At 39.7% G+C, this 122,238-nt stretch overlaps 4 protein-coding genes and 1 non-coding gene across 17 annotated transcripts; 1 reads left to right on the top strand and 4 right to left on the bottom strand.

Moving 5' to 3' along the window:
- Positions 1-6,842: 6,842 nt before the first annotated feature.
- On the bottom strand, positions 6,843-46,176 carry TIA1 (TIA1 cytotoxic granule associated RNA binding protein). 13 transcript variants are annotated; one of them, XM_049857538.1, is made up of 13 exons: positions 45,857-46,169; positions 38,385-38,481; positions 35,583-35,681; positions 35,016-35,070; positions 34,811-34,843; positions 33,498-33,585; positions 30,277-30,352; positions 22,637-22,745; positions 22,149-22,244; positions 21,951-22,035; positions 21,466-21,589; positions 20,456-20,601; positions 6,843-19,519 (listed from the first exon to the last, which is right to left on the bottom strand). In XM_049857538.1, exons 1-13 carry the CDS (start codon positions 45,880-45,882, stop codon positions 19,393-19,395), a joined length of 1,161 nt encoding a protein of 386 aa, XP_049713495.1. In that variant the 5' UTR covers positions 45,883-46,169; the 3' UTR covers positions 6,843-19,392. The 13 variants fall into 13 exon arrangements, 8 of the variants coding, with proteins under 8 accessions (XP_049713495.1, XP_049713496.1, XP_049713497.1 ...); XM_049857539.1 differs by having other exon boundaries at positions 20,456-20,598; XR_007513700.1 differs by lacking the exon at positions 6,843-19,519 and adding an exon at positions 21,220-21,328 and having other exon boundaries at positions 20,509-20,598; positions 45,857-46,170.
- A 256-nt stretch (positions 46,177-46,432) lies between these two features.
- TRNAG-CCC (transfer RNA glycine (anticodon CCC)) lies at positions 46,433-46,503 on the bottom strand. Its single transcript has one exon. It is a non-coding gene; the product is annotated as a tRNA-Gly (tRNA).
- A 4,449-nt stretch (positions 46,504-50,952) lies between these two features.
- PCYOX1 (prenylcysteine oxidase 1) lies at positions 50,953-88,881 on the top strand. Its single transcript, XM_049857537.1, has 6 exons — positions 50,953-51,141; positions 52,206-52,412; positions 53,553-53,727; positions 83,305-83,516; positions 84,569-84,721; positions 85,318-88,881. Exons 1-6 carry the CDS (start codon positions 51,030-51,032, stop codon positions 85,974-85,976), a joined length of 1,518 nt encoding a protein of 505 aa, XP_049713494.1. The 5' UTR covers positions 50,953-51,029; the 3' UTR covers positions 85,977-88,881.
- A 391-nt stretch (positions 88,882-89,272) lies between these two features.
- SNRPG (small nuclear ribonucleoprotein polypeptide G) lies at positions 89,273-97,348 on the bottom strand. The gene is made up of 4 exons (XM_049857548.1): positions 97,222-97,348; positions 94,079-94,101; positions 93,026-93,150; positions 89,273-89,471 (listed from the first exon to the last, which is right to left on the bottom strand). Exons 1-4 carry the CDS (start codon positions 97,251-97,253, stop codon positions 89,421-89,423), a joined length of 231 nt encoding a protein of 76 aa, XP_049713505.1. The 5' UTR covers positions 97,254-97,348; the 3' UTR covers positions 89,273-89,420.
- Positions 97,349-98,993: 1,645 nt separating this feature from the next.
- Positions 98,994-105,001, bottom strand: FAM136A (family with sequence similarity 136 member A). Its single transcript, XM_049857547.1, has 3 exons — positions 104,750-105,001; positions 103,795-103,935; positions 98,994-100,702 (listed from the first exon to the last, which is right to left on the bottom strand). Exons 1-3 carry the CDS (start codon positions 104,834-104,836, stop codon positions 100,514-100,516), a joined length of 417 nt encoding a protein of 138 aa, XP_049713504.1. The 5' UTR covers positions 104,837-105,001; the 3' UTR covers positions 98,994-100,513.
- Positions 105,002-122,238: the final 17,237 nt, after the last annotated feature.

Here is a 122,238-nt window from a genome sequence, read left to right as displayed (position 1 = left end):
GAAACTGTGGAACAATCTGCCAAAGTAGCTGTGCCATTTTGCAATTCCCACCACCAGTGAATTAGCATTCCTGTTGCTCCACATCCTCACTAGCATTTGGGTGGCCACTGTTTTGGATTTTAGCCATTCTAATAGCAATATCTCGTTATTTTAATTTGCAGTTCCTTCATGACATATGATGTTGAGCATCTTTTCATATATCGTGTGTATCTTCTATGATGAGTCATCTGTTCAGATCTCATGTCCACTTTTTTTTTAATTTTATTGTGCTTTAAGTGAAAGTTTACAAATCAAGTCAGTCTCTTATACAAAAATTTAAATATACCTTCCTATATACTCCTAGTTGCTCTCCATCTAATGAGACAGCACACTCCTTCTCTCCACCCTCTATTTCCATGTCCATTCAGCCAACTTCTGTCCACCTCTGCCTTCTCATCTCCCCTCCAGACAGGAGCTGCCCACATAGTCTCATGTGTCTACTCCATCCAAGAAGCTCACTCTTCACCAGTATCATTTGCTATCCTATAGACCAGTCAATCCCTGTCTGAAGAGTTGGGTTTGGGAATGGTTCCTGTCTTGGGCTAACAGATGGTCTGGGGAACATGGCCTTCGGAGTCCTTCTAGTCTCAGTCAGACCATTAAGTTTGGTCTTTTCATGAGAATTTGAGGTCTGCATCCCACTGCTCTCCTGCTCCCTCAGGGGTTCTCTGTTGTGTTCCCTGTCAAGGCAGTCATCGGTTGTAGTGGGGCACCATCTGGTTCTTCTGGCCTCAGGCTAATGTAGTCTCTGATTTATATGGCCCTTTCTGTTTCTTGGGCTCATAATTACCCTGTGTCTTCGGTGTTCTTAATTTTCCTTTGTTCCAGGTGTGTTGAGAACAACTGATGCATCTTAGATGGCCACTTGCTAGCATTTAAGACCCCAGTCTTGTCCACTTTTTAATTGAGTTGTTCTAGTTGAATTTCAAGAGTCCTCTTTATATTTTGGATACAAGTTCTTTATCAGATATGTGATTTGCAAATATTTTCTCTCAGTCTATGACTTGCCTTTTCATTCTTTTAATAAAGTATCTTTTACAGAGCAGAAGATTTTAATTTTAAAGAAGTCTAACTTTCCAATTTTTTCTTTCATGGATAGTATTTTTGGTGTTATACCTAAAAATTCATTTACAAACCCAAATTCACCCAGATTTTCTCCCATGTTATCTTTTAGAAGTTTTATAGTTTTGCCTTTTACATTTAGGTCTATGATCCAATTCGAGTTACTTTTATGAAAGATGTAAGCTCTGTGTCTAGATTCATTTTTTTTTTTGCGTGTGTATGTCCAGTTTCATTACCATTTGTTGAAAAGACTATCCTTTATCCATGGGATTTGTCTGTTGTTTTGCCAGTACCACACTTTCCTGATTACTCTTTTCCTTCTACTTTTCATTGTTTTTTCTAACTTTGTATGTTAAAAACTTAGCTCATTTATTTCTAATCTATTTTCTAATGTAAACATTTAATGCTACACATTATTTTCAAAGTGCTATTTTATCTGTGTACCATAAGTTTTGATATGTAGTATTTTCATTTTAAGTTTTAAATATCTAAAATTTTTCATTAGGTGAATAATATCTCCTGGCATTTAAAGGCATTTCTAGTAAAAAGAATTTGTTTGCTATTTGCACATTAGATCAAATATTTATTTCTTTGGTTTTGCCAACTGGCAATAGTTATCCTACAACTCTGCTCATGATGATCTTTTTAAACCGATGTTTTCATAACTATTCCATGTGTGCTTGAGACTAAGCACATGTGTATTTTGCTTGATATTAATTTAGATACATCAGCTTTTTAAAATGGTTTTTCTGTATATATTTTTCTGTGTACTTTTGGGTAGATTTCTTATAAGTAGCACATTTATCTAGATTTCCACCACTTGTCTGTCAGTTTGTCATACTGTGGTGGCTTGCGTGTTGCTGTGATGCTGGAAGCTATGCCACTGGTATTCCAAATACCAGCAGGGTCACCCACTATGGAGAGTTTCAGTGGATCTTCTGGACTAAGACAGACCAGGAAGAAGGACCTGGTCATCTACTTCTAAAAAAATTGGCCAGTGACACCTTATGAATAGCAGCAGAACATTGTCTGATATAGTGCCGGAAGATGAGCCCCTCAGATTGGAAGGTACTTAAAATACAACTGGGGAATAGCTGCCTCCTCAAAGTAGAGTCACCCTTAATGACGTGGATGGAGTCAAGCTTTCAGGACCTTCATTTGCTGATGTGACATGACTCAAAATGAGAACAGCTGCAAACATCCATTAATAATTGGAACATGGAATGTACAAAATATGAATCAAGGAAAATTGGAAGTTGTCCAAAATGAAATGGAATGCTGAAGCCCGATATTCTAGGCATTGGTGAGCTGAAATGGACTGGTATTGGCCATTCTGAACCAGACAATCATATGGTCTACTATGCTGGGAATGACAAATTGAAGAGGAATGGCATCACATTCAGCATCAAAAAGAACATTTCGAGATCAATTCTGAAGTACAATGCTGTCAATGATAGGGTAATATCCTGTATGCCTACAAGGAAGACCAGTTAATATGACTATTATTCAAATTTACACACAAACCACTAATGCCAAAGAAGAAGAAATTGAAGATTTTTACCAACTTCTGCAGTCTGAAATTGATGAACATGCAATCAAGATGCATTGATAATTACTGGTGATTGGAATGCAAGAGTTGGAAACAAAGAAGGGTCAGTAGTTGGAAAATAAATAGCTTTCATGATAGAAATAGTGTTGGAGATCACATAATAGAATTTTGCAAGACTAATGACTTATTCACGGCAAATACCTTTTTTCAACAACATAAATGGTGACTATACATGTGGACCTCACCAGATATACTACGCAGGAATCAAATTGACTACATCTGTGGAAAGAGATGATGGAAATGCTCAGTATCATTTGTCAGAATAAGGCCAGGGGCTGACTGTAGAACAGACCATCAATTGTTCATCTGCAAGTTCAAGTTGAAGCTAAATTTTCCAAGCCATGCATGGTATTTTCAGGCACCTCATATGCATGCGAAGGATGGACAATGAATAAGCAAGATTGAAGAAGAATTGATGACTTTGAATTACGGTGTTGGCAAAGAATATCGATACCATGGACTGCCAAAAGAATGAAAAAATCTGTTTTGGAAGAAATATAGCCAGAACGCTCCTTAGAAGCAAGGATGGTGAGACTTTGTCTCATGTACTTTGGATATGTTGTCAGGAGGGACCAGTCCCTGGAGAAGGGCATCGTGCTTGGTAGAGGGTCAGCAAAAAAGAGGAAGACCCTCGGCAAGATGGACTGACACAGCAGCTGCGACAATGGGCTCAAACATACCAACGATTGTGAGGATGGTGCAGGACTGGGCAGTGTTTCATTCTGTTGTACATAGATAGGGTTGCTATGAGTCAGAACCAACTTAAAACCCCCTAAAACAACAACCACCTTAGTCCATTTACATATATTGTGCTTACCAATCTATTTGGAATTTCTATCATCTAATTTTGTGATTTTTATTTTCCAGTTTTCTCTCTTCTCCTTTTCTGTTTTCCTTTGGATTTCTCCTCTATTATCTCTTCTCTTCTGGAAGTATTTGCTCCATTTTTATTCTTTTAGTGATAAACCTTTAAATTTAAGACCAACAGTAACCAATAATTCTACCCTTCTGATTAATACAGGATCTTAGAACATTTTAATCATTCTTCTTTTCATACATATTATTATTGTCCAGTATTTTAGTTCTCTTTTTGAAAAAGGCACTATTATTATTGCTTTATAGTGTTACTTAAATTACACACGTACCAATTCTTTGTTCATCATTTTTACTTGGCGCTCAGTCCTTTGTTTTGGGGTTTTCTTCTTCAAGTTTCCTTAGTAAAGGATTTGTTGGTAAATTCTCTTGGCATTTCTTTTTCTGAAAATGTCTTTATTTCATTCTCATGATGATTGTTTTAGGTTGGTTGTTTCAGCACATTGAAGATATCATTCCACTGAATTCTGGTCTACTATTTGCTATTGACACATTTGCTGTTAATCTAATTGTCATATCATTGTAATGAGTTTTTTTTCTCTGCTACTTTTAAGATCTCTGTTTTTGATAATCTGCAATATGACTATGTATGTAAGTATGGATTTCGTTTTATTTATCCTTCTTGGGATTTATTCTAATTCTTAAATCTGTTCTTTCAATTCTGGAAAATTGTTGTTGATCCGTTATCTTTTTTTTTTTTTAATTTTTATTGTGCTTTAAGTGAAAGTTTACAAATCAACTCAGTCTCCCACACAAAAACTTAACATACACCTTGCTACATACTCCCAATTTCTCTCCCCCTAATGAGACCCGCTCCCTCCCTCCACTCTTTTTGTGTCCATTTTGCCAGCCTCTAACCCCCTCTACCCTCTCATATCCCTTCCAGGAAGGAGATGCCAACATAGTCTCAATTGTCCACCTGATCCAAGAGGCTCACTCCTCACCAGCATCCCTCTCCAACCCATTGTCCAGTCCAATCCACATCTGAAGAGTTGGCTTTGGGAATGGTTCCTGTCCTGGTCCAACAGAAGGTCTGGGAGCCATGACCACTGGGATCCTTCTAGTCTCAGTCAGACCATTAAGTCTGGTCTTTTTACAAGAACTTGGGGTCTGCATCCCACTGCTCTCCTGCTCCCTCAGGGGTTGTCTGTTGTGTTCCCTGTCAGGGCAGTCATTGGTTGTACCCGGGCACCATCTAGCTCGTCTGGTGTCAGGCTGATGTAGTCTCTGGTTTTTGTGGCCCTTTCTGTCTCTTGGGCTCATAATTACCTTGTGTCCTTGGGGTTCTTCATTCTCCTTTGATCCAGGTGGTTTGAGACCAATTGATGCATCTTAGATGGCTGCTTGCTAGTGTTTAAGTCCCCAGATGCCTCTCTCCAAGGTGGGATGCAGAATGTTTTCTTAATAGATTTTATTATGCCAATTGACTTAGATGTCCCCTGAAACCACGGTCCCCAAACTCCCGCCCCTGCTATGCTGGCCTTTGAAGCATTCAGTTTATTCCAGAAACTTCTTTGCTTTTCGTTTGGTCCAGTTGTGCTGACCTCACCTATATTGTGTGTTGTCTTTCTCGGCACCTAAAGTAGTTCTTATCTACTATTTAGTGAATACCCCTCTCCCACTCTCCATCCCTCCCCCCTCATAACCATCAAAGAATATTTTCTTCTCTGCTTAAACTATTTCTTGAGTTTTTACAATAGTGGTCTTATACAATATTTGTCCTTTTGCAACTAATTTCACTCAGCATGCCTTCCAGATTCCTCCATGTTATGAAATGTTTCACAGATTCCTCACTGTTCTTTATCGATGTGTAGTATTCCACTGTGTGAATATACCATAATTTATTTATCCATTTATCTGTTGATGGGCACCTTGGTTGCTTCCATCTTTTTGCTATTGTAAACAGTGCTGCAATAAACATGGGTGTGCATATATCTGTTCGTGTAAAGGCTCTTATTTCTCTAGGATATATTCCGAGGAGTGGGATTGCTGGATCTTATGGTAGTTCTATTTCTAGCTTTTTAAGGAAGTGCCAAATCAATTTCCAAAGTGGTTGTACCATTTTACATTCCCACCAGCAGTGTATAAGTGTTCCAATCTCTCCACAGCCTCTCCAACATTGACTATTTTGTGTTTTTTAGGTTAATGCCAGCCTTGTTGGAGACGGAATCTCATTGTAGTTTTGATTTGCATTTCTCTAATGGCTAATGATTGTGAGCATTTCCTCGTGTATCTGTTAACTACCTGAATGTCTTCTTTAGTGAAGTGTCTGTTCATACTTTTTGCCCATTTTTTAATTGTTATTTGTCTTTTTGCAATATCATGTAGACTTTAGAGGTCAGGCGCTGATCTGAGATGTCATAGCTAAAAACTTTTTCCCAGTCTGTAGGTAATCTTTTTACTCTTTTGGTGAAGTCTTTGGATGAGCATAAGTGTTTGATTTTTAGGAGCTCCCAGTTATCTAGTTTTTCTCCATTATCTTTTTTAACATTCCCAAAACCAAACTTGTTGCCATCAAGTTGATTTTGACTCATAGTGACCCTAGAGGACAGAGTAGAAATTCCCCATAGGGTTTCCAAGGAGCAGCTGGTAGATTCAAACTGCCCACTTTTGGGTAGCAGCCAAGCTCTTAACCCTGTGCTACCAGGGCTCTGTTCCAAATTCTTTTTCTATCCTTATGGAAGTTCAATTTAGATGTATTTTGGAATTCTTATTCTATTTCAGTGCTCGTTTCATAATTTCTACTTCTTTGCTTCCCTCACTGTTCTACTTTAAAGATTCTCTTCTTCAGCTGTATCTAATCTGTTGTAGTGAGTTAACTGAATTTTTGTTACTGTATTTTTAATTTCTAGAGGTTCTATTAGTTTCTTTAAAAATCTTCCTAATCGTTTTGCTAGTTGCTTCTTCCTTGCTCATATTTTTTGTTGCATCTTTTATTTTTAAAGACATGATATATAGTCATTATATCTTCAATATATAATTATTATAACGCCTAAAGTCATTAGAGGTCTAATTCTGCTATTTCTTTTGAGTCTCTCATAGGATCTTCTCCTGTGTTTGATAGTTTTTGATTGTGAGGTCTCAGTTGATGATTTTAATCTGAGGTAATTTTGAGGGCCCTAAGTAGAGCATATATTCTTCCACAGAGAATCTGTTTATACCCAAACTAACTGATAAAAGCAATTAAAGAATCCAATCAAAAATGGACAAAGGATATCAGCAGACAAGTCACAGAAAAAGAAAAACAAATGTCAACAAGTGAAAAAATGATTACCTTTACTTGTAATCAGGGAAATACAATTATTAAGAGATCATTTTACATTCATCAGATTGGAAAAAACAATCAGCATTGGTGAAGGTGAGGCGAAATGGGCACTTTCTGACATACTGGCAAGAAGGCAGTTTGACAATATATAATACAATTTATATAATTCACATTTCTTTAACCCACCATTCAATTTCTAAGTATTTTAAATAGTATATACATACCCACCCCCCCCAAATGCATTCCTTAACTGCAGTTCTGATTAAAAAATAAAATAAAATAAAAATGAGCTCTGTGGTTAATGTTTCTTGTTTTGTATCTCCAAATGGCTGAATGGTGAGTTTTTTTTTTTTTTTTTGGTGGTCGCTTTTGTGATTTATTCAGTTTACTGAGATTTAAAAAATATATATTTTTATTGCTTCCTTAAAACCCATCTCCCCTTTCTTCTCTCCACAGCCAAGTAACCCGGGAAGGAGGTTGGCACTAGCTAACTGTCCTCACCTCCCACTCACCCCTCAAACCACTGCAATCCACATTTTGCCCCCAGCACTTCACTGAACATGGTCACTTTATAGAACAAATCAGAAATGGAATAAAAAAATTCCTATAATCAAATGGGAATGAAAACACATCATACCAAAACCTTTGGGACATAGCAAAGGCAGTCCTCAGAGGTCAATTTATAGCAACAGATGAACACATCAAAAAAGGGAGAAAATCAAAACATTAGCTACACAACCTGAACAAATAGAAAGAGAACAGCAAAATAAGCCTACAGCCACCAGAAGAAAGGAAATGATAAAACATCAGAGCAGAAATAAATGAAATGTAGACAAAAAAAAAAGAATTAACAAAACTAAAGTTGGTTCTTTGAGAGGATCAACAAAATCAACAAATCACTGGCCAAACTGACAAAAGAAAAACAGGAGAGGACGCAAATAACACAAGAAATGAAATGGGAGACATTACAAGAGACCCAACTGAAATAAAAAGGATCATAACAGAGTGTTATGAAAAACTATACACCAACAAATTTGAAAACCTAGAGAAAATGGACAAATTTTTAGAAACACAGTACCTACCCAAACTAATACAAAATGATGTTGAAAATCTGAACAGACCCATAACAAGAGATTGAAAACTAAAAAAAAAAAACAAAAAAAAACTCCCAACAAAAAAATGTCCTGGCTCAGGTGGCCTTACTGGAGAATTCTACCATTTAGAGAAGAGCTTACACCAGTACTACTCAAATTATTTCAGAACATGGTCACTTAAAAAGTCACCAATGCCTTCCTTACTGCTAAATCCAGTGGACTTTTTTCTCTCTGTAGCATTTGACATTTTTGGTTACCTGTATTTCCTTGGAATTTTTTCCTCCTTGATTTCTGTGACATCACTGACCCTTAGTATTTCTCCCCTGTCAGGCAACTCATTCTTCTTTGCAAGCTTCTTTGCTTTCTTAAACATTGATGAACCTAAGAATTCTATTGTCTATCCTCTTCTCACCTTAGGATCTTCCTGGGTGTTCTCCACTCCATGGGCTGAACTGTCACCTAAATGCTGATGGCTCCCACCTCTGTATCTAGCCTGGAACTCTCTTCTAAATTCCTTATCATTACCTACTGGATATTTCTACCTGAATGTCACCCATGTCCAAGCTCCACATATTGAAACATGGAATTTCATCAGCTGTCATCTCCTGTTTTCTAGCTAGCTTCTGTCCTTACCCTCACAAACATGCTCCTCTTTCTTTTCCTTTCCCAGTAACTAGTCCAACCATCATCCACTTAACTGATCAAGCCAGGAACCTCTGAAACATCTCAAGTAAATACAAATTTATCAATGGCTCCTTAGGGCTTTCAGGATTAAAAAAAAAAAAAAGTTTACTTCTCATGGCGTAAAGAACCTTTCCTGATCTGGTCCTTGTCTACCTTTAGTTTCAGCTCTTACCCCTTATGCCCAGTACTCCAGCAGGTAGTACTATCAGCACATGGTCAAAATCAGATTGAGATAATTTCATTCATTCATTAATCAATTAATTCAACAAACATTTATCGAGCACCTATTATTTACCATGTCCTGAATATATATGGCATTGAAGAAAACAGTCACCAGTTTTTAGTTTAGTGGAGAATGTAGGTTTTAAAGAAATAATTACACATATCATTACAAATTGTGGCATGTGATAAAAGTATAAGATGGTTTGAAGGAACTGATTTAAATGACAATGAGGAAGTCCTCTTAGAAGAACTGACATTTAAGTGGAGACCTGAAGGTAAAAAAGCAGGGAGAAAGGTGTTCAGGTTGGCGAGATTGTCGACAAAGCCTCAGTTCACAGTCCACCCTTCTTTGCCTAGCATTGTGAAACAGTTCTCCTTTGCCAGCTGGCTCAATGCTAGGCTTTGATGATGAAATAGAGCGTGGGGGAAGCACTGCAAGGGGAGAATGGCAGGAAGGCTCTTTTCTAATTCAGTGTGGGAGTCAGTGGATGCGCTCACCTTAGCATCCCTCAGGACCTGACCCAGTTGCCCCTCAGGCCACACTCTCCCACCTGCAGCTGCTTCCATGGCAGCTCTGGTGCACCCTCCTGCAGCTGTCTCTAGGGCTGATAAAGTACAGGATACCCAGTTAAACCTGGGCTTCAGACAAACAACTAGTATAAGGATGTCCCATGCAGGAGCCCTGGTGGCACAGTGATTAAGAGCTCAGCTGCTAACCAAAAGTTCGGCAGTTCGAATCCACCAGCTGCTCCCTGGAAACCCTATGGCTTAGGCAATCTGCTCTGTCCTATAGGGTTGCTGAGTCAGAATCAACTTGATGGCAATGGGTTTTTTTTTTTTTAATGTTCCATGCAATATTTGGAATTGTATTTGCTAAATCTGGCAACCTAGCTGTCTCCCACCTGGCAGACCACTTCTACAGACCAACTCCAGCCCACCTGCACTCTCAGACAATGATAGGTGGCTTCTATAGACCAGCTCTGGCCCATACTCTCCAGTACATGTCTTCATCAGGCTGAGTGCTCCTGTACAACAAAGCCCTCTTTGAAGACGAAAGAATCTCAGCCTTGGTGGGAAGAGGACCCTCCTAAACCCTTAATTCCTTCATTGTCCACTCTAAGTAGTAGCTGCTTTTTTTTTGCGTCTGCTACTTGTGGACCACTTTGAGTCCTCTTTTACCCCTCTTAGTAGTTAACCACCTTTTACTATTTAGCAACTATTTATATTAAAATTACCCTTTTCAAATTACTAGTGTGGTTTCTGTCTTCTGACTGGACCCTGGCTGATATCAAGTGTTTGCTTATTGAAGAATCTGAAAGATCAGTGTGGCACTTACGGGTCCATGGCGGGGAGAAAGGCTTGCTGTGAAGTTGGGTAAGTAAAGGTTGCACTATAGAAGGCATTGTAGGCTAGTTAAAGATTTTACTTTATATCCAAAGTGGAATTTGAAGCAAACAAAGACTTTCAGGCAGGAGCATGTCATGATCAGCATTTACATGTTTAACAAATTCCTTTGGACTTCTGATTCTGGTAGAAACATGGTAGCAGCCTGATTCTGGATCTTTCTACCTCTCCTTCTGGAAACATAGAGTGCAACAAGAAAAACATCACTGACCCCCACAGATAATATCTTCAGTGAAACGTGGGGAAGCTAAGAAAACTCACAAATTCCACATTGAGTACAAGTGTTGTTAAAGGCTACTGATATCATCAGGGAGATATCAATTGGGAGGCCAATAGTGTGTAGTGGGGAACAACAAGGAGTAAGGAGGGGGATGGTGGTGGCAGATTTCAGAAATCATCAGTAAATACTCATTACCAGGACAGAGCCCAAATGTGAGTGGGACCTGCCATGAGGAGGGGTGAACTTGCAGTGTGTGAATCCTGAGAGCAGCAGAGAAAAAGGTGCACAAAAGTGCTTAGCTGTCAGAGGTAACATAACTCAGACAGCAAGTCCTTGAAAAGCAGGAGCTAGGTCCTTTAATGTAGCAGATGAAGGAACCAAGAAGCTCAAAGCTGGCACACAGAACCCTTTCTAAACAAGGTCATATCCTGAGAGAGGAGGCATGGCTGCACTGAAGTGCATTATGTTAAAGACACAATTCATTAGTGTAACCACATGGTAGAGGGAGCTGAGACACCTGGATAGGGTCCCTCCCCTTCACCCTTCTGCTAGTACTTGGTTCAGGAAAATCCAATTGCTTCAAATCTGAGTAAATAATTTCTACAGAGATACACTAATAAAAAATATGAAAGAGCAGCAAAACTTACCTACAGTTTTCCTGGAGAAAATTCACAAGAAAAAATGTCTCCACAAAGCAGATGAAAATAGTATACCAATATTTCAATGTGAATTTTAAAAAATCTAGTGAAGTAAATGCAACTAAGTACAAGAATTCAAGGAGGGTATGTCCCTGATGTGAAACAAAAACTGACAGAACTTAGGAACACCACAGGAAGCACACTAAAAGAACAGGGATTAGAAACAAATAATGCAAACAAAGTAAATGGATAAAAAGGATGAAGAGCAAATGACAGAAACAGGTGGGCAGAGAAGATCCAACGGTACAATTGGAGTTGCCAAAGAAATCCAAGGTGGTGGAATGATACAACTGTTTATGAATATAATTCATGAAAACTTTTCTGAAATAAAAATTTAACTTACATATTTAAAGGTCACACCATATTGGTGATAGCAAAATCTCATTAAGGGTAAGGTTGCACAGCCAGTTAATTGCTGCCAGTAAGTTGTACACCTGTAAAAAGTTGAATTGGCAAAAGTTGTGTGAAAGATACACTTAACAAAACAAAAAACGTAGCTGCTGAGACTGCTTAAGTACAACCAAACACCTGGTTCGGTTTTGTTCCTTGGTTTGGATGAAGGCGCAGGGTCACGGTTTCCTGGGACATCCCAGTTAACTGGCCTGATAATGTGTTTAGTACTTCTGCTCTACCTTCTAGTTCACTGTGCAGTGCCTGGGGTCTTAACAGCTTGCAAGCAGCCATCCAAGGCACAACAGTTGGTCTATATTCACCTGAAGCAACAGAGAAAGGAGTCAGGAATAAGAGGAAATGGGATGCAAGGCTAAATGATCCCATAAATAACTGCCTCCTTTGCTGTGAGACCAGACGAACTGGATGGTGCCCAGCTACCATTACTGAACATTTTGATCAAAGAGTCTATAAAAGAATCCTGATCAAAGGGGGGAAAATGCAATACAGAATTTCAAATTCTCATAGAACCCAGATTTTCTGGAGCCATGTAGGCTAGATGAACCTCTGAAGCTACTGCCCTGAGAATGTTTATACCTTAAACCAAACAGTAGTTAATCTTAATTAGTAATGACTGCCTTGAGCATTATGCTCTTTTAAGATCTAGCTATATGGGATCAATTAACAACAGCAACTGCGAAGATAGGAAACTTTTGGGACAGTGAGTATATGTTAATAGGGGAGGAACAACTCAAAAAAGGGTGAAAATGACTGCACAACTTCAAGAATGTAATCAGCGTCACTAATTGTACACGTAGAAACTTGAATTGGTGTGTTTTGGTGTGTATATTCTTAAGAACAACAAAAAAAATTGGAGAGAAAAAAAAGTCACACCATATTCCTCGGAAGTCAGACCCAGATTGATTAAGACATAGTCTAGTAAAACTAATAGACTTTCAAATGTGGGGAAAAAAAAAAATTCCTTTGGCCAGCCAAAGATCAAATTGGTTATAGATCACTTTGGTTGCATGGAGAACGAAGTGCAAGAAATTCAATTACAACAGAAGTGTAAACATTTTAAAGATGGGTGGAGTTACTGCCAGACCCTGGAAATTTCATTTATTTTAAAAATCGAGTGCAGTTGTGTGCCAGGCACTGTTTAAAAAAAAAAAATTCCCGTTGAGTTGATTTCGACTCATAGAGACCCTATAGGACAGAGTAAAACTGCCTCCAAAGAGCAGCTGATGGATTTGAACTGCCAGCCTTTTAGTTAGCAATTGTAGCTCTTAACCACTGTGCCACCAGGGCACTGTGTTAGGTGTTGAGAAATCATCTGGAATCAAGACACAGTGATACCTCCTCTCGCTGCTTTTAATCTTCTGAAGGGATGCAGATAAGTTAAAATGGTAGATAAACAGTTTTACTGAATTACAAATACGCCACGCTTTGGTAAGCTTCATCTGTCTACCTGGCCCAAAATGACTTGAAGAATGGAGATGAACATGCTCTTATCCCTTCCAGCCCCCCCCCCCCCAAAGGCATACCATTCCTTTGTAGGAAACCCTGGCAGTATACTGGTTAAGAGCTATGGCTGCTAACCAAAAGGCTGGCAGTTCGAATCTACCAGGTGCTCCTTGGAAACTCTATGGGGCAGTTCTACTCCATTCTACAGGGTCACTATGAGTCAGAATCGACCCAATGACAATAGGTTTTTTGGTTCTTTTGTAAAAAACATCTAGGAGTCAGCAACCTTCCTTTTCCAAATCTTGGAACCAAATTCTAGGGGATTAACTGAGGAGCAATAACCTAGAGTCTAACACATTACGCTTCTAAGTATCTGATTTGGGTTTGTACTGTGATTGACTACTTTGCTTTAAGCAGTAAAATATTTCACCTACCCTATTGGAAAGCTACTTTTCAAAGACCTTTTATTTACTCTGTGGAATTGCAGAATGGTGCAAAGTCCCTACTTCCTAGCTCTTGCATTATTTGTAGTGCAACAAGTTAGGTGAGAAAGCACTGGTTATGGAAGTCAGAACTTCTTTGGGTAATTTTCAAAGGCATCTTCAGATTTATGGATTTAAGGGCACTTGGCAGGTTTTGGAGAAATCTATCTAAAGATGTGTACCTTTTTCTAGTAGCAGTTTCCTATAAGCATAGCAATTAAAGCGGACCATTTTGTACCTCTCAGAACAGCCTATCTCTTGAGCTGCCATCATCAGTCAGTATTAGAAGCTTCATCTCTACTCAAGGTTTATATGCCATTAAAAAAAATTTTTTTTTTCATTCTCCAACTGAGACTGGAACTGAGTATAAGACACAATCCACAAAGCGAAGTCTCTTTTTGCCTTAAGTCCTGCCTACAATTCTCATAAGCACAGCTTGTTCCTTCATAAGCATTTTAAGTGATTAAATGGGAGGTGATAAACTAATGTCTTAAAAAAAAAATCCACGTATTAATTCATATACCCAGGAAAGAGTTGCTCTTGAGTAACTTCCTTGAGAATGTATTTATAGTTAGCATTTTGAATGTTTAGTGCCAGGCAGTCTGTTTTGTAAGTGTGCTCTAAATCTTAAAATCCTCTATGTACTATTTCCATTTTACAAATGAGGAAGTTAAGGCAAAGCACTTTTTTTCTTCTGGTTTACTGCCATGTTTCTAATATGCAAATATCAATATTCTATTATAGCAGATGAAAATTTTAGCTCACTTTACTCAATAGAATTCCTCTCGATTTTTTATTGAATACAATTGCAGTGTTTCCATTACTATGACTACATTATAATTGGTACATGTTCTTGGCTTAGGAAGGAAACATTTCCTTTTTTGTATAATTTTTTCCCTAATACATAGCTCTTTTTTCATCTGCCTTTCTTCTAACATTTAAGTCTTACATCCTCCACAGCTCTGTAATATGTCCCACTATACAATTTTCTAAATAGCCTAACCTGTCAGATAATCAGGTCTAGCCTCTGTGAATTGTGGTTTGGCTGCTAAACTTGTTCCACAGCTGTCATGCTAGGACTCCCCTTTATCTCTCCTGTGTTGGATCCTGTTTCTAGGCTCTATGCCATACACTTTCTTGCTTTGATGAAGCACATCCAGTAACTTTCTGAGAACCAGTAAATGGGAAGAAAAATTTTTTGTGAATTGGCATGCTTAGAGATGCCTTTATTTTACTACCACTTTTCAGTATAATTGGACATACAAATTCACTTAAGCTTTTCAAGACAGTACCCCCACTGATTCCCAGCTTCCAGTGTTGCTGTACCACTCTTAATAAGTCCCCAGGTGGCTCAACAGCTAACCTGAAGGTTGGTGGTTCAAACCCACCCAGCAGTGTTGTGGCACAAAGGCCTGGCAATCTTCTTCTGTAAAGATTATAGCCAAGAAAACCCTATGGAGCAGTTCTACTCTGTAGCACGTAGGGTTTGCCATGAGTTAGAACCCACCTGACAGTAACTGGTTCTTAATCTTCAGAACATTATTTTCTTGCTATCTGGAAACTTTCAGAGTATTTTTGGTGTTTTGAAATTTCATGGTGGTATATGAGTTTTTAAAAATTTTACTGACAATAGCCTTTTTTTAAAATCTTGAGATTCATCATTTCACCAGGTAAAATTTCTTACTATTCCTAATAAATTACACCTCTATTTTCTCAGTTCTCTCCCTGGAACTCCTATTGGTTGGAGTTTAATAACCTCCTGAACTGATCCTTCCTCTACCTCCACCCCACTTTTGATTTCTGTTCCACAGCATTTCCTTGCCTTTTATGCGATCACTGAATTTATTCATTATTTTAAGTTTCTTATGATATTTTACTAGTATCCTGCTATACATTTTTGAAGTAGTACTTTGTTATCTGAGGCTATTACATACAGTTCTTGGATATTTTCTAATTCCTGTCAGTTGCTTTTTGTTTAGATCTATCTACCTTTCATGACCAGTTTTTTAAAAAATTCTGGTTACCTTTGGCTGCCCCTATTTAAAGTGAAGCACCAAAAACCCTTTTGGGAGAGCTGTGTATATGAGCAGGACTTATTGACTGGGGTACTTCGCTATAGGGAGATTAGTGGCCAGTTGGTTTTTTTGGGTGGGGATCACAAATGGTTATCTGTTTCTTCTTCTCGAAGTGGTTTAGTTTTTTCAAGGAAGGATCCTCCACCATTCTGCCCGGTAGATGTTAAGACTGGCTGCTGGTATTCTAGAGCTGATTAAGGAACTCAGAGATCTTATTTATCCAATATGCAAAATTCTGCTTAATTCCCACTTTTATACAGGGACTCATGTGAGCCAGCAGCAGAGTGACCCTGAGTCGGAAGTCTATTTTTTCCTTTTTTTTTAGTTAAATTATTCTTAGAATAACTTTGGCCTCTAACTTTACATATCCTTGGTATAGTGTAATTACTGGTTTATCTTGACAAAATATCATCTCTGAAGCCAGTGCTTCAGACAACTGTTTGATTAAAATAGAAATTTCTAATAACTGAATGTCATTCAAGACATACTCCTGTTAATACCTGTAGGTTTCAAGTTTGGCTATCCCTCACTATATATCCAGATGAATTAAGGTCTTCCAAATGCAGGAAGAAGATCCTCCTCAAATGAAACTTATTCACATACATTTACTAAGGCCATTAAATTAAAAATCATTGTTTTAAAGGTATGGTCTTCAAGTTCTAAACACAACAGTCAAAACACAGTGACTGAAATAAAATGCAACAAGCGTCAACAAATAAATGTTATTGTTCTTAGAAATCACTGCTCTCTCATTGAGAAGGTTTGCTTTTATATTTCCTATAAACACATTTTATTTTTCTAAGTCAACTGTAGCTTCAAGAGCATTTTAGAGGAGTTGGTAAAACCTAACTCCCTTTGTAAATGCAATCTAGCTATTATCAACGGCCTTCTCAAAGGGAACAAACTCTAACAAACATGCAAAAAGAAGATGAGCGAATAGGGACAAAAGAATAAAACTAGAACATGAATCTCGTTTTTAACAGTGAGATAACATCAACGGGGAAGATGAGACCCTTGTTTCATTAATTAAGTTATATCTGCAAAACGCCAGTTCTTTGTGGTATTGAACAGTAATCCAATGTAAACCATGACTCCTGGCTGAGTTAATACAACAATATGGCTACATAAAAAAAAAAAAAAAAATCTCACACACAGTAATCACTGCAAGAAGATCCCAAAAGCTATAGAAAACATAAAGGAACTTTAATATCCAAACAGTCAGGGTAAAGAATACTGGATTGAGGACTCATTAAGTGTGAATTACTTCAGGATCTTTACAGTACCAGATGTATTTTAAAGTAAAATCTGAATGCATATTGCAGAGAAACAATTTTAAAAACCTTAATTTCCTTACCTGATACTAACACCAGTATGATTTTTGACTGAAAAATCCTTAAATGATTTGCTTTATACCAAGAGTAAGATTTAAATAGAAATTAGCAACGTTCCTGAAATGTGAATTTGTTCAGTAGTAACCTTTTTATCATGAATAATGACACCACCTTCTTCTCAAAAAGTAGTTAATGTAAAAAAAAAAAAAGTTAATGTACATTTTAAAATTCGTGAGATATGAAAATATACTGGCTAATAAAAAAAGTGTTATTACTTGAGATAGTCAAAATAAAAGAAAAATCATACTTTTGCTTAGATTAAATTATTTATGCCCAAATAATTTACCCTGCAGTCCAGAAGATGTTAAGGAAATAAAAGTATTTTTGAATAAGAGAAAATAATAAGGGTCCTAAAATAGAAACAGAGGCCAGAAGAATCTAAAAATAGCTTCCTGATATTTTATTTTTTTAGAGTATTTCATTTAAGCTGCTTTTGGTTGCATGCCCTGATCTGTAAAAGTTAACAAGGAAATGAAATTTCCAAGCATTTAAAAAATTTACTCATCTTCCATAAAGCAACTTTTAATGTACCAACACTTAAAAATACACAGTGACTAAATGAAACATCAGTACAGCTGCATAGAATTGAGCTCCAGAGAATTATAAACTTATGAGCTGTCTTTCCTGGGCTCTGGGTGAGAAGTGTATTGGATTCTAGAGACCAGTTTAGAGTCATTTGCTCCTACCTGGAAGATACAGGCCAGGAAACTCTTAAGACTTCACAGGCCTTTTCTGTTCCTAAATAAAACGCTGGGAGTTCTTTGAAGGTCTTAAAAACAAAAACAAAACAAAACAAAACAAAAAACCATCCTAATATGTATACTGGGGAGTCTTCGCCCTTTGTGAGTCAAGGAAGGTGGTTTGTGACTTTCCCTGAAAACAAAACAAAATCTCCCACAACTCTTCTAAAAGACTCTGAAATGTACAAGAAACATCAAAACTAGAACAGTGCCATCAAAGATTAAACCTCTTAACGCTTGGAGCTACCCCAAAATGATAAAATTGGGAACTCCAGGAAAACAGGTACCAAAACAATAAAAATAATGATTGCACTGAGGATTCTCCTCTTTGAAGGCTCTTTAAGGAGGTAGGATTTTAAGCGTCTTTTTTGTTTGTTTGTTTTTTGGCCTCTGAACATTTTTAAAAATGCTTTGCCCGGCTGGTCCTTTAGACTAATATTAGAGTTCACAACGAACCCCAAGTCTGACATAAGGATATTCTACAGTTTCACAGCTATCATTTGTACATATTAAAATTAAGTTGATTTACTCTTTTTGAGTAAATCTAACTAGAAAACAGCAAATTAATATACTCCTTTACATACAATTTTGTCTCAAAATTCTTGAAAAACAAGAGCAGATGACTGTGTTCAAAGACTACCAAAGTGTGTATTTGATATTCACATGCAAACAACTTAAAATCTTGTAAGTCTCATGTCAACTCTGCATGATACCTTTAAGAAGGAAATTACATACAAAGTTCACTAATTGTGCAAAATATTAAATTGCTAAAACATTTTACATAATGAAATGATACACATAAATGTAGAAATTGACACATGAAATTAACATGGGTTCATAAGAACTTATCACATTTCAGAGATTTTCTTTAGTAACAAGGTTTTGTTTTTGTATTTCCTGGTACACAACAAAGTTTATCACAGAAGATAAAAATCCTTTTCAACAAATCTAACAGGGAATTCTTGAGGCACCTTCTCATAGAAAACACAAAATGAACGCAATTATCTATCCATCTGAGAAAAGTTCTCAATTTAAGTGAACATCATTTTTTCCCCATTTAAGTATATTTTACAGAAATTTAATAAGGCAAGACAAATTTGTGAAAAAATGTAGATACAAAAATGATGTAAACTAATAATTTATATTTAAAAACCCCAAAGGGATAAACGTAGAGATGGGACAGCTCAAACAATGCCTATTTTTTTTAAAACCTAAAACGGAATTGTGCACAAGCTGAAGATAACAAAGAACTTCTAGACTCTGCACAGTTTTGGTTTTTCTTTTTTTACATCTTTATATTACATGCTTTAAATCGTATCAGGAATGCAAACTAGAACTGCACACTACTTTAGTGGAAAAAAAGTTCAACATTGTGCAATTTTCTGCCTCTTAATTTTAAAAAAGTGGCAGCAATCCCTGCATTTGTATTTGAAACAAGGATCTGAGAAACTTTATTAAAAAAGGTAATGAAGGCAAAAATTGGCAGACATCCAGCATCTTGTTTCTTTTTAAAACTTCGTGGATGATAAGTAATTTCATGATTAAAAAATGAATCTTTTAAATAAATACATTGTATCTGACATTTGCACTGACTGATTTGATAAATCTTTTAAGTAAACAACGGCTTTACTACACTCCCTGTAGCCTCAAGCCACTGGCTTTAGATTCTGGAGTCCTTTCTCATTGGGTTTCATACCCTGCCACTCGATACCCTGCAGGCTGGTTAGGCACCATGCTGCCATTCTGCCCTTGAGGTGGCTGCACTCCGTAATTTGGACCCATCCACGGTGCAGAAGACTGCGTCTGACTAGTAGAGAATGTGAAAGAAGGAAAGGGAAGGGGAAATCCATGGATTAAAATAAAGTGCAATGCCAAAAACCAGTATAACAGATACACGGGAAATGAGATACATAGTTTTTTTAAACCCAAATATCAGAACAACTGTTATGCCAGAGACAGTAAAGGCAAAAATTTTTTCTCTGAAAAACAAGCATCCCCCATATGTTTAATTTTGTTAGCAATTACTGCTAATACTCAACCTATAAACATTTATCCCCTTCAAACTCAGAAAACCATGTCCCATATCAGAAAGGAAAACTACCCATCTGGGTTGGATATATGTTGATAAAATAAGGACTAGCATTTATATTACTCAAAGAAACTGAAACAATTGTCAGCATATGTAAGCATACAGATTTTTTTCAGTATTACAAACAAAATTCTTTTATAACTACCAAGTATTTGTATTTCTAGTTCTTCAGAAATTTAAGTAAAATTGCTTAATTCAGAGTATATAAGGAAGCTTGTCTTAAAACAACGTATTACGTGGTTTTGCACGAAAAAAGCGTATTGACTAAAGCTGACATTAAAATAACTGCATCCAAGAATGGCTTACTAAGTGACCATTTGTCATGTAAAAAACTTAACTACTGAGCTTGTATTTTCTTATTAAAAAATTAGTTGATTCATTACCAAACATCACCAAAATTCTTAGGATACTGGTTTTACCTCAAGGCAACATATTTCCAGGCAAAATTTTAAAGAGAAACATTTAAAACTCTAAATTAAAATCCATTCTAAACTTAAGTTCCTTCAAAGGCTAAATAAAAATAAATAAATAAATAAAAATAAAAGCTATGCCTAATTTAGACAGAGGGCCACATTACCTACTAATTACTTAAAATTCACTTGAAGTTCTTGACATTCTCTAAGGTCAATAAAGGAAACGAGCAAACGTGCTTACTTAAATCCCTGCTGGTTCCATGCCTGGCCATACATTCCATATGCAGGTACTTGCCAACCATTAGGCATATACTGTCCAATCTGTTGTGCATTTCCGTACCACTGGCCCCACTGGCCATAAGGCTGTGGATATCCAATTTGATTCTGCTTTTAAATAAGATTTTAACAGATATGTTAGTATTATTTGAAGTTATCTGTAAAGAAATAGTCCTAATAGCCCACAAATATTTAGGCATAATAGTTATCATTACAATTAAAATGACAGGATAAACAAGTTTAGTAAGTGACTGCTAAAAAAAAAAAAAAGGTGAGGTTCTACTGTTATAACTCTACATGATGTTCTGAATGCACACCCTTTATGTGGCAGCAGGTAATGTCCTAGTAATAATATTAAATGCGCGCGCGTGTAATGTTTAAATGTTTTATCAACTACCCACGTGGCTGTTTCCTTTAGATAGGGAAGACAGAAAGATTGCTTATTTCTATATTCAATTTATTGAAGTGAGAAGCCTGTATAGCTTAGGATTTTCTTACTCCCACCACCGTGCTCCACTAACAACTTCCTCATAGAAATTTTTGTGGGAATAGGTTTGAACCACTAAAGCTGCCTATAAAAACAAAAGCAGTGAAATCTAAAAGAAAATACTAAGGTTCTGAATATAGTTTTAGCAGTATTTTTGTTTCAGTTGAGTCAAGCATGCTTGTTCAAAGTTCTCCAAATAGTATGTGAATAAATCTACCAAGTATTAAGAAAAGGTTTTATACCCTGTTAGGTTTGGCGGAGCATTTTAAAATCCACTGTGTGAGCATGAGTCAAATGAGGCGGTCACATTCATCATGTCACCACTGCAATCCATGAACCACCACTCTGCAACTATAATACATGTAGGAAGAGCCCTTATATGCTATAATTTTAGCTAGAAACTTATTAACAAGGATTATCAACAATTTTCATTTAAAAATAACTCTATTAGCCCAGCAATTACCTCCCAAATCCAAGAACTCTCTCACCTGTTGCACAGGATTTATCATATCGAGAGTTTCTTTGCCCCAATAGCATTTCACGACGTGGCCTTCGATGGTAGTACCATTAACAGAAACAATTGCATGTGCTGCACTTTCATGGGAATTGAACCTATTGAAAACAATATGAAGAATTACCAATACAAATTCTTTTAAATATTTATGAATAAAATCTACTTTTAAAAATCAAGCTCAATTTGAGGTAAAAACAGGTGGCTGACATAAAAGGAGTAATAAAATGGCTTATTTATTTTTTTTCACAGATCTAGTTTTGGAGAAACTTATTTTAATAATTAAGGATGGGTTTTGCAGGCCTTGTGTACAAAGGAGGGAGCAAAAACAAAAAAGAAAGAACAACAAAAATGTTAAATACTAGAGAAATGTCTATTTCTTTATAACCAAGGTCAATTTTTAAGAAAACCACTAAGTTAAACATTAAAAAATATTTGGGAGGGAGGGGGAATCGCCCCTACCGAACAAATGAATATCCTTTATCTGGAAAGACTCGAATTTCCATTATTTGTCCAAATGGTGAAAAAGTCTGACGCATTAGCTGTTCTGTTTAGAAAAGAAAAATAAAACCCACACTAAGTTATATAATAATCGTACACATATTAAGCATCTCAGTTTAAAAATTATCCCAGTATGACACACAGGTAAAGCTCCCATACCTGTTAGTCCAGAAGTAACGCCTCCACAGTATACGGTACAGTTGCTCGGACTAGACTGATTTACAACCTCATCATATGATAGCTGTTTGGTGTTTGCTGGGGAGAGAGAAAAATTTACATTTTTAATTCATTAAATAAAATCTTTGAAAGAGAAAAGCAGCATTAGCTACACTACTATGTTAATAATATTTACCTTGGCCAAACTGCTTATATAATACAGATCACATTTGAGTTTAAGATTAAGTCTCCCCCAAGAATGTCTAAAAAATTACCCAGATTCTCTATTTTTAACAGGAGACTTGACACTAGACAGAACATAATTTGTTATAATTACAAAAATGAAAACTAAGTACATTTTTGAACAGTAGTCTTGGTTTGCTTCTCATCTATTTCTGCAATAAGTCTCCGGGAACAGCTCTAACACATTTAAAATCTAGTGTATTTTTCTCCAAAATTCCACATTTCCTTTTCTTCTCCAATACACCTACACTCATATGTACTCTTTGGAGCTGGAGGCTTTCGGGTTGCCCAGTTAGTTCTGATTTGTCTTCCACCAAGCCACTGGCCACCCATCTGTTGAATGGCGTTTTCGGCATCCTGTTGCGTACAACATTAGAAACGACAAAGAAGCCACTATTAGTTGATGTTAAATGACTTTCAGCAGTAGAGAAAATTCATGGTTGCTTTTCACAAAGGTTCTCTAAATGAAAATCCTTTAGGAAATACACAATATACGACAGCTTTCCTAATACACAATGGTGCTTTTAGATTTTATTTGGATATCAGTCAGATTCTGGGAATGTTAATCATCTGAGAAAGCCCTGAGTCCAAAAGCCCTTACAAAGTAGTCACCATGAAGTTCATGTAACCACTTAGGTTCAGATGACAGTATTTGGTATCTCATTCATCCAACAAGTACTGAACAACAATTATGTTTCAGGCACCACGTTATGTACTAGTGAACAAGGCAGACACGTTCTCCTGCTACCATGGGTCTTACGTTCTTTTGGGGGACAAATAAAGTAACTGTAAATTGTGGTTAAGTGTCATGGCAAAAACAAAAGGCTGACATAGAGAATATGGCATGGGGATCTACTATAGACAGCATGATTAGGGAAGGTCTCTCTAAAATGACATATAAGCTAAGAGTGAGAGGAGTAGAGATAGCCAAGTCAAAACAATAAGGAATAGAGCCCAGGTAGAGGGAAAAGCATTGCAAAGGTGCTAAGGCAGAGTTTGGTATGAACATAAAGAAGCATGTGAATGATTAGATTCAGTAGAATCAAGTGAGCAAAAGGAAGGGCGTCAGAGTAAGAGATTGTCATGATCTATGTTTTAAGAAAATCTTTTTTTTTTTTTTAAGAAGATCATTCTCAATGCTAGTGGGACAATGATTTAGGAACACCAGCAGTAAAAGGATAAAGATGCTTTATGAGATTACTGAAATATTCCAGGCAAAAATGTTGATGGCTGCGACTAGTACAGCAGCTGTGGATGTAATCCAAAGGCAAAGCCAGCTGGGAGGACAGCGCTGTCATTTGCTGTCATTTACTGAAATGGGGAGAAAGACCGTGCGGGAGGAGGAGAACAGGTTTGGAGAGGAAATAAAGAACTCCGTTTAAGACATTTGTATGGAATGAATCGTGTCTGTTGTAAATCCTAACCCCTATATGCCTGTGGATGTTATCCCATTTGGAAATTTTTTTTTTTTTAATTGTGCTTTAGGTAAAAGTTTACAGAGATTAGTTTCTCAGTAAACAATACACATGTTGTTTTGTGACACTGGTTGCCAACCCTGCGATGTGTCAATACTTTCATCTTCTTGACCTTGGGCTCCCCATTTCCTCTCTTCCAGCTTTCCTGTCCTTTTCTGCCTTCTCATCTTTGCTTTGGGGCTGGTGTTCCCATTTAGTCTCATATACGTGGTTGAACTACGTGTGTTATTGTTTTACAGGCCTGTCTAATCTTTGGCTGAAGTACTGAGTTAAGAGGGTGTTTCAGGGCCATATATTTGGAGTTTCTCCAGTCTCTGTCAGACCAGTAAGTCTGGTCTTTTTGTGAGTTTATTTTTCTCCCACTCTGTCCAGGACACTCTATCGTGATCACTTTCAAAACAGTTGGTGGTGAAGCCAATTTTTCAGACACGGACTGGACTGGACAATGGGTTGGAGAGGGATGCTGGAGAGGAGTGAGCTTCTTGGATCAGGTGGACACTTGAGACTATGTTGGCATCTCCTGCCTGGAAGGGAGATGAGAGGGTGGAAGGGGTTAGAAGCCGGCGAAATGGATATGAAAAGAGAGAGTGGGCTGTCTCATTAGGGGGAGAGTAATTGGGAGTGTGTAGGAAGGTGTATATGGGTTTTTGAGTGAGAGGTTGACTTGATTTGTAAACTTTCACTTACAGCGCAATAAAAATTATTAAAAAAAAAACACAAAAACAGTCGGTGGTGGTAGCCAGGCACGATCTAGTTGTGCTGGACTCAGTCTAGTGGAGGCTATGGTAGTTGTGATCCATGAGGGAACAGAGTTTTAAGTTAATGAGGCCGTAACAGTGTGTGTGTGTTAAGCCAATCATTTTTTAGATAGAAAAGAACAGATCAGACACCAAGGCAAGCAAGAATGAGTGGGGGAAAGAGAGACGCCACATGGAATATCTCCAAGAAATGCTGATAAGAACGCTAGAAAAGCTGAGGCGAAGACTTCCCCCAAAGCCAGTGTGCTCAATTTGGACTTCTAGCCTCCTAAGCTATGAGAAAGTAAATTTCTGGTCATTAATAACTACCCACTTGTGGTACTTTTGTTACCACAGCACTAAGTAAGACAAAACGTTAAATTTGAGATGTCTCTGAGTCATCTAAATGGAGATCATTTGTTAATAAGCATGGTGCACAGAGAGGCAGACTGGGCTAGAGATAAAATTCAACATCGAGAAGATACAGAGAGAAAAGAAAGCCTGGGATACAGCCCTGAAAAACAGCAAAATTTGAAAACTGGGTAAAGGCAAGTATTTACTGCTAATTAAGATGAATAAGAAGGAATAGCCAGTAGGAAGGAAGAAACCCACAAAAGAGTATTACGAAGAGCCAATGAAGCAGAGGTCAACAGATAGAGATCACTGGCAACCTTGAAGAGTTGCTGCTAGCAGCTGTTGAGTTGGCCCCCGACTCATGGCGATCCCATGTGTGACAGCAGAACTGCTCTATAGGGTTTTCTTGGCTGTAATTTTTATGGAAGCAGATCACCAGGCCTTTACTTCCACAAAGCTGCTAGGTGGGTTCAAACTGCCAACCTTTAGGTTAGCAGCCAATCACAAACTGTTCATGCCACCTAGGCTCCTTTTGAAGAGTAGTGTTGGTGTTGTTGAAAGTGAGAGCAAAAACCAGGTTAGAGTGGGTTGAAAAGTAAATGGAGGTATAGCTTTGGATTGCATTATGTCAACTGTAGGCTGAGCTTACCAGTAAGAGAAGAGAGGCAAATTCAAGGCTAAAAGCTTTTCTTGAAACGTGTAAAATGAAACGTGTATATGTAAGACAAACATTGTTTCCTACACTAACCACTCTGAACTCCATGAGGTGTTTAACTACTGTTGTGAGTTGCAGTGCATCCCCCCAAAAGACATGTTGAACTCTAACCCCCCCAGTACCTGTGAATGGAACCTTATTTGGAAATAGGGTTTTTACAGTTGTAACTATGACTTGACCACATCCAATGGCTGAACCACACTGAGGGAAGACGGCCATGTGAAGTGGGAGGCAGAAATGAGTGATCCAGCTAGAAAGCTTAAGAACGTCAAGGACTGCTGGCAACAACCATGAGCTACGAAGAGGCAAGGAAAGATTCTTCCCTAGAGCCTTCAGAGGGAGCATGGTCCTGCAAACAAAAAACGAGAAAACCAAACCCACAGCTGTTGAGTTGATTCTGACTCATAGTGACCGTGCAGGTACCTTAATTTTGAACTTCTAGCCTATAGAATCATAAAAGGATAAATTTCTGTTGTATTAGGCCACCCAGTTTGCAGTAATTTGTTACAGTAGCCCTAGGAAACAAATACTGTCACTCACTCACAAAAAAATTTTATGGGGTATGTGGGCAGTAGTGGTTGTGAATGAGAGATGAATTAACTGGAAGCCCATGTAAACAACTCTTTGGTGAAGTCTAATTCTGAATTACAGCAGAGAAATGCAGATATAGCTAGGAAAGAGATATGGGATTAAGTGGGGTTTTAGTTCAGAGATACTAGAAAATGCTTTTTTGGTTGATGGGAATGATCCAGTGGAGAAGCAAAGACTGATGGCACGGTATAGCAAGAAACAGCACAACACATATTACATAAATTGATTTATAGGAATGGTTCACAATAGGCAAATCTAGAGAGAAAATAATTAGCAGCAGTTCAGGGGTTGGGGAGATAGAAAAAAGTAATGACTATTAATGGGGTGATGAAAATGTCCTGAAATTGATTATGGTGATGGCTGTACAACTCTGTGAATACAGTAAAAACCACTGAAGTAAACACTTTGAACAAGTGAATTTTATGGTTTGTGAATTTTGTCTCAATAAAATTGTTATTTAAAAAAAAAAAAAGTAGTTCAGGATCAAAGTCTTTAAAACGGCAAGAGGAATGAGATCTCAATCATAAGTGATCTGACAAAAAAGACCTCTCCTCTTACTGAAATAGGAGAAAGAAGGGAAGATGATATATTTTATATAGATTTGGTGGGTCAAAGATGAGGAAATTCCTTTTTCTATTTGTTTCCATCCTTTCTATTTTCTCAATGAAGCAAGAGATAAGGTTGTCAGCTCAGAATATTTGAGGAGATAGAAAGGAATAGGAGACAGATCCCATGAATTCAAACTTATGAGAAACAGATTTGTAAAGACGGTACTGAACATTCACTTAAAGTGTGTGACCATGAAATCAGAAGTGCAACCAGCTGATTCAGTTGTGTGATTTTTTTCCAGCAGTATTCAGTTCCTTTGGAGTAGGCAAAGAAGTGGATTTCAACCAGTACTGGGGTTTTGCCTGGCATGCGCAACACAGGGAAGAGAGGCAAGGGAGCTGGGGGTTATTGCAATAGGGCCACAGCACTGCACAACACTAGAGTGCCAATCACTTACCAGAAATTTTAAAGACGTTGACATATAGACTCAGGAAAATGAAATTACTTAAAGTTACAACTATTATAACTGTCAGGATTCAAATCCACCTCTGGCTGACTCCAGAGACTATACACAGACATCCTTTGCTATTTGACTCTAGTTTATATTAAATATGCATTCAACAGTGATTTTTTTTTACACAGCAGGAGCCTGTATTCCGAAATTTCAAACGGGAAACAATGAGTTTCTGGCCCACCCCAAAACCCTAACCTATTTCAAATAGCACTAAAACACTCTGAAAATCTATGTATCAATCTTAAGCAGAATTCACATTAATTGTGGCAATCAATGCATTGTACAAAGTACTTTCCTACCTCGCCAAAAATAATATGCTGATTGAGTAATACACTAAAGCTTTCAGAACCAACTAGACTCTCATAGTTTTTACTCATTTCACAGAAAAAAACAATGCTATGAACAGTATATGGGATACACCCATGGTCAAGTTCACATCTTTTCGCCTCTCAATATGTGTTATCATTTCCAACTTTTCTTCTAATGTACATAGATTTTTCCCGACCTCTTAGACTTACCTACTTTCTCTGTAGGTTTTCTACTATCTTAGAAAATATTTTTATTTCATATAAGGGAGATGACAGGACACTGCATTACACATTTAAATGATGTGACCTGACTGTGACAATAGCTGACAACTGCAGTGCATTCTACATTCTCTCGCCTCGACTTAGGAGCCATGTGAACATTTTTAGAGCAGATCTTTGATTTGGATAGTGAATTCTGGGCAAAAATGGTTACAAGCTGTTGTAGCAAATATCTGAACAGTAAAAGTTCACAGTGAGGGTTACTGGACATTCGTTCCAATACACACAGACACAGGTTCTAGAAAAAACATGACAGACACAACTTGGCACAGCTGCAAACCGATATACTTTATGAAAACCCCAGAGGGAACCATTACATCACAGCATATTATAATAACTGATGTTCCTAAATTTGACCTGGAGTCATCAAGAAACTATATATACTTTGTTTACTAAAGTAAGAAACGTCTTCCTAAAATACATTTCATACTGTCAGAAACTTTTAATGTCTTACTCTAAGGCACTCTTAACACAAAAAGGTAGAGTGTTTCTATACTTAACATTGACAACCACTAGTCATAACAGAAGGAGCCCTACTGGCACAAATGGTTAAGCACTCATCCGCTAACCACAAGGTCTGTGGTTTGAACCCACTGCAGCTCCCATAAAAACTGCGGCCTAGGAAACCCTATGAGGCAGTTCTAGTCTGTCATATAGGGTAGCTATGAGTTCAAATTGACTCAATGGCACACAACTACAGTCATAAAGGTAACACAATAAAATCCAAGGTTAGCAAACCTTGATGTACACTCCAAGATTAGTGCCTATGAATTCTCCCACTACGCACCCCTACATTTTTGAAAGTGTTTCTCTGTGATTGTTTCGAACCTTTAGTTATCATACAAGAGTTAATTTTGTATTTAATTATTTGAATAGGTAATACATTTATGAAGTTTGAACATCAGAAAGTATAACACAGTGATAGAAGCTTCCCTCCCTGCCCCCGATATGTCTAATTCTCATCACCCACCTTCTCCAAGCAGGAAACCCTATCCTAAGTTTCTTGTTTATCCCTGCAAAGGAAAACAGAAACACACACACACACACACACACACACACACACACGTATGTCATGCAAATATGTTCCCTTCCTTTTCACGCAAATTAGCCTTCCATCAAACAATATACTACAGAGATCTTCCCATAATCAACTTTTAGAGCTCCTCATTCTTTTTTTTTTTTTTTAAATAACAGCTGCCCACAGCCTCCACCAGACTAAGTCCAGCACAACCAAATGATGCTCGGATACCACCACTGACTGCTCTGACAGGGATCACAGTAAGACAGTCCCAGACAGGGCTGAAGAAACCCAGAGTATGGCCCCCGGACATTCTTCTAGCTCAGTACCGACGTCACTCCTGAGGTTCACCCTTCAGCCAAAGATTAGAGAGGGCTACAAAACAAGACTAAAGGGGCACACCAACCCAGGAGCAAGGACTAGAAGGCAGGAGGGGGACAGGCAAGCTGGTAATAGGGAACCTAAGGTCAAGAAGGGAGAGTGCCGACAAGTCGTGGGGTTGGTAAGCAATGTCACCAAACAATATGTATACTAATTGTTTAATGAGAAGCTAGTTCGTTCTGTAAACCTTCATCTAAAGTACAATAAAAAAAAAAAGAACAGCTGCACAGTATTATATTGTATGGAGGCTATTTCAGAGATTTTATCTAGCTGTCACACTAAATATGAACCGTTTCCTTCTTTATATACCCTCCCATCTCCATTTGACAAACTGCACTATCCTTCCTATTCTCCGCAAAAAAGAGAAAATTCAAGCCCATGCAAATTAGTGTTCAGTAAATACTTGTTGAATGGGAGAAGAAATGGTAAGAAGTCTTCAAATACATTAACATATAATTTAAAAAAAAGTCCCCATATGTTGGAACATCTTCTGTTGGCTACTTTTAAATTACTGAGGTAATATAAAACAGGGAGATGATGTATTATATCCATAAATGACATTTGTAAATATCTACTTTGGCTGACAATTTTTACTTCCTATATTTCAAAAACGTTTTATCAGTACTATGCGTGGGTTTATGCATGCATCGGAAACCCTGACAGCATAGTGATTAAATGCTACAGCTGCTAACCACAAGATAAACTGAGAATTCTATGGGGCAGTTCTCTCTCTTATACGGTCACTATGAGTTGGAATTGACAGCAACAGGTTTGGTTTTTTTTTTTTTTTGGTATGCATGCATCAGGTACTAAATAAATGCTAAATAAATTACCAAATAAGACAGAGTACTAATTATCAGTGAAATGAATAAATGGCAGATGGAAGAAAGATTAATAATTAAAACAAGTTGAGTATTTTCATTCTCCACTCTTAAAGCACTACAGATACACTTCTTACTAAGCTCACCCATTTGTTGAAAAAGGAGACAAAGCCGTATCCTTTAGACTTTCCTGTTGCCATGTCTTTAACCACTCGGGCATCTCTGAAATCAGAAACAATCGGAAGTTTAGATTTGCAAACTGGTCTCTGGATATAAAGTGAGAATTTCATACATAACTCATTTTCATGTTTCACCTTCATTAAAGTGAACCTTTAATGTAAATTCACTGTTTATTCTATAAAATGTATTATGTTTTAGCAAACGAGGCTTACTTTTATAAACATGCAAATCAGTAACTTCTTAAATATATATGTATACATTGTACAGAAATTTCCTCCCACTTAAAACATTTTTTAAACTTTCAAAGATTAAGCATGGTGAAGGCAGCTATTCATATGAATTATTTAGCCACTTACAGGGTTGACAAGGCATATTAGATGAATGGCTTTCTTTAACCATGCAATTTTACATTTGCTATTTGACACTATGTTCTGCCTAATCATTAAAAAATTAAAATGAAAACTGGAAATTAAAAGAAAGAAAATGGTATAATTCCCTACATTAACTAAATTATTTCATTTTCTCAGATTAATTCATACCCCCCTTTTGGACTATAGGTAAACTGATAATTTTGAGAACTTGGTATTTTCAGAAATGTTAAATCATTGAAGAAAAATACTAGACACACACTTTAGCTTTAAACTTTACAACAAAAGATTTTATACTGAACTTTATAATAGCAATCATATAAGATTGATTGGAAACTACAAGATATAAAAGCAAAATTTAAAAAAGTCAGAAAGTAAAAAAGCACGCCAACATTTATCCACTGTGAACCGTAGCTTGTAGTTAGCCAGGGCAATTCTGTCCATTCTTCAGAGACACTCTGCAAAATAACCAGAGCCCTATTATTTGAGATTGAGTAAAAACCCAGCCATGATAGCTAAAACTCCATACCTCAAAAAATTGGACTCAAATTGTGCTTCACAGGCAATCTGCTTTTAAGTTAGCCAGGTATGTCACAATGCTTGTTCTTTCAGGACACATGAACAAAACAGGCACTTTCACAACAAAAACCCAAGTCAGAAAACCATGCAATGTAATTTTATATTAAAGTATATATAACCATATTTTAGGTCAATTTAGGAGTGATTTGTTAAGTGCTGAGGGTCAACGTGGCAAAGAGGTGGTGGCGAAAAGGGATATAAGGATAAGGGGTAAGTTACTTCTCAGTATGTAAAAATATCTATTAAATTATCTGTTTGGTACACACACATGCATTTAACTTGGTAGCTGATTTACTTCTATACCAAAATTTGCTGTACTATCCTTAGCTCAAGGAACAGGAAGAGTTTCAACTATATAAATTATGGAAAGTACTATAATAGTTTTTATACTGAACATTCTAATAGGCCACCATTATTGTATACTTTCTATAAACCAAGCACTGTTATAGGCACTATACAGAGACTATCTCATGAGAATCCTACAAGTTATCAATTTATCTCCTTTAACACACAAACAAAAACCACCCAAATGGTTCCTTCAGATTTAGGAAAGCTACCCCTTGTATACCTAAAACTCAGACATTATATGTAACCTCAACTTTAAATTGTAAAACTTAAAGAAGAGCCTTACCTAGAAACAAATATAATTCACACCAATAATCATAGAGGGCCCATAGAAAATCTATAGTCTAAAAATATATCAACATATGTACCAAAAAGAAAGTACTGATCCATGATTAAAAGTAATGAGATTACTAAAATTTAAATGTCATTTACCTTAAACTCACAAACTGTTAAACAATTCTATTAATCCTTAACTAAAATACCTGTGTTTTTTCAGAAAAGCTACTTCAACCAAAATGAAAGCATTTTAGAAAACAGCTACTTAACCTGATAACAAAAGTTAGAAACATTTTTGTCTTCTTAAAGTTAAGTTTCAGGAAACGTTAGCCTTGAAAATATAATCAACTCTTACTCATTTCTCTCTGGAAAGATTCTCTGAAGAAGGAGTAGTCCAGATCTAGACCAGAGTTTCTTAGTCCTGTGACTACTCTGACAATTACATGAAACTTACAAGGATTTTCCACACCAAAATAAAAATATACACAAAAATTTCCACAGAGATTTGTAGAGCCCTTGAGAGATCAAAGGTTTAAGACCATCTAGTCTAGATATTTGAAAGCAAGCTACATTAACAAAACCCTGAGACAGATTAAGAGGAACGACCAAGAAATCAACACGTTTCTTATTTTCCTAACCAGCTCTCACAAAGAAAAATGTCATCTGACAGAGCAGTCCATTTATGAACCCTGGTCTTCTGAGTGCCTTTAAAGTTGGCTCCTCATTTACAACCACTCCTTGGTCATTATGTTTTGTCATCTTCTTACCAATAAACTACAGCTCTTCAAAAGAAAATTCCCAAAATTCATCACTAACACCACTAGCAATTACTTTCCAGACTCCTCCCTTTCTTATCTCTTCTGGTGATCTGTCCATCAAACTTAAGGACACTTAGCATTTCCTTTTTACTATTCTTCTAGTTGAAACAATAATAAAAGCAACCAGAAACCCTAAAAAATTCTAAATTCAACAATTGCTTCTATTCTAAGAAAGCACTATAATCAACTTGTCATTCTCAGTCTAATACAGCATGCTTTTAAAAATAATAAAGATCTTCTATGATGAATGCTACCTTGAGTGAGCTATTTACAAAAAGCCTAAAATGTATGATTAATAACAAACGCAAGCAAGTGCTTCATAAGACGCTAAAACATTATTGTTTTAAAAGTTAAAAAAAAAAAAGGGAAATTTCTAAGAAATGGCATTTAATAACTATTTTTAGGTTGTTTAGGGGAAAAAAAAAATTTAACATAAAATGCAAGGTATCATAGGAGTGCCCAAAGGTCTAAATTCCTTCATCACAGCACAAGTTTACTAAAGATTATGACCAAGCTATAAAGACACCTATATAAAAAAACTATAATAGGTACAATGGGAAATTTGTTTGAAGCTAATGCTAATTAAAAGAATTTAAAAATAATTAAAGACCAAAGATTTATTCATCAATGGGAAAATAACCTTTTGCCGTTATCTACGTGAACAGTCTCTAAACAATGTGATACATTATATTCAAATGTCAAAATTAATGCTCAAAATTCACAACAGAATCATTTTCAAATTACTTCTATATAGGATTGCTTCTAGTTAAAAGCATTTACAATTTATCTTCTGTTACTTACGATATTCTTCCAAATGGTGCAAAAGCAGCTTTTATATCTTCAGTTGTAATTTCTGGACTGAGATCACCAACAAAGACATGGAAATGATCTTATAAAGGGAAGGAAGGGGAAGTGAAAAGAAAAACAGAACTTTAGAATCTAAAAAACACTAAAATCTATTCAGTAAAGTATTCCTAAAATAATTTGTGGGTTACAGTATACATAAAACACTATCCTATATCTATACAAATCCTATCAATTTTAAACATAACGAATCAGGGTGAGAATACGTAAAGACTCTTCTAAAAAGACTGTGATATACCTAACTTGAAACTGACAGTTATATTTCTGACAGCCAATTACTATACTGGTCTAAGGATATAAACTAATAATATATAACAAGGAATGCAAAAAATTTAACAACAGTTACCATTCTATAGTAATTATTTACTTTTATTCAGCTTACCACTATATTAAGACTTTACAGATTACAATAAAATAGTGGTATTGTGAATTATGTAGACTAGATTGGCCTCAGTTAAGACAATTTACTGAAGCTAGCTACATGATACACTTGGTTTAGCCATATTTTGTGAAGAACAATCAAAGAAATACCTTGCATTGCAACAGTTTGATGTTAAAGTATTTGACAGTTTTCTCAAAAGCCACCAGATTTGGTTGCCCAGACATTACACCATTCAGTTTATGTGAATCCATGTGCAAGTGAACTAAGACTGAAGGCAACAGAATGAAAACAGTAATCCCTTCACTTTATATCAGTCATTAAAAAACATTGGAGAGAAATACGAATCCATATCTGAAGTTTTTTAAAAAAGACAATTCTCAAAAAAAAAAAAAAAAAAAAAACCACTTAAAAATAGTTGGACCAACACTTCAAAATGGACATATATATAAATTTTGATAAAGTATATTTGGAAAGAAAAGTTACCCCTATCTGGAAGGTCTTAAGCAACATATTGGGTTGCCATTTGGTAAACAGTTTCAGGAGCAACTCAAGCATTCTGAAGATCTGGGTATGAAGCACAGATCGTGACCTCAAGGAAGCAGGGTATCTTGCCCTTTAGTTGATGAAAGTATTTCTAAGACATCAGCTGCTATCAAGGGGGTCAGAGAGCTTGAAATAACACCAAAGTAGTGGACAAGCCACACTCGGTCAACACTGGGAAGAAGGGGGAAAAATATTGCCAGAGAGACAAATAGAAATACGACCCCCTCCCTCCCTCCTCCCCCCAATATCAAACAAAAAAACTTCAGGTGGTTAGTGAATACCCTTTTCAAGAGATTTCATTTTATGTTTAAGAAGATACAATTACCTTGTGAACGCTGTGTGCTGACAACGGTACTACCTGATGACAAAGATTAGATTTGTTCTTAAATTTATTAACACAAACACATTAAATCATATCTTAGGATAACGATCAAAACATTACTGCAAATACATACGATGTTTATATGCTTTACAATAAAACTACTGTGTACAATAAAAACAAACGTTCAAAGAGTATAAAATATACTTACTGCTTGTATCTTTCTTTTGGCTGCTGGGAGTTGTTGCCCAATTCACTTTGACTTCCTAAAAAAATTTTTCTACATTTATACGCCATAAAAACAAATGCTCAAAATTAGATATTATCAGATTTACATCTAGGATCACATAGGAAGGTATATGTTTGAGAGGAAACATTCAAGGGGACGATGATTCTGGTCAGCTTCAATACTAATCTTTTAACCTACACTTATACAATGATAACAAATCCTAATTTATATACTTCTCTGTTAACATGCAATTAATCTTTTCTAACTTAAAGTATCAGTAATTTTTTCCTTTTTTATTCCTTCCCATTAGCATCCAACATTCCTGTTTCATTCAAGCTTGAGTAAACATACACTTGTCTTTATCATGTGCACTGCATCACGGAAAATACTAACATAAACACAGCCCTCTGTCCTCTTAAAGCTCTTATCCCATCCCTTCTATATTAAATATAACTGACCTGTTGCTGTGAAGTGAATATAATCTAAAATGAAAACTAAACTGTATATAAGTTTCCAGTACAAGTCACCTTCTTAATTATGACAGCTTACCTTACCCATTATCTTCCGCCCATTCATAGCAGCTAGTGCTGCAGCTGCATGACGATGCTCATAAAACTCCACAAAACAATATGGATCATTTCCAGCTGTCTGTTGGAAAAATAACACAAAAGCCCTTTTAAGCTTTATACTCTCAATTCCTGAAAATCATGCAAAAAAAAATTTTTTTCCCCAAGTTTTATATAACATCTCAGGTATCAGGCCAGGATAATAAAGGGTCCCTTCCACCAGTAAATTTTTAGATAAAAAAGTAATCATTTAAAAAATGAATTATTATATACTGCTATCTTCTTCAACAGATTATGTTATATTATATATTTGAGCCCTGGTGGCACCAGGAAACCCTGGTGGTGTAGTGGTTAAGTGCTACGGCTGCTAACCAAGAGGTCTGCAGTTCGAATATGCCAGGCGCTCCTTGGAAACTCTATGGGGCAGTTCTACTCTGTGCTATAGGGTCGCTGTGAGTCAGAATCAACTCGACGGCAGTGGGTTTGGTTTGGTTTTTGGTTTGGTGGCGCCAAGTGGTTAAGCATTTGGCTGCTAACCAAAAGGTCGGCAATTCAAATCTACCAGCTGCTCCTTGGAAACCCTATGGGGCAGCTCTACTCTGTCCTACAGGTCACTATGAGTCAGAATCAACTCCACAGCAATGGGTTAGGTTTTTTTTTTTTATTATATACAATTTAATCTTTTGTTAATGATTAAGGACCCTAATTAAGGATGGATATATATCAATATTTTCCCCAACTGTCATATAATCATTTAAGCCACAGAGGTTAAGTCTGGCTAGAGTCCTATGTTTGCAGGTCTTGTTGTCTTTTTATAATTTTTCTTTCCCTTTCCTACCATTTATTTTTCATTGCTATAAATGTACATACTTCCTTGCTGCTTGTTTCTGAAATATAAGTAACCAGGCTCTGAAAACTAAAGAGGTTCTCTGGTAAGTATAAGTTTTAGAATGGGTTTCAGGACATGGACTTTCTGACATCATTATTTTACTTGCTTAGAAGCCTTTTGAAAATTCTCTTCTCTTTTCTGCCAGTGTTCTAGGTAGTTGAGGTTATGTAAGTGAAACCTGGAAGTTTTACTGTAAATTAAACAAGAAAAAACACCTGATATTTTACACTTGTAAGTGCAAAATGCCAATTTACTTTATAGTCTATTTTTTATTCTTTCCATCATCTCCTAAGCAAATTGTTAAAAGAAACTAATTCAAAAGACTAGAAAGCCACTAGAATAGAGAAATGCATTATTTTGTTTCATGTACAATTAATGGTTTAAAAATGCCCCTGGCAAAGGCTTTTAAAAAATTTTAGTGCAAAGAGGCAACCAGAAAATTCATGACTTTGGGACTATTATTTAAAATACAAAATATAAAAATATATTTTTTAATTGTATAATTCAAACTACTGCTACACTTAGTGGGAATTCTATAACAAAGATCAGTGTTGATAGGCATCAGAATATGGTTACAAAAAGAAGCTTGCTATAAAGAGTATAGCAAATGAATAAAAAAGAATGTTCACTTAGTTTGTACCCAGAAAAAAATCGTAACTTTATAAATAAAAAGAATCTTTTTTTTTAAGCATACACATTATCACCTTTTATACTCCAAGTGAGCATAAAACTCATAAATGTGAATATCATTCCAAAAGTGTGAATAAACTGGAATCTATGTTTGTTATTGTGCTCTAACTGAAAGTTCACAGTTCAAGTCAGTTTCTCATACAAAAACTTATACACACATTGTCACGTGACCCTAGTTGCTTTTCCTACAATGTGACAGCACACTCCTCCTCTCCATCCTGTATGTCTCACGTCCATTCAACCAGCTCCTGTCCCCCTCTGCTTTCTCATCTCACCTCCGGACAGGAGCTGTCATGAGTCTCATGTGTCTACTTGAGCTAAGAAGCACACTCCCCAACGCTATCATTTTATGCCTTACAGTCCAGTCTAAATTTTGTCTCAAGAGTTGGCTCTGGGAATGTTTTCAGTTTTGGCCTAAAAGAGTCCAGGGGCCATGACCTCTGGAGTCCCTCCAGTCTTAGTCAGACCATAAAGTCTGGTCTTTTTACTAAAATTTGAGATCTGCATCCCATTTTTCTACTGTTCCATCAGGGATTCTCTATTGCGTTCCCTTGAACAGACTGGAATTTACATTTGAATTAAAAAAAATTGCTAATATAATTCTTTGAATGTGATCAAAACCAAAATTTATAAAAAGTGGCAAAGGCTAACCTAGCCTGTTTTTTCCGTAGGTCAGGAAGCCATTAACAATTTGCCTAGTCATCTTCCCCCATGGACATATCTAGAATGAACCATACAAGGAGAGAAACTAGCAGCATGCAAACCAATGCAGAGGATTAATGTTTAGGTAGATCAACCTGGACTTATATCTTTGCTTTATGTCATTTCTTTGTACACGAAATGGGAATAACATTGGCTTTATAAAGTTTCTGTTGAGGATTTGTGGTAATGCATGCAAAATAACTGATTCTCTACTTTAACCAACCAATTTACACCATGTAGAAAATAAAAAATTCTGATGTCTTGATGTACGTTAAAACAAGATCCTACATATAGTTCTCAACTGCTTTAGAAATGATAAGGTCTATTCTCTTCTCTTCCTCCTCTATTTGATAAAACAAACTCAGTGACCAAAACTGATTCACTGCAAATTCACTAAAATCTCTATGAATTTAGATTGTACAAACTGATTTAAGAGTTCTTGGAAATCATGGCTTTAAGTAACGCATAAAAAAGAAGAAGGTTAACTAAGTAAAATACCCTTACATCCATAATCATTTTGCAGTTTTTACAAGGTCCAATTTGGCTAAAGAGCTGGAGAATTAGAGCTTCTGTCACATCTCTGGAAAGGTTACCGACATATCTGAAACAGAAAGAAAAATAATTTACCATTTTAAATGTTCTTCTTTTCCATCAATAGTTTCTTAAGTTGTTCACTGAAAAATGCATTTGGGGATTAAGTAGGTCAGTGGCTTAAGCTACACTAGCTGGGAATAGCTTATAAAAGTTTGCAAAAACTTCAAAATCTCTTTCAAAACAGATATGAAATACGTTATTTGCAAATATATTAGACATGGATAGTAAAGTGCAAGGATCATTAAGGGATGTTAAAGCCACTAGGTGAAAGGTTGGTACAGAAATGGATATTCACACAATGCCAAAGTTACCTCACAGAGTGCTTACTAACTGCAAAGAAAAAAACTTTTTTTTAAAAATGGAAAGCTTTGGCTGTTACCACTTTGACTCAGTGATCAAGCTCTAAATGGGACTTAAATTAATGACCCTTAACTAGATACTGGATGATGAACGATAGCTATAGAAACATTTTTGAGACAAATCAGTAAATCTTAATATTGACTAGAAAGCAAATGATATTCCAGAATTACAGTTAATTTTATCAGGGGAGACAATGATATTAGTGTTCTACACAGATGAATGTCATTTTCTGGAGATGCAAGCTTAAGTACTTAGGGGGGAAGTACTGGGATATCTGTAATTTGGGTTGAAATAGGAAAAAAAAAACACATGGCTCAAACAAATATGGCAAAATGTTAACAAATGTTGACACAGCGGTGGTTATATTCATGTTCAATTAATTATTCCTTTGAAATTTTTCATTAAACAAACATTGATAGAAGATAAAGGGGCAAAAAAAAAAAAAAAAAAGACTGAACAAGAAGAAACTGTTCAAAGCAGCAAGAAAATAAAGTGAATATAGTGCCAGGGAAACAAAAAGACTATTTCAGTAAAGAGAGAACAGTCAATAGGTGAGAATGTTGCTGAGAGGTTAAATAAAAAGAGGATCCAAATGTCCATTTGTGACTTAGCAACAGGGAAGTTTCACTCATAATCTGAGCAAGAATAATCTGGGTAATATGTGGGGGTCAGAAGCTAGAAGCGCACAGGAAAAGAAGAAATAGATGCTTCAATGGGCCTGCTTAAGCTACTCACCAATCTTCAATTAGTAAAGGCATACAGTCTATGCCAGTATAAATTCCTGATGAAAAAAGTATTATCCTGTCTATTAGATACAATGTTACTGATCATAGGACACCCTCACAGAGCTATTTATACAGAAGAGCTTTTATTAAGTGAACTACCATAATTAAAGGTGTAAGGTACTTGACTCTGCACCAATCTCAAACATTACTGAGCATTTACATGTGTCCAGGCTCTAAGGAGGCCAAAAGAAAACAGGCCACAATCCTTACCTAGACTGGTCGGATAATACAAAATAATCCATGAATACAAGACAGTTATCATGGTAACCTGGATAGTTTAACCTACACATGCTACGGAAATTGAGCATTCAAGATCAGTTGGTAATTCAAGATTCTCACCCACCCTGAGAGAATATGAATTAGGACGTGATCTAGGCCTTAAAAGGCTTTGCTCTAGGGTAGAAGATGGAATACTACAGGTAGGGTATTTATAACAGGAGGAAAGGCAAGAGCAAAGGGGCAGTAATCAAATTTCTCACAATCCAGAAACCACTCTGTATATGTCAGAACTTAAACAGCATCCATGCATGTTCCTTGGAGAAAATGCTCATTCTAGGGCTGGTGTAGGAACATACAAGATGAGCATGGATGAGCTTGGAGCATCTTCCATTATCCAAAATGAAGGACGTGCTTTAACAAAAAAGAAAAGATATTGTTGGAGGCAAGACCCACCCATGGATGCTAAAATTAGATGATAAAACTTTAAGGAGAAACAATAGTTGCATAGCCTCAAAATATCTCCTCTAAAACATCTGTTAATTATTGGTATAAAACAATGAATTGGTGGTTTAACATGTGTCTACAAATTCTCGGATATATCTTCTTCTAGGAGGTGGAGCTTAATTCCCCTGCCCTTGAGTGTTAGGTGGAGGAGCCCTTGTGGCACGGTGATTAAGAGCTATGGGTGCTACCAAAAGGTTGTAGTTCAAATCTACCAGCTGCTCCTTGGAAACCCTATAGGGCTGTCCTACTATGTCCTATAGGGTTGCTAAGAGTCTGAATCAACTCTACAACAAAAGGTTTGCTTTTGAGTGTGAGGCAGACTTACTGACTCACTTTTAGCCAGAGCTTCAAATCTGTTTTTCCTGGTTCAATCGTGGCCAAAGAAGCAACACCAGAACAGACCCCAATTTTTAAAATTTGGGGGAACTGCAACCATAACCATAACAGGAAAATGATACGTTGAAGCCCTACTAGAACCTTAACCTCCCCTTTAGAAAACTAGGGCAGTATATGCACTGCACGGCAACCAAACCTCTGGCCCACTGGATTCTGTGCAGAGTAGGAAACGGTAGTGCCCTGCACAAAGACTGTGGCCTTAGGTGCCTCGCTTTCCTTAAAATTCTGGCAATGATCCAATCTCAGGCATCAGGACCCTGAAAGGGCTCACTATGCCTCCTCGAGTCTCCCATTCCAGGGCTTTGACTTCTGATTTTTCCTGTTCTGGCTATGGTTCCAGATCGCCCAAACTGTAAAAATTCGGGTCTCTTCTGGTGTCGCTTGTCAGCCATGACTGAACCAGTTCACTGTGTAAGTGGAGAAATCTGATAGACCCCACCATAACCAGGGTGATCAAAGTGTCATCACTAGTAATAAGACATACTGATAATATGAACCCCCCAATGTGATATGATGAAGAGTTTATCATCTCTGTGGTATCTTCCCTAAAATCCTTAGCTTCAGTCTAATTATGAGAAAACACCAGAAAAACCCAATTTGAGGGACATTGTTCAAAGTATCTAAATAGCACCTGCCAAAAGTGTCAAGATCATGAAAGATACCTCCTCACAAATTAAAGCAGACTAAAAATGACAACTAAATGCAATGTGGTATCCTGGATTGAATACGGAAATTAAAAAAAAATTATTACTAGAAAAACTGGAGAAATTAAAACAAACTCTGCAGTTAACAACACTTCTTCACTTGGAGATCAGACCATAATCATAAACCAGCCTGGACAAACGTATCCAATACGCCTGCAGACATTAGAAGATGTATCCATGCTCTTAAGACTGTTCTCATTTTTATTTAGTTTCCAACAAACTAAATATTTTAGATGACCGACATTACATATTTGCAAATAAACTTACTTATTGTTGACTTTAAGGAGTGCTGGGGCAATGTTTAAAGCCCTTGGCTGCTAACCAAAAGACTGGAAATTCGAACCCACCTGCCACTCCATAGGAGAAATGTGTGGCAGTCTGCTCCTGTAAAGATTTACAGTCTTGGAAACCCTACAGGGCAGTTCTACTCTGTCCTACAGGGTCACTATGAGTCGGAATCTACTCAATGCCCGTAGGTTTGTTTTTTTTCTTTAATATTGTTGACTTCATTTTCACATCCTACATCCGATCCACTGGTAATTCCTGTTGCTCTATTTTCAAAACATATTCAGGATTTAACCACTTCTCACCTCCACCAATACCATCCTGTTACTAGCCATTTTCTCTCTCACCTAGATTATCATCAAAATCTCTTGACTGGTCTGTTTCTGTCCTTTTAAAGATTAGGAAGGATAATATCACTCCTCTACTTAGAGCTCTATGGCTTCCATTTGTACTCAGATAAAAGACAGAGCCCTCCTAAGGCCCAGTATGATCTGGTGTTCTCTGCCTCTCCAAGCATTTCCTAATAACTCTGACCTCATCTTTTACTCCCCTCCCCTCCGCAAGCTACTCAGCAAGCATATCTCCCCGAGGGTATTTGAACTTATTCTTTCTAGAATGCTGCTCCTTCAGGAATGTGCATGAGTCTCCCTCACCTTCAGTTTTCTACTCAGACGTCACTTATCAAAGAGTAGACTTCCTTTATTATTCTATATAAATTAATACTCCCCCACCTTCCTTACCAGGCATTATTTTTCTCCATAGCATTTATCACCATCTAACAAATAAGTAATTATTTGTTCACTGTCTCCCCGTCTAGAATGTCAGCACTTAAAGGGTCTGTTATATTTAATGCTGTATTCCCAGCATCTAGAGCAGTGACAGCCAGGTGGTACGCTCTCAAATACTGTTAAATGACTATGCTTTTAGCATATTCTTCGTTACCATTAGCTACTAATCGTTATTTGGAAACAGCCTAAATATTATTCAATAATTTCAATATCTCATTTTAGACAAGTTTGCCTTCAATCTTATAATTTAATAAGAGAAATAATAAGAGTGAAAAGGCAAATTCAACACAACAGATGTGCTATTTCACACAAACTGTAGGGCCAAAGGTATGCGGAGGGGAGCAGTATGGGTAGTAAGAATGAAAGATAAGGATGGGTGACAGGAAAGCAAGGCTTACATCAGTATACAGCAATTATTTAGGTGCAGGCTTTTTAAAGATGCTCTACAATTTATAGGTCCACATTCTTAGCAAATGTGAAAGCTGTCCAGTGTTTATATAGCTATCTCAACAAAAAATGAGTACACATGAGCATTTGAGAGTAAATCACACAAAGGACGTTAAAGGTGTCCGGGTTTGCGAGAATTAACTTTCATTAATTAATACAGCAATTGCTTTTCTAGTCTAGTGTGTAGATTTTAATGAACAAATTGAATGATTTTAAAGTGACCAATGGCCAATTTAGACTCAACATTTTAAATTTATTATGGAAAAGTCTAATTTGACTCGCCGGCACAGGGTATAGTAGTTTGTTGGAGCCCTGGTGGTGCAGTGGATAAGAGCTTGGCTGCTAACCAACAAGTTGGCAGTTCAAATCCACCATCCACTCCTTGGAAACTCTACAGGGCAGTTCTACTCTGTCCCTACAGGGTTGCTTTGTCGGGATCAACTTGACCGCAACATGCCTTTTTTTTTTTTTTTTAATAGTAGTATCTGTATACCAGCCTTCCACTCACTACAAATGTTTAAACTTAGCAACTGTACCTTGATTATTCCTCAAAATAATCTTGCAGTATAAATCTTTTTAAGAAAATTCTTCTCACCATAAGTTTCCAAAGTATTGCTGACAAGAAACTGAATACTGGCAATCTCTAACTTACAAGGTGATAAAGCTTGGACACCCAGATGTGGCAAATGAGGGTATTTACTCTGAGCCGTTTATGTACACAGGTGGTACTGAGATTCAGATTTTATATCTTACCCTCAAGAATGCGTAAACTCTTAATTCATTGCTTAAAATTGTGCCAGCTTTTAAAACAAACTTACTGATCACCTACCATGGGCCAGACACTGTGCTAGGTGCTAAAAACATAGCCAAAAGTCCCTGACCTCCAAGTCTATTAAAACAAACATTTTACATTAAAAGTAAAAACACCAATAAAAAGACTATTGGCACCTGAGGGATTGGCCCAACTGCAAGAATGAGAGCTTTGTTTAAGGGAGATAGAAGCAGGGGAGGACATTAACAGGAAATTTTAGAACATGGAATACTCTAGGGAAAAAAATAACCTGAATGGGGTAGTCCAGTGAGGGATATAAGGCAATATTAGTCAGAAGTTTAACAGTTAAGAGATGAGGACAACAGGGTCACAGGATGAAGAACAAAAAGGTACATGATCTTGGATGAGTTACTTAAACTCTAAGCTTTTCCTCAGTTACAAAATGGAATTGTACCTCAGAGTTCTAATGAGGATTAAAAGAACAAGTAAAGCACTTAACACAGAGCCAGGCACATAATACGCATTCAATAACTATTTGTTGAATAAAACTGCCTTCATTATTCAACCACCTGCTTTCGTATACCACCAGCATGAGAAAGCTGAAGTTTCCTCAATATGTGAAATTCCCAAATCAACATACTAAAAAGATTGTTTCCAGATATTTCTGGCACTTTCTGAAATTAAAAATTTGCAAAATAATTTAAGAACCTTAAAAGACATTACAAAAAGATAATCAGTACTTAACCTAATATGCTGTTTGCTACCATGCTTCTAGCCAAGAGGCAACGGAAAAAAACAATAAACCCCATGTTGTTTAGGGAGTATTCATCTACAGAGAAAATTTTTCAAGAAACAAAGGTCATTCACTAATTGCTGCATCCTATTAGAAGGATATCTCAAGGTAACTAGCAGATTATCAGATAAACTAGCAGAACATTTATTCATCTATTAAGAAAACAGGCGTGACTATGTTTCTCATATAAATTACAAATATTAACTTAAAATGGAAGCTTCTTTGGAAATGAAAAATAACTACACTGTATTTCATAACAGCTATAATATCTAGAAAGTTACAAAAAGAAAGCTAAACTGCATTTTTAATGCATAGATTTCCTAAACTGCCAGTATTCCCGGAGTAAAACAAAGAGCCACGTCAAGAACGCATTGAGCTTTTTTTTCTTTCTGAGAAAAGCAACAAAGGCAGGATCGCTTCATCCAATACTTCGAAAAACAAAGAATGCACTGACGCGACAAAGAAAATACCCCAAGTTAAGATCGTTTAACATTACCTCTAAAAACTCTTAGACTTGAGTAAAAATGTTAAGGTATTTAGCAACTGTTGCTTCATAAAAATGCCCGCTCCGTCAGCAACAACATGTCAATCACGAGTAGCAAGCGATCATAAAAATGAAGTCCACTTCTCCTCAGTTGATGTATACCTTCGGGTGAGATTTCCATTTTTTAAAAAAGTTTCAAAAACCCCTGGGTTGTCCAGTCAGGTTTTTTTTTTGGTGGTGGTATGGGGGTGGGGGGACTGCCACAGAAAGTCAAGAAAGGTTCATCAAAAATATTTGGCTTTTTTCCCAATTGGCCACTGCGAGAATAAAGTTTACCTCACTGAAAATAAGTACAAGCAGCCTCAAGAAACAAAAAACCTCTTATCAGCAAGAAGAAAAGGAAAGAACAGTTTCAGAAGCAAATCAAAGTAAAATTAGGGAGAGATGGCTTTAAAAACAGAGGCTCATCAAGAGGGGGAACGGGAAGAAGATCGAGAAGGAAAGCACGGGGCAAAAGGAAGATTCACCGAGTTCTAAAATGAGGTTTGAATGAAAAAGTCCTTTCGCCAGGCCTGAGACCACAGACGGCCTGAGGCGAGGCCAAGGGCCACAATGCGGTGTAGGAGAGGCGAAGGGACTAATTTAGAGGGTGAGCCCTGTCTCCTTTCACCTCGTCCTCTCACAGCCCGACTCTAGGTCCCTAAGTATCCAGATGTGTGTTAAGGAGAGAGGAACCATGATATCGCGGCGTCCGCGAAGAACAATAGGCTGGGAAGCGTCGCCGGGCCGAGCCTCCCTCCCGGACGACCCCCATCCCTCTCCCCTCATCGCTGCCCGAGACTCACAGAGTCTTGGGCATCTCGTCCTCCATGGCTGCTGCTGTTGCGGCGGGGCCTCCGGGTCCAGGTCCCTACCCTTTACTACCTCCCAAACCTTTTGAGCGGCTATGGCTGTGGAATAGCGGGGTTTTTCGGCTGACCGGAGGTTACTCCGCCTCCTTCTTTGGCGGCAATTACACCAAACTGCCCGGCCCAGCGTGAACAATGAAGCCCAATACAAGATGGCGGAGAGCCGGGAGCCTAGAAGCAGCCAGCCAAGTGACCCGGGCTGCGCAGGCGCAAAATAACCTTGCACGCTCACCCTCCCGGCGGCTAGACTGACTACACCTCGATCCGTAGGTTCACTTGTTGCGCAGCCGCTCTTCCACTAGATGCTCAGGGGGCTGTTTCAGACTGCGCAGGCGCATGGGTTAACTATTTCAGGGCTTGAGTAGACTTTTTTGTTTTCAATTTTATTATTTTTCAACAGTGTTATAATGAAATAGAAATCTGAAGGGAAGAGAAAAGCTCTAGCCATTCCCAGAGGAAGAATTTTTAAATGCATTCACATTTTGTTAGTTTCAGTGGCAGGAACAAAAGGGCTGCGCCGCCCGGGAATCGAACCCGGGTCGCAAGAATGGGAATCTTGCATGATACCACTACACCAGCGGCGCTTACGGGAGCTTGTGCCTTCAAAATCTTTTAAGAGGGAATAAAGGCATACGTTCGCTCTACGCACAGATGAATGCTGATGTATACCTATATAAAAAAATTACCGATATATATTATTCTTTCCTTCGTTTAAAAATAAATGCTTATTCAGAGCCTATAACGTGTTATTTTCCGTAAGAAACACTTCATCTTTTCTCATCCCGGTACAGCTGAATGGATGTTCCTACCTTCTCTGTACAGAAAATCCCAAAATGCTTTACTTAAAATGATAAGGGTCTTCATTAAGAAAAATTTGCTTTGGTAATGAAACCATATATTTGAAAGCAAGGAAAACATTTACAGATCTTTGCTGAATTTTTCTTGATATTTGTATTTCTTTGGAATACACAATGTACAAAATATTAAGAAATAGTTATTTAACGCAAATTGGTCACAAGAATCTCAAAGGCAAACAAGTCAGAAAAAGGTATCAATTTCAGTCCTCTTTCAGAGAGCGGAAAAATTAGTGTTCTGAAATTTTGTTCTCCGCGTTCATTATGCAATTCTGACTGCATTTTATGTTAATGAGAAATATTATTTTTTGAACACAGAAGAATTTACACATCCAAAAACGTCATAACCCCTTCAAAGTAGTTCTTTTATATTATGATTTATTTTTGAATTTCTATTTCTCAAATTATCTTTAGAATCCGTAGTATATTATTCTGATTACGTTCAAAGACATAGAACTTTAGCCTTGTGAGGGTCATCCCTACAGCAGTTGAACCCCTAGTGGGCCAGTGGCTTTATGTCTAAGCTGCTAACTGTAGAGGCTGTCAGTTCGAATCCAACAGAATGTGGATGATAGGCAGAGTGCATTTTTTAAAACAACTTAAAAAAAAAATTGAGCTGTAATTCACATATCATAGAATTCACTAATTTAAAATATACAAAAACAAGCAAACAAAAGAACACATAAAGAGATGCTCCACTGCAGTAGTATTACATGCAAATTAAAATGAGATACCATTTTTCATCTCCGGTATTGGCTGGTTTTTAGTATATTCCCAGAGTTGTACAACTATGACCACAATCAATTTTAGGACCTTTTCATCACCCAAAAACAGAACCCTGACCAATTAGCTGTCACTCTTCATTCCGCATCCCACTTTACCTCCAGACCACTAATCTTCTTTCTGTCTCTACGGATTTGCCTATTCTGGACATTTGATATGAATGGAATCATACAATAATACATGATCTTTTGTGATTGACTTCTTTCACTTATCGTATTGCTAAGATCATGCATGTTGTAGCAGGTATCAGTACTTCATTCTATTTTATGGTTGAATGAAATTACATTGGATGAATATAGCACAAATATTTCTTTAAGTTTTAAATATTTTTATTACATATTTTAAGTTACAAAAGTAATACTGTACGTGCTTATACTATCAAGTCAAACAATATAGATATATGAGAAAATGATCAATAATTCCCTCATTCTCCCCCTTGTGAGGTAAATAATATTAACAGGTTAGTCTGTAAGCCTCCATATCTTACTTTCTGTATAAACATGTACTTTTTTATTTTAAAAAGTGTGATCACGCCATAGATACTACTTCATAACTTGTTTTACTGACTTAAACTTACATTATAGATATTCTGCAGTTCAACTGATACAAATCTAATTTATTGTTTTTTAATCGTTGCAGAATAGTCCATAGAATGAGTGTACCATGATTTATTCAATGGTAAATGGTAATTAACCATCAATGGTATTGATGGACACTAGGGTTACTTCAGGTTTTTTTCTGCCAGCACAAACAACCATCCTGGTACCTCTATCCTTCTGAATTGATTCTTTTATTTCTGTAGGGTGGATTCCCAAACATGGGATTGCTAAATTAAATGGTAATCTTTATAGGTAATGTTTTCTAAAAAGGTTGTAATCATTCACACTTCCACCAGCAATGTCTGAAAGTCAGTCCCTGAGACCCATCTCCTCACCCCAATTTTCTGCATGAAGATGTTAACAGTCTTTTTAATTTTTGCCAATGCCATAGATGAAAAATGGTGTTTCCTCATCTTAATTAGCGTTTCTCCAATACTACTGGGGCTGAGCATCTCTTCATATCCTTTTTGTGTCCATATGCACTCTGTTTCTGTGAATTTCCTATTCATATGCTTAGTTTGTATTTATACTGAGTTGTTTACCTTAGCAATTTGTAGAATGCTTGATATGTTTGCGATATTAACCATAATCTTGTCTGTCTTATGAGTGGCTAATATTTTTCTCATATATTATTTGTTTTTTAACTTTTGTAATTCTGTCTTTTGCCATGTTAAATGTTCAAGTTTTATGTAGCCACATATGTTTACCTTTTCTTATATTGCATGTGGATTTCCTGTCTCGCTTAAGACAATAAATATATTTAGGCCATTTAAATAAGAAAAAAAAAAAAGAGAGAGAGGGAGAGAGTGAGATGTGAGGTAGTAAGAAAGTAAGAGAATACTTTTCTTCAAGGCAGTTTCGAAGAAGGAAAAAGATGTATGGAGCAGCGGCAAAATTATGGATCTGAGTGGTTAAGGAGATTACTTTTTGAACAATACTCCTTTAGATAAATGTTAATTTATTACCTTATTATAATACTTCATATACATGGTAACCTATCCCACCCCCATGATTTTCTAAAAATCTTTTTGAGTTTCAATGGCAGTATTATTTTTGAAAGGGCAAGGTTGAGGAATGGGAAAGTCTTTGATAACCTTCCACTTTGCAAGTTGTCTCTTACTGAGTTATCCTTTCAGTGAATTCTTTCCCAAGGTTTTAGTAGCAGGAGAGAAAGTTTCCAAATATGACACTTGTATCCAGGTCACTGGCACAGCCAATTCTAATAAACGAACAAATATCTCTTGAGGTGCTACCAGTGGCTCAATCGTCAAGCCCTTAGCTGCTAACTGAAAGGTTCACGGTTGGAACCCACTCAGCCACTCCATGGAAGAAAGACAGAGTGCTAATGGACACAAAAAGCATATGAAGAAACAAAGAAAGATCTGATTCCCTAAAGATTAAAAAAAAAAAAAGATTACAGCCAAGAAAACCCTATAGGGCAGTTCTACTCTGTCACATGGGATCTCTATGAGTTAGAATTGACTGAGGGATTGTGGGCATAGTGTAGTTTGAAAAACGGAGAGTAAAAGACACAAACAGCCTCCTTGCTGTTGCTCAAACATGTTAAGCATTCTCTTTGCTTGGTAAACTCTTTCCTCCGAAATTCACATGGCTCACTCCTTCACTTCCTGCAAGCTTTTGCTTAAATGCCACAAGCTGAATGAGGGCTACTCTGACCACTTATTTAAAATGACAACATACTTAAAATGTATTATTTACTTATTTAATTATATATGTCTCCCACTAGGATGTCAGCTTCATCATAGTAGGATTTAAAAATAAAAAAATCTGTTTTGTTTACTAATTTTTCTCAAGCATCTGGAGAACATGGCCTACCACTTAGAAGGAAGGAATGAATACTTTTTGCCCTGGATCTTCTACTCCCTTTCTCCAAGTTCAACCCTTCTATCCAACTCATCTTCTTACCATCCATACTGCTCTTCATGTTCATGTATTACTTCTTTTTTGAGAGGAGGGGGGTGTATTATAATTACAAGGAGTCCTGGTGGCACAATTGTTAAGCACTCGTCTGGTAACTGAAAGGTTGGCATTTCAAACCCACCAGCAGGTGGGAGAAAGACCTGGCGATCTGCTCCCGTGAAGATTACAGCCTAGGAAACCCTAAGGGGCAGTTCTACTCTGTCACATGCGGTCGCTACGAGTCTGAATGGACTGGACAGCATACAACAACATTATAATCACAGACCTGGAATCATATAATATTCATCACTCACCCACCAGCTTTTCTCATTTAACAATACTAGGGCAATAATGTTCCACCGTATGGATGCACTACTTTTGTTCATATCTGTTACCACTTTTCCATTCCTTTAGCCTTGGACTAAACTCTCCCTCAGTTTTCCTTTCACCTAGCACCATTTAATCATTCTCGTATCTAAGAACCCTCAGAACATAGTGATCACTCAGTAGGTATTTCTTGCCCCGTTGGCCTGTTTCTGCCAGCGACTGGCTGTATATACTCTCTAAGGGGTAGCGACTGAAAGGACAGCAGAGGGCACCAGTGAAGAAGTAAGGCGCCCCAACCGAACAGATGAGGGGTGGAGGAGAGCTAGGGTGAGCCTCCGCCTGTGCCTTTGATCGCTCCCTGAAGCAGAGTGGGCACCGGAGGGGCGGAGCGGGTTCGGGGGGCCGAGTGGACTAGCGTTGGGAACACCAGAGGGGCGGGTGGGTCTGCGGAGACTAGCGGTGGCGGGCGGGGACCCGGCGGCCGGGGGGAGCCTGGCCGGCTGGGGCAGGACCTGGGCGGGGCCAGCGGGGCAGGCCGGCCTGGGGGCGGGGCCAGCGGAGCGCTCGGTCACGCCGCGCTGGGCTGACTGTGGGGCTCGCCTAGCCGACCGCTGCGCTGGGGAGACCATGGGGCGAACCGCTGCAGAGCTGGCCTCGTCGCTTCTGGGGCTGTGGCTGCTGCTGTGTAGCTGGGGGTGCCCCGGGAGCGCCAAGCCGCGGGCCCCGCCGGAGAAGATCGGTAGGCGAGCAGAGGGTAGCGAGGGAAGGGGTGCTGGAGTGCGCCCCGCGCCTGGCGGCTGCTGTGTCGCGCACCCAGGCCCCGCAGCCGCTACTTGGAGCCAGGCCGCAGGCCGAGCTCTCCGCGCAGCTCGCGGTTTTTCCTGTTGGCGCTTCAGGGCCGCTTTGGGTCTCCTGGAGCCCGGACGGTGCCTTCGCGGGCGTGGAGCTGTGCCCACTTGAGGAATGGGCGACGCAGTAGGCGCTGGGGCCTCCTGGCGTTCCCTGCAGCCCCTGTCTCGGAGGCTCGGGGCTCCAGGGACGCCGGGGCCCCTCTCTTCGCCGTCCCTTATTCCACGTTTTGGGAGACTGGGCTTCTAGGTCGTCGTGGAGCAACGGGCCTCACCTACTGGGCGGATGACAGGCGCTTGCAGGGCAGACACAGTGAGCTGAGCACTGCGAACGGGCTGCCCTTGCCTGTTTCCCTAGATAGGCTGGAGCTCCCTTCCCCCACTTCAGCTCTGCTGAGGTTGGCTTGCTCTCCGAGGCCCCTGGCTTGCACAGTTCCTCTGCCCCTGACTACTCACCTCACGAAAGGATCTATTCTCTTTCCTCTAGTTTAAGTCTTCTGGGTTTTTTGCTCTCGGGTGTTTTCTACCCCTTCATTAATGTGAGAGAACAAATCTAGGCAAAAATGGAGGGCACTTCATTTAAGATGAGTGCTGATAGGACCAACTTCTTCTGTTCCCATGAATGGGCCACAAACAAGGTGTGCAGTCTCCTTGGTGCTCCGTCAACAAAGGACTGTGAGAATCTTTGGGCATCTGGCAAAGGAAAGGTCTGATGAATGTCAATTTTATGAATTAATCTGCCTCCACTTTTGTCAGGGGTGATGTCTGTACCCATTCATAGCCTGCTACAAGTGGCTCCTGGCTCCCTCATCCTCCAAGGCTTCCCTAAATTGTTGATAAGATTTGCAGGCAACCCAAGCTCTTACTAATGACCTTTCACACACAAAAAAAAGGTAAACCAAAGCCACATAGCTGATAAGAAGGAAAGAAACTCTGTTACCTTTTTTCTCCATAGCGATTATTGGAGCTGGAATTGGTGGCACTTCAGCAGCCTATTATCTACGGCAGAAATTTGGGAACGATGTGAAGATTGACGTGTTCGAAAGAGGAGAGGTGGGCGGCCGTTTGGCCACCATGACGGTGGAGGGGCAAGAATATGAGTCAGGAGGTTCTATCATCCATCCTTTAAATCTGCACATGAAGCGTTTTGTCAAGGACCTCGGTACGTAATTTTGGCCTTAGAAACTACGGGTCTCTGTGTGACCATCCATGGATACTTTTATCAGATGGGGAACTGAAACTCTTCTGCCTTGCTAATTGTCTTTTACAGAGAAGTTGTTACAACTGTTTTCCTCACTTTCCCATTAGCAGCTGGTATTGCCTCAGGAGCCACGCTTCTGTAAGGGGACACTAGTTATCTGTATCTTCAGTTATCTGGAATTACAGCCAGGGCTGGGGGGTGGAGGTGGCTGCTGTTGTCAATTCTTGAACCTCTGGGTTCCTGTTAAAGAAGTAAAGAATGTTTTGAGCTAGCAGGATCCTTAGCATGCTCATTTCATAGCTGTGGTAATGAGGCCCAGAGGCGAGAAGTGTTTGACTTTAAAGTCATACAGCTGTGAGGATGGACATGTGCCTAGAACTTGGGATATCCGACTGCTTTTGTACCAGGAGAGGGACTGGACAGATTGTGGGGGGAGTCTGGCAGGCCTCTACAGGCCCGTTTCTCTGGGAATCTGTCTTGTGTAATTTTGGCCTCTTTCCAATTATTTGAAATAACCAGTTATGTAAAATAGGATTCACCTAGGAATAAGAGTGCTTCCTTTTCCTCAGCTGCCTTCTAGATACCCTGTGGGCACCTGCTGGGCCTCCATTTTTCTCTTATTGGAGAAGCAATTCATGCTGTGAAGATTCGTGTCTGACATTTTTGTTTTTTCACTGAAGTCAGTTGGTGCTCTGGCCTTTCCTTTGACTTTTGAGATTGCTTTATTTGCATGATCCTCTGACCTGTCTTCTGGAGAATCTGCTTTCCCACAGCGCAGTGTACCACATTGTTCTAAAAATAAAACCCTCGCTGTCAAGTGGATTCCAACTCACAGTGATCCTGTAGGACAGGGCCAAACTGCCCCATAGGGCTTCCAAGAATTGGCTGGAGGATTCGAACTGCCAACCTTTTGGTTAGCAGTTGAGCTCTTAACCTATGCTCTGAACTTCTGCTCTAGGGCTCCTTTAATGTGCCTCCTGAGAACTGAGGGAAGCCCTGAATTAACTCACTTCAGAGTGTCCCCTGATAACTTCGGATTACCTTTTTTAACTTGTTCAGCATAGAAACCACTGACTTATCTCTCCTTTTCTGTTTTTGCAGGTCTCTCTGCTGCCAAGGGCTTTGATGGCCTAATGGGGGTGTATAATGGAGAGACACTGGTGTTTGAGGAGAGCCGCTGGTTTATAATTAACATGATTAAACTAGTTTGGCACTATGGATTTCAGTTCCTCCGAATGCACATGTGGGTAGAGGACGTACTAGATAAGTTCATGAGGTAATGTTTTCCTTCTATTTAATCCCAAAACCTTTGAATTTGATGAGTGTTAGGAATTATACTTTCTTAGAACAGTTTTCTACCTAGCTTCAAGGCCTGTGGGTAAGATTGTTAGGCAAAGTTTGTTGTAGAAAATATGTACACTATTTATCCATTTGGAGATGGAAAGGGAAATTTATTTTTGCTTCTGAAAATATGTCTTATAAATGCGTACTTGGTGTTGGCAGGCACTTTTAAATGCTTCGCAAATATTAACTCCTTCCATTCTCATGACAGTTCTCTCAGGTTGGTACTGCTATTAGCTTCTTTTTACAGATGATGGTGAGGCATAGAGAGGTTTTAAGTGCAAACTCATCCAACTTGTAAATAGTGGAGCTGGAGTTTGTGCCTAGGCAATCTGGCTCTGTAGTCCTCACTCGCGGCCTTTGCACTGTGCTGGTGCTTTGTAGATGAATGAGGTAATGTGTACAAGAGGTTGTGGAGAGGATCAGAAAACATAAATGAGCTTTGCTAGTGACATGATGTTACCCTGAGCCAGCACCTTGAAGTGGTGGCTGTTAGGTCTGTGCGCTGACAATTTAAATTAAGATGTTAAATTGTAGCACCCTGCTGGGTAGTGAGATTACAGATGCCTGTTTTCTTTATGCCTTTCTGAATTTTCAAAAATTTCTATGTGGAAGTGCATTGCTGTGGTAGTCAGGAAGAATCAAATACAATAGCTAGCCTCATTTCAAAAGGTGTGACCTGTCTTTTTTAAAGTTGTTGGCATATGCTAATTTTCATGCTGGTTTATAATTTTAGGTGCTGGAGGAATTCAGCTTGTAATCCTAGTAATATTTCTTTACTCTTGCTGTTCCAGTATTATAAAATAATTGTTAAAAAAGTAACATTACATATCATATGACCAAATATTGAACGGGACAAATGAAGAATTGAGCAGTATACATATACTCTAGTTTCTGTAACTTACCTATAGGGGTTAGAGATTGCTTTCTTTCTAACCATCATTCTTAGGCCAGTTCCTGGAATGTCTTTCCTCAAAGTCCAGCTATGGTATGTGCTGTTTTTAAGGAGTCATTCATTTGTTCGTTGACTTACCATATATTTATTGAGCACTTGTTATGTGCCAGGTACTACTATAGGTCCTGAAGCTATGGGACCTAGAACATGTCCCTGCTCTCAAAGAGTGTATATTCTAATGCAGAGCCATGCAGTAAACAAACAACTAAGAAAATGTATGGAATTTGTATAGACTGTGCCAGTCACCTTTTTTTTTAAATGTGGCAAAAATATATGTAACAAACCATGCCATCTCAACAATTTCTAATTCACAGTTTGGTGACATTGATTGCATTCTTCAGGTTGTGCAGCCATTCTTGCTGTCCTTTTCCAAATCATTCCACCACTGTTGACATAAACTTGCTGCCCTCTGTACAAAAACTTCCCCACTCTTCCTCCCTCCCACCCCCAGTAACCACTAATAATCTTTGGTTTCTAGAAATTTGCTTATTTCATATAAGAGAGACCATACAGTATTTGTTCTTTTGTGACTGACTTCGCTCAGCATGATGTTTTCATGGCTTATCCTGTTGTGGCATGTTTCAGGACTTGATTTCTCTTTGTGGCTAAATAGTATTCTCTTGTGTGTATACACCACATTTTATTTATTCATTCATCTGTTGATGGACATTTTGGTTTCTACCTTTTGACTGTTGTGAAAAGTGTTGCAGTGAACATTGGTGTACAGGTTTTTTTTTTTTTAAGAGAGGCCAACCCATTTTATTTTATTTTTATTGTGCTTTAGGTGAAAGTTTACAGAGCAAATTAGTTTCTCATTAAGCAGTTTATACACATATTGTTTTGTAACATTGGTTGCCAACCCCACGAGATGTCAACACTCTCCCCTTCACCTTGGTTTCCCCATTTCCATTTGTCCAGCTTTTCTGTCCCTTCCTGCCTCCTTGTCTTTGCCTGTGGGCCTGTGTGCCCATTTAGTCTCTATACATAGTTGAGCAACAGGTGTTACTGTTCGTTTTATAGACGTGTCTAATCTTTGACTGAAGGGTGAACCTCAGGAATGACTTGAGTACTGAGTCACAAGAGTGTCCAGGAGCCATACTTGCGGGGTTTCTTCAGTCTTTGTCGGACCAGTAAGTCTGGTTTTTTTTTTTTTTTTTTTTTGTAAATTTGTATTTTGTTCTACATTTTTCTCTACCTCTGTCCGGGACCCTCTATTGTGATCTCTGTCAGAGCAGTCAGTGGTAGTAGCCAGGCACCATCTATTTGTGCTGGACTCAGTCTGCTGGAGGCTGTGGTGGTTGTGGTCCATTAGCCCTTCAGACTAATCTTTCCTTTGCTCCAGATGAGGTGGACGAGTAGATGTACCTTAGATGACCACTCGCAAGCTTTTAAGACCCCAGACGCTACACACCAAAGTAGAATGTAGAACATTTCTTTATAAACTATGTTATGCCAGTTGAGCTGGATGTCCCATGAGACCATGGTCCCCAGCCCTCAGCCCAGTAATTTGATTTCTCAGGGAGTTTGGCTGTGTCTATGAAGCTTCTATGACTTCGCCTTGGTCAAGTTGTGCTGACTTCCCCAGTATTGTGGGGAAGTTTGCCGAAGTTATCACTTATCTATTGTCTGGTTAGTGTTTTTCCTTCTGCCCTTCCCCTCCCTTGTAACCATTAAAGATTGTTTTTTTCTATGTGTAAACCTTTTCATGAGTTTTTATAAAAGTGGTCTCCTACAGGGTTTGTCCTTTTGTGATTGACTTATTTCACTCAGCATAATGCCCTCCAGATTCATCCGTGTTGTGAGATGTTTCACAGTTTCATCATTGTTCTTTATCATTGTGTAGTATTCCGTCATGTTTTTATCCATTCATCTCTTGATGGACACTTAGGTTGTTTTCATCTTTTTGCTATTGTGGATAATGCTGCAGTGAACATGGGTATGTCTATTTGTGACGGCTCTTATTTCTCTAGGACATATTCATAGGAGTGGAATTGCTGGATTATATGGTATTTCTAGTTCTAGCCTTTTAAGGAAGCACCATATCATTTTCCAAAATGGTTGTACTATTTTGCATTCCCACCGGCAGTGCATAAAAGTTCCAGTCTCCCCACAGCCTCTCCAACATGTATTATTTTTTGTTTTTTGATTTGTGCCAGTAATGTTGGGGTGAGATGGTATTTCATTGTGGTTTTGATTTGCATTTCTCTAATGTTTTTTTTTAATGGCTAGTGATCCCGAGCATTTCCTCATGTCTGTGTTAGCCGCTTGAATGTCTTTGGTGAAGTGCCTCTGCCCCTTTTTTAATTGGATTATTTGACTTTTTCTTGTAGAGATGCTAGATTTTCCTATAGATTTTACAGATTAGACCTTTGTCAGATGTGTCATAGTTAAAAAATTTTTCTAGTCTCTAGGTTCTCTCTTTACTCTTTTGTTGAAGTCTTTTGATGAACAGGAATAAGGGTTCAATTTTTAGAAAATCCCAGTTATCTAACTTATCTTCTGGTGTTTGTATATTGTTAGTTATGGTTTGTATCCTGTTTAAGCCATATATTAGGATCCCTAGCACTGACCCTATTTTTTCTTCCACAATCTTTATAGTTTTTGGCTTTATGTTTAGGTCTTTGATCCATTTTGAATTAGTTTTTGCGTATGGTATAAAGTATGGGTCCTGTTTCTTTTTTTTTTACAGATGGATGTCCAGTTTTGCTAGTAGTATTTGTTAAAAAGACTGTCTTTTCCCCATTTAATGGACATTGGGCCTTTGTCAAAGATAGGGTGACCGTAGTTGGATGGATTTCCATCTGGGCTCTCAATTCTGTTCTATTGGTCAATGTATCTGTCTTTGTACCAGTACCAGGCTGTTCTGACCACCATAGCTGTATAATGGATTCTGAGGTTAGTGCACAGGTTTCTGTATGCGTTCCTGCCTTCACTTCTTTTGGATATATACCTAGAATTGGGGTTGTTGGGTCATATATAGTTCTATATTCAGTTTCTTTTAGGAACTACCAAACTGTTTTCCACAGTGGCTGTACTGTTTTACATTCCCACCGGCAATGGAGGAGGGTTCCAGTTTCTCCACAACCTTGCCAACAGCTGTTGTTTTCCTTTTTTAAAAAAATCATTTTCATCCTAATAGGAGTGAGGTGGTATCTCATGGTAGTTTTGAATTAATCTCTCTAGTGGCTAATGACATTGAACATCTTTTCATGTGACTGTCGGCCATTTGAATATCCTCTCTGATGAAATGTCCAAGTCCTTTGCCCAATTTTTCATGGGGTTGTTTGTCTTTTGGTTATTAATTTGTGGGAGTTTTTAAAAAAATATATTTTGGATATTAGACCCTTGTTGGATATATGGTTCCTGAAAGTTTTCTCCCAATCTGTAGATTGTCTTTTTGCTTTTTTACCAGTGATTTTTTTTTTTTTGAAGAAGGTAGGTGGCATGTTACTGTAGGCTCAAGCAATTCAACTTCGGATAGCATCAGATGCTGCTCTGCTTGCATGTGTAAGATATTCTGAACTGTGACTTAACTTGATATGCAGAGAATGGGCCTTTAAGATACTGTGTTAAGAAAACACGTTTGAAGGAATTCAGAACATTATAGAACTGTGAACAAGGTGCACTGGGAAATGCATAGGCTGTTTCTTTCTGGAAACTCTTTTTTTCATTAAAAAAATACATATGGCACAACATTTGCCAATTTAATGTTTTTGTTGTGTACCATTTAGTGACATCAATCACGTTAATCATGTTGTGCAACCATCACCAGTATCTGTTCCCGTAAGCAGAAACTCTCTGCCTCCTAAACAGTGCCTTCCCTTCCCACTCCCACCTACCTAAAAAAAAACTAGGAACTGCTAATAAACTTTGGTCTGTAAACATTTCATATGAGTAATATGGTATAACATTTGTCCATTTGTGCTGGGCTTCTGTCTCAGTTATCCAGTGCTGCAATAACAGAAATACCACAAGTGGATGGCTTTAACAAACAGAAGTTTTTTCTCTGACAGTGTAAGAGGCTAGAAGTATGAATTTGGGGTGCCAGCTCTAGGGGAACATTTTCCCTCTCCGTTGGCTCTGGGGGAAGGTCCTTGTCATCAATCTTCCCCTGGATCTAGGAGTTTCTCAGCACAGGGTCCAAAGGACATGCTCTGTTCCTGGCACTTCTTTCTTTATGGTAATGAGGTCCCTCTCCTCTCTGCTTGCTTCCTTCCTTTATATCTCAAAAGAGATTGAGTCAAGATAAACCTAATCCTGTAGATTGAGTCCTGCCTCATTAACATAACTGCCTCTAATCTGGCCTCATTAACATATAGAGGTTAGGATTTACAACAAATAGGTTAATTACAACAGATCACAAAATGGAGGAGAAGCACACAATATTGGGAATCATGGCCTAGCCAAGTCGACACATATTTTGGGGGGGACACAATTCAATCCATAGCAATTTACTTCACTCAGCGTAATGTTTTTAAGGTTCATCCATGTTACAGCATGTTTCAGGACTTGATTTCTCTCTCTGGCTGAGTTATAGTCTATTGTATGTATGTACCATGTTTTTTTTAATCCAACCACCTGTTTATAGATGGGTTGTTTCCACCTTTTGGCTATTGTGAACAGTGCTGCAGTGAGCATTGGTATACATGTATATGTTTGCATCGCTGTTTTCAAGTCTCGGGTATATACCTAGGAGTAGAATTGCTGAGTCATATGGTAGTTCTATATTTAACTCTTTTAGGAACTGCCAGACTGTTTTCCACAGCAGCTGTTTCATTTTGCATTCCTACCAGCAATGGATAAGGATTCCAATTTCTCCATATGCTCACCAATATTTGTTGTTAGCTGATTTTCTGATCTTAGGGATCCTAGTGGGGGTGGAGTGGTGTGACATTGTGGTTTGGATTTGCATCTCCCTAGTGGTTAATGTGAAGTTGAGCTTTTTTTCATGTGCTTGTTGGCCAATTTGTATTTCTTAGGTGAAATGTCTATTTAAGACCTTTGCCCATTTTTTGATTGGGTTGTTTGTCTTTTTGTTGTAAGTTTTAGGAGTTCTTTATATATTCTGGACATTAAGCCCTTATCTAACTTACCTGAAACTCTTTTTGATTTTAGAAAACAGTTATCAAACTTTATGAAATATTATCCCTGGTCTATTTTTGATACTTGGTTATACAACAGTGACCTTTATGTTGCTCAGAGGGCTGCCCATCCTGCATTTATGTTTTTCAATAAATCAAGGACTTGGAGAGAAAGCTGGTATGCACCAGTTGTTGAATTAGTGAAATACTGCTGGGCTGTTAAAATAGCTGCTGCCCTGAGCCCCTCTTTTGTTACCTCCCTTCTCTGTCCTCAGCAGCTAATGGGGGTCATGCCTGACCCAGCAGGGAGTCTTGACTCTGCTCCATTGCTGCAGCCAATCTGTGTTCTATTTGATTGGTGCTCATTTTTTTTTTTCATGCTGTACTGGTTTTTTAGAAATATTTTTAATATCACCCCATGTTGGAGATATTCTGCAATGTCACAAAAACCAGGATTGGGAACCTCAGAGGTTACCAAAGAGAAATCTGGAACTACTTCCCCTGCATTTTAGTTAAAGCAGTTGTTCCTAACCCTGGCTGCACATTTTCTAATGTGTACTTGGGGAGCTTTTTAAAATGTGAATACTGAGATTTTTACTTTGATTGTTCTGGGGTAGGGGTTCTGGGCATGGGTATTTAAAGTACCTCGTGTGAATCTTACATGCACATAGAGTTGAGAAGCACTGGGTAAAAATGTGCAATTGGAGAATGTTCTCGAGTTTTTTCTTTCTTTGAACAATGTAGAAACCTAAAACTCTTGCTTACATTTTTATTTTCCTTTTTTGTATGTATATATATATCTATATAAAAAATATATATATATACACACACACACACACACACACACACACACACATATAACAGTTCCTCTTTGGTTCCCTTGAAATTAACTGTGTGATTTTATGCAGAAGCTTTTAGGGGACTTGCTGACCAGCTTTGGGGAGGCATTTTGGCCTCCATTTCATAGTATACACAGTGTGAGCAGAAGGCCCACATGACAGTAGTAAGCCACAGAGACATGAAAGAGGGCTCAAGGTTGTGGTAGACAACACACCAGCCCCATGAAGAATGCATTCATTCTTCTCTGCTGTTGGAGGTACTTGAGTGGAAAGTCAGCAGCCCCTGATATCCACACTTACCAAGTTAATCTCTAGTTTTGAGACTTTATTTTTCTGATGTTACTATTGTTGAGAACATATACGGTGGAACATATACCAATTCAACAATTATTACATGTGCAATTCAGTGACACTGATTACATTCTTCAAGTTGTGCAGTCATTCTCACCCTCCTTTTCTGAGTTGTTCCTCCCCCATTAACATAAATCTACAGCCCCCTAAGTTTCCTGTCTAATCTTTCTGAGTTGTCAGTTTGATCCAATATAGTTAAAAGAATAAAATGCTCAAGGCAAACATTCTTTCTAACCAAGCTAAACTATAAACCCTGGTGGCATAGTGGTTAAGAGCTACAGCTGCTAACCAAAAGGTCAACAGTTCGAATCCACCAGGCACTCCTTGGAAACCCCATGGGGCAGTTCTACTCTGTCCTGTAGGGTCGCTATGAGTCGGAATCGACTTGATGGCAATGGGTTTGGTCTTTTGGAAGCTAAACTATTGTTTGGTTTAAAGAAGACTTCAGGGAATATTTTTGGTTTAAAGTTTAAAGATTATTCTAAGCATTTATTTATGCAGCTCTTCTGGTCGGATGCCGTTCTTGACTCTAAGGGCCAAGCTCTCATCTCATCTCTTTCAACAAAGCCTTTCTCTAATACTCCAGCCCATCACTTATCTGTCAGTTTATTGCACTGCGATGGTTTGTGTGCTGCTGTGATGCTGGAAGCTCTGCCACCGGTATTTCAAATATCAGCAGGGTCATCCATGGTGGACAGATTCAGTAGAGCTTCTCTACTAAGACAGACTGGGAAGAAGGTCCTGGTGATCTATTTCTGAAAAAATTGGCCAGTGAAAACTGTATAGATAGCAGCGGAACATTGTCTGTTACAGTGCCAGAAGATGAGCCCCTCAGGTTGGAAGGCACTCCAAATACTATGGGGGAAGAATTGCCTCCTCAGATAGAGCTGACTTTAATGACATGGATGGAGTAAAGCTTGAGAGGCCTTCGTTTGCTGATGTGGCATGACTCAAAATGTGAAATGCAAACATCCATTAGTAATTGGCATGTGGAGTGTACAAAATACAAATCAAGGAGAATTGGAAATCATCCAAAATGAAATGAAACACCTGAAGATCAATGTCCTAGGCATTAAGTGAGCTGAAATAGAGTGGTATTGGCCATTTTGAATCAGACAATCATGTGGTCTACTATAATGGAAATGACAAATTGAAGGGGAAAGGCATTATATCCATTATCAAATAGAACATTTCAGGATCAATCTTGAAATACAACACCGTGACTGATGGGATAATATCCATATGTCTACAAGGAAGACTATTTAATAGAACTATTATTCAAATTTGCATACCAACCACTAATGCGAAAGATAAAGAAACTGAAGATTTTTCATCAACTTCTGCAGTCTGAAATGGATCAAACATGCGATCGAGATTGTAAGAATGATGTGGCGGTAGCGTCAGACCTCCTTCTCTAACTTCACGAGGAGAGAGAGTCATTATCGGCATCCAGAGCCCAAGGCTGATTCCTATGAGGCAGAGGTCAGAAATGCTTCCTGCAATCTTTTTAGCAGTTCTGATACCAGCCGTCTATCCTAGGTCACTTTCTACTTCTCTATTGGGTTTGATAATTCTTTGCAATGGCCACGTGGAACTCACGGACTGTACTCACGATTATGGAGTTTATTAGGGAAGTAACCAGAAAACAAAACCAAACCCGTAGCCATCAAATTGATTCTGACTCAAAAACTAAAAAAAAAACAAACTCATTGCCATCGGTCAATTCCAACTCATAGCAACCCTATAGGACAGAGTAGAGCTGCCCCATAGAGTTTCCAAGGAGCACCTGATGGATTCGAACTGCTGACCTTTTGGTTAGCAGCCGTAGCACTTAAACACTACGTCACCAGGGTTTCCAACTCATAGTGACCCTGTAGGGCAAAATAGAATTTCTCTATAGGGTTTCCAAGGTGGATTCCAACCGCCAAGCTTTTGGTTAGCAGCCAAGCTCTTAACTACTGTAGCACCAGGGCTGTTTAGCAGTTTACAATTCAGGATCAGAAACAATACAGGGTACAGTTCCTTGATCTGGACAGCCTCTTCTCAGCCATGCCTGCAGGCAAGTCTCTCTTTCTGCCTAGCCTCTGCCCTACTCTGGCAACTGTTACAAATCTCTTTAGCTTTGCCAATCAGTGCTTGGGGGAGTCATTCTGCCAGTAAGCCTAGGCCCAAAGGTGCTCAGCTCTCTTGCTCCATGGGACAGCAAGCCTAGCTCCGGCCCACTCTGACAAGTGCTCAAAGGCATCCCACTCTGCCAGAAAGCCTCCTTCCGGAAGGCTCTCAGCTCTCTCGCTCCATGCGCTCCATGGGTTGGCCTACCCACTGTAGCCACCTCGCTCCATGGCCCAGGAAACTCACTGCACCGTCTTGCGCCGGTCTTCTGGTTCTACTGCTTCCAGTTCTCTGTTGGGCTTGCTGCTGCTTCTCACCATCTTGTGCTGTCTCTGGTGTTATAGTTCTCTGTCTCCTGGGTCTAGGAGGTCTTCATGCAGGGATCCCAGCTCCAAAAGATGTCCTTCGCTCCCATCTCAACATGGCGGTAGTCAGGGCCCCTCTCTGCTTTGGGATTGGCTCTCTTATAAGCCTAGCAGGATGGCAAAACTGACCAATCCTTTGTTAGGGTTCCATACCTCTTATTGGCATGGTCCCACTGCTGCAGGCTTCCACGCGCGTTATTTGCATTATTATTAATAAGCTATCTAGTACCCTTGGAGGGCCACAAGCACTTAAATTGCATAACCTCACCCAGTCATTTGGGGGGAGTTACAAGACCATGGTGAGAAAGGCCATATAAAAGCGATCCATCATACCCCAAAAATACATTGATAATTACCAGTAATTGGGATGCAAAAGTTGGAAAGAAAGAAGAAGAATTAGTAGTTGGAAAATATGGCCTTGCTGATAGAAATGATGCCAGAGATTGCATGACAGAGTTTTTTTCTTATTTTCATTTTTATAATTTTTATTGTGTTTAAGTGAAAGTTTACAAATCAAGTCAGTCTCCCACACAAAAACTTATATACACCTTGCTACATACTCCCAATTACTGCCCCCCAATGAGATAACCTGCTTTCTTCCTCCACTCTCTATTTTCGTGTCCATTTCGCCAACTTCTAACCCCCTCTACCTTTTTATCTCCCCTCCAGGCAGGGGATGCCAACATAGTCTCAAGTGTCCACCTGGTCCAGGAAGCTCACTCCTCATCAGCATCCTTGTCCAATCCATTGTCCGGTCCAATCCCCGTCTGAAGAGTTGGCTTCAGGAATGGTTCCTGTCCTGGGCCAACAGAAGGTCTGGGGGCCATGACCACCGGGGTCCTTCTAGTCTCAGTCAGACCATTAAGTCTGGTCTTTTTATGAGAATTTGGGGTCTGCATCCCACTGCTTTCCTGCTCCCTCAGGGGTTCTCTGTTGTGTTCCCTGTCAGGGCAGTCATCGGTTGTAGCCGGGCACCATCTAGTTCTGGTCTCAGGCTGATGTAGTCTCTGGTTCATGTAGCCCTTTCTGTCTCTTGGGCTCATGATTGCCTTGTGTCCTTGGTGTTCTTCATTCTCCTTTGCTCCAGGTGGGTTGAGACCAATTGATGCATCTTAGATGGCTGCTTGCTAGTGTTTAAGACCCCAGATGCCACTCTTCAAAGTGGAATGCAGAATGTTTTCTTAATAGATTTTATTATGCCAGTTGACTTAGATGTCCCTTGAAACCATGGTTCCCAAACCCCTGCCCCTGCTACGCTGGCCTTCGAAGCATTCAGTTTATTCAGGAAACTTCTTTGCTTTTGGTTTAGTCCAATTGTGCTGACCTCCCCTGTATTGTGTGTTGTCTTTACCTTCACCTAAAGTAGTTCTTATATACTATCTAATTAGTGAATGCCCCTCTCCTACCCTCCCTCTCTCCCCGCTCTCTTAACCACAAAAGAATGTTTTCTTCTCAGTTTAAACTATTTCTCAAGTTCTTATAATATTGGTCTTATACAATATTTGTCCTTTTGCAGCTGACTAATTTCACTCAGCATAATGCCTTCTGGGTTCCTCCATGTTATGAAATGTTTCACAGATTCCTCACTGTTCTTTATCAACATGTAGTATTCCATTGTGTGAATATACCATAATTTATTTATCCATTCATCCGTTGATGAGCACCTTGGTTGCTTCCATCTTTTTGCTATTGTAAACAGTGCTGCAATAAACATGGGTGTGCATATATCTCCTTGTGTAAAGGCTCTTATTTCTCTAGGATATATTCCAAGGAGTGGGATTGCTAGATCTTATGGTAGTTCTATTTCTAGATTTTTGAGGAAGCGCCAAATTGATTTCCACAATGGTTGTACCATTTTACATTCCCACCAGCAGTGTATATGTGTTCCAGTCTCTCCACAGCCTCTCCAACGTTTATTATTTTGTGTTTTTTGGATTAATGCCAGCCTTGTTGGTGTGAGATGAAATCTCGTTGTAGTTTTGATCTGCATTTCTCTAATCGCTAATGTTCGTGAACGTTTCCTCACGTACCTGTTAGCTACCTGAATGTCTTCTTTAGTGGAGTGTCTGTTCCTATCTTTTGCCCATTTTTTTAATTGGGTAATTTGTCTTTTTGCAGTTGAGTTTTTGCAGTATCATGTAGATTTTAGAGATCAGGCGCTGATCGAAATGTCATAGTTAAAAACTTTTTCCCAGTCTGTAGGTAGTCTTTTTTTAGGTAGTCTTTTTACTAGTGAGGTATGGGTCTTGTTTCATATTTTTGTAGATGGATATCCAGTTATGGCAGCACCATTTGTTAAAAAAACTGTCTTTTCCCCAGTTAACTATTTTGGGGCCTTTGTCAAATATCAACTGCTCATATGTAGATGGATTTATGTCTGGATTCTCAATTCTGTTCCATGGGTCCATGTATCTGTTGTTGTACCAGTACCAGGCTGTTTTGACTACTGTGGTGGTATAATAGGTTTTAAAATCAAGTAAAGCAAGGCCTCCCACTTTGTTCTTCTTTTTCAGTAATGCCTTATTTATCTGGGGCCTCTTTTCCTTCCATATGAAGTTGGTGATTTGTTTCTCCATCTCATTAGAGAATATTGTTGGGATTTGGATCAGAATTGCATTAAATGTATAGATCGCTTTTGGTAGAATAGACATTTTTATAATGTTAAGTCTTCCTATCCATGAGCAAGGTATGTTTTTCCACTTATGTAAGTCTCTTTTGGTTTCTTGCCGAAGTGTACTGTAGTTTTCCTTGTATAAGTCTTTTACACCTCTGGTAAGATTTATTCCTAAGTGTTTTATCTTCTTGGGGGCTACTGTAAATGGCATTGATTTGGTGATTTCCTTTTCGATGTTCTTTTTGTTGGTGTAGAGGAGTGCAACTGATTTTTGTATGTTTATCTTGTATCCCGATACTCTGCTGAACTCTTCTATTAGTTTCAGTAATTTTCTTGAGGATTCCTTAGGGTTTTCTGTGTATGAGATCACGTCATCTGCAAATAGAGATACTTTTACTTCTTCCTTGCCAATCTGGATGCCGTTTATTTCTTTATCTAGCCTAATTGCTCTGGCTAGGACCTCCAACATAATGTCGAGTAAGAGCAGTGATAAAGGGCATCCTTGTGTGGTTCCCAATCTCAATGGGACTGCTTTCAGGCTCTCTGCATTTAGGGTGATGTTGGCTGTTGGCTTTGTATAAATGCCCTTTATTACGTTGAGAAATTTTCCTTCTATTCCTATTTTGCTGAGAGTTTTTATCAGGAATGCATGTTGAACTTTGTCAAATGCCTTTTCTGTATCAATTGATAAAATCATGTGATTCTTGTCTTTTGTTTTATTTACGTGGTGGATTACACTCATTGTTTTTCTAATGTTGAACCATCCCTGCATACCTGGTATGAATCCCATTTGGTCATGGTGAATTATTTTTTTGATATGTTGTTGAATTCTATTGGCTAGAATTTTGTTGAGGATTTTTGCATCTACATTCATGAGGGATATAGGTCTATATTTCTTTTCTTGTGATGTCTTTACCTGGTTTTGGTATCAGGGATATTCAGGCTTCATAGAATGAGTTAGGTAGTATTCCGTCCTTTTCTATGATCCGAAATACCTTTAGTAGTAGTGGTGTTAACTCTTCTCTGAAAGTTTGGTAGAACTCTACAGTGAAGCCACCCGGACCAGGGCTTTTTTTTGTTGGGAGTTTTTTGATTACCTTTTCAATCTCTTCTTCTGTTATGGGTGTATTTAGTTGTCCTACCTCTGTTTGTGTTAGTTTAGGTAGGTAGTGGGTTTCTAGGAATTCATCCATTTCTTCTAGGTTTTCAAGAGTACAATTTTTCATAGTAATCTAATATGATTATTTTAATTTCAGTTGGGTCTGTTGTAATATCGCCCATCTTGTTTCTTATTTGAGTTATTTGCTTCCTCTTCTGTTTTTCTTTTGTCAGTTTGGACAGTGGTTTATCAATTTTTCCAAAAAACCAGCTTTCAGTCTTGTTAATTCTTTCAATTGTTTTCCTGTTTTCTATTTCATTTAGTTCAGCTCTAATTTTTATTATTTGTTTTCTTCTGGTGCCTGCGGGTTTCTTTTGTTGTTCTCTTTCTATTTGTTCGAGTTGTAGGGATAATTCTTTGATTTTGGCCCTTTCTTCTTTTTGAATGTGTGCATTTATTGATATAAATTGGCCTCTGAGCACCGCTTTTGCTGTGTCCCAAAGGTTCTGATAGGAAGTGTTTTTATTCTCATTGGATTCTCTGAATTTCTTTATTCCATCCTTAATGTCTTCTATAATCCAGTCTTTTTTGAGCAGGGTATTGTTCAGTTTCCAAGTGTTTGATTTCTTTTCCCATTATTGATTTCCACTTTTATGGCCTTATGGTCAGAGAAGATGCTTTGTAAAATTTCAATGTTTTGGATTCTGCTAAGGCATGCTTTTTGACCGAATATGTGGTCTATTCTAGAGAATGTTCCATGTGCACTAGAAAAGAAAGTATATTTGGTTGCTGTTGGGTGGAGTGTTTTGTATATGTCTGTGAGGTCAAGTTGGTTGATTGGGGCATTTAGATCTTCGGTGTCTTTATTGAGCTTCTTTCTGCATGTCCTGCCCTTCACCGAAAGTGGTATGTTGAAGTCTACTACTATTATTGTGGAGCTGTCTATTTCACTTTTCGATGCTGATAGAGTTTGTTTTACGTATCTTGCAGCCCTGTCATTGGGTGCATAAGTATTTAATATGGTTATATCTTCTTGGTGTATTGTCCCTTTAGTCATTATATAGTGTCCTTCCTTATCCTTTCTGATGGATTTAACTTGAAAGTCTATTTTGTTACAAATTAATATTGCCACTCCTGCTCTTTTTTGATTGTTGTTTGCTTTTTATATTTTTTTCCATCCTTTGAGTTTTTGTTTGTTTGTGTCTCTAAGTCTAGGGTGTGTCTCTTGTAGGCAGTATATAGATGGATCTTGTTTTTTGATCCATTCTGCCACTCTCTCTTTATTGGTGCATTTAGTCCATTTACATTCAGGGTAATTATGGATAAAAAAAAAAAAATTTTTTTTTTATAGGTATGAATTAATGCTATCATTTGGATGTCTTTTTTGTGTGTGTTGTTGACAGTTTCGTTTTCCCACTTAATTTTATGTGCTGAGTAGATTATCTTTATGTGTTGTCCTTGCCTCATATTTGTTGTTATTGATTTTTTTTTCTGCTGAGTCTCTATTTTTTTCTTGTATTTTATTTTCATGAGTAGGATAGTTTGTCTCCTTTGTGGTTACGTTATTATTTACTCCTATTTTTCTAAATTTAAACCTAACTTTTATTTCTTTGTATCACCGTATCTTCCTCTCCTTATGGAAGGTGTAGGGTTACATTTCTTAGTCCCTCTTTATTATTTTAATGTTGTCTTCTTTTATATGATAATATTGCTGTTACCCTTTTTTGAGCTTTTTTTTTTTAATATTCTTGCTTTGTTTTTTTGGATTTCCCTGTCTGGGTTGACTTCTGGTTGCTCTGCCCAGTGTTCTAGTCTTGGGTCGATACCTGATATTATTGATTTTCTAACCAGAGAACTCCTTTTAGTATTTTTTTTAGTTTTGGTTTGGTTTTTACAAATTCCCTAAACTTATGTTTATCTGGAAAAGTCTTAATTACAGCTTCATATTTAAGAGACAGTTTTGATGGATATATGATTCTTGGCAGGCAATTTTTTTCCTTCAATTTTTTAAATAGATCATCCCATTGCCTTCTTGCCTGCATGGTTTCTTCTGAGTAGTCCGAGCTTATTCTTTTTTTTTTCTCCTTTGTAGGTGACTTTTCGTTTATCCCTTGCTGCTCTTATAATTCTTTATCTTTGGTTTTGGCAAGTTTGACTATAATATGTCTTGGTGACTTTTAAGATCTACCTTATGTGGAGTTCGATGAGTGTCTTGGATAGGTATCTTCTCATCTTTCACGATATCAGGGAAGTTTCCTGCCAACAAATCTTCAACAATTTTCTCTGTATTTTCTGTTATCCCTCCCTGTTCTGGTACCCCAATCATTCGTAGTTATTTCTCTTGGTAGAGTCCCACATGATTCTTAAGGTTTTTTCATTTTTTAAAATTCTTTTATCTGAGTTTTCTTCAAATATATTAGTGCCAAGTGATTTATCTTCGAGTTCAGAAATTCTAGCTTCTACTTGCTCAATTCTGCTCCTCTAACTTTCTATTGAGTTGTCTACTTCTGTAATTTTATTGTTAATCTCCTGAATTTCTGATTGCTGTCTGTCTATGGATTTTTCCATCTTATTAAACTTTTCATTATGTTCCTAAATAATCTTTCTAATTTTTTCAATTGCTTTATCTGTGTGTTCCTTGGCTTTTTCTGTGTATTGTCTCATTTCCTTCCTGATGTCTTGAAGGGTTCTGTATATTAAACTTTTGTATTCTTCATCTGGTAATTCCAGGAATGCACTTTCATCTAGAAGATCCCTGGATTCTTTGTTTTGAGAGCCTGTTGAGGTGGTCATGGTCTGTTTCTTTATGTGACTTAATATTGACTGTTGTTTCTGAGCCATCTATAAGTTATTGTATTAGTTTATGCTTGCTTACTATGTCGTAGCTTCTTGATTTGTTTTGTTTTGGTATACCCCTATGGGTTGCTTGAGTGAGCTAGCTTGATTATTTTCGCCTTTGGCGCTCTGACGTCCTGTCCCCAGATGGCTAGAGCTGTTATCAGGTATATCCATCTAGGAGTCCATTCAGTTTTCTCGTATGAATTCAGCTTAGGTTTCCAGGTAGGTGATCATCAAGTGTGTGGTACAGGTTCTGTCCTACAGTCTTAGAGGGGCAGGGGTGATTGGTGTATATACCGGTATCTGATTGACCGGTATCTGATTGCAGCAGGGGGTCATGCTCTGAACAAGGCAGAGGTCTGAGAACTGACCCCTGAGTGTCTCTGAGGAAAGCACGTCCCTGTTCCCTAGAGCGTGCAGGTAGGTGGGTGGGTTCTGCAGACGGACCATGGGCACCCAAAGTTTTTGGTTGTAAGGACTGGGAGGTACCAGTTATCTTTGGACCCCTGTTGCTGGTGGCTGGGTGACCTGAGTGGAGCTACTGGTCCTTAGGTCCCTGATGTGGGTAGGTGAGAACCTTGCTTAATAGGCAAAGCAATGTCAAACATCAAACACCCACCTCTCCACCGCACAGCTGAAATGGTTGGAGTTTGCCAACAAGGGCCTGTTCTCCCGAAATAGGCCCACACAGGTCCATTCAGAAGGGAGAGGTACTCAAAGTCCACGGATGGTTTATGCCTGGACAGGAGCTGCTTCTGTCCTTAGCTCCCCCAGTTAGTGGAGCTAGCAAATTATCTTTTCCCCCAGTTACAAATTTTTTCCTTCCCCAAGGCCGGGAGGATGGCCCTAGGTGCTCAACAGGGCCTTTCTCAGGCCCAGGGAATTCAGCCACTGAAGCTGGCTTGTGGGGGGGGGGGGGGGGCGGGGCGCGGTAAAGTACACTTGAGTACTTAGCTTTTGCCAAGAGTGCCGTTCTTCTCAGGTTTCAGAAGTGTGAGTAGGCTGTGTGGCTGGCTGCTTCCCGGTGAGGGAACTGTGGCTGAATGCTAGTCGCAGCCTAGCGCCGCAGCTCCAGGAATGGTGCCTGAGGGCTCCCCATGATTCAGGTCCGGTAACTCCTCTCCGCTTCTGAATGGTCTCTTTCTCCCCCGCCCCTCAGTTTGTTTTCTAAGCTTGTCTTTGAAGCTCAGGGCTCCCAGCTTGTCACAAATATACTCGTTTCACTTATTTTTTCATGTCTTTGTTGTAAATAGGGCTCACCGGAAGTGTCTGTCTGTTCTGCCATCTTGGCTCTGCCTCCCTGCATGATAGAATTTTGTAAGACCAGGACTTATTCACTGTAAATATCTTTTCTCAACAACATAAATGGTGACTATATATGTGGACATTCCCAGGTGGAATATACAGGAATCAAATCAACTACATTTGTGGAAAGAGTTGATGGAGAATCTCAATATTACCAGTCAGAACAAGGCCAGGGGCTGACTGTGCAACAGGCCGTCAATTTCTCATACGCAAGTTCAGGCTGAAGCTGAGGAAAATTAAAACAAGTGCACGAGAGCTGAAGTATGACCTTGAGCATATCCCACCTGACTTTAGAGACCATCTCAAGAATAGGTTTGACTCATTGAACACTAATGACTAAAGACCAGATGAGTTGTGAGAGGACATCATACATGAAGAAAATGAAAGTTCATTGAAAAGGCAGAAAAGAAAAAGCCCAAAATGGATATGAGGAGAGACTCTGAAACTTGCTCTTGAACATAGAATAGCTAAAGTGAATAGAAAAGATGATGAAATAAAAGAGCTGAACAGAAGATTTTAATGGGCGGCTCAAGAAGACAAAGTAAAGTATTATAAAGAAATGTGCAAAGACCTGGAGTCAGAAAAGCAAAAAGGAGGAATATGTGTGGCATTTCTCAAGCTGAAAGAACTGAAGAAAAAATTCAAGTATCAAGTTGCAAGTTGCAATGTTGAAGGATTCTATGGGCAATGTATTGAATGATACAGGAAGCATCAAAAGAAGGTGTAAGGAATACATAGAGCCACTGTACCAAAAAGAATTGGTCGACATTCAACCATTTCAGGAGGTAGCATATGATGAAGAAATGATGGTAATGAAGGAAGAAGTCCAAGCTGCACTGAAGTCACTTGCGAAAAGCAAGGCTCCAGGAATTGACAGAATACCAATTGAGATGTCTTAGGAAATGAATTCAATGCTGGTAGTGTTGACTCATTTATGCTATGAAATTTGGAAGACAGCTTCCTGGCCAGCTACTGGAAGAGATCCATATTTGTGCCCGTTCCAAAGAAAGGTGATCCAACAGAATGTGGTGGAAATTATCAAGCAATATCATTAATATCACACACTAGTAAAATTCTGCTGAAGATAATTAAAAAATGGTTGCAGTAGTACATTGACAGGGAACTGCTGGAAATTCAACTGGATTCAGAAGAGGACATGGAATGAGGAATATCATTGCTAATGTTAGATGGATCTTGGCTGAAAGCAGAGAATACCAGAAAGAAGTTTACCTGTGTTTTATTGACCACGTAAAGGCATTCGACTGTGTGGATCATAACAAATTATGGATAACCTTGGGAAGAATGGGAATTCCAGGACACTTAATTGTGCTCATGTGGAACCTGTACATAGACCAAAAGGCAGTCGTTTGAACAGAATGAGGGGTTACTGCATGGTTTAAAATCAGGAAAGTTGTGGTTCAAGGTTGTATCCTTTCACTATACTTACTCAGTCTGTATGCAGAGCAAATAATCTGAGAAGCTAGACGATATGAAGAAGAATATGGCATCAGGATCAGAGGAAGACTCATTAATAACTTGTGATATGCAGATGACACAACCTTGCTTCCTGAAAGTGAAGAGGCCTTGAAGCACCTACTGATGAAGATCAAAGACTGTAGCCTTCAGTCAGAACGGCAGCTATACATGTGGACCTCATCAGATGGAATACACAGGAATCAAACGAAGAAAAAAAACCCATAAAGAAAAGAAAAATCTTCACAACTGGACCAATGAGCAACATCATGATAAACAGAGAAAATGTTTTAGTTGTCCAGGATTTCATTTTACTTGGTTCCACAATCAATGCCTAAGGAAGCTGCAGTCATAAATTCAAACAATGTATCATATTGGGCAAATCTGCTCCAAAAGACCTCTTTAAACTGTTAAAAAACAAAAGTGTCATGTTGCGGACTAAAGTGCATCTGACCCAAGCCATGGTATTTTCAATCACCTCATATGCATGCAAAAGCTGAAGAATGAATAAGGAAGACCGAAGAATTGATGCCTTTGAATTGTGTTGGTGAAGAATATTGAACATACCATGGACTGACAGAAGGACAAATAAATCTGTCTTGGAAGAAGTACAGTCAGAATGCTCCTTAGAAGTGAGGATAGTGATACTTCATCTCACTTACTTGGACAGGAGGGACCAGTCCCTGGATAAGGACATCATTCTTGGTAAAATAGAGGGTTAGTGAAAAAGAGGAAGACCCTCAACGAGTTGGATTGACACAGTGTTTGCAACGATGGGTTCCAACATAGCAACGATTGTGAGGATGGTGCAGGATTGGGCAGTGTTTTGTTTTTTTGTGCATGGGGGTTGCTATGAGTTGGAATAGACTTGACAGTACCTAACCAAGAGCAACAGACAATAATACCCCAGCCACCATTCACTCTTTTTTTTTTTTAATTATGTGGTAGACACCATACACTTGTGTTGTTCTATGGTGTGTACAGTAACTAGAATTAGTAGATAATTCACTCACATGTTAGTTGAATTCTCTGGTCCATTGATAGCTTCCTGTTGAGATGTCTTGGCTCCTAAAGATTAAAGGTCATTCTTCTCTCTAGTACTTGGTATGTTTCTGGGGACATGTTTGATCCCTAACACTCCTTGATCTGAGACTGATAGAACTTACAGTGAAAGGCTTTATAGATAACAACCTTTCTTCCTTCTAGTTATTCATACCCAACATTTTGAATCATTTTTTTTAATTCTTTTCTTTCTCTCATTTGTCAAATTCAGTGTATCTTGATTTCTATCAGCTCCATCTTTAATATATATCCAGAATTTTACCACTTCTTGTATCATTACAATCTGTTTTCATCATAGTAGCCAGAGTGGTTCTTTTAAAATCTAAAGCTCATTACATCATTCTCTGTTCAGAGACTTTCAGTGCCTCTCTGTTTTACACAGAGTAAAAGCCAGAGTCTGTACCATGACTTAGAAGGCACTACAGGACCTAGATTCCCCCATTCCTTACAAGATTCCTTGTTATCTTCTGCCTACTTGTTTTATCCATTACTGAAAATGGGGCAAATTGTCTATTTCCATTTCAATTCTGTCAGTTGTTGTTTCATACATTTTGGAGCTGTGTTGGTGTTAGGTGCATGTATGTTTTAATTGTTGTGTCTTCCTGATGAATTGATGCTTTTATCATTATAAAACATCCTTTTTGTTTCTAGTAGTAATTTTTTTTCAAAATCTATTTCATGTGATATTATAGTACTCCAGTTCTTTTTTTGGTTACTCTTTCGTGGCATACTTTTCTCCATCCTTTTTATTTCAGCCTATTTATACCTTTGAGTCTAAAGTGTGTCTCTTGTAGACAGCATATAGTTGGATCATGCTTTTTTATCCATTTTGCCAGTCCTGCTTATGATTGGAGTGTTTAGTCCCTTTACATTTAATTCAATTACTGATAAAGGAGTATTTACATCTGTTATTTTGATACTAGTTTTCTATGTGTCTTTTGTTCTTTATTCTTCTATTGATGCCTTCTTTTGTTTTAAAGAGTTTTTTTTTTTTATCATTTTAATTCCCTCATTGTTTCTTATACTATATATATATTTTGACTTAATTTCTTAGTAGTTTTCTTGGAGATTACAATTACCATCTTAACTTAAAACAATTTTTTTTTAAGCTGAAACAATTGTTTTAACTTAAAACAAGTTAATAACAGTTTAGTTTCAATAGTATACAAAAACTTTGCTTAGATAACACTTTATTAACCCTCCTTTTAGTAGTATCATACAAATTACATCCTTATGCATTAAAAGCTCATTGTTGTTGTAGTTGTGTGCCATCAAGTTGGTTCCAACTCATAGCGACCCTATAGGACAGAGTAGAACTGCCTCATAGGATTTCTTAGACTATAATTTTTATGTCTTTTCTCCGGTGGAGTTGCCGGTGGGTTTGAATTGCAGATGTTTAAGTTAGCACCTGAGCACTTAACCGTTGTGCTACCAGTGCTCCTTATAAGCCCATTAACACAGTTTTATAATTATTGTTTTATGGAGTTGTCTTTTTAGTCAGGTAGGATGAGAAAAGGGTTACAAGCAATTATACATTTATACTATCTTTTATGGTTTTTTTTTTTTTTTTTTTTTATGTTCACCTTTATAATTACCTTTCCTGGTGCTCTTTATTTCTTCATGTGGATTCGAGTTACTGCCTGTGTTCTTCGGTATCAGCCTGAGGACTCCATTTAGTATTTCTTATAGGGCAGATCTGCTAGTGATGAATTCTCTCAATTTTTGTATATCTGAGAGTGTCTTAGTTTCTGTTTGTTTTTGAAGGATAGGTTTGCTGGATATAGAACTTAGTTGACAGCCTTTTCTTTCAGCTCTTTAAATGTCATTCCAGTGTTTCTGACCTCTATGATTTCTGATAAGAAGTTACCTGTTAATCTTATTGACAGTCCCTAATATGGGATGGTTTGCTTATTTCTTGCTATTTTGAAGATTCTGTCTTTGACTTTCCACAGTGTGACTATGAAATATCTAGGTGTGGTCTGACTTGGAGTTCATTGAGCTTCTTGGATGTGCAGATTAATGTTTTTCATCAAATTTGGAAAGTTTTCAGTCATTATTTCTTCAAATATTTTTTCTGTCCTTTTTCTCTTCTGGAACTTTCATTATATATGTTGGTATGATTCTTGGTGTCTCACAGGTCACTGAGGCTCTATTCATTTTTCTTCACTCTTTTTTTCTTTCTGTTCCTCACTCTGGATAATCTCAACTGACCTATCTTTAAGTTATGCTGATTCTTCTGCCAGTTCAAATATGCTGTTGAGCAGTGAATTTTGAATTCTTAGTGAATTTTTTAATTTCAGTTATTGTACTTTTTGACTTAAAAATTTCTTTTTGGTTCTTTTTTTTTTTTTATAAGTTCTATCCTTTTGTTGATATGCTCTATTTGGTGAGACATTGTTGTCATACTTGCTTTAGTTCTTCAATTATGGTTTTCCTTAGTTCTTTGAACATATTTATAATGTTGTTGTTATTGTTAGGTACCATTGAGTCAGTTCCAACTCATATTGACCCTGTGTACAAAAGAATGAAACACTGCCTGGTCCTGGGCTATCCTCACAGTCATTGCTGTTTGAGCCCATTGTTGTAGTCACTGTGTCAGCCCAGGTTGTCGAGGATTTTACTGTTTTTCAATGACCCTCTACCTCACCAACCATGACGTCTTTCTCCAGGGACTGGTCCCTCCTGATAACAGGTCCAAACTATGTGAGACGAAGTCTTGCCATCCTCACTTCCAAGAGTACTCTGGCTGTATTTCTTCCAAGACAGACTTATTCTTTCTTCTGGAAGTCCATGGCATATTCAGTATTCTTCCCCAACACCATTATTCAGAGGCATCAATTCTTCTTCAGTCTTCCTTATTCATTGTCCAGCTTTCACATGGATACAGGGCAATTGAAAATATTGTGACTTGGGTCACGCACACCTTAGTCCTCAAAGTGATATCTTTTCAACACTTTAAAGAGGCCTTTTGTAGCAGATTTGCTCAATGCAATACATCATTTGATTTCTGGACTGCTGCTTCTATAGGCATTGATTGTGGATCCAAAGAAAAAAAATGAAGAATCCGTAACAACTACAGTATTTTCTCTGATTATCATGATGTTGCTTATTGGTCCAGTTTTGGGAATTTTTGTTTACTTCATGTTGAGGTGTAATCCATTCTGAAGGCTGTAGTCTTTGGTCTTCATCAGTAAGTGCTTCAAGTCCTCTTCAGCATGCAAGTGTATTTAAAGTCTTTGTCTAGTAATTCCAATGTCTAGGCTGTCTATTTACTGCTTTTTTACTTATGTAAAAGTCCCTGGTTGGTGCAAACGGTTTGTACTTGGCTGCTAACCGAAAGTTTGGTGGTTTGAACCCACTCAGTGACATTGCAGAAAAAAGGCCTGGAGATCTTCTGTAAAGATTACAGCCAAGAAAATACTATGGAGCTTAGTTCTACTCTGTAACACATGAAGTTGCCATGAGTTGGAATTGAATCCACTGTAACAGGTTTTTTAAAGTACTTTCCTGTTGGAGTGTCTCAATTTTTTTTTTTTCTTCTTGCTGTTGCTGAAAAGTGAACATTTTAAATAATATAGTCTGGCTACTCTGGAAATCAGATTCTTTCTCTTCATCCCAAGGTTTGTTGTTCTTACTGTTTCTTTGTTTAGTGACTTTCTGGGACTAATTCTGTAAAGTCTGTATTCTTTGTTATGTATGGCCACGGAATTCTCTTGTTAGTTTAGCAGTCAGCTAATGATTGGACAGAGATTTCCTTAAATGCCTTGAACTAATAAGTCTCACAGCCTTTACCGAGGGGCTCTGAGCTTGTGTTGAGCAATGCCTTCGGCGCTCTATCTAGCATGCAGTTGAAGACTCTGTCTTGAATCTTTACTTCCTGCTTGCTCAGAGCCTCAGGTCAGCCAAAGACGAGCAATCAGGGCCTTCTCATGTTATTCCCGGGCATACACCAAGTCCTGCACATGTGCATGGCCTTCTAAGTTTCCAGGAATACGTGGGAGCTATTTATCCTACAATTTTTTTCTTTTAAGTTTTTTGGTCACCTTCTTGTTAGCCTCAGCTTGTATCACAGTCTCAGGTAGGTGTGATTTTTAACCGGTGTTGCTGATTGATTTTTACTGATACCCTCAGGACAGGATTGTTTGTAGAGTGAATGCTGAATCAAGTCCAGTAGAGACAAGCCTTTCGGTGAGCTTCCATATATAGGTCAGATAGTTAAAATTTGCTGGGGAGCACCAAACTTCTTCTGACCCCTCCAGTGGCTGCCGGATTGCTGGTTTTCAGAGCTATTGTAGTTGGAAGGCTTTTAGTTTTCAAGGCTACGTTGGAGTTTGAGAGTGGGGGATGGGAATAGGGAAGTTAAAATGCCACAATTCTCAGTGCTCTTACCGAGATTCAGCCATTTTCTTGAATGAGCTTTTCTCAATTTTTGCAAGCCTTTGATTAATACCCCAAGTTCTGAAAAAATTGATGTTGACATATTTTGCCAGCATTCTTGTTGCTTTTATGGAGTAGCACAGTTTGATAGGTTCTTACTCTGACATTCTGGAAATTTTTTGACCCCCTTACTTTTCCTCACTCTGTTCTTCTGGATCTCTTCACTTCAGGTACATTGGATTCACTGTTCCTTGAACACAACAGGTACTTGGATTAAAAAAAAGTCCACTTTTTTTTGACACCAACTATGAGGATATTAAGGAGCCCTGGTGGTGCAGTGGTTAAGTTCTCAGCTGCTAACCTAAAGGTTGCTAGTTTTGTTGCAGGACAAGGCTTCCCAGCTTGGGACCAAGTCCTGTTTAGGTTCTTGCCTTCTACTGACCAAGAATGACCAGGAGAGGCTCAGAAGTTCCACATGAACAAAGGTTTATTAGTGACAGAGAAAAAAAACAAAAGCTCGCGAGGGAGGGAGGGACGGAGAGGGGCTTCTGCCTACGATAGCCTCCAGTCTCTGAATGGAGTTTTCCCTGGAGTTTATAAGGGGTTTTAGGTGGGAAGGATCTCATGTTTTATTCATTGCTTTTTGGGGAAAAAGGTGGGGCTTTCTGAGAAATAAAGGGGTTAAGAAATGTGTATACACATCTGGAATCTAAGGTGGAGTCAGTTTGGACAATGTCACGTCAGCACTGCGCGGTCTCGGTGGCCACTTGACAAGACTGTAAGGTTGCATCCGTTCTCACTGCACGTGCCCCAGGGATCGGCTGATTCTGTTCATCTTTGGAAAGCAGCTTATAGGGAAGATATGTGGAACTTCCTGTGTCAGAGTTCAGGATGTGGGTTGTCTTGTAACACCACCCCCTGTGGAGGGGTCCTGAAAAACAACTTAGAAGAGAGATATGCAGGAGGCCTCCCCCATAGTGGGGTCCTGAAAAACAACTTGAGAGAGATATGTAAGATGCCACCCCCACAATGGGGTCCTGAAGAACAACTTGAGAGAGATATATAGGATGCCACCCTCATAGTGGGGTCTTGAAAAACAAGTTGGGAGAGAGATACGTAAGACTTTGTGCTTCACGGGCTGCATGTGTGGGTTGTCTTGTTACATTACCCATAGGATAGAGTCCCAGATCGGTGGGCCTGTTATTCCAGCCTTGAGGCTCTCCAGCCTTCTGTCCTTGTCTCAGTTTGAACCTACCAGCTGCTCCGCAGGAAGGAAATGTGGCAGTCTACTTCTGTAAAGATTACAGCCTTGGAAACCCTATGGGGCAGTTCTACTCTGTCTTGTAGAGTTACTATGAGTTGGAATTGACTCAACAGCCATGGGTTTGGTTTTTGGTATGAGGATATCACAAATCCCCACTTTTCACTTTTCTGTTCAATTCTGACACCAGCTGCTCATGTAGCACTTCTTTCTCTGACTCTGACCACCTGGAGCTAAGTCAGAGCTCACAAGTTAAAGGACATAATTCTCCAAACAGCGAAATAGGCCCAAGCCTTCTGATGCCAGCCAAAATTTGAGAGGCCCCATGACACAGTTTTGACCTGCTGGTTACAAATTCAGTGGTTCCCTCTATTCACTCAGGATACTAGCTGCAAGTTCAGGAGTCCCTAGGCTCCCCTCACTGCTGACCTGCTGGCTTCTGCTATTCCCTTTTGTTTCGATAATTTGCTCCAACAGCTTAACTCATGGAAAGCCCTATACTTAAGATTACAGATTTATTATAAAAGGATACCAAGCAGGATAAGCATAAAGAAGAGATGCATAGGGTGAGGTCTGGAAGGGTTCCCAGTGTGGAGCTTCTGTGTCCAAAAGAGGGCGTATCACCCTTCTAGAGCAGGTGTTTTCCACCAACCAGGAAGCCCATGGGGCTTCTGTGTCTAGATCCTTTATTGAGGTCTCATTGCATAGGCATGAGTGATTGAATCATCCCTCCCACCCCCAGTTCTGTTGATACCAGGCCACATGGTGGTCTTTCTGGCTTGGTCAGCACAGTTTCCTTAGCACAAACCCATAGGTGTGTCTAGAGGCCTTAGATAACAAAAGTACCTCAGTTATCCAGGAAATTTCAAAAGTTTAGGGTACCTCTCAGGCACCAGGGACAAAGACCAAATACTTCGGGTAAAGATAAATTCTTTGCCCCATACCAGGCATGCTTCTATTGTATGGCATTTACACTGCTCTTACCTCCACTTGAAATATTTACTCCCTCAGATATCTGCATGCTTGCATTCTCCCCTCCTCCAGGTCTTTGCTCAGATGAGGTTTTCCCTCACCAGTTTATTTATTTTTGTACCATTATTTAGAATTGCAACCCTACCAATGCCAGGCACACCCAATCTTTGTTCTCTGATTTATTTTCCTCCTCAGTACTTACCATTCTCTTATCTGTTATATTCTTTACGTGCATTCAGTTTTATTACTTCTTTCCCCTTACTAGAACATAAACTACGAGTGCAGGGTTTTTTTTTTTTTTTGTACCTGTTGTGTTGACCTCTGTATCCCCATTGCCTGGGGATAGAACAGTGGCTGCCTGTAGGTGTTCCATATATATTTGTATTTGTTGAATGCATAAATGAATGAATAAATAGAATGCTGTGGTAACTGTTAAGGGTTATACAAATGTACCTTAAAATTAAAAATGCTATATAAGCAATCTGAATAGCAGAAACTACTCATTACTCACATATTTGACTTTTTAGTAATATTCTAATGCAACTAGTATTGTGAAATTATTTTAATGCTCAGTCTTTATAAAGTATATACTGTCTCATCTTACTTTTTAGGAAGCCCTTACTTAGGAAGCTTGGTTGACTGTGGTTGGTGGGCACCTCCTGATGAGGTGGGAAATAAGTTTTTTATGGTGTCATCATATGTAAGTTATTTAGTTGGATACTATTGCCATGTTCATTATTAGCAATAGATCACTCTTCCTTTCATGAGATATCCAGTGTATTGTTTTTCTGAGGAATTCAGTGTTCTTGCCTGCTTCTCCCAGTCTCCTCAGGTCTGTAAGCCAAATGATATGGTTGGAAAGAGTTATTTTAGGTTCTCAATTTTGAGGTCGATATTTTTTTATCTAATCAGTTTCCTTACAGAATTTGATTCAACATTTTGTATACTATGCTGTCAGACAGTAGGTACTATTGAAATGTATATGGCATTATCTCTTGCTCTCTAATAAATTAGTTTAAGAGAAGAAACTTGACATAACACTCTTCTCCCATGATCACTGTTAACACTGTAGCCGTACCTTTTTTATGGCACTTTTTTTCTTTGTTTTATATACTTACCTGCACATGTGTCTTGTTACCTGTCACTAACTATACGCTCCTTAAGGGAAAGAAACCATGTCTTTCTCATCTTTGTACTGCCTGCAGCCTGAAGAATTATGTATTGAATTACTGCATGAAACATTTACGTGGACATTTTTTAAATCCATAAAGTGCTGGAGAAATGTCAGATGATATTTTAGAAGAAATAAATAATGCAAAGTAGTATTTACGTGCTGAACAAGTGGCATGGGTGCTAAGTTTTATGGAACTTTTGAAGTTGATGATATCACTGTAGACTGGGAAGTTGAGCAAGGTTTTCCAGAGGAGGTAGGACTTATACTCTCTGTAAGGAATGAGGAAACCCCGGTGGTATAGTGGTTAAGTGCTACGGCCGGCAGTTCAAATCTGCCAGGCGCTCTATGGAAACTCTGTGGGGCAGTTCTCCTCTGTCCTATAGGGTCGCTATGAGTCGGAATGGACTCGAGGGCAGTGGGTTTGGTTTTTTTTGGGTAAGGAACAGTAGGTGTTCTGTGGCTAGGAATGGGAGGAATAGTCCAGTTGGAGGGAAGAGCTTGCTCAGTGGTGAGGAGACAATATGCAGTGTGTATTTAGAGACCAGTGAATGGATCAGGTGCACTCAGGCTTGAGTGTGTGTGTGGCGGAGGGCAGAGGGGGCATGTTAGGCTTGAGCCTTCTATTTGGCACATGTTTTTTGAGACAGGTTCTTTGACCTTTTCTGCTTTGTTTTGTTATCTAATATGCAATTAGAGCAGAAGAGTTACCTTTGATGAGTTTAGCTCAAATTCCGTGATTCTTTAAAAGTCAGGCTAAATGATCTGGACTTTAATTGGGACAGTAAGCAAGAAGTTTTTTGAATAAGTGAGTGACAATATAAAAGAGGTATTTTAGGGTTTTGGGGAGATTCAGACATGTTTCAAAGGAAAAGAAACTAGAAGCAGATTACTCAGTTATTCATTTTAATATTTTGAATATTAATCCTGACTAAGATCAGGGACATGAGAAGAGAGTAACAGATGTTAGGAAGATTGTTGAGGTTTTCTACTGACAGTTGGGGGAAGAAGAATGGAGAAATGAGGATGAGACGGAGGATATTAGGAGTAGCCAGTGGTTTTTAGATGGGATAGAGGGTAGGCTGAGAGGATCGGGGCTGGTGGAAGGATGGATGAAATTTGGTTTTAGACATGTCTAAGTGCTGATGGGAAACCCTGGTGGTGTAGTGGTTAAGTGCTATGGCTGCTGAGAGGTCGGCAGTTCAAATCTACCGGCCCTCCTTGGAAACTCTATGGGGCAGTTCTACTCTGTCCTATAGGGCCTCTATGAGTCAGAATCAACTTGATGGCAACAGGTTTTTTTTAAGTGCTGCTGGAGGATACAAAGATGAATGAGAACAAGACACACCCACTGCTTTAAAGGGGCTCCCAGTGATCATATTAATGCAGCAGTGTGTGCGTACGAAAGACAGTGGACTTCTAAGAGAGGAGGAGGGAGAGGACCAAGAGCTCCTGGGAGACCTGAGAAAGGCTTTATTCAAGGTGATAACTAAGCTGTATCTCATATGGCAGGTGGAATCTCATCAGAAGGAAACATGGAAGTCAGTTTGGTTCTTATAACCCTATTTCCCTTCATCACTCACCCTCCCCTTCCATCTTGTTTGGTGTTTGATCGCCATTTCTCTTCTTTTTTGAAGGATCTACCGCTACCAATCTCATGACTATGCCTTCAGTAGTGTAGAGAAGCTACTGCATGCTCTAGGAGGGGACGACTTTCTTGGAATGCTTAACAGAACCCTTCTTGAAACCCTGGAGAAAGCAGGCTTCTCTGAGAAATTCCTCAATGAAATTGTTACTCCTGTTATGAGGGTTAATTATGGCCAAAGCATGAACATCAACAGCTTTGTGGGTAAGCCAGGGAACAGTTAAGGGACATTAGTTCACAAAGGGGCTTACCTGATGCTAGAGTAGCTCCTGACTTTAGGCCATGGATTGGACAAGGCTTTCTCTGTGAAACCTCAGAAATTGTTGGCAAGATTGTATATATGTAGATAAGTATTTTTATGGGGAGAGGGTCCTTAGCTTTCATTAGTTCAGTGGTTCTTACCCTGGAGTGTGGGGGCGGGGCATTTGGCAATGTCTGGAGATGTTTGGAGAACTCCTGGAACAGAACTCACTTAGGAAGGGAGAATGGGGTATAGGGCCTCCTACAAAGTCATAATTAAAACACATATTTGGTTGAAACACTGTGATAAGAGGGTGCTACTGGCAAATGTCCATAGCACCAAGGTTGAGAAACCATGCATTAGGTTCTCAAGGAAGTCTGTGACCCCCCCAAAAGTTAAGAACCGTTGACTTAGAGGATACTATTGAGGTATCCTGTTTGGCTGCCCTAAAATAAAGTTAATGTAACTATATTGTAAAACTTACTCAAATTGTCTCTGGGTAAAGATCCATGGATGACTCAACATCTTAAGATCATTGAGTGGTAATACATGATTTAGTAAACATGATGGTCTAGTCAGAGTCACTAGTCACTGTGTTTTTGGGTAGTGGTAACACCTCTTGTTGTAGCAGAGTGATTTTAAACTCCTTTGTGTGACTCAGAGCAGTTTTATTTCAATATTGGATGAAGGGCTGGCTTCATGGGTGTGCTACCTGTGTAGTCAAACAGGATCCTGTGCTAAGAAGGGCCCCCTGCTTGGTTTAATGGCTTGCTGTCACCTGTTTTGGAATTCTTAATTATTGAACAAGGAATCCTGCATTTTCATTTTGCCCTGGGCCCCTTAAGTTATGTAGCCAGCCCTAATTGGATGTTAATTTTCATTAAAATGCTGAACAGGCCCACTTATATTTGGCCTGATATCCTGGAGCAAACTCACCTAACTAGGAAGGGAGAGAGGGTAGAAGACCTCTTACAAAGTCAGAATTAAAACACATTTTTCTTTCTCCCACTGACAGGGGCGGTCTCACTGGCTAGTGCCGAATCTGGCCTTTGGGCAGTAGGAGGTGGCAATAAACTTGTTTGCTCAGGGCTCCTTCAGGCTTCCAAAGGCAATCTTATATCTGGCTCAGTAATGTACATAGAGGAGAAAACAAGGACCAAGCAGACAGGTAAGCTTGAACTCTTTTATTGTTACTGATTTCTCCTGCAGAAAATGATTTCTCAGACAGAAACTCTCTTCTGCCATCTCTCACTGTTCCAAATGATGAAACTTTTAAGTTACAGATATGTAGAAACATTCCCAAATGTGCTCAAGTACAGTAGCATGAATCTTTGGATTTAAAATATCTCATCCTCCTAAGTGAAAATTCCCTATTTTATACTTGTAAATGAGGGATTATTTTTATCTAGAGCAGGAAATTGGCCTTGATGTAATAAAAATACAGGGAACAGTTATCTCAAGGGTTAAAACTTCTTTAATCTCTTAGAATTATACAGAACCTATGCTGAAGGTACAGCCCTGGTGATGCAGTGGTTAAGAGCTTGGGTGCTAACCAAAAGGTCTGCAGTCCAAATCCATCAACTGCTCCTTGGAAACCCTATGGGGCAGTTCTACTCTGTACTTTAGGGTTGCTATGAGTTGAAATCAACTCAACAGCAGCGGTTTTTTGTTTGGTATTCTGAAGGTACAGAATTACTTCTAGAAGGTATAAAATATAGTATGTTAGAAACACTAAAGAAGGGTATGCTTCCTTATTCCCTCTAGGAAATCCCACCAAGATGTATGAAGTGGTCTATCAAACTGGATCTGAAACCCATTCAGACTTCTATGACATCGTCTTGGTGGCCACTCCACTGAATCGAAAAATGTCCAATATAACTTTTCTCAACTTTGATCCTCCAATCGAGGAATTCCATCAGTACTACCAGCATATAGTGACAACTTTAGTTAAGGGACAATTGAATACAACTATGTTTGGCACTGCAGCCGTAGATAAATTTGATCTCACTGCAATCTTAACCACTGATGATCCAAATTTGTTCATTAACAGCATTGGGATTGTGTACCCTGTAAGAGAAAAGGATAATTCTGAACCATCCACAGATGGGACACATGTTTGGAAGATCTTTTCCAAAGACATTCTTACTCAAAAGCAAATTTTAAAGCTCTTTTTGTCTTATGATCATACTGTGAAAAAGCCATGGCTTGCATATCCTCACTATAAGCCTCCGGAGAAATGCCCCTCCATCATACTCCATGACCGACTTTATTATCTCAACGGCATGGAGTGTGCAGCAAGCGCCATGGAAATGAGTGCCATTGCGGCCCACAACGCTGCCCTTTTGGCCTATCACCGCTGGAATGAGCACACAGACATGATTGACCAGGAGGGCTTATATGAAAAACTTAAGACTGAACTATGAATAACATTTTTTTCCCCTTTCTAGTTCCCAATGGGTTATCATTGGCAAAAAAGAACAAAATCTGAGCAGAGATGATTTTAAATCAGATACTTTGCCATTATCATTGTTTAACAAAAGTAATCCCTGTGGACTATGAGGAAATACAAAGCTCTCATTAAGCGGGAAGGCATAACGTGCACTTACGCCCCATCTCCAAAATTTCCTCACTCCTCTTTCGGTCTCCGTTTGCAGTGTTTTTCAAACTTCTCTGATTCTAAGAATCATTTGGGGTTTGTTAAACGTACAGCTTCTCAAGCTCTTTTCTTGGTGATTCTGATCCAGTAGGCCTAGGGGTGTTACCGTTGTTGTTAGGTGTCATCAAGTTGGTTCTGACTCACAGTGACCCCATATACAACAAAATGAAACACTGAACACTGACTGGTCCTGTGCCATCCTCACAATCGTTGCTGTTTAAGCCCATTGTTGTAGTCACTGTGTCAATCCAGGACCTAGGGCTAGGGCCCTGGAATTTGAACAAGATCTTAGAGCATTTTAAGCTGAGCACTTGAGGAAGAACTAGTGGCTAGACTTACCCTCTTTGTTGAGGACTGGGCCATTCGAGCTTCACAGCTGGGCATAATTTTCAATCAGATCAAAACTACTATGAGAGCTAGTGTCTTATGCCTGGCATTAGTAATTTATACCCTTTTTCACAGTAAATGTGCCCATGCCCTAAGCCTTGACCTTTAGAATGTTACCTTTTGATTTCTTCTGTCCCAGTTTTATTAGGGGTGAAATTTAGAAGTCTTAGTAGGACAACCTTCAGATGTCATACAAGCCTCAAGTAAAACGAAAAGCAAATACAGGTTACTGATTTAAGAAATTGGCATTCTATTAGCAAACCCTCACCTGAACCTTTAAAAAATATCGATAGATGCCCACCACCAGAGATTCTGACTTCACGGATTAGGGACAGTGCCTTGGCATTGTAGTTTTTTGAAGTTCTAAGGTAGTTCTATATATGTAGCCAGGGTTGAGAATCATCGACCTAAAAATCTGACAGTGGACCCGAACTACTGGGTCAACTACAGGTAAAATACTTCCTGTAAGGGAGTTGATGTCTACAAAGGGCTTTTAGTACCTTAAAACTCCTAAGGAACTCAATCCATCATCAAAGCAGATCCTTTCTGCAAACAATTTTTCAATGAGAGCTCTAGTAGTAATCTTGATAGTAAGGAGCACTGACAGTCTAACAGCAGAGGCAACTTAGGTAACTCCAGAATGGTTGGCACAGAGTAGGATATTCAGAATGACACTAAGCTTCACCAAATCCAGCATGTTCAAAGTGTGACGATGTTTCTAAAGCTACTGTGGCATTCTGGGTGAGAAACTGGTTGCTGAAATCTTGCTTTAAGGCAGTAGTCCTCAACCTTGGCTGCACACTGGAATCACCTGAAGATGATTTAAATCTTCCTAAGTGATTCTAATATGCAGTCAAACCTGAGAACCAGTTCTACATCTACAATACAGAGATCATGAATGACTGTTCTTACAGCCACCAGTAGGACAGAGCAAGCCAAAGACGGTGAATTATAACCCTTAATGCAACCAAGTCAGCAAAAGCCCTTCACCAGGTCATGGCAGTAGCTATTTTAGAAAATGGTGTAATGGAACATTGATGCATAGTAAAAACGGTTTCTTCCCTAGTACAGTTGTGAATATTAATATGCTATAAAACTGCCAAGATACATTGTTTGAAATAGAGGCAGCAGTTAGACCCATTGTTTGTCAAAGGGTCAGCTTTTTAAAAATTTTATTCTTATTAAGTATGTTAAGAAGCATTCTTTTTTTCCCTTTTGTGGTTTTAATGAAGGCATTACATAAATACTAAAAAATCACAAATACTAATAAGAGCTTATTTAATTTCTATCACTGGTAGATGTGTTTTGCAATGAGATGTATTTTTACTTAGGATACCACTGCTGTTGGTATATCAAATCTATAATGATTATATTTTCCAACAGGGCATCTGAAACTGCTTCCTCAAAGGGCAAAACAGGTATTGCCCTGTCTATTAGATAGTTTTAATACAATTACAGTATTAAAGAACATTTTTATTGGAGTAAAATACTATCAGAGCCTGCTACTGCCAGAGACCACTCATCTTTTTACAGAAGAGACTTGTAGAAATTACGTAGGGGCTGAATGAAAGTTAGCTCTATTCCAATGGTCCTACCTGAACCTGTACCAGAATCACCTGAAGGGCTTGTTAAAACAGATTGCTGGACTTTACCCTCACAATTTCTTTCAGTAGGTTTGGGTGGGACACCAAATTAACGTTCCTTGGTGATGCTGCTAGTTTAGGAACCACACCTCTACCAGTCAACTTTTATGTGGCTGCAAAAAAAAATCCAAGTCCGTCAACATCAATGGAGATTAAATTAAAAAGTGCTGCTGGAGAAAAATGGAAAAATAAAAATGCATCGGCCTTCACACCACCGCTCCTTATTGTGATTAAGTTTGAACCCTCCAGCTTTTCTGCTATACAACTTCTCTAAATACGAAGCGCCATTTTTAAACATACATATAAGTGATTGTGTTCCATGTTTTAAAAGTACCTTACATACTCACCTATGTATACTCCATTCTCTACAGTTTTAAAGTGATTCAAGATTTACCAGCTTTTTACCAGATTACAAAAAGAACAGGCCTAAGCATTTGCTTGGGAGGTTTCTTAAGGTTATGTTTATAATATAACCATCCGTAATATATCCCTGATCTCATTTTGTGAGCCGTAAGATACAACTCATGAACTAGAAGAATGTATTATGGGCAGCATTCTCACTACCCTCTCTACTCCACAAAGAAAGAATGACAATACACTGGAATGTTTTTCTCTGGAATGGATCCTATTTCTACTCTTGTATTAAAAAAAAAAAAAAAAATCCCTACTTAATGATTCCATTCAAAATAAACAACTACACCATTGCTTCTTGTGTTTTACTGCTGTTGTATTATACTTGAAATATAAACATACCTGGAAAAGTCTCAGGAGATCAACGTTACTATTCTACGTTTCTAAAGTTGAGGGTGTTTCAGAACTTATCCGTGTCCGCAGCTTCTTTATCTTTGTTCGGTGTTGAAAGACGGAGAAAAAGAGCCCTTGCTGTATTTTGGTTTTAAGATTCTTCCATTTCAGTGTATAAAAAAACCTACTGAAATCGGTCTCAAAGGAACCAGGCAAAGTTCATGTTAAAAAAAAAATAGAAGAAAATCTCATATTCTATTTCTATATTCAGAGCACCGGAGAGGAACCATTTTGACTATTACAAAAGTTTATTTAACAAAAAAAAAAATATGAAGAATGTACACAGCCTGATTTTTACATCATAGTAAAACAGGCCCTTTGGAGAGGAGAGGGGATACGTGAAAGCAGTGGATTTCTCTGCTGAACACGGCCATTACTTATACTCGTTCCAAGGCTTCTAACATGATGATACTATTTCCTCGTATTACCTATGAAAGAGAAAAATACATTTGAAAAGAACACAATTCACTTAGTAGACATATCAATGAAGATTAAAGAGTTCTCATCAAATCATTAATGGTTTTTTAATCTTAACATGGCAGTGTGTGAGGCTTTTTTAAACCACAGGAAGACTATATATCTCAAGTCAAATCTTAATTATGACAAGAGGCCACCAAACTCTCTCTAGGTGAGATGCATGTATTCTAAAGCCAACAGTTACCTTTTTTGAGATGGCATGCTGTTACAGACTGAATTGTGTCCCCCTCAAAATGTGTGTCAATTTAGTGAGGCCATGATTCCCAGAATTGTGTGGTTGTTCACCTTTGTGATCTGATGTGATTATCCTATGTGTTGTAAATCCTAACCTCTATGATACAAAGAGGCAAGATTAGAGACAGTTATGTTAATGAGGCAGGATTCAATCTCCAGGACTGGGTTGTATTTCGAGTCATCTCTTAAGATATAAAAGAGAGTAAACAAGCAAGCAGAGAGAGGGACCTACCACCATCAAGGAAGAGAGCTGGGAATGGAACATGTCCTTTGGACCTGAGGTCCCTCCACTAGAAGCTCCTAAACCAGCGGAAGACTGATGACAAAGACCATCCCCCAGAACTGACAGAAAGAAAGCCTTCCTCAGGAGCTGCCACCCTGAATTCAGACTTCTAGCCTCCTAGGCTGTGAGAGAGTAAATTTCTGTTTGTTAAAGCCATCCACTTGTGGTATTTCTGTTATAGCAGCACTAGCTAACTAAGACACATGCCATGTTTCCACTGAGTTACTACACCTTCTAAACTGCAGAACCCAAATGGACATGTCCGTCTCTTCCCCATAGATACTTACAGGTTAATGGGAAAATAAGTACAGTACAGTGTATGAAGTTTAGGGGTGTGAGATCATTTAGGGAACAAACAGGATGGAAGCTGCTTAGGACAGGCTTTATGAAGATGGTATTTATTTGGGTCTTGAAAGTTGGGTAGAATTTTGATAGAAGATAGGGAATTCCAGGCAGAAATAAGAAGAAAACAAAGTATAAGGGGATAAGGAGTCTAATTTGAACATGAAGGGAAGTAGGAAACAAAGATAGCTGGCATCCAATCTCAGGCAAACTCAAATGCCAGGATTAGTGTTTGGGCAACAGCATATGGGTCTGAACAAGAGAGCTTTAGAGGGAGGAAGGGAAGTTATAAAGAAAAGGTCCTAGGAACACAGTGCCTGACATAGGAGACATTCCATAAAAGATAAGGACGTGTATGAGAAAACAGGTGAAACAGCTGATAACTGAGCTCACGAGGAATAGGAAAATAGGAGAAAACTGTAAGGAACCTGCTGTTGTGTGCCATCGAGTCAATTCCGACTTAGTGACCCTATAGGAGGAGAGAACAACTGCCCCGTAGGGTTTCCTAGGCTATAATCTTTACAGGAGCAGATTACCAGGTCTTTTCTCCTGCAGAGCTGCTGGATGGTTTGAACTGCGAACCTTTCAGTTAGCAGCTGAGTGCTTCATCATTGTGCCACCAAGGCTCCTTGGAAGGAAGCTAGGGGACAGTAAAAACAAGAAGCCCCGGATGGACTGTAGATCACAAGGAACCACAGACCAAATCAAGTACGAGCTAGTTGGACAAGTGAAAAGATAGGAGGGGGAATGATGGGAAACATAACAATTTGAAGTGTTTATTAGAAATAGAGGCATTTTGAATAATAAGATTCAAAGTGGAGCTATGGTTGCAGGCAGCTCAGAGAGCAGAAATATCTATAACTTGTTCTTTTCTCCCTTCATTCTAATTTATTTATATACACACTAATACTGTCTTCCCCCACTCAAATGTAAACTCCATGAGGGCAGGAACCTTGCTTGGTACAATAGCCCCAGGGCCTAGAACAATAGTAGGCATTTAGAGGGTTCAGTAAGTACCTGTTGAGTAAATAAACAAATGAATTTGTATACCATAGCAGACAGACTGGAAAGGAGCATGGCAGAAGGGGGAGTGTCCCAGAGCCTGGCAGACAATAACAGCAATGAATGAGTATGGTGAGAAGGTGGCAAAGAAAGTTTTAGAAAAGAACAATGCCCTGAAAATGACAATGGGGACTGAAAGAACTCACTGACTCTTACTGTTCTTATAAGTTAGGAATGGAAATGTAGAAAAGCTAACCAATGAGTTTACCTAGTTCTCAAGAGTTTTAAATTCCTGGCTTCTTTCTTGCAGCAGATGATGAACATCACAACTTATTGATCAAAGCACAAAAAACAACCAGCTTTCATTTCTAGCTTCCTCCCAAATTTGTCCATGCCTGACACCTGCCTTAGGAGTAGGCAGTGGTAGAAAGAAGTTTTTTTCAGATGACTAAGATTTTCAGATCTGAGGGCTTTTTTTATTTTTTAATTTATTTTGTTTTAAGTGTAAGTTTACAAATCCAGTCAGTCTCTCATACAAAAACTAACACATACCTTGCTATATACTCCTAGCTGCTCTCCCCCTAACGAGATGGCACACTCCTCCTCTCCACCCTGTACCCCCACGTCCATTCTACCAGCTCCCGTCCCCCTCTGCCTTCTCATCTCGTCTAAAGGGTTTTTAGTGTCATTAAAAAACAAAATGAAACTGCTATTTTCATGAACATTTTCCTAAAAGGGTAGAACACATTTCCTTGCCTTCTCATATAATATACAGAAAATAAGCCTAGTAGCTGAACACTTCTATCTTGCAATGCTCTTTTCTGCTGTAGTGTTTTGATCCTCTAAATCACTTAGAACCATCAGGTCCAGAATTCCATGAGCTATTACTCCTTTTGTTATACTTAAATAGTAGGTTTTCGGAAGTGTTGCTCCGAGTTTCAGCCTACTGAAGGTACGCTATCTAATAAAAACAGGAGCTGCTACAACCTAAAGAGGGCTGCAGAAGGACAACTCTCCCAGGCGCTCCTCAATTATGTAGATTCACAGAACGTAGATTTTTAACTGTTTCTTAGGGGGGGCCTGGGCTGGAATGAAATCTTAAGGAAATTGTTCTGGGGTGGAGCCTAGGCATGGTTTCGTTCCTTGTAAAACTACTAATGTGACTGTAAATGCTGTAACTTAGTGGTTACTCTTCACCTCATAGCAGAATCACCAGGGGAACTTTAAAAATCTCTGTGTAGCATCCCAGACTAATTTGATTCCAAAACGCAACAAAGATTAAGAACTACTGCTCTAATGAAGGACTATGGACCTCTAATATGGAATAAAGGTTAAAAACGATTTTGAATTGCTCTTTCAAGCCCAAGAACCTCAGAGGGTTTTGTATAGTTAAGATCTTACCTACAGGTCACTGGGATATATATTGCAGCTGAATGACTGCCCTGCGTTAAACTATAAGGGAGCTGCAAAGTCTAATCTTGCCTGTAATTTGCTTTGTCTGGAGGTTACTAACTTCATTTTTTCCTTTTTTTTTTTTTTTAAAACAAACTCCAATTTAATCCAAGAGTTTGACGGAAGGGAAGTCAATGCATATTCCAAAAGAAAAAATGAAATCTCTAACAGAAACCCCCTATCTTTACTTACCACCATCCCAATATTGTTCTGTTGTCCACTAGTTGCCATCTCCACACATTCGTCTATCACAAGATTCATAAAGGGATCAAATCCCCGCAAGATTCCTTGGACATGTCTGCCACCATTTAATTTCACTGTTTAAAGGAAAAATTATTTTTATTAAAACTGACCACTAACTATCAACTATTCATTAAAAATTAGGTGGGATGAAACACAGGTATTTGTGATATGTTAAAAAACCCACTGCCCTTACTTATATGCCAGGCACTGGGCTGAACGTTCCATATTCACAAGAATCCTATAAAATAGTATTAGCCTTACTTTACACAAGACCTATGGTATAGAGCTTTTAAGTAATTGGTTCAAGGTTATATAGCTACAGTCTGGTAGAGCTGGGATTCAAAGCGGAGGATGTCTGCCTCTAACGGCCATGGTTTTAACTTCTGTATACTTCAAGTACTGTACAGATCAGGTTTTTAGTAAAGTTGAACAAAATGTGCTTTTCCTACATATTACCAAGAAACAAAATAATTGTTTCTTGTCTAAGTCCTATGTAGCTTGTTTAAAGGAAAAAAGGTTAATAAATTTTCAAATTTACAACACAAGAAAATCCTTACAGTCATGCTGCCACAAACCAAGGAATATTTGCGGCTACCAGAATCTGGCAGAGGCAGGGATCTTCCACTAAGCAGGGATGGCCTTGCCAATACTTTGAAGTTGGACTTCTAGCCTCCACAACTGTGAGAGAGAATAAATTTCTAGTGTTTTACGCAAAAAAAAAAAAAAAACAACAAAAAAAAAACAACAAAAAAAAGTCCTGTTAATTTTGTCAAAGTGAAGGAAGGCTTATATGAAAGAATGAACAGTCTGAAATGTTTTAGGCTTATAAGATATCAAACCAAAAAACCAAACCCACTGCCATATCTAATTAGGATTTTGATAAGCCTGCTTAATTAATGGATAGAAATTAAAGGTTCAGTGTGCTTTAAATTTTTATAAAGTTGTTCTGAATGTTATATACTGTCAAGACAAAAATAAAAAGCACTAATTTAAAAAACTTACATGATAACTTCTTGTCCATGAATCTGAAAAACCAAGAATATTATATAACTCATTTGAAAACATTAAGCATAAATAAGCATAGAATTAGGTACAGTCAGTACACTCTGCTAAAATTTATACAACAGAAAGAATGAAAATTTAAAACAGTAAAAAACTTCTATTACTGTAAAGGGTGAGGGAGCAAGAAGCTACCTAAAAGTAGGCATTATATAAAGCAATATAATTTGAGAAGGGGCAAGATAGTAAAAAAAAAAAACAAAAGCAATGTATTTACAATATATTAATCTACATTAAACTAAACCTTTATACTGATGTGAATTATAAAAACATTTTTGTTGCTCAATTTCGACCTCATTTTCAGTGGTTGTATTTTAAAGCCATTAACAGAAAGTGCAGATTTGGTTACATTTTGGTTAATTCCCAAACTGAACAAACCATGTGAGGACATCAGAGAGTAACCAAACTATTACTCAACAGGTATTTTATATTTGAGCCCACAGTCGTTTTAATATTAAGATACCAAGCTTAAGTGTTCAGGATATTCTTCACCACATAAGTATACCTGAGCAAAACAAATGTGTATTTTTTCTTCTAAATAACTTTTTTGTTCTTTAAAATATATACAGAACATACACCAATTCGACAATTTCTACACATACAATTCAATGACACTGATTACATGCAACTTGTGCAACCATTTTCACCCTCCTTTTCCGAACTGTTCCTCCGTTAACAAACTCACTGTTCCCTACGCTTCCTACCTAACCTTTTTGCTGTTGTCAATTTGATCCCAATGCTCAAGGTAGATATTTTTGGTTTAAAGTTTAAAGATTATTCCAGGGAAATAGTTCTCGGGATTCATCCAGCTTCAAAGCTCCAGAAAGTCTGGATTCCATGAGAATTTGAAATTCTGTTCTGCATTTTCCCCCTTTTGATCAGGATTCTTCTATAGTCTTTGATCAAAACACTCAGTAATGGTAGCTGGGCACCATCCAGTTCTTCTGGTCTCATTGCAAAAATAAATATTTTGAAACTAAACAATTTGAATTAAAAAAAGAAAATCCCATCTCAGCAGGACTGTATGAGACTATTAAGTCATGCAGTCAAATCAATTTTTATCTTTTCCAGTTACTCTCAGGCTAGAAAATATAAAATTTCATTCAAACTTAATGTATAGGATATCATGGGAGAATTCACAGATATGTCACAAACCCTAAAAGAAGGTGTAAGTAAACATTTACAGTAAAAATGTTTATACAGTATAATACATAAGGTTATATTTTCATTGTACATATTATACAAGTCACAACATACACATGAACTCATTTAACCCTAGCAACAACTCTGCCAGTTATATACTATTATTACCACCATTTTATGGATAGGAAACTTAGGCTTATTACGGTTAACCAAATTCTCCAAAGTCACACAACAGGTGAGTGAGAAAGTCTCAGCAAACACAAATGGTTCAGTTTGATTGGAGAACTAGGTTTTCAAATATCAGTGGTATAAGAATGGATGATCTCCTTGGTGGTGGATTTAAGAATGCTGTGTTAAGGAGTCTGGACTTTATTCTGCAGAAAATGAGTCCATCACTGTGGCTGTAATTTTTAAGAGGTAAGAGGAAGAATTCAGTTAAGCCAGGGTTATCTCAAACTCAGCATCACTGACATTTGGGGCCAGATAATTCTTTGTTGTTAGAAGCTGTCCTGGCCTCTGCCGGTTAGCTGCAGGCAGCAGCAGACCCCGCTCCCCAAGCTGAGAACCACTGAGTTATCCTAAACCAGGAAGAAGGTATGAAGTTGTAAAAGAAGATGGTATCTGTGATAAAGGAGGAAGAAAATTTAAAGACATTTTAGAGGCAGATCTGACAGGATTTCACAATTCATTAAATCAAGGGATTAGAAGAGCAAGGTATCAAAACTAGTTTCATCCTCAAATTCTGAAATAACATCTACTAAGAATCAGAAATCTAAAATTACAAGTAGAATGATCCTTTTATTAAAAAAAAATAATTACCATTTCATCAAGTCCTGATAAATCCTGAGGATACAAAATTTTATCAGCCCATCAATAAAATAATTTTAGATGATCGTTTTTTCGACAATAATTTCCACTTTTCTTAATGTTAATGTTGGGAGTATGATTTAATACTTAAGCCTTTAACAACTCCAATTAAGATTAATGGACAGAAATTTCGTAAAAAAGTTGGCTTTGATGCAAATGTATATTTAAATGTAAAATTATTAAATATCAATTCTTTCCCAAGTCTGACTTCTTTAAGGGGCTGGTAATAAATAAACTATACATAAGGCAGACCAGGTGGCTGACCCACAAAAACTGATCCTTGGATGCTAACCCTTTGTGCAATCCAACTACTACAGCCAGAATTCTGGCGCTACATGGTATAAACAATATAGAGAAGTACTCAGGAGACACGGAACATGTTACGCTCACTCAAGAAGTGTTTGAGGAGGTTAAGGCTTCAAACTGGGTCCTGTATAAAGCAGGAATATCCTACTTAAAAGTTCCGTTTGATTTTACTGGGTGCGGGGGTGGAGGGGGAAACAACCCTTCTCCCGATTAGAAAAATGAATGCTCTCTCATAATTCCGATGATAATAGCACAAGACGTTAAAGTTTAAGTACAAGAAGGCAAGAAAAAGGAATTGGATTTTTAAGTAAATGCTCAATCAACACAAACACACTCTCTAAGATGAAAGTGGCTTTTGACTCCTCATATCCTATAAAGACTTCCATTCCAGCCACCTTATCCAGAACATGATGCTGTTCACGATGTTCCACAAAGGCTGGCGTCGAGGTCCTCAAGTAACGAGGAAGGCCGTGGAGATGTGGGGCCGGGAGCTCGGGGACAAGGGAGGCAAATGGGCTGCATGCAGGTGCTTTTCGCGGCTTCTGGCAACCAGGCCGAAACGCAGGGTCCGTGCGGCCTTGGGCTCCGAAGCGCAGGGCCCTGACGGGGATCCGGCGGCCTCCGACCGGAGCGAGGGGCGGTGCAGGGGCCCATGCCCACCACTCGGCCTACGCACGCCGGGACGCGCTAAGGGAAATGGAGGGGGCGCCTAAGGCACCTGTGGCACGCAAAGAAGCTGCCACTGCGGCTGGGCCTTGACACTTACTTACTTTTTCAACTCGGGCGGGTGAGCCTTGCTCATCGTGGCTACTCGGGAGGTTCAGCGCCGCGTTGAAACAGAACTCGCGCCCTCCCTCACGCTCCGGCGGTCGGCTGGCGCTTTTGCGTCTGACGTCATCTATCCTGTTAGCCAATGGACTGATGGCAGCGTTCACATTTCACCTCGCGATACTTACCGGAAGCTTGAACGCGCCTCTGAGCTTCAAGCTTCCGGTTGCGTCGTAAGGGATTGGTTAGACAGCCTTTCTCAATTCCGTTTCCCCTTCTGTGAAATTGAGATAATAGTCCCGTCTGGCTTCTGAGCTACACCAGCCAATCCCGTCGGGGTAGATGGCACTGTTCATCTTCGTCATATATATACCAAATGAAAACAGCCCTGGAGTAGTTATGGCTAGCTGCCGTCTAGCCGTCCCCTGATGGTGAACCTGTGCACAATGAGATTGGACCTTTTTCCTTGGCTGATTTTTTTGGACATAGATAACCAGGCTTTCCTTCCCAATCTTAGTCTGGAAGCTCCCCTGAAACCTGTTTGGCATCATAGGAACACGCATGCCTCCACTGATTAAAGGGTAGTTGGAAACCCTGGTGGTATAGTGGTTAAATGTTACTGCTGCTAACCAAGAAGTCGGCAGTTTGAATCCGCCAGGCGCTCCTTGGAAACTCTGTGGTACAGTTCTACGCTGTCCTATAGGGTCGCTGTGAGTCGGAATCAACTCCAGGGCACTGGGTTGGTTTTGGTTTTTGGGGGGCTGTGCATGAGGTGCGTTGTCCTGGAATCGAGCTTGGACCTCCTGCATGGAAGGCAGGAATTCCATCACAGAAACTCCACTCTCTCCACCCACCCCTGGAGGAGCGAATCCCTAATGCTTCCTTGGCATTTATCACCACAGCACAGTATCACGTCAAATCCAGGGTTGCAGTAAGCATGAATTAGTGACCTCTCTCCACTAGAGTGACAGGGCTTCAGTCTCCAAGAATTTGTATCTTGAGCCCTGAAATGTATTCCCCATTGATGGCCCAGCAATTCTTGGAACACTGCCTCTATTTTGTAGTCATTCATAGAACCCTGCTTAATGTGCCATTGCCCCCACATATGAAGCGTGAGGTGTGGCACACAAAGCTCTGTATTGAGGTACCCATTTTCCACATCAAGCACACAAGTGTAAAAGGTGGTCCCTGACTTGTTCCCAGTTGTGAGGCTACTCCAAAACAGAAGAATCCACATTTATGAGTAAAACATAGCGGGGATGACAAAAGACTTAGGCCAAAATAGTAGAGTTCATTTCTGCTTTAAATACCTTGCTGATTCTAAGCAGGGGTGGTTCTCCAAAATTTAAATTCATTCCTAATGTTCGAGAACGCCTGCTGAAATACCAAGTACAGTAAGAACTTAAACTCATCAGTTATTTTGTATTCTTTTGGTACTCACAATCCTAGACATTGGATTTTCTCTAGACGGGTCAGAGCTGTGTACCTTTTCCACATGTTGCCATTAGTGTTTAGTTGAAACTAGAGACCTGACATGGATACCAAGTTTTTTTTTTTTTTTTTTTTTCCATTAATGGGCTTCAAGTCATAGTGCCCCAACCTTCCCTCAAAGTTTTTCTCATTTACAGTTGTCTTGCATCTGAACCATAACACAAAATCAATACTACTCTTCTGGACATCTTAAGAACTTATTTCACACATTACAAGGAGAAGCACCCTGAGAAAGTACACATTTGTTGTTCGGATATGAAGAAAGAAGCACAATAGTGTGGGGAAAATTAAACCTTATTTATTTTTTCTAATTAAACCACTAGGAAAATATATCACAGCCATGAAACAGCAGACAGGCTACAATAGCACTTCAAGTAATAAATTGGTAGAAAGATGACAAAGGCCTTATCAAAATGGTAAGGCGTCACTGAAGCAGGAACACTGCGCACTGCAGAGGCCTCAGGCAGAAAGTGGTATTTGGTAATGGGGGGCTGACCCTCCTTTGCTCGAAAGGAGCCACAGCTCTCCCTAGCTCCTGAGTTACTTTTCCTCCCTTGACTTTCATGTTGCCAGGTATTGGCTTAACAGGGCTGTTATTTCAGGGGGCTAAGCAGGCAGCTGGACACATCATCAGGAAACACCAATCACTCGAAAACGACGTTATGTTGGTAGAGCGCCAACAAAAACGAGGAAACCCTAAATGAGACAGATTGCCACAACAGCTGAAATAATGGACTCAGACATGCCAATGATCATGAAGACGGCACAGGACCAGGCAACACTTAGTTTTGTTATACATAAAGTACCATGAGTTGGACCCGACTCGATGGCAACTAACAACAACAAAAACAACAAGAAGTAAGTAATGCTGGGTTTAGGCCTTCATTTCATTCAGTTATATGAAAAACTAGGTTTATCCAAATCCAGCACAACTTTCTTAATTAAGCAGCCGACAGTTTCTCTTTCATCATTCATTCCCAGATATTGGTATGTATCACAATCAAAACCCCTTTTCCTTCAAATGAGTAGTGTCATTGCAAGATTGTCCTGTCACTCTACTGCAGACAGCCTCAGAGGCCACCAGAGCAGCCAGCGAGAAGGAAGTTCTGCTTCCCATACCCAGTGTGACACGGTCTCCCGTTTTTGCACGGTCCCAGGCTGAAAGGTGCAATATATGAGAATTTCAAGAAAAGCACATCTTGACAGTCAGATGGCCAAAGAGCCTTTCAAAGTTTTCATCCAACTACCCTGTCTCCCAGCTTGACATCTTAATCAATATCAGGCTCTTGGATATAAAACAAAACTAAGCAAAACAAAGACCCAGATCTCTGTTTTCCACTTCTGCATTACTGATCTTATGGATTCTGTTTTACAGCTTATGGAAAATGGGGTGGCGATACTTCTTGTAAACAGGAGGTTGGCAACAAACAGAAATACTCTCTTCAAACACCACCAGGTCATAGGTAGGCTGGAGGAACATGCCAGCCTGTTGGTACTTATGTGAGAAGCAGAATCTGGTGTGTTGGAGGCTCTGGCTTGATACAGCTGCTAGGATAAGCACTTGCCACATATAATTTAGGCTGTAAATAACTCTCCTGTGCTACCTACAACCCAAATTTTAGCACCAGTTTTTCCCACTTTACTTGCTATGGATTAAAACCTATAAAAGAACCAGCATCCACAGAGCCAGGTGACATAGTCCTTAAACTTGCTGCCATCCTTAATTTCTTCATTCCTAAACCTCACTTAAAAAACCAAAATTCCCATCCTGCCCTCATTCACAATGGCCACTAGCAAAGACTTTTATTTTGCAATGGATGAGAGAGACTCCTTCATCTTCTTGGTCATGGACGGGATGAGATGCATGTGGTCATCCACACACTTGGTCACACAGCTCTCCAGCTGCTGCTTCACCACAAGTTCCTTATTCCCTGCATCCATTGAGTCTCTGGCTTTGTCATTGCAATGCATGGTACACCGGGCCAGGCGGTCCTGTGGTAAGAAGGAAGAAGGCAGAAAAGGCTGAGAGGCTGCCTCCATTTACCCTGGGCTACAGGCTTGACATACGTTATCTTGACCAATTAAAGAGACACTGTAGTGCAAGTTGGGGCCCTGCTGACTCAGCTGCTAACTGGTCAGCAGTCTGAACTCACCGGCAGTTCCTTGGAAACCAGATGGGGCAGTTCTACTGTCTCACAGGGTTGCTATGAGTCGGAATCAACTTGACGACAATGGGTTTGGTTTTGGGTAGTACAGCTGGAGTCCCCAAGTGGAGCAAACAGTTAACGCACTCAGCTGCTAACTGAAAGGTTGGAAGTTCGAGTCCACCTGATGGTGCCTTGGAAGAAAGAGCTGGTGGTGATCTACTTCCAAAAAATCAACCACTGAAAACCCTACGGAGCACATTTCTATCCTGACACACAAGGAACTGCCATGAGTCAGAGCTGGCTGATGACAACTTGTTTTTGCTTTCTTTCTATAATGCAGTTACTCAAAACCAGGTAGGAGTCTCTGGGTGGCGTAAATGGTTAAGCATTCTGCTACTAACTGAAAGGTTGGTGGTTCAAATTCCCTCAGAGGTACCTCAGAAGAAAAGACTTGGTGATCTACTTCCAAAAAGTCAGCCATTGAAAATCCTATGGAGCACAGTTCTACTCTGACACACACATGGGGTTGCCATGGGTTGGAATGGACTTGATGGCAGCTGGTTTGGTTTTTACTCAAGACTACCCTGATTGAAGCAGACAGTGGTGCCAGGAGGGCCCAGACTAAACAGCACTACAAATAAACCGGAATAAACTGTACACAGTGCTTCTAGGACGCGAGAAGTTACTGCAGCTCAGGGGTCCAAGACCACACAAAGACTTAAAACATCTTGATGCTTTAATGTCTGTTCATGCTACTGAAAAACACTCAATTCAAAAAATATTATTGAGCATCTACTATATGCCAGGCACTCTTCTAATTATGAGAAATACGGCAGTGAGTAAGGCAGTTCCTGCCCTCATAGAACTTGCATCTAGTGAGGGAAGGTAGACAGACAAAAAAAATAAGTGGAGATGTTGAGGTAACAATTGGTTATATGAATCTGGATTTCAGGTACAATGTGTGGTCTAGAAACTGAATGTAGGAATTGTCAGCTTATAGGTGACACAGATATAAGACTAGAGGAGACTAGAGAGAAGCAGATAGAAAAGTTTCAAGGACTACCTTGGGCACTTCAATGTTCAGAGGTTGGAGAGAGGAGGAATCAGCAAAGAAGGCCAAGAAAGGGTAACCAGCGAGGGAGGAGGAAGATCTGGAGAGTGAGGTGTTCTGGAGGCCAAGTTAGTATGTGTTTCAAGGAGGAGGGGAGTGGCCAACTGTATCAATGATGCAGATACGCTGAGTAAGATGGGAACTGACAAATGACCACCGGATCTGGCACCACGGCAGTGAGTGGAAAAGCAGGTCTGGCACAGGGGAAGAATGAAAGTCTGACTGGAGAGGACTGAAAAGAGAACGGAAGGAGAAAGTTATACAGCAATCCACGAATCAGTTTTTCCAAGGGTCGAGCTACAAAATGAGCTGTCAAAACGAATCCAAAGAAACCCTTTGGGATACTATGACCTTGGAAAAGTTATTCCTTCACAATGGCAGGAATTTTGAAGAGTTTTATACAGCAGAATGTAAAAACGTGTCACATTAGACAGAATTTTTCCATGTGTGAAACCTCTGGATATGAAAAACTGGTTCAAATCAAAAACAGGCCCTGTTTTCCCCAAGCTCTAGAAAAGAATACTGAGAGGAAGGGGTAAAATGAAATTGTGGGTACCTTTCACTCCAGAGAAGGAAAAATGGAGCTATTTTAGTAACCTCAGGGGAGCTGGTGAGGAAGGCAGCATTGAGTCTACAACAGTAATGCTTCACTAAGTGACGGCTCCCTGATACTGGAGCCTCCCTCTGGGTATCGCAGGTAGGGGCGGTCCTGGGCGAATGTGTAAGACTACAGAACAGGGGTAGGGTCTGGCGCTAATCTTCACCTTTTCAGATTGTCCTAATCCAGTCTCCTGGAGACTCTGCTATTGTTTTAAAATATGCTTATGAATTAATATATATATTTTCACCACCACCAACACCTTCATGTGGCTGACTCACTGGTATTTGTTCCTGTTGAGTTGATTCTGACTTGTGGTGATCCCATGTGTGTCAGAGTGGAACTGTGCTCCGTAGGGTTTTCGATGGCTGATTTTTTGGAAGTAGATCACCAGGCCTTTCTTCCAGGGTGTCTCTGGGTGGCCCCGAACTGTTTTAGAAAGCTGTATAGGTTATGTACAGTCTACAGACTATATTTGGTACTCATGGCAAAAAAGAAAAAAAAAAAGGCATAAGGCTCTTGGTCATGAACATAATGCCATTTTACAACACTGCTTCTAAGGGAAAATATGGTTCAATTTGAAACAGGCTGCTCAGCCATATCTTAAACAGTACCTGAGCCAATTTTTTTTTCCTTCTTCTTTCTTCTTTCTCTCCTTTCCCTCCCCCAGCCCATCCCTGCCCCCAAGTAAGATCTAAGCCTGTCAAATAAGAGGAAGGATGGCGCCAGCTACCCACTGAGCTGATGGGATAATGGCAGGAAAAGATCAACATGTTTGAGATATGACCACCAAAACCAAACAGAAGAAAGACAGTGCACATTCCACAAGTCCCTAAAACTTATGGCCCCTTTTCCCTTAAAAACCCGAACCCATTGGTAGTCTGGTGAGACAGATGACTTTAGGAGGAGATCATTCCCCTCTGTCTCCATATACCGGTATATCTAATCAAGCTCTTGCTACCCACTTCACCCCTGTCTCAAGAATTGGCTATTTGCGGCAGGCGGCTCTAACTCGCGAAATTGCGGTAACAAATTCATAGCATTCAACTTCCAGGCCTCTCCCTAAAATTTCAAACCCCAGGAGGACTCTGGCTGGCCATATGTCTATCACAAATGTTAAAAGGACCAAGACATTAAAGCCAAGAACTTTGAACAAATGCTTGTCAACTCCTGAAAAAGAGCAACATCAAGGGTCTCCTAACCAGAGTCCATCTGAGATGTTCCTCACCTGGAACTTCTCCAACTCGCTGGTCACCAGGGCCTGGGCTTGAGCCAGTGGCGCGTGGCAGCGCTCAATGCACTGGTGTACCTGTTGCATGGACGCCTGGCTGTCCTCACAACAGCTGGCGCTGCACCGGAACATGATGCCCTGGGGTGGGAGGAAAGACCAGGGGTCAGGCAGGAAAGCCTCAGGGAACACACATAACCAGGGGTTAGGAGGACTTCTCTACACTGGCACCTCCCTCTCCATCTTCTGCTTTCACCATCGTTAGTAACAGCCATCAGGACCTTAAAACCATGAATGGGACAATTATCCTCGGTGCCTAGTAGAGTGTTCCATAGGCTTCTTGAGGCTGGTTCATTGGTACTTGTTGCATTCATGGCTGGGGGTGGGTCAGAGGCAGCCATGTTCTGAAAACTAGGTGTCTGTACCACAGGTCAGAGGTCAGCAACCTCTGACACACAGAACATTGAGGCGGTAAAAGCAGAACATCATACAGAACAGGCTGTGTGGTGGGGAGTTCAATCCAAATGAACCAGGAGCGACCCTGCCATCAGGGAGGACCGGCGCTTTCACCTTTCCGGTCTCTCACCTTGGCCGTGCCCTTTCTGGGCCTCGGGCTGCTCCTGGGCAGAAGGGGCAGCGCATGATGGGAGGGCAGGGGAGACGAACGCCTCACAGTAAAGAACTCCCGACTCTGGCCCATGGACATCCTTTCACCCGGGCTGGATTAGGTGGAAAATGGCCGTGCGCATGGCGAGGGCGCACGAATTTCATCTCATCAGCCAAAGCTTAGAGCGAGCGGCGTTTCCGAGGGCGCCGCGGGGACCCCAGGGTCGCCCTGACCGGGGTCTCCGGGTAGGGGGCCGGCGGCCCGGCCTCGCGAGGCGGCTGCAGGAAGGGCCCGGGAATACGGACCCGCGAGGGAAGGAGACACCCAGTTCGGCCCCCGGCTCGCTACCTGCATCTTTCGGATGTTCTCTCTCTCCAGACTCTTCACCATGGAGTCGACCGCCTCCTGCACTCGGAGCTGCTGCAGCTCCGCCATGGCGACCCTGCGCTGCGGCCCACCGCGCCGGCGCCCACATGGACTGAAGCGCACGGGCCCGCCCCCTCGCCGCCTCTTCCCGGGGTGCCTGGGCCGCGCGGTCGGTCCTTCCCGGAACCACGTTGCCGTCTGGCGACCGAGAGGAGTAATTGCATGCCGGGGAGCCGCGCTCCTTAACCTGCCCTCCACCGGGCAAGTCTGTAGCGACGCTCCTTCCTGCCTTCCGGCTTGCTTTCTTCCTTCTTCTCTCCCTCCTTCACTGTCTCCCTTCCTTCCTCCTTTCCGTATAATTTACAGACTGAGAAATGCCCAGATCTTAGGTGTACAGTTTGATGAGCTTTAATAAACCTTGTCCTTTCCCAATCAATCTGCTTTCTGGCTCTATAGATTACATTTTCCCTTTCTAGAATTTCACGTAAACAAACAAACAACCAAACCACTGCCGTAGAGTGGATTCTGACTTATAGTGACCCTACTGAACAGGGTTTCCAAGACTGTACATTTTTACCGAAGCAGACTGCCACATCTTTCTCCCGAAGAGCCGTTGGTGGGTTTGAACCACTGACCTTTTGGTCAGCAGCGAACGACCAGAGCGCCTTAGAAATTCATATCTATATAATTATTCAGTATGGACTTCTTTTGTGTTTGGCTTCTTTCATTTAGCGTAATACGTTTGATTGAGCTGTGTTGTTCTTTCCTTTTAGTTGTTGAGTAGTATTCCATTGTATGGCCATATCATAATTTGTTTATCCATTCGCTGGTTGATGGCCATTTGGGTCATTTCCAGTTATTCTCTATTATGGATAAAGCAGTGACTATGAACACTTTCGTGCAGGTCTGTGGTAGACATACTTTTCATTTATTTCGGAAGATACCGTGAGTTGGTTTCGACTCATAGCGAACCTACTTACAACAGAAAGAAACCCCACCAGGTTCTGCTCCATTCTCATAATCATAGTTATTGTATGAGCCCATTGTTGCAGTAACTGTGTCAATCCATCTCATTGAGGGTCTTCCTCTTTTTTGATGATCCTCTGCCTTACAAAGCGTAATGTTCTTCTTCAGGGACTGGTCCCTCCTGATAATATGTCCAAAGTAAGCAAGATGAAGTATTGCTACCCTCGCTTCTAAGGAGCATTCTGGCTGTACTTCTTCCAAGGCAGATTTGTTTACTCTTCTAGCAGTCCATGATATATTCAATATTCTTCACCAATACCATAAAGGAAAGGCATCAATTCTTCTTTGGTCTTCCTTATTTGTTGTCCAGCTTTTGTATGCATATGAGGCGATTGAAAATACCGTGGCTTGAGTCAGGTATACCTTAGTCCTCAAGGTGACATCTTTGCTGTTTAACACTTTAAAGAGGTCTTTTGCAGCAGATTTTCCCAATGCAATACCTTGTTTGATTTCTTGACCACTGCTTCCATGGGCAGTGATTGTTGATCCAAGTAAAATAAAATCCTTAGCAACTTTAATATTTTCTCAATTTATCATGATGTTGCTTATTGGTCCACTTGTGAGAATTTTCTTTTCTTTATGGATTTTGTCTTCTTTGATTCCTGTGCATTCCATCTGACAAGTTTATACGAAAGGCTGTAGTCTTTGATCTTCCTCAGTAAATGCTTCAAATCCTTTTCACTTTTGGCAAGCAAGGTTGTGTCATCAGCATATTGCAGGTTCTTAATGAGTCTTCCTCCAATCCTGATGCTGCATTTTTTTTCTTTTAGTCCAGATTCTTGGCTCATTTGCTCAGCATATATATTGAACACGTGTGGTGAAAGGACACAACCCTGATGCACACCTTTCCTGATTTTAAACCATGCAATATCCCGTTGTTCTGTCCAAATGACTGCCTCTTGGTCTATGTACAGGTACCACGTGAGCACAATTAATGTTCTGGAGTTCCCATTCTTCGTAATGTTATCCATCATTTGTTATGATTCACACAGTCAAATACCTTTGGGTAGTCAATAAAGCACAGATAAACATCTTTCTGGTATTCTCTGCTTTCAGCTAAGATCCGTCTGACACCAGCAATGATATCCCTCATTCCATATCCTCTTCTGAATCCTGCTTTAATTTCTGGCAGTACCCTGTCATTGTACTGCTACAACCATTTTTGAATTATCTTCAGCAAAATATTACTTGCATGTGACATTAATGATATTGTTTGATAGTTTCCGCATTCTGTTGGATCACCTTTCTTTGAAATGGGCACAAATAAAGATTGATTCCAGTTGGTTGATCAGGTAGCTGTCTTCCAAATTTCTTGGCATAGACGAGTGAGTACTTCCAGCGTTGCATGCATTTGTTGAAACATCGCAATTGGTATTCCATCAGTTCCTGGAAACTTGTTTTTCGCTAATGCCATCAGTGCAACTTCTTCCTTCAATACCATCAGTTCCTGGTCATATGCTACCTCCTGAAATGGTTGAATATTGACCGGTTCTTTTTGGTACAGTGACTCCGGAGTCCTGGTGGCACAGAGGTTAAGAGTTTGGCTGCCATCCAAAAGGTCTGCAGTTCGAATCCACCAGCTGCTCCTTGGAAACACTATGGGGCAGTTCTACACTGTCCTATAGGGTCACCATGAGTCGGAATTGACTAGCTGGCATTTTTTTTTTTTTTTTTATAGTGACTCCCTGTATTCCTTCTGTCTTCTTTTGATGCTTCCTGCAATTTTTTCAATTTTTTTTGCCCATAGAATCCTTCAATATTGCAGCTGAAGACTTGAATTTTTTCTTCAGTTCTTTCAGCTTGAGAAATGCTGAGCACATTCTTCCCTTTTTGTTTTCTACCTCCAGGTCTTTGCACATTTCATTGTAATACTTTACTTCGTCTCCTTGAGTTACGCATTGAAATCTTCTGTTCAGCTCTTTTACTTCATAATTTCTTCCTTTGGCTTTAGCTCTCTATGTTAAAGAGTAAGTTTCAGAGTCTCTTCTCACATCCCTTTTGGTCTTTTTTTTTTTTTTCCTTTTCTGTCTTTTTAATGACCTCTTGCTTTCTTCATGTGTAATGTCCTTGGTGTCATTGCACAACTTGTCTGATCTTCAGTCATTAGCGTTCAATGCATCGAACCTGTTCTTGAGGTGGTTTCTAATTTCAGGTGGGATGTACTCAAGGTTCTGCTTTGGCTCTCATGGACTTGTTTTAATTTTCTTCGGCTTCAACTTGAGCTTGCATACAAGCAACTGCTTGTCTGTTCCACAGTCAGGCCCTGGCCTTGTTCTGCCTGATGATATTGAGCCTTTCCATTGTCTCTTTCCACAGATGTAGTTGATTTGATTCCTGTATATTCCATCTGGCGAGGTCCACGACTATAGTCACCATTTATGTTGCTGAAAAAAGGTATTTCCAATGAAGAAGTTGTTGGTTTTGCAAAATTTTATCATACAATCTCCCGCATTGTTTCTATGACCAGGATCATATTTTCCAATTACTGATTCTTCCTTGTTTTCAACTTTCGCATTCCAATAGCCAGTAATTATCCACGCATCTTGATTGCGTGTTTAATCAATTTTAGACTGTAGAAGTTGGTAAAAATCTTCAATTTCTTCATCTTTGGCCTTCGTGATTGGTGCGTAAATTTGAGTAATAGTCGTTGTCTTAGGTTGTTTCTGTAGAGAAGCAAAACCAGTGAAGTGTTTATCCTTCTTCTTTACCATCTGGTTGTTTCTGTAGAGAAGCAAAACCAGTGAAGTGTATATCCTTCTTCTTTACCATTCTATGCATTCATTTATCAAACATGTCTTGAAAGCCAGCTAGAAACCAGCAGGGCACCGTGCCAAGGGCTGGTACAGAGGGAACATCAGTGAAGAATGGGAGGTGGCAAACATACTTAGTGTTAGAAGAACTGTGCTGTAGGTGGTAGCCTGGGCCCGCAGGAAGGAAGTGAGTGGCTTGGTGCCTTAGAAAAGCTTTCTTAGAGGAGGTGGAGCTTGAATTGAGTCTTTGAAGAGGAGCTGGTGCTTGCCTGACATGCCAGAGAGGGTGAATAGAATGGCATGCCAGGCAAAGGGAGCTGCTGAGAGCAAAACAGAATGTTGAATACCGAAGCGTGAAAGAGCCTTGGGGAAGCCAAGTGGTTCTGCCTAGAGTGGAAAAGGAGACTGGTGAGTGGGGCAAGACAAAGAAAGAAAGAAAGGCCCTGTCATTGGAATTTCGGCATTTGCTGCTTATGGTGCACTAGACGGCAGGAGAATCCTGATTTGAGGGCACGGGGCAGCTTGACTCAACTCAGGGTCCTTTCAAACTGTGTTCCTCAGGCATCAGCCCAAGTACTGGTTGTTGTTATTAGCTGCTGTCAGCCCCTGACTCATGACGACCTCACACACAACAGAATGAAATGCTGCCCTTGAGCAATTCCTATGACAGTTTTCGGGTCAAGCCTTTGTGTTCTATAGGGTTTTTATTGGCTGATTTTCAGAACTAGATTGCCAGGAGTTTCTTCCAATCCCATCTACAAGTGCTGGTCAAACTAGTTGCTATTGCTTATGCGTGGCTGCTAAAAAAAGGTTGGTGATTCGAGTCCACCCAGAGGCACCCTGGAGGAAAGTCCTGGAGATCTGCTTTTGAAAGGTCACAGCCATTGAAAACCCTATGGAGTGCAGTTCTACTCTGAAACACGTGGGGTCACCATGAGTTGGAATCTACTCACAGCAAAAGTGTTTTTTTTAGCTCCTCAGAAACCATTATTCAGGGTCATCTTTTCCACTTTAAGACCAGTGAGAGGTGGCTCTCAGCAGCTGCTGGAACCAGTGTGATGTCAGCTCTTATTACAATGTGCCAGGTACTGTTTTAAGTGCTTTACATTGTATTTTCTCATTTAATCCTCACAACAATCCTATGAGGCGAGTACTTTGGTGTTCACTTTTCGCCCATTTGGAGCCCTGGTGGCGTGGTGGTGAAGAACTCAGCTGCTAACCAAGTTCAAATCCACCAGCTGCTTCTAGGAAACTCTGTGGGGCAGTTCTGCTCTGTCCCGTAGGGTCACTATAAGTCAGAATTGACTCAACAGCAACGGATTTTTTTTCTCCCACACAGGGCAGAAAACTGAGGCCGAGGGAGGTGAAATCACTTATCTAAGGTTGTGCGGTTAGAGACTGGTGGAATCAGAATTCCAACCCAGATAGGCTGAATCCAGACTGTAAATGTAGGAAATCTCTTTGTCATGACTGAATTTAGTTATTTATTTTAGGTATTTATACTTATGTCCCTATATTCCATGGGGAGTTCTTTCTCTCTTTACAGCACAATCTGGAACTTCTCACCTTTTCCCCTCATTCCTAAATGCCATACCAATCTCTTAACAACTCCAACTTGTAGGAGTCCAGGTCCTTGAGCAATGTAGCCTGGTTAGTTTGTGTATACAAAATGAGTAGTTCTTTAGTATTTAAAAAAATAATTTCCAACTTCCAGCTGGCTTTGGAAGTCATGGTGGGGGAAGCAGAATTTGGTCTCTTTTTAGGAAGCTTAGATTCCCATTTGCATTATTATCCTGATGCTTTGTGGGGAGGAAATGAGGTTTCAGGGCTTGAAATCTTGTCTGGCCCAAGTCTTGGCTGACTCCCTGGAAATAAGTCTGAGCCTTTTCAGGATCCTGGGTGGTCAGTTAGGTGGTCTCGGTTCCTTCCCTATGTCTCCTACACTCAGGCGCCAGGTCCCAGCAGAGGCAGAAATACTCCCAGCAACTCGACCAGAGACAATAAATGGCACTAGATAGATCAAGACTCTTTCCTATTTACTTATACTCAAGATGCAGGTGGGATAAATAGGGGCCTTGGGATCTGGGATGAGAGGGGAAAGTGAATTTTGCTCGTCATAGCCATCTTGTTGAACCCTCAGGTTAGCAATGGGTGGTGGCCAGAAACCCAGCTACGGCCAAGCCTGGTCGAAGAGTTCCAGATGAATCTTTAGGGATCAAATTGATAACTGAAAAATCTATTCTTATGTTATCACTTTCTAGTCATGATATTTTTGGTAGATTAGGAAGCCTTGCTGAGGAAAAGAAAACTCCCAAGCAGGACTTGAGGCAAAAAACTTCCATCTTCTGCAGAAAGAGATATTCAGTTTTTTTGGAAGTTCAAAAACTTTTGTTAAAAAAAAAGTATACATCTATACACACACACGTATGTGTATATATGTCTGCAAATGTTTTATGGCTATAAATATTATTTCATGTAAATATATTTTAAATCTATTCATATCTCTCTACTGTTATCACATTAGGTCAAGCCACCATTATTTTTGTTATTTGTCTGGGCTACTACAATTGACCCTTTTATTCATTTTTTTTTTTTTTTGTGGCTGCTGTATTAAATAACCACTAATGGTATGGCATAAAATAACAGAAATTTATTTCTCACAGTTCTGAAGGTCAGAAGTCCAAAATCAATATCACTGGGTTGAAATCAAGATGCCAGCGGGGCTGCACTCTCTGTGGAGGCTTTAGGGGAACTGTCTCTTCCAGCTGCTGGTGGCTGCGGACATTACTTGGTTTGTGGCCACATCATTTCGATCTCTCTCTCCATCTTCACGTTGCCTTGTCTTCTGGGTATGTGTCAAATCTCCTTCCGCTTCTCTCTTATGAGAATATGTGTGATTGCATTTAGGACCTCTCTGGATAATCCAGGATAATCTCCCCATTTTAAGATCCTTAATTTTATCTCATCTGCAAAAGCCCTTTTTCCAAATAAAATAATAGTTACAGGTTCTAGGGATTAGGACTTGATATCTTTGGGGAGCCTACTACAACCCTGTTTAACTCGTTTGTTCACCTTTCTGTTGAGTGGTTTGCCTTTTACTTAATGGTTTACAAAATGTATTTACTCTCGATGTGAATTCTTTGTTAGTTATACATGTTACAAGTATCTTCTCCCACTCTGTGACTTGTCTTTTTTACTCTGTTAATAGTATCCACTGATGAAAGATGATCTTAATTTAAATGTAGTCCAATCTACAACTTATTTTAAAAGTTAATTCTTTTTGTGTTTTTTTAAAAAAATCTTTCTCAACTCCAAGGTCATTAAGATGTATTAAGATTAAAAAAAAATTATCTTTATATTGACAGCCTTTCTTTTTTCTAATGTATGACTTTTAAATCTTCCAATCTCCCCTCATAGTACTGCTTTAGCTACTCTCACAAGCTAGACATGGACAACAAACATACTCTGTACGGTTTTGATCTTTTGAAATTTGTTGAAACTTGCTTTATGGACTCAAAACAGACTCTTCTGACTATCCCTTCCACCACCCCCACCATTATGCTCCTCTGGCATGTACTTGGAAACCCTGGTGGCACAGTGGTTAAGAGCTTGGTTGCTAATCAAAAGGCCGGCAGTTTGAACCCACCAGGCACTCCCTGGAAACTCTGTGGGGCGGTTCTACTCTGTCCTATAGGGTTGCTATGAGTCAGAATCAACTTGACAACAAAGGGTTTTTGGGGGTTATGTGCTTTGTTAGGAAACCCTGGTGGAGTAGTGGTTAAGTGCTACGGCTGCTGACCAAAAGGTCGGCAGTTCAAATCCGCCAGGCGCTCCTTAGAAACTCTTCAGGGCAGTTCTACTCTGTCCTATGGGGCCACTGTGAGTCGGAATCGACTCGACGGCAGTGGGTTTGGTTAGTGGGTTTTATACTTTGTTAAAACCCTGTACTTGCCCGTGACAGTGCCCATCACTACGACTCATTACTTGTACTCCATTTATTTCCTTTGAGAGATTAAAAACTCTATGAAGACAGGAACCCCAATTCTTTGTTTAGGGTCTGGCACATGCTAATGACTCAGTATAGATTTGTTTGGAGTCCTGGTAGCACAGTGGTTAAGCTTGGTTGCCAACCTAAAGGTCAGCGGTTTGAACCCAGCAGCCGCACTGCAGGAGAAAGATGTGGCAGTTTGCTTCTGTAAAGGTTAAAGCCTTGGAAACCCTATGGGGGCAGTTCTACTCTGTGCTATAGGGTTGCTATGAGTTGGAATCAACTTGACAGCAATGGGTATAGGTTTATTTAACAAATGAATAAATACATTTATTTTATTGTAAAAGTAATATAATCAGGTTAGCAATATTTGGAAATGAGAAAAAAAATTTAATTCATGTTATAACATGTATTAATATTTCATTCATTTTTATGAGTGAATAATATATGTCATAGTATGAATATACTGCATTTTGTTTTTCCATTTATCTGTTGATGGACACTTGCATTGTTTCACTTTTTCGGCTATCACGAATAATGCTACTACAATCCACGAACCACCAAACCAAGCCAAATCTGTTGCCATCGAGTTAATTCTGACTATAGCAACACGATGGGACAAAGTAGAACTGCTCCACGGGGTTTCCAAGGATCGGATGGTGGATTCGAACCGCTGACCTTTTGGTTAGCAGCTGAGCCCTTAACCACTATGTTACTGGGGCTCCAATCAATGAGCACTGGCGTACGAATATCTGTTTGGATAAAACTTTGTTTTAGAATATGGAACCAAGTTCCCAGTAGAAAATTTGATTGAAAAATTATTAAGCTTATAAAAACTAAACAAAGACTGTAATTAAAGTCACAAAAAACCTGACGTTTCAGAATTTTGTTTTATGAGCAAATTCACTGAAACGGAACTAAGTGTAGTTGGGAGTTTGTAATAAAAACATTTGCCTGACTAAACATTTCTTACTTCCTAGTAGCAGTAGGAAGTCAAGCTGATTTGTAAAGCCTTCTATATTTGTATGTGATAGCATTATATTTTAAAATCTTAACTGAAGTTTTCCCGTCGTATCTCTTTGCACCCCTTGCCCAGCCAGGGGATTTTGTATTAATTGCCTTGGGGAAGGAAAACACAGCAGAGCACAGAGAAAAGGGGAATCAGTTCTGGATTTTGAGTTTCAAAATTCTGGGGGAAGAACAGAACAGAGATGATAAGGGAGAAAAACCAAAAAACCAAAGCAAACTCATTGCAGTGGATTCTGACCCATAGCGACCATATAGGACACAGTAGAACTGCCCATTAGAGTTTCCAAGGAGCACCTGGTAGATTAGAACTGCCAACCCTTTGGTCAACAGCTATAGCACTTAACCACTGTGCCACCAGGGTTTCCTAAGGGAGAATACTGAAGGAGTAAGACAAAGCTTCCTGCCCCTAAGGCTAGATAAAGGTCTCCAACATGGGAGAGGAGAAGAGTTAGGTCAACTACCAAAACAAAGCAAAACAAAACAAAACAACCCCAAACCAATTGCATGGAGTTGATTCTAACTTATGGCGATCCCATATGTGTCAGACTAAAACTGTGCTCCACAGGGTTTTCAGTGACTGACTTTTGGGAAGTAGATCACAAGGCCTTTCTTCTAAAGTGCCTCTGGGTAGACTCGAACTTCCAACCTTTCAGTTAACAGCTGAGCCCATTAACTCTTTGCACGACCTGGGGACACCAAGAAGATCAGCTAAGAGTCCATAAACCATGTGGAACCTTGAGAAGCGAAGCCCTTTGCCTTACTTCTGTGCACACTCAGGAATGGGGGCTGTTAGAACCCCCAGATAGGTTGGGCAACCCAAGAGCAGAGGGGGCGTATACTCCTTCTGAGACCCCAGAGAAGCAATAGCTGCGTGGTAGGTCTAGGCACAGAGCATCGTACGCAGCCCCACAGGGTTTCCCAAGACTCAGCATGGGTCAGAGCTGCCCCAAAGTAGCATGGAACCAGATAAGGTCTCAGATGGCCTTAGAGTAGCCCTTTCCCAAGGCCCAGAATGGGAGCTGCCCAATGATCCCCCTACAGCTGAGAGAAGAACAGTCCAGAAGTAGAGAGACAGAGCTGGTTGGGAATAGGATGACCTGGCAGTAACTAGCATAGACCAAGGTAAAGATCTTGTCCCTGTGATGGGAGTTTCACAGATGCCAGTGTGGACAGATGATACCACCTACCCTCCCACCAGACATCTTCTCACCTAGATGCAACTCCAGGATGGGTCCCTAAATTGATTAATTCTCTGCCACCTGGCAGAAAGGAAATCATGTTAAAAATTCTTTAGTCTTCGAAAGTAAAGTTACGTTTCTTGTACTTCTGAGTTTGTAGATTGAGATTTGTAAAGCTATGTGTGTATTCCTTAGATGAAAAGCCCAGTTAAAAACTTAACAAAACTAGCTGCATGGACCTCCACAGTGACTTAAGAAATTGTGAATTCTTGGCATAGTGGTTAAGAGCTTGGCTGCTAACCAAAAAGTCAGCAGTTCAAATCCACCAGCTGCTCCTTGGAAACCCTATGGGACAATTCTACTCTGTCCTATAGGGTTGCTATGAGTTGGAATTGACTTGATGGCAATGGGTTTAGTTTGATTTAGTTCTCTGCTCCAGGGCACCAGCAGTGGGGCCTGAGTGACATAAACCATGTGACACAAACCAAGATAATTAACCACTGCCTTGGCTCAGCAACCTTCATCCATTCCTAGATTATTGTAGCCATTGTCCTTCGTCCGGCACTTCCTGCCTACAGTCTGCCCTCCAAACATTAGTGAGCTTTCTAAACCATAAATTTGGTAGCATTTATAGTTTTCCCTTATCTATTATTGGAGTCCTTGACTGGTGCAACAGTTAACATGCTCAGCTGCTAATCAAATGTTGGAGGTTTAAGTCCCTCTATCAGTCTCAGTTTTCCTTTACTTATGCAGACTCAAACCCAGCTGCTGTCAAGTCAATTCCTATTCATGGTGACCCCATGTGTGTCAGAGTAGAACTGTGGTCCACAGGGTTTTCAAAGATTGCTTTTTTGGAAGTAGGTTGCCAGGCCTTTCTTCCATGGTGCCTTTGAGTGGACACAAACCTCCAACCTTCCTGTTAGCAGCTCAGCACGTTAACTGTTTGCACAGCCTAGGGACAACCTAATTTTCCCAGATAAGTAGTTTTACTTGGTGGTCCTTTCCAACAGAGGAAAGGGTATTATTTTCTCAGTGTCAGGATATTATTTCATTAAACACAGGTGGCAAGAGAAGCTTTAGTTTGAACCTGAACTAAAGCAAGATGACCTCACAGTACAAGACAATACCCTAGTGATGTCCCGTGACCTAAAATACGTCATATGAAGTACTTGAGCAGGTGCTGTTTTTAAAAGTACGGTTGAAAAAGTACTTTAAAATATTTTAAAAATTAGAATTGTCAGACCTCTGTGGAACCCCAAAGGCCTCTGTGCATGCTTCAGGGCACAGTATGAAACTCTTGATCCAAATCAACCTTCTCATGAAACTGGGACATAAAGGTGTCACGTGGTCACACAGTAGGTGAATGGGAGAAACAGAAAAGAAATGGATTTTTGACTCTCAGCCCAGTGTGTTTTTCACACACCTCTGAAGTGACACAGTTTGACTACCCACACCCCCAGCCTCCTGGCCATGGTCTCCTGAAGTCCTTTGTGATAATCTGATTCTCTGTTCAAAGGTAGAGCCTGGAACAGGACCCAAGCTGGGAGCTGTGCAGGCCTTACCTTTCTCATTTGGGATGTTACTTTCAGTAATACTACTATCACTACTACTAGCTTCCTTTTATTGAGCACCTACTGTGTGTCAGACATGCCAGACACTTTAAGGATAGGAATTCTTGTCCCTACCTCCCCGCCCCAGCTTTGTGGGTGTTACTCTTGTTCTCATTTGACAGGGGAGGAAGCAGTTTTAGAGGTCAAGTAAATTGCCTAAGGTGGTGCAAATTGTTAAAGAACTCAGCTGCTAACCAAAGGGTTCTCGGAAGAAAGACCTGGCCACCTACTTCTGAAAAATCAGCCATTGAAAACCCTGTGGAGCACAGTTCTGCTCTGACACACACGGGGTCACCCTGAGTCAGATTCACTCAATGGCAACTGGTTTTAGATGTAAAATTATAGTTCTTACTCTGGATAACAGCCAAAGAGTTTGGGAAATCCCGCATGAAGTATTGCATAGGTCACAGATCCAGGTTCTGTTGAAGACACTGGTCTACAGATTCAATCCTGGGGTTTAGCATCAAACTGTTCTGTGTCCTCAGCCTACCTCTGACAATCTGTCCTTTAGCTAAATCACTGACAGAGCCACTCCGCCTTTCCCTTCCTTCCTTCTCCTTCTATAAATTGTGGACGATACTATTAACTCTCGGGGGTGTGGTGGCAGTCCATGAGTTAGTGTCGCTGAGGTATGAGGTAAATAACTATTGTGAGGCTCAGGCTGTTGGCAACCCTGTGTTCCCCTCTCTCCTGCTCTTATTACTGTGGTTGTCATAGTATAACAACAAGAATAGTGATAACAATAATAATCATTTGTGGAACCTACTGTGGGTCTGGCTTTGGGAACAGAAGTGCTGAGGACCCCCCATAAGGAAGGCCTCTTGTGCAGTAGTTTTCAATTCAGCTGCAGGAGGAGACCATAGACCTGTCACTCACACTCTTAACCCAAAGGGCTCTTCCCTTATTACAGTGACCTTCCGCTTGGGGAACTTTGGTTGAAGACTTTGGATCTGTACTGGTCTCAGGCCTTCCTTCCTCTGGGACTCAGTTTCTTCATCTGTAAAATGAAGTGAGACTGGTTAAGATTATCTTCATGGTCCTCATCAACTTTACAACGTACAACACCCTTTACCAAAGAGGCAGCTACCTGAGGGCCCCTCGCTAATTGGGAAACATACCTGGCAGCTAAGTTTTGCAGAGTAAGAGGAGAGATCTGTTCAGAGTCCTTGTCAGGACTGGGTAGAGATGGTGGAGACTGAGGGGGATAAGTGGCGAAAATAGTGTGCAGTTAGAGGACAGAATGAGGACACTGGACTCGCGAGAAGACCAGGGTTAGGAAAGAAGATTTAAGAGAGAAACCAAAATGTTACTAAAGACTGATTTCATCTACTATAAACAGAGAGCATGTTACTTACGGTAAACACCATGCAATACAGATATTAAAAATACACCTGAGTTGAACAAGAAGAGTGGTGCATGTGGGCTGGGTGTGGTTTCTCTTAATGATACCGGGAAGTCAGTGGCACCTCATGTAAAGTCTAGATACCTCAGACCTGACTGGGTAAGCATGAGCAGCTCATCACTCATTTAGCCCAGGACCACTGGGAGTCACTTAATCCTAGAAAAATGGAAAGGTTGCATTCGCTTTTAAAAAAAAGGTCTGTACAATTACCTGTGTCCTTAAGGCAATATAGCTTAACAGGGCATTCTGGGGTGGTGGTGATGTAGGGGGGAGGGCTAGGGAGGAGAGTTGCCATTTGGAGGTCAGTGCTGAGGTTGGGTGCGAGGTGCTGAAGGAGGGGAGTAAGGAATAGATGTCATCCCACTAGAAGCCCCGCTGGACTTTGGGGCCCCAGCTGCTGTCTGTAGCTACTGGTTAGGAACCCAAGTTGGGGAGGTAGGATTGTCAGGCTCCAGTTGAACTCTTAGGTGACTTGTAGTGTGGCTCCAGCTGTTCACCAGAGTGGGTGGGATGCATTCCTCCTTCTGACTTAAGGTAATGCTGCAATGATGAGAAAGATAATCAGTGTGATATTTCTCTTCTCCAAATTAGGAGCGTGTCAAGTGGCTTAGCAGATGGTCAGGCGTTGTACTTTAGATGAAGGTTTACAGAACAAACTAGTTTCTCATCAAACAGTTAGTATACACATTGTTCTATGACATTGGTTAACAACCCTATGACATGTCAACTCTCCCTTCTCAACCCTGGGTTCCCTATTACCAGCCTTCCTGTTCCCTCCTGCCTTCCAATCTCTGCCCCAGGGCTGGTGCGATCCGTTAGTCTTATTTTGTTCCGTGGGCCTGTTCAATCTTCAGCTGAAGGGTGAACCTCAGGAGTGGCCTCATTACTGAGCTGAAAGGGTGTCCGGAGGGTATACTCTCAGGGTTTCTCTGGTCTCCGTCAGGCCAGCAAGTCTGGTCTTTCTTTTTGAGTTAGAATTTTGTTCTACATTTTTCTCCAGCTCTGTCCGGAACCCTCTATTGTGATCCCTGTCAGAGCAGTCAGTGGTGGTAGGTGGGCACCATCTAGCTGTACTGCACTCAGTCTGGTGGAGGCTGCGGTAGATGTGGTCCGTTAGTCCTTCGGACTAATCTTTCTCTTCTATCTTTAGTTTTCTTCATTCTTTCTTGCTCCCAAAGGGGTGAGACTGGTGGAATATCCTAGATGGCTGCTCATAGGCTTTTAAGACCCCAGACACTACTCGCCAAAGTAGAATGTAGAACATGCTCTTTATAAACTATGTTATGCCAATTGAGCTAGATGTTCCCTGAGACCATAAATAGTCCCCACAGCCCTCAGCCCAGAAATTCGGTCCCTCAGGGAGTTTGGGTGTGTCTGTGCAGCTACCATGACCTTGCCTTGTGCAGGTTGTGCTGGCTTCCCCAGTATTGTGTACTGTCTTACCCTTCACCAAAGTCACCACTTATCTATTTAGTGTTTTTCCATCCCCGCCCTTTCCCTCCCTCGTTACCATCTGACTGTTTCTTTCTTTTTTTTTTTTTTGCTTTATCTCTCCTTTTAAAAGTTTTATTTTCTTTTATTGATGTTTTAAGTCAAATCCCAAACATCATGTCTTTTTGCCCTTATGTACTTTCAGTATGTATTTTTAAAATATATGTGTGTATTGTTACAGAAACACAATGCAATTTCCACAGGTAGCAAAATTAATGAAAAACCTTTGGCATCATTTACAACGTTGTGCTTATTCAAATGTCCTCAGTTGCTCCCAAAATGCCATTTTATAATTGACTTCTTCAAATTACAGACAGAAAGCACATCCATATATGTCTGTTGTATCTATTTTAGTCTTTTTTGCTTCTGATTAAATTAACTTTTGTCTGATTAACAACGTTCTGTCCTCTTCTTATTTCCCAAAGCTATTTTTTAATAATCACGAATGGCTATTTCATTAAAAAAAAAAAAAATTTAGTAATTTTTGTTGTGGTTTAAGTGAAAGTTTACAAATCAAGTCAGTCTGTCACATGTAAACTTATATACACCTTACTACATATTCCCATTTACTCTCCCCCTGATGCGTCAGCCTGCTCCCTTCTTCCAGTCTCTCCTTTCGTGACCGTTTTGCCAGTTTCTAACCTTCTCTACCCTCCTATCTCCCCTCCAGACAGGAGATGCCAATACAGTCTCAAGTGTCCACCTGATACAAGTAGCTCACTCTTCATCAGCATCTCTCTCCAACCCATTGTCCAGTCCCTTCCATGTCTGATGAGTTGTCTTCAGGAATGGTTCCTGTCCTGGGCCAACAGATGGTTTGGGGACCATGACTGCTGGGATTCCTCTAGTCTCAGTCAGACCATTAAGTCTGGTCTTTTTATGAGAATTTGGGGTCTGCAGCCCACTGTTCTCCTGCTGCCTCAAGAGTTCTCTGTTGTGTTCCCTGTCAGGGCAGTTATCAGTTGTGGCCGGGCACCATCTAGTTCTTCTGGTCTCAGGATGATGTAAGTCTCTAGTTCATGTGGCCCTTCCTGTCTCTTGGGCTCATAGTTACTGTGTGACCTTGGTGTTCTTCATTCTCCTTTGATCCAGGTGGGTTGAGACCAATTGATGCATCTTAGATGGCCGCTTGTTAGCATTTAAGACCCCAGACGCCACACTTCAAAGTGGGATGCAGAATGTTATCATAATAGAGTTTATTATGCCAATTGACTTAGAAGTCCCCTTAAGCCATAGTCCCCAAACCCTCGCCCTTGCTCTGCTGACCTTTGAAGCATTCAGTTTATCCCGGAAACTTCTTTGCTTTTGGTCCAGTCCAGTTGAGCTGACCTTCCCTGTATTGAGTATTGTCCTTCCCTTCACCTAAAGTAGTTCTTATCTACTAACTAATCAGTAAATGACCCCCTCCCACCCCCCTCCCACCCCCCTCGTAACCACAAAAGAATGTGTTCTTCTCAGTTTATACTATTTCTCAGGAACCTTTGGTCTTATACAGTATTTGTCCTTTTGCCTCTGACTAATTTCACTCAGCATAATGCCTTCCAGGTTCCTCCATGTTATGAAATGTTTCACAGATTCGTCACTGCTCTTAATCGATGCGTAGTATTCCACTGTGTGAATGTACCATAATTTATTTAACCATTCATTTATTGATGGACACCTTGGTTGCTTCCATCTTTTTGCTATTGTAAACAGAGCTGCAATAAACATGGGTGTGCATATATCTGTTCGTGTAAAGGCTCTTATTTCTCTAGGGTATATTTCGAGGAGTGGGATTTCTGGGTTGTGCAGTAGTTCTATTTCTAACTTTTTAAGAAAACGCCAGATAGATTTCCAAAGTGGTTGTACCATTTTACATTCCCACCAGCAGTGTATAAGAGTTCTAATCTCTCCGCAGCCCTTCCAACATTTATTATTTTGTGTATTTTGGATTAATGCCAGCCTTGTTGGAGAGAGATGGAATCTCATCATAGTTTTAATTTGCATTTCTCGAATGGCTAATGATCGAGAGCATTTTCTCATGTGTGTGTTAGCCACCCGAGACTGTTTCTTTTTGTATGTAAACCTGTTCATGAGTTTTTACGGTAGAGGTCTTATACAATGTTTGTCCTTTTGTGATTTACTTATTTCTCTCAGCATAATGCTCTCCAGATTCATCCACGTCATGAGAAGCTTCACAGATTCATCATGGTCCTTTATCGTTGCGTAATACTCCATTGTGTGTATGTACCACAGTTTGTTTATCCATTCGTCTGTTGATGAGCCTCTAGGTTGTTTCTATCTTTTTGCTATTGTGGACAATGCTGCAAAGAACATGGGTGTGCATATGTCATGTGATGACTCATTTCTCTACGATATATTTCTAGGAGCGGGAATCCTGGATCATATGGAATTTCCATTTCTAGCTTTCTAAGGAAGCACCAGATTGTTTTCCAAAATGGTTGTATCATTTTGCAAACTAAGCACATTCTTAATGGAGGGGCAGGAGATGGAAAGGAAACATCTTTGGCCTACCTATGCCAGTGAAACCCCTCCATGGGAGGACCTCAGGCTACCCAGGGTGGAACTGTATGTCTCTCACAGGAGTAAGGCATGGGATGTGGCCGAGGCTGGATTTTTCTCTCCTTTGTACACAGGAATAATAGAACTAAAATATATTTGATGGGCGTGAAGGAGATAAAATGTTATACCTGGGAAGGCACAAAAGGATAAATTGTGTGTGGAATGTGTGTGGTAGAGAGGAGAAGAGGAAGACACTAACCAGTAGGTAGCCTGGAGTATGAGCAGGTTGTACATACATGAGCCCCAAGTGTATTTTTGCACCATGTTTCCCACACCATCTTTTCCCCCATCACTACTCCACTGGAGCTACCATATCCTGACAGCACCTGAAGCCAAACCCATTGCTGTCGAGTCGACTCTGACTCACAGCGACCCTATAAGACAGAGTAGAAGTGTTCCATAGGATCTCCAAGGAGTGGCTGTTGGAGTCCAGCT

Source organism: Elephas maximus, chromosome 17 (assembly GCF_024166365.1).
Source record: "Elephas maximus indicus isolate mEleMax1 chromosome 17, mEleMax1 primary haplotype, whole genome shotgun sequence".
In the NCBI taxonomy this organism is placed as follows: Eukaryota; Metazoa; Chordata; class Mammalia; order Proboscidea; family Elephantidae; genus Elephas; species Elephas maximus.
The sequence above is the reverse complement of the archived record's forward strand: the minus strand, read 5'-3'. Positions and strand labels throughout refer to the sequence as shown.

Coding starts and splice junctions, on each gene's coding strand:
- TIA1 (XM_049857538.1), bottom strand. CDS start 45,882: ATGGAGGACGAGATGCCCAAGACTCT. Junction 22,245..22,636: donor TCCAAAGAGTACATATGAGT/GTAGGTGTATTG, acceptor CTCTCTCCCCAG/CAAACACCAAACAGCTATCA. Junction 21,590..21,950: donor AAAGGATATTCATTTGTTCG/GTAGGGGCGATT, acceptor TGTTTTCAATAG/GTTCAATTCCCATGAAAGTG.
- PCYOX1 (XM_049857537.1), top strand. CDS start 51,030: ATGGGGCGAACCGCTGCAGAGCTGGCCTCGTCGCTTCTGGGGCTGTGG. Junction 51,142..52,205: donor GGCCCCGCCGGAGAAGATCG/GTAGGCGAGCAG, acceptor TTTTCTCCATAG/CGATTATTGGAGCTGGAATT. Junction 53,728..83,304: donor GTACTAGATAAGTTCATGAG/GTAATGTTTTCC, acceptor TCTTTTTTGAAG/GATCTACCGCTACCAATCTC.
- SNRPG (XM_049857548.1), bottom strand. CDS start 97,253: ATGAGCAAGGCTCACCCGCCCGAGTTGAAAAA. Junction 94,102..97,221: donor CACCCGCCCGAGTTGAAAAA/GTAAGTAAGTGT, acceptor TTGGTTTTTCAG/ATTCATGGACAAGAAGTTAT. Junction 89,472..93,025: donor AGAACAATATTGGGATGGTG/GTAAGTAAAGAT, acceptor TCTCTTTCATAG/GTAATACGAGGAAATAGTAT.
- FAM136A (XM_049857547.1), bottom strand. CDS start 104,836: ATGGCGGAGCTGCAGCAGCTCCGAGTGCAGGAGGCGGTCGACTCCATG. Junction 103,936..104,749: donor AGAACATCCGAAAGATGCAG/GTAGCGAGCCGG, acceptor CTCCCACCCCAG/GGCATCATGTTCCGGTGCAG. Junction 100,703..103,794: donor GCGAGTTGGAGAAGTTCCAG/GTGAGGAACATC, acceptor TTCTTACCACAG/GACCGCCTGGCCCGGTGTAC.